This window comes from Carcharhinus amblyrhynchos, chromosome 12 (assembly GCF_965287045.1).
Source record: "Carcharhinus amblyrhynchos chromosome 12, sCarAmb.v2.hapA, whole genome shotgun sequence".
Classification (NCBI taxonomy): domain Eukaryota; kingdom Metazoa; phylum Chordata; class Chondrichthyes; order Carcharhiniformes; family Carcharhinidae; genus Carcharhinus; species Carcharhinus amblyrhynchos.
Window position 1 is genome coordinate 39,551,956 of NC_137335.1, and position 144,179 is coordinate 39,696,134.

The following is a 144,179-nucleotide window of genomic DNA, read 5'->3' on the forward strand; positions in this document are numbered from 1 at the left end:
ATAAAGTAAATATAGTCTACCTTCCAGTTCCTATGCTCTAACCTCAGTAGGAAATTTGCGTGCTTATCAAATGAATTGAAAGATGCAAATTGACAGAAGAGTCGACATACTAGAAAATGGACACTGAAGGTCAAAGCTCACACTACATGAATTCTTCAAATGGGGTAAGTGGTTAAGGCAACGAACACAGTTCTGTTAACATACACCATTGAAATCACACGGTCACTGAGGCAGCCATCTTATTGGCTTTATTTATGAATGTGAATTCAGTTATTTTATACCCCACCAAATATAACTGTCTGTGTGGAGTTTGTACATTCTCCCCGTGCCTGCGTGGGTTTCCTTCAGATGCTCCGGCTTCCTCCCACACTCCAAAGATGTGCGGGTTAGGTTGATTGGCCATGCTAAATTGCCCCTTGGTGTCAGAGGAACTAGCAGGGTAAATACATGGGGTTACAGAGATAGGGCCTGGGTGGGATTGTTGTTGGTGCAGGCTCGATGGGTTGGGTGCCTCCTTTTGCACTGTAGAGATTCTGTCAGTAATAACTGTTGAAATCCACTGGCACTTCACTGGATCCTTAGCACATGTTTGGGAAAGATCCATGAAAATCCCTGGGGATGACATAACTGGTCTTCACTTGCTCCTCCTGAATTATAGAATTATAGAATCTCTACAGCACTAAGGAGGCCATTTGGCCTATTGAGCCTGGACCTACAACAGTCCCACCCAAGCCCTATCCCTGTAACCCCACATATTTACCTGACTAATCCCCCTGACATTAAGGAGAAAATTTAGCATGACCAATCCACCCAACCTGCATATCTTTGGAGTGTGGGAGGAAAACAGAACACTCAGAGAAAACTCACGCAGACATGGGGAGAATGTGCAAACTCCACACAGACAGCTACCCAAGGTTGGAATTAAACCCGGGTCCCTGACACTGTAAGGCAGCAGTGCTAACTACTGTGCCACCTCTTAATTTCTTAACCTTATGCTGAAGTTATAACGACCAGATGAACTGCTGCAGAAATGAATAGTGGTATTTCTATCGAGAGCTCAATGTTAATGGAGAAAATCTCTTGATGTAAATGTAATGGTGCCATGCCATTGGTGACAGCATGCCTCAGAAAACAATCAAGTAAAACTAAACCAAGATTCCAAGGATAAAATCAGAATTCCAATTTTACCACTGGCCTGTTTAATCCGAGAATGTAGACGCACAGATCAGTTTGTGTTTGGAAACGTGTATGGGATCACCAATGATTTCACTTTTTAAAGATTTGAAACTTAAAAGCATTTCTCTGATAGCACAAATATTTGCAGAAATTTCTATCTCAGTTCACTAATGTTGACTGTATTCTATACAACTTGAATGGTGACAGCTGAGTCTTTAGTCTTAACAATTATATTAGGAAGGACATTGGATTTTGAACTATTTAACAAGCTCTTTCGATTTGCTTGTTCATGTTTATAAAATGGACTTTTGAAGAATGCAAACAACTTTTGTTGCCTCAAGCATTTTAAATTGTCAACACTTCACAATTCAGGGAATTTATTATTCATCAGTGGTGATGCAACTAGTAGGGGATTTTACATCAATTATGATGAAAACTGATTCAATCACAGAAGTGTTGCAATGCAGAAGGAAACCATTCAGCCCAATTTGCCTGGACTGGCTCTCCCATGTGAGAAATTCATTTAGTGCCATTCATCTACTTTCTCCCTGTAATACGGCACATTCTTCCTTTTCAGAGAATCATCTAATTCCCTTTTGAATGCTTCAACTGAACCTGCCTCCACCACACTCTCAGGTAGTGTGTTCCAGAGTTTAGGCCCTCTGTGTGAAAAAGTGTTTCTCTCATATCGCTCTTGCAATCTGATCTAACTAGACAATGATATTAAAATAATTAACCTATTCAAATGTATTAGAATTTCAATTTTTGCTTCCAATTTTGAGGATGCATAATTGACAGAGGCCGATCTCCCATATTTCACCTGAGTGACTGTGCTGTCTGTCTGAACCTTCTCAAAGAGAGTTATTCAAGCACAGAAACTTTCACCGCTAATCCTGTTCTCATTTTTCACCCTGAGGTGTGCACTTTTAATGAGGATCACTGGTTTAGTTTTCAAAGCCATAACCAGGTTGATTTTCCCCATCCCTAGCCTAGGGCTACTGACGTCAAACTCTACTACTGAAATACCAATTAGACTGCAATCAGCTAACGGAGCTTTAATTTATTAAATCATTGTTGTCCTTTTTGTTTTGCCTTATAACAACACTTTGTTTAGAATGAACAAAAAAATTAGTTTGACACTGCAGTGCAGTACTGAGGGAGTGCTGCACAGTTGAAAGAACCGTCTTTCAGATAAGATGTTAAACTGAGGCCTTTTTTTTCTCAGATGGACATAAAAGAATGGAATGTCCTCCCCACTGTCCTGATTGATAGTATCCTTCAACCAATCTCATTAAGGTAGACGATCTGACTATTGTCTTACTGCTGTGGGATCTTACTGTGCACACATTGGCTGTTGTGTTTCCTACATTATTACAACAGTAACCACACTCCAGAAGTACTGCATTGGCTGTGAACTGCTGAGACAGATCCTGGTGTCACAAAGGGTGCTGCCTCAAAGTGAGTCTCATATTTTATAACCTATATCAAGGAAAGGTAATCACTGTGTTTATGAAAGCTACATCAGTTGTGGGAGAGTGTAATTACGACGTAACAGTATTGGGTGGAATTCTCTGCCATTCACACCCCACCATCACTGCCAGCGAGAATTGAGATTTTGATACTCAGCCAAACTTGTGCGCACTGCAATGGGACTGGAGAATCCTATCTGCGGGTGAGGTTGGGGAACTTGGCCCATTATACTTAGCACTTCCATATAAAATGGGAACATAAGGATTTCTAATGGAAAGGTGAAAAAAAAGGGCATACTGTACCTGGTTAAATTCCTATGGTGATTTGCCCCAACTATCCACCAAAATTATCATGGATGATCAGAAAAATCCCTGTGGAAGTTCAATGCCTAAACCTCAAAACAAGATTGTATCGGCATGCCCTGGTCCATCCATCACATGGTTTCTGACTTTGCTTTCTGAAGATTGCATTTGTTAAGGTTTCATGAGTGAGAGAAAGAGCTATCCTGTATAGTGGATCTTTCACAAATTTCCTACATTGTGGTCATTCACACCCTACTGCTCCTGCCAGAGAGGATGGAGAATTTTGCAACTAGAGAGGAGAATCCAGCTGGCATGAATGGCTGGAGACTCCTTCCCATACTCCAGGGAGACTCATCCTCATATAGCAAAGTCAGGAAAATGGATTTCTCACTGAAAGAAATGTTTATTATTACACAAACAGGATCAACAGACTCAGAAATGGGATACTGGTTATAAAGTGGGATGACCTTGTAGACCCCCTGAGATCTCTGCACAGACTCTCAAGGGACATGGGCTTTCAATTTGTAATGCTAAACTGCAAATAACACCATTATCAAAATATATAATTTGAACTCTAGGCGATACTAAATCAGGAGAAAAAGAAGTAAATTGCTTTCTTCTTTAGTGACATTTTACTGCATCCGATTCCTTGGCCAAATGAATGTACTGTTGAACTGGTCCCTTTTGTTACAGTGAGCTGAGACACTGAGAAGCCAGGGAAGGCAGTCTGGGCTGAACTGCTGTCTGATTTTCCTTCATTCCCTGTGGAGCAGTTTCAGCTCCATTCACTATCGCCCACTGACAGTTCAGCCGAGTTCAGAGCTCTGTGCTGGAGGGAGCATGGGTGTGAAACCAGGCCCTACCTCTCAATGACACAGCATGTTAGTAAACCAATCCTTTGCTTCACTGGGCTGTCCTGTAAAGCAATTTGATGGGTGCATTAATTTCTGGTGATAAAAACACTCTTGGTGACGAGTCTCGCACAAGTATGAATCCTTCAGACTTCACAATTTCTGAGATTTCCAGTCAATGTACAAATGCTTCAACATGATAGTTCTTGTGAAACTGTGTGTTTAAGAATTTTCATGGAGTGTACAGTTACTTTAATGAGTAGTCCTGGATAAACGCCTGATAAATTAATAAAATTTTGTGTGAAGGGAGCTATTAGCTGGATAGGAGTCTGGTATATTTGTCATTTTTTTTAAAGCGTGCGCAATATTCTGACAGATTTCCATCATTTGTGCTGCAATTGTAGGTTCTCCTTGACAGAGCACCAGATGTGCATAATTATGTTTGCAAAGTAATCTTTCAGATTTCCAAAGTCTGTCTGCTGTAACTGATATAACCCCAGAAGATTATGTCATATGCATCAGTGACTATAATGCAAATTGGCAGAGAACAGAAAATGAAAGAACTAACAAAGGACATTCAGATGCAGCAGCACAATCTTAAAATTCCTCTTTTATCAGCCGGAGAAAGTGAGGGAGATTTTAACTTAACCAGTTTTTGATATTATTATCAGTTTTGCTGAAGGCATTGGTGGAAATATTAGTTAAATATGATTGTGATGCCTGATTAACAGGGCCCTGTTCCTTCCACTGCAGGTAGCAGGAAATCTTCATGCTCCCTGTTAACTTAAACACTTGTAACATGCAGCCCAAACCAAAAGTGTTGGTTAGTGGATGCACCCCGCTAGGTCCAAGTTCACGCAAAGTTAGCACTGTTTCAAACTAGCCTGCATTACTTAAAGCCAGAAAGGACCTCCAAGTAGACACTGCGAAGGTGTTGGGACCAGATAACTGTCAAGGTGCAGCCCCGATGATGTGGATGCAGATGCAAAAGGAATTTAATTACTTCACATGAGTGGTTAAAGTCAGTGATTGGTATCTACAAGTGCCACATCCTATCAAATGAACCACCACCCTAGCACATCACTCCATTCATCACAACCCCCTCCACTCACCTGCATACAATAAACAAGATTCATACTTCACATTCATCGCTTCACTTCAATTCTCACACACTTGACAGTTCTTCAAGCCTCACTGCCAGCTATTCAAACATGACAGGCACATCATCCAAACACATTGCACCACACTTTGGCACGCTTCCTTCTCTTTTGCGTGAGAAGGTGACTCTTACATGTTGACAGCTAAACCTCAGCTGTAGGCCCACGCACAGCAACTTGGTCTACTCCTGATGGAGAGGATGGTTATCATCATGTTGGGGCAGCCACAGCTTAGGCTGTGGCCAGATGAAACCATTCAAGCTCTTGACATGTTCTGATCTAATTCTCCCTGCTGTGATTGTCCCTTTGAGGGCAACACAGCAGTTAAGAGTCACATCGTCCAGGTGATCAACTGGGACTCGCAGCAGAGAATCACCCCCAGGGGGAAGAGTTCTTCTAGTGCAGAGGTACTTTGGAATTTGCCAGCATCATGCAACTCCTATAGCTGATTTGTAAATAAATCCCTTTTTGTTCTACTAATGAAATTTCCAAGAATACATCATTACACTCCCTTTTCCCTCTCATCCCACAATACCTCCTGATTTACAAGCCTCAGATAGTTTAAGGATGCACCTCTGACTTTTCCCCCTTACCACCACAGTAGTCTCGTCTTTGAGATACCCAAAGACTATTGCCTGACCAGGCAGTGGCGCAGGAAGATGAAGTACAAGAGGAAGAAGAGACTGATGCTAATGAAGCACCATCACTCGATCGCACCCTCATAGCCACCAGTTTAGGTACTGGCACTGGGTGTACTTTAGAGGGCAGCACAGAGTCAGGATCAGCATCTGGCAAGATACTCGTCATGAGCGGCCGACAGCCAGCACTGGGCACAAAGGCAGTGCACGTACCAGTGTGCCATAGTGCAAAGGTGCGTGACTTCTGCTGCAGAGGACTCAGGTGAGGGCGTCGATGGGGCAACCTGCAGGAAAAGCTGACATGATGAAATGCTCTCAGAGGAGTCCAGTGACCTATTCTCCAACAAATTATTTTCAGTCTCGAGGCCAGACCTGCAGAATCAGCAGCGGATCTCTGGAGCTCAAACTTGTTGTCCACCCTCAGGATGACAGCAATCATTCTCCTGCCATTTCACCCACGCCCTCACCTGTTAGCCATCCAGTCAAGTCAGTTGTCACTCTTTCTGAGATGGTACAGCCCATAAGCTGAAGGCATTCTGCAAAGAAGACTCCCTGACTGAAAGAAAGATATGCATTTATATTGTGCTTTTCACTAGACACCTCAGCACCTTTTTGGAAGTGTACTCAATGTTGTAATGTAGGAAATACAGCAGCCAACTGTGTTCAGTAAATTCCCCCAAACAGTATGTCATAATGATCAGTAATCTAGTTTGCAATGTTCATTGAGGAATAAATATTGGTAAGGACACTTAGTGTGACTCCCTTTCTCTGTTTTGAAATAGTGACATGATTTTGTTAAATCCATCTTGATGGGGTCTCAGTTTAACAGCTCATCCAAAAGATGGTACCTCTGGCAGTGCAGCACTGTCTCAATCAACACTGTGGTGTCAAGCTTGATTTTTGTGCTCAAACCTTGGAGCAAGACTTGAACGCAGAGGCATGAATGCAACTCACTGAGGCATAGTTCATGCTTAAAGTGTAGTCTTCTATCCTGCAGCTGTTGGGTTAGTACTGCGTGTTGTGGTACTTCCATGCCGTTGTAATGTAAAGGCACTCAGCAAAGCAAGAGTTAACGTGAGACTGGTGAATAGAACCACCCACACACAGTATGATGTATTGAGGCACATGGTAACAGACTCAGAAAGAACATCTGGAACCAGTCCGCGTGGAAGTAACAGTACCATGCATGACAGCAATATCTGGGATCTGTAAATAGTTAAAGTTTACCAATAAACAGCTATTGCAGCTTTGTAGCTGAGGTGCATGTATCTAGATAACCACTGTACCAACCCTGATACTTGACTTCTCAAGCTCACAAAGCTGGAGAGAGGTTCTGGTTGTGTCCATGAAACGTGCCACTATTCCAAAGACACTTCAGAAATCTATGATTTGGCATGCTGATTAAGCTCAACTTACACTCCAGCATGCAACGGATCCCTTTGGCCCATCATCCAAGTCAATTGGAGAAAGCATGTTAGAGGTTTTCATTGATGATTTGACGGATATGCAGTAGCTTCTTTCATGTTGCCTGTATTTTCTATTCTCACCGACTTCTCTGTTAAATCTCAGATGGAGTGACTGTTTTGTGAAGTTCGTGACTCATTAAAGCGCAATGATGACAGTGGCTCCAAATGCAGCTTCTTAAGGAAATCTTCATCCTCTTTTCTCTCAGCTCTGATTCCATTTCAGTGTTTAGAGATCCAGCAGTCTAAGGGTATGCCCTGAAATGGGACCTAGTGCAGCCCTGGGCTGCTCACACACTGACTGCCACCATTGTACAACAGGCGCAGGGATATGGTAATGATAGAACCCATGACCAGAAGCAAGCAATCCCAACAAAACCTTTATAGTCAGGGCGAAAGCCTTCCCCACCTATTGACTTGACCAATTATAGACAGCAGTAGAAAACTCAAGCACATTCCCAGACTGTAAGTGCCTGCAGAAATCATTCTACAATTTACCTGAAAGTGACTGATGATCTCTCGAAATAGCACAATAGAATCATGGAATGTTTAGGATTTTGCTTAGCCAGGCACATCCATGCCAGCTCACGGTAAGACTTATTCAACTCATCCCATACCCCTGCCACTTCCCTGTCCCTCTGCAATTTATTTCCTTTCAGATAATTATCCAATTCCCTTTTGAAAAACCATGATTGAATTTATCTCTGTCATGTTCTCAAGCGATGCATTCTAGACCCTAACCACTCACTTCATATGAAGGTTCTCCTCATGTTGCCTCTACTTCTTTTGCCAATCACCTTAATTCAGCAACCTCCTGTCCCCCTATTTACTCTGCCCAGTTCCCTCATAATTTTGAACGCCTTTACCAAATTCCCTAGCAACCTTCTCCAAAGAGAACAGCTGCAGCTTCTCCAATTTATCCATGTAACTTAAGTCTCTCAACCCAAATACATTCACTTCAATTGTTTTGCACTCTCTGCATTGCCTTCACATCTTTCCTAAAACATGGTGCCCAGAAATGAACACAATACTCCAGTTGAGCCTGAATCGGTATTTCATAAAAGTTCACCATAACTTTCTTGCTTTTGAACTTCATGCTATATTCATAAAGTCCAGGATCTTGTACACTTTATTAACCTAAACTGGTACCTCCAACAATTTATACACATATATCCACAGGTCCTTCCAACATATCCTTGCATGCTTTTTTGAACAATGGTTTAATATTTGCAATTCTTAAGTCCTCTGGAATCACCCCTGTATCTCAATAGGATTCAAAGGTAGTCGCCATTGTCTCTACAATTTCCACTCTTACTTCCTTCTGTGTTCTCAGATGGGTCTGATCTGGTCTTAGTGATTTGTCAACTTTAAGTATAGCCAGCCCTTCTAATATTTCCTCTTTATCAGTTGTTAGCTCATCCAATGTCTCAACTATCTCTTTTTTTTGTTACTTTGGCAGCAGCTTATTCCTTGTTAAAGACAATAAAGATTAAAATTGTCATGGGATTCCCTCAGCCATGCCCCTTGCCTCAATACATAAATCCCCTTTTAGGTTCCTAATCAGCTGTCTCCTTTTACCACCTTTTCACTCTTTATATGCCTATAGCAGACTTCACAATTTCCTTTCATGTTGGTTGCCAGTTCCTTCTCACACTTTGGCAATGTTGGTGTTATTTCATTTTTTTGTTTCCCCTTTGAACTTTCTACATTCAAACTGGTTCTCACTCCTATTATCATCTGTGATATGCACCTTTCCTCTGTTTCATTTTATTCTCCCTTCCTTAACTTAGGGAGCTGCCATTTTGTTTATCCTACCTTCCCTTGTCCTGTGTCCCAACCCCATTGCTTGGAAATATACTTAGACTGTACTCAGGGCTACGAATAGCAGGAATCAAAATACTGATAGAAATAGTTTATACTGTCCCTAACAGTACTTATACCATTAGACGAGAAATTATTGGAATTTGTAACATAGACAATATAGTAATGGAGACTAGGACAATCAAATGGCAAGATTTGTCTAGAAAATGAGTTCATAGAATGGTTTTGTGAAGATCCCTGGAACCAAAGATACCATTGATTTAGCCACAATAATCAATCCACTTGGCAATAATGATCATATTCCATCGAATTCCATGTTAAGTTTACAAGTGTTAGACTCCAATCACAAACAGAAATTTTAAACTTCAACAATGCCAATTATACAGATAAGAGGAAAACTAGTTAATGTTGATTAGGTAAATAGACTAAAAGATATGGAGGTAAAGGAGCAGTGGGAAATATTTAAAGGAGCAATTCAAAATGTTCAACAAAAATACATTCCATTGAAAAACAAAAACTCAACAAGATGGACCCATCTGTGGCTCACTCAGGAAGTTAAAAAGAGTATGACATTAAAAGAAGAGGCTTAAAATGTTGTAAAGAACAGTATTAAGTATGAGGATTGACAGCATTTTCAAAAAGAGAAAATGGTCACCCAATATTGATAAAAAGGGGATAAATAGAATATGTAGGTAAATTAGCCAGGAATATCCAAGCCGATTGTAAGAGCATTAATAAGTAAATAAAGAGGAAGAGACTACTAAGGTAAATATTGGACAGGAGGAATTAAGAGAAATGAGGAAATGGTAGAGGCTTTAAACAAATATTTTTTGTTTGTCTTCACAACGGAAGACATAAGTTGCACACCAGAAATAGAGGATAGCCTATGGCTTACAAAGAGAATGAAGAAATTAAGAAAATTAATATCAAAAGAGAAAAAAGTATGGGAGAAATTTAAGGGGCTAAAAGCTAAAAAGGGACCTAAGTTCATCCTAAGAATTGCTATGGTTTGGTTTGCATCAACAACTGATGTTTGTCATTGTCAAGTTTATGGGTGAGCTCCTCTGACCTCTCCTCAACATTTTTCTTAGTGGTGGGAGATGGCATGCTGATAGCATGATCCTTTGGTCCTGTCGCTGTCAATGGGAATTCCCATTGAAGACACCCCATGCCACTGGGAAACCCACAACGGGCAGTGCACCACTACCGGGATCGGAGACAACTGCTGGCAAGAACAACCTGAAAATTCCGACCAAATATCTTTACATCTGATCAGTCATTACCTTGTTGAATAGCGGAGCAGATTCAAATGACCAACTTCTGCTCCTAAGCCTTATGGTCTTAGTTCATAATCCTTATGGAGGTAAAGCTTTGTATTTTAAGGATACCAAGAAATGAGTGATGTTTACGGAGCTGGAAATAGAGAGAGGTAAACTGGTTATATCATGTGTTTGAACAAGTTAGATCCATTAAAATGGCTACCTTCTCTCTTCTTTTCATTTCCACAATGCCATCTCTGGAAGGTACGTAGAAGCCACAGAAATCAGAGGGACGGATAATGGAAAGGTCTGTTGATCTCGTACAGGATTTTACAGTTTTGGGACGAGTGAGGCCATAAAATCCCGCCCATAGAATTTAATTTGAAATATATTCATGAGAATACAGAATTCAGTGCCAAACAATAAATTTGATTTTGATTATTTAATCCAGTTAATGTCTGGGAAAATTAATTCAGAACATTGAATCACCATATATGAAAAAGTTGGGCACACTTTGTAAAATGCAAGTATAATGCATATCATATATTCTTGCTATTTTCTTGCACTTCAACTGCAGCGATACCAAAAAGAGTCGCACCCCATCTGATTGTCTTGCTTCCAAAGTTTAGAATGACGAGCAGTGTTCTATATTGACTGGTGGTTCAATACTAAACCAGGTGAAGTAATTAGTCATTCATACTAGCAAGCTAAGCAAAACATGAAATAGCAGTGACTATGAGTGATGCAAACATTGAGACAAATGGCATTTGGTAAGGCACATTTGGGTTTGACTGCTTTGGAATTGCAGCTGACATATGCAAATATTTTCTCACCAAGGTGTCTGTTTACATTTCAATGATGTCCTTTTAAGGTACCTTATCGGTGGTATTCTTCAGATGGGAATAATTTCATAAGTTGACGATACTGTATTACTGTGACAGCTTTGTAACAAATTGCCTTTTCCTTCCAGGAGTCGACAGCATAACATTCAAAATCAAGAATTTCCATATCCCTTGAAGATCACATTTTTGGAATAAATATTGCAAACACATTTGTGTGTAGAAGTCAAGACAGAAGTTGAATTCTCCCCACCCTCCTCCGCATGAAAGAAACTTCACAAAATCGGGTGATTCTGTGCGCAGAAAGCTTGGGAAAAGATGTTGAGGAGCTAATTATAAACGCATTGAATCTGGAGTCAGGTCCTAACAGAATCTACTGAACAACCTTTGGCTATGTCAAAATATAGGGCTTGACTTTCAACCCAGAGTGTGGAACCTGCCAACTAAACAATTTCTTGGCTCCTGACCCTGCATCTTCATTGCTCATGCAATGCTGTCTTCAAATATTAATGTCATAACTGGACCGACAGCAAGCATGGCACCCAAAGCATTCTGTCAGAAGGTGGGGCACATCAATATAGAACACAGCATGATTATCATACGCAGATTAGTCATGATGCTTTGCAGGAGAGGGGAGGCTGGACATTGGAGGACTAGCAGCCCCATCGCAAGGAGAATTGCCAAGTGAGCAGCTAGTAGTGTTGCACCTGATTTCGCACATCAACCCCCAGTGGTTAAAATCTTTCTTCAAACATTTCCAAATTGTTTCTCGCATCAAATCCAAGAACTGTGCACAAACGTGCAGCAGACTATTTGTCTCTGACAATGTGTGAACTGAGAATTGCTTTCTGGCCTGTTAGTGAGCTGAAGACAAGCCGATTCCTGACTCCCATCACCAAGCTTTACCTTTTCTTTGAAAACCCCAGTATGTCCCAGCCACATTGGGACACCGACATGCCATCCAGGAGCTTTTTAATTTCAAAGCATGCCCGCTCTTGTTCTTGCTCCAATGGGCGTTTATAAACCCCAGCTTTGGTTTTTATTCGTCCCCTGTCCTTTGTGTAATTACAGTAAGTAGTCTCACAACACCAGGTTAAAGTCCAACAGGTTTATTTGGTGGCATGAGCTTTTGGAGCATTGCCCCTTCATCAGGTAATTCAGGGACAATACTCCGAAAGCTCGTGCCACCAAATAAACCTGTTGGACTTTAACCTGGTGCTGTGAGACTAGTTACTGTGCTTACCCCAGCATCTCTATATCTTTGTGTAATTAATTTCAGCGCAGATCCTCTTCACACCATGACCTGACCATGTATTTATAAGATCTCGGTCATTGAGAGGCCAATTACTCCTGTGAAATTTTCATTTCCGATCAACACTTCTATCATTTAACTCCCCATCAGCCTCTCCTCCTCCTCTTCCAGTGCCTGTGGGCAATATGATGACGTTGTTTGTTTTAACCATCACAGCATCAGTCACCAGTTTACAGGCTAACTGGTGTTACTGGTATCTCCCATTGTAGTCTGGGAGGAATCAGAGGCATCAGAATGCAGAAAAAGAGCACTTAAATGAAGCTTCCAGTCCAAACAAACAAATCATTCTGTACCCATAAATAATTGAAAAATGAGGGACAGGATTCTCCCAAAATTATGTTCCCAACATGAGGGAAAACGGGAGTAACTCCCTTTGGTTTGTTTAGCATGATTTCCAGAATGAGTCTCCGACACACTACGCATCACAGAATATCCTAGCAGGATTCGCTCTGTTATGTGGCAGGTGGGAGGGTCCTGTTCCCATCCTAGAGCCCGGCAGCATAGCGCTGAGCAGGCCACTGTGCATGCACTGATCTGTCAATGCTGAGATTGGTTCATGCACAGTGACTGCCCCTCTACTCCCCACTGCCAGATCACTGTCCAGCCTCACAACCCCCAAACATTGGCCACCTGACTACCCCGCCACCCCTGAGCGCTGGCCTCTCCAGGCCAGTCCCTATGTCCCCCCACCCCTGGCCAACCCTGCACCCCACCGATGATCAGCATAGGTCCACCCCAACAGAACTGACCCCCACCCCACCAAACCAGATGGCCAGTCCTGTTCGCCCTCACTCCCTCCCTCTCCCAGTAATTCTAATTGCAGAGTGGCAGTGGGTTCCCTCCCCCACTCCCACACAATCACTGGTGCCAGTGGGCAGTGCCAACATGCCCCTTGGACGGTGCCAGTTTGTTCTTTGGGCAATGCCAGACTGGTACTGCCCAAGAGGCACCCTCCTTATCCCCAACCTCCCAGGAGGATGTCAATGGCCTCTCTTCCCTCCAGCAGGGTCCCTGTTAATGGGGAGCAGTTGTAAATCTCACTGGAGGCGACCACTCCCAGTGGGGTAGGGAGACGCTAGCGGGCCTGGGGAATTCCGTCCAGTTCCATATGATAATCGGTTTCGTGCCGATTTCTGGCGTGTGGCTGATGATGCCAAAAATCTTACACTGGGAGACTCATGGAAGTTATTACGCCCAGCGGGAATCCTGCGAAATGGCGACCACTGATACCCCCCGGCCAACTGCGCTACTCAAGTTGTGCAGCAGGTTGGGAAACACCTTCAAGATTTATGCAAAACATTCACAGGAATTTAAGTTAGAGCAGGTGAGCCCTGCACTCAACACTGTTGGAAGTATTGAGACTCCAGTATTGATTTAATTTTGAGTTTCAAAATAGCAGCAACAACACACACTGACATGAAAACATTTATCTGCATCCCAAACACATCCTATTACCTAATCTTCTGTCTGCATCTGGCAAAGTGCCAGCTGGCTAACTTGAAGCTGACTTGAAAATCACACTGAAATGTCTCCCTGGCAGAAACTCCCGTTCATTCTTAAAAACGGGATGATGGCGAGATGGAAATCAAACTCCCGGAAATCTAAAAGCAGCTTGCTAACTCAGAGCAGCACTTCATCCTTGTCAAGTGTCTTTCTGCTTGCCAAGTTGCACTCGCTTCCAATCATGACAGGTTATTAACTTCAGGATCCTTATCATTATGCTTAAGTTCTTTTATGGCCTCATTCAGTCCCTCACTAGGCAATTAATGAGTGGCATATTTTACTTCCCCAGGCACACACTGCAACCCAGCCATCCCGACTGCCTCTCCTCCCAGTCTCCACTCCCACTCAACCCCCACAACTTCACCACCTATCCTAATTTGTGTTTCCCTGGCTATGACCTCTAAAGTAGATCAGTTCCTACACATGCTTCTCCTCTGTCATGTTCAATAAGCAAATACTCTAGAAGGTTAACATAACACAACACAACACTGAGACTGAAGTCTCACTACAAAGACTGCAGTGAACCACAAATATGTGAACCCAATAACTCTGAGAATGCAACACAATGCAGTGGAATGACACTGGGGTGTCAAGATTCAGTTTGTTGATAAAGTTAAAGTTTATTTATTAGTCATTAGTAAAGCTTACATTAACTCTGCAATGAGGTTATTGTGAAATTCCTTAGTCACTACAGTCTGGTGCCAGTTGGAGTCAATGTACCTAACCAGCACGTCTTTCAGTCTATGGGAGGAAACCTGAATGAAACCCATGCAGACATGGGGAGAACGTGCAAACTCCACACAGACAGTGACCCAAGCAGGGAATCAAACCCAGGTCCCTGGCATTGTGAGGCAGCAGTGCCACTGTGCCACCAAACCAGCCACATATTTTCCAGAATCCAATGCAGCTTCAGAAAACCTTTGTACAACGTTTGTGGTTAACTCTCCATTAAATTTGTACATAGAGGGAAGACATTTCTAGAATAAAAGCATTATATGTCTGAGACTTGTGTGAGCAGGAGAAACTTTTCTGAAAAGCTGAAACAATAATCAAAAATGCTGGAAATATTCAGCAGGTCATGTGCATCTGTGGGATAGAAAGAGGGTTAACAATGGGGGTCAGTTATCTTTTGTACTTCGCATGAATTTTTTGGACTGATAGAAACTATTGAGGTGAGCTCCAAGAACACTTGTGTTACTGTGATAAACATGGAGGAGTGCTTGAATACTAAGTCCTTTTTTGCTGCTGATCCAGCCGATGTTATACAGAACTGACTCTTTTTCTAATATCCTCCAATGTTGTAGAGTGTAGCCTATTGAATATTGCTGAAAGGAGAAATAGGTTGCTGACGCTTTTCATCTTGCACTCTTCAGGACAAATGTAAGAGTGCCAAATTTCATACAATTGCAACCATTTATACTGTAGGGGAATAGGGCGCTGATTGGTTAGCTAGTTGACTCTGGTTAAGATTTAGCCTTAGGAAAAGCAATGTGGAACTATAGCTCTCAGGTAATTTAAAAAAGATACAAGGATTGAACATATTCCTTTTGTTTGCAGAGAACAGATCTCTACTTATAAATATTTGTTGCTTCTGGCAAGTATAAACGAACCATGTCATGAACCCAACTGATTATCTTAAATCGTTTGTTAGCATAACTATTATCACATTCAGAATTGTTCAGCAAATGCTGCCCATTCGTAGAATCACATCTAAGGGTTGACATTTTATTTTGGGTTTCGCAAGTGTGGGCTGATTGAGTACAGTCTGTATTCTGACATCTACAAAAAAATGAAGGAACGTGCTGTTTGATTCAATCAGCTAATCTCTGGGATGCAAAGTCTGGAATTGCATTAACCCTGAAATTCATACATAACATTGCTCAATTGTGTGTTAGGCAGACTGATGGCAGTATCTTGCAAGTGGAAAATATCATCTGCATAGCCACTGTCTAGAAGCAGCATGAAATAGCTTGCTTAACCTGTTGTTCATGTTTTTGAGGTGCTTTGTTTTTCCAAGGTAACATGGAGCTGATTCTGCAACTTGATTGCTATCTTTAAGTCCACTGGCAAGACATAGATTTTTTTTGCCGAAGGGTGCCAATTAAGGAGATGATATTCAAACACTAGATGAGTGTTGATTTTTGCGGAATATTAAAACAACAACAATGAACAAGTAGAACAGAATTTCCCTGAGAATTCTAACTTTTCCATCAGCTTACCTACCCACTTTGCCACTTATTTGCTCCGTTGTACATCGGGACTGATTATCAAGCCAGAGAGCAGAATATCTGTACTAAGGAGAGCGTATAGAACCCTCCTGGAATTGAAGCCATATCACAATCTTTCTCAACAGATTTGATAAACCCTTACAGTGCAATCTCTGACGTACAGTGTGTCATTCTCATTGGTGTGTGACTGTATTTCCATGCATATTTATCTGTTAACTATTTCCTCAGAATCCAATTTTCAGTGCCTTAGATTTTATCATTCAATGATACATTAATTCAATTATAAGTAGAATGTCCATAATCCAAGTAACAAATGATAAGACATTGCATGCTCTGGAATTCACTGCTGATACTCTGAGTAGTCACTTAATTAAAATTAGCTTTAAACGTAATTTGTCCATAAAACGTTGCTGCCAGATATGCATACATAATTTTACGGTGTAAGTCATTGTGTGTTAATCAATATTGTATATGCTTTTCTGAAAATCAGCCATATAAATGTCAAGGCTGTTTCATACAATAATCTCAAAGTCCTATAAAATTTTATTGCTTTTTATTGCCATATAAAAATGTATTGCAGAACGCAGAACAGAAAATTAAGAGTACTGCCACAGATAGTGAAATGAATGAAGAAATCAATGCATTCCAACTTTAATGTTTAATGTGGAAGCTCTTAGCTTGAACAATCAGTTTGTTAACTCTTAAATAATTTCAAATGATTCACTTCATAATGAAGATAAAATCTGTACGCACAATGATTTGATTTTATCTCCTCTATATTTTTAAAGCACAGAAACATAAATAGGTATTAATAGTTTTGTAATTGCTTTTATAGTATTTATTTCATAATATGCCAGCATCAGAATGTGAGAACAAATATGTAAATGGGTTTGGATATTACAGAAACCATGTCCATGTACACGGTGTAGAAAGTTGATAGCAAAGATGGTTAAAAATCTACCTGTGCGTTGCTTTAGATGGCACAGTGACACAGTGATAAACACTGTTGCCTCACAGCGCCAAGGACCCAGTTTCAATTCTAGCCTTGTGTCGTTGTCTGTATGGAGTTTGCACATTCTCCCTGTGTTTGCATGGATTCCTCCGGGTGCTCCGGTTTCCTCATACACTACTGCGGGTTAGGTTGATTGGCCATGGAAAAGTGCCCCTTACTGTCAGGGGACTAGCAGAGTAAATATGTGGGATTATGGGGAAGGAGTCTGGGTGGGATTATGGTCGGTGCAGATTCAATGGGATGATTGACCTCCTTCTGCATTGTAGGGATTCTATGATTATTATAATTGCATTGCAATTTGAAATACAAGTGCTTTCCATAAATCAGTTTTCTGCCCCTTTTGCCATCGTAGTACAAGAATACATATATTTTTCTTCCACTATCACAATGAGTTTATATTCTTTCCAAAGGGATAGGTCAATTTATTCACCGAAGGAGATCCAAGAGTTTCCCCAATCTTATATGTTAAAAAAGCACTGCACTGTAAGCCAGTCCCACCCCTAAAACTGGCCATGTTCCTGGACTGAAGAAATGGCAGAATGTGGATGTTAATCTTTGATGCCAACACAAACAAGGCAGAAGAGGCAGCTGAAGCAAGCATATCAAATTTCTGCTGATTGCACCCATTTGCGACCATTTGGAGAGGATCTTCAAATTAAGCTTGATTACTTAAGAGTAAGGGAGCTTGTAAAGGGTTATAAATATTAAAACCTATTTAATTTACTTTAAAAAATGAGAACAAGGAAACAGGTTATTGCAGAAGGTCAGGGGACATGGAGTTGGGGGTAGGGTGTTAGCGTGGATAGAGGATTGGTTGTCAAATAGGAGGCAGAGAGTGGGGGTCAATGGGTGCTATTCGGATTGGCGGTTGGTGACTAGTGGGGTGCCCCAGGGGTCGGTGCTGGGGCCTCAGCTATTTACCATTTATATAGATGATCTGGAGGAGGGAACCGAGTGCAGGGTGTCGAAATTTGCTGATGACACCAAGATTGGGGGAAAGGCAAATTGTGCGGAGGGTGTGGAGAGTCTGCAGAAGGATCTAGATAGGCTGGGCGAATGGGCCAGGAAATGGCAAATGGAATTTAATGTTGGCAAGTGTGAGGTGGTCCACTTTGGTAGGAAGAATGGTAGGAAGGACTATTACTTACGTGGCGAAAAACTGCAGCAGGCGACGGTGCAGAGGGACCTCGGGGTCCTTGTGCATGAGTCGCAAAAACCCAGCTTGCAGGTGCAGCAGGTGGTCAGGAAGGCGAATGGGATGCTGGCCTTCATAGTGAGGGGGATTGAATATAAAAGTAGGGAGGTCTTGCTGCAGCTGTATAGGGCATTGGTGAGGCCGCAGCTGGAGTACTGTGTGCAGTTTTGGGCGCCGCACCTGCGCAAGGATATTTTGGCCCTGGAGAGAGTGCAGAGGAGGTTTACTAGGCTGATACCGGAGTTGAGGGGATTGAGCTATGAGGAGAGGCTGAATAAACTAGGCTTGTACTCGCTAGAGTTTAGAAGAATGAGGGGAGATCTCATTGAGACGTATAAGATGATGAATGGGATGGATAGGATAGAGGTGGAGAGACTCTTCCCGCTCAAAAAAGACAGTAGGACTAGGGGGCACAGCCTCAAGATAAAGGGGAGGCGGTTTAGAACGGAGTTGAGGAGGAACTTCTTCACTCAAAGGGTGGTGAATCTCTGGAATTCTCTGCCCGTTGAAGTGGTGGAGGCTGCCTCGCTAAATATTTTTAAGAAGCGGGTTGATGGGTTCTTGATAAGAGAGGGGATTAAGGGTTATGGGGACAGGGCGGGAAAGTGGAACTGAGCCACAGCAGATCAGCCACGATCTTATTGAATGGCGGGGCAGGCTCGAAGGGCTAGATGGCCTACTCCTGCTCCTATTTCTTATGTTCTTGTTCTTATGTATTTTTTTAAGTTTTTAAAGTTATGTTTAGTTATTTAAAATCAGGTTACTCACCAATGATGGATGAGGAAATCTTCTTAAAATACTGATCTTTTTGTGACAATTCCGTTCTCAGCTGTGTTAGTTTAAAGTTTTAAAGTTTATTTATTTATTAGTGTCACAAGTAGGCTTACGTTAACACTGCAATTAAGTTACTGTGCAAATCTCCTAGTCGCCACACTCTGGTGCCTGTTCGGGTACGTTGAGAGGAATTTAGCATGGCCAATGCACGTAACCAGCACATCTTTCAGAACATGGGAGGAAACCAGAGCACCTGGAGGAAACCCATGCAGACATGGGGAGAACGTGCAGACTCCACACAGATAGTGGCCCAAGCCGGGAATTGAATCTGGGTTGCTGGCGCTGTGGGGCAGCAGTGCTAAGCACTATGTCACCATGACACCCATGTTAGTAAAACTGAACTCTGAAATATATCAATATCTCGAAATGTAACTCTTACAAAAATCTCTTCCGATGCCCAGCAGTGCCAGATATGTCACTGATTATGAAAATGGGTTTGTGCAGAATTCTGAACCATGACTTCATTTTGGAAAACCAATTTTAAATTTAAAGTTTATTTATTTGTGTCATGAGTAGGCTTACATTAACACCACAATGAAGTTACTGTGAAAATCCCCTAGTCACCACACTCCAGAGCTTGTTCCAGTTCACTGAGGTAGAATTTAGAATGGCCAATAACCAGCACGTCTTTCAGACTGTGGGAGGAAACCAGAGCACCTGGAGGAAAACCACACAGACACTGATCGAACATGCAAAATCTGCACAGACAGTGACCCAAACCAGGAATCGAACCTGGGTCCCTGGTGCTGTGAGGCAGCAGTGCTAACCACTGTGCCACCGTGTCACCCACCAGTGGAATTTCAAGTACAATCTATGCCCAGGTCATTGGTTACACATTAACTAGAAACTGCTCCCACCCCCACCTCCCCATCCCACCCAACAAGTTTTTCAAAATCCTTTGTTTCCATCTAATAATTTCATTCCTCCTCAATTTTCACATAGCATGCACCATGCACAGATTGAGAAGAATAACAGAAAACAAACTCTCCACAGCTAGAGCTGCCCGGGGAAAGTAACTCATTGATTCTTCCTCCCTCTAATCTTCTACTCTGGATTGTCTGGTTGAAATTCTGAACTCAGGCTGTGAGGAATCTGTGAGTTTATTTATTAATTAATAATTCTGTCAATATACAGAAAACCTCATGGAGGAGGTGAGGGAGCTGGAGGCCATTACTAATAAATCAGCCAGTGTTCACCAACAGCTTGACAAGGTCATTTAGATAGCAAACAATTTTATTTTTGATTGTCCAGGATAGTACAATAGGAAGTGAACATTACTTTCTGAGGCCTTTTCACAGGTGTGTCCTAACAGAAGGCATGCCCTGGCCAAATATCCTGCTATCTGCATTAGTTCTGAAGATATTGCAACTTTGCTGGCATAGTTGTAAGCTGTTTGGTTTTAGTGTCGTTGGGTTGAATTTTCCTGTTCAAGTCGTGAAAACAGATTGATTTATCGGTCAAGAACCCAAGGATATGAGTTCTTAATATTAATTTATGGGATGTGGGCACCACTAACTAGGCCAGCATTTATTACCCATCCCTAATTGCCCTTGAGAAGGTGATGGTGAGTTACCTTCTTAAAACTATGCAGTTCATGCACTGTAGGGACAGCCACAGTGCCATTAGAGAGAGTTTCAAGATTTTGATCCAGTGACAATGAGGGAATGGCGATATGTTTCCTGAAGCATATTTTTTCCTCCTCATCTGCCACAGACCCAGTCTAGCACCTATGTCCTTAAGGAACAATCTAGCTTGGTCAGTGGTGGTGCCACCAAGCCACTCTTGGTCATGGACATTGATGTCCCCCAACAAGAGTACAATCTGAACCTTGCCACCCTCAGTGCTTCCTCCAAGTGATGTTCAAAATGAAGGAGTACTGATTCATTAGCTGTGGTATGGTGTTTTGTGGCAATCAACAGGAGGTTTCCTTGCCCACGTTTGATCTGTGCTGTGAGATTTCATAGGGTGCAGAATCAATATTGAGAATTCACAGTGCAAACCCCTTGCAACCGTATCCCTACTGGTTCTTTCCTGTCAGTGGGACATGACATACCCAGGGACAGCGATGGTGGTGTTTGGAACAATGTCTATGAGGTGTAATTCCATGAATGTGGCCATATCTGACTGTTGTTTGACTAGTCTGTGAGGCAGTTCTTCCAATTTTGGCACAAATGCCCAGGTGTTAAGAAGAAAGTCTTTGCACCAGATATTTTTGGTGCCTAGGTTGATGCCACGTGGTCATCCAGTGTCTTTCCTTGTAGGTTTTCTACTGGTTTGATACAACTGACTGGCTTGCTAGATCATTTCAGAGGGCGTTTCTGCTGTGGATCTGGAGTCACGTGTTGGCCAAATGGGATAAGGACAGCAGATTTCCCTTCCCAATGAGCATTTAGTGAACCAGAGGTGTTTTTGCAACAACTGGCAATGGTTTCATGAGTTATTCACATTCCACCATCTGCTGCAGTAGGATTTGAACCCAAGTCCTCAGAATGTTATACTGAGTCTCAGAGTTATGAGTTCAGTGACAATACTGCTACTCCACCATCTCCGCTCCCACGGGGCTGCAGTATTCCTGGAAGAGGCAGATTGGGACAGCACCATTCAGTTAGGAATAGCAGACAGCATGGATGCAGGAGGGCCAATCAGGGCCTGCAAAGTGAAGGATAGAGCCACTGTGGTTGCTGTGTGCTGCTGTGGTGAATGGAGAAGACAGGCACTGCACAAGAGAGGGAAGCCATACTGCGAGTGAGATTGGCAGACAATTCCCCACACCTCGCAATTTTATCCAGTGGATCCTTCTGTAGGTGATAGGTAAATGCCCTGAGGATTGCCGATTTTGTCCTTATATTTCTGACCTCCCATTCTGCTTTCACCTCCTGCGAGTCAAGCTGCAGGCGCAGAGGGGGTCCCGCGCGCACTGAAATAGTTCTACAGCCATCCAAATACACTCACTAATTGCTGCCGTAATTATCTTAATCAACATTCCTCTGCTGCCAACAGCTCCACACTGCAATGGATAGGTTTCAAACTCTGCACTAAGCCTAGTGCCAAGTTGGTGTCAGACCATTTCATGCTCTTTAGTAAGGGCAGCAGTTTTTTTTGGCAGACCAGCCAATGTACCAAGCATTTGATTGTGTATGCCAGTCAGATTTTTCTGAAGCCCTCATCCAAGTGCTCTGCAGAAAAAGGTTGTGCAACTTTGCACTCTGGTAATCTGGCATGTGCACTACCCTTGTTCCCTGTGCTGGCTCTGGGCCGTTCATGATGAGTGCAGATGCTGACTTTACTCTTCCCTTTAAAGTACACACGTGCCAGTATCTGAACTGGCATTTACAAGTGTGCGATTGAATGACAGTGCTTCATTAACAACAGTCTCCTCTTCCTCTTGCATGTCCTGCTCCTGAACCGCTGCCTGGTCAGGTGGCAGTCCTTGGATATAGGAATGGAGAAAGGAACAAAACTAGAACTGCAGCCGGGGAAGTGGGAAAAAGCAAGAGGTTTATCCTTAAACTATCTGCAGTTTGTAAATCAGGAGACATTGTAGAATGAAAGGGATAAGGGATTTGAGAAGAAGAATTGGGTAAGGACATGCCATTACCACTCCATCAGTTTGTTGAGGGCAGGAACATGTCGAGAGTATTTTTCTGCCATTTTGCTCCCTGCCTCCCTATCTCAATCCCACCCCCCTTTCTAAATCCATCTCCAAGGCGCTGGGAAAACTCCCCCATTATCTCTTGTCATTTGTACAGAACTCTGTATCTGTTTCGAATGGCTGCTGATATGACCGGGGACAAGTTGTATCTGCACCATTGCAGAATTCACACTACAGAGGGCATTTCCGCATCATGCCTATTGATCTGTATAAATGTGGAACATTGAGCATTTGTGAAGTCTCGGAATCCCTTCCCCCAAGTCACTGAAATCTTTTATCTAATGAATTGAAACTAATTGCGATTGATTCTTGTAGTAGCAGTGAAAACGTTCTGAGAATATTTGTACTCCTAATGAATGCTTAGGCTGACTTACTGATATTCTCCCCTGCTGAGGCTACCAGTGTTGGGGCAATAGACTTCAGCACTATCATTCATACAACATAATATAACTCCCTCCCCTTCCATGTGTACAGAAGGTGAGTGCCTGTTCAACACAGACCAGAAGTTCTAACATCCTCCACTGAGAACAGACTCTCTAAAATCAAAAGTAGAAACTTAGATATGAAGCACAAAGATCAGCAAATTTTGAGTAATTAATGAACATGTGTGAGGATCACTGCTGCAATGAACACTAGGTAGGAGGAGTGCTGTGTCAGATAGGAAGGCAAGTCCTGGTGCTTAAATAAAATTAGAAAATGCTGGAAATACTCACATGTCAGGCAGCATCCGTGGAACCCAATCCTTCAACTGTTGATTACTTATGGTGGATTTTAACATTCAGCCCAGTAGAGAAATGAAGCTGTCAGTTTCTGATCCACTTGTTCATCTTGCTAGTTGTTGGCCTCCTTACACTGAGGCAGGCACACTTCCTGCCTGCTAGCCTTACAAAGATTTGCCGGTATGAAAATTGGTGTATGAGCTTGCGGAGCAAGCAGTACCTAAACCTTTCTTGTGGATGAGCATTCCTGCACCCGTCTCCAAAAAGAAAAACTAAAAGCTTATCTTCCGAGCTCTCCTCATGTCCTACTCCTCTTCTTACCGCAGTCAGCTGATGGTAAAACTATAAATATTTGCATGCTGGGACCCCATCTGTAGATCCCATAGTTGCTTTGAGGGAGCGACCATTAGAGCCTATTACATCCACATTCAAATTGCCATGTTCAGTGGAATAGGAGTGCACTGCAGGAGGTTGAGTTACTGAGGCCCTGTGCCACGAACAGCCAAAATCCATGGATCCCAGTAGAAAATAAATGTATATTATTTCATAGTTCCTCCACTGCATTGTTTATTCAAGTACAAGAGCCAGGTCTTCCATAATCCATTAGCTTCATTTTACCATTGTCATACGCCAAAGAAAGAAGAAATTTTTTATAATTTGTCACAGAGTTGGGTTCAGTTCTTATTTTGTGATATACAGAAACTCTTTTTTAAAAAAAGGCATATGTTAACATTCAACATCTTAAAGTAATGGGCAAGCACGTGATTTTAGAACGATGGTCGTGCGCTTAGTGGTTATGGGAAACAACTGAATCTAGAGTGAATGCGATTGATAATGGTAAACTTTGGTAATGATAATGCTGCTTTTATTTGCATCTTGGCACATTAAATAAGGGGGGATATATAAATCTAAATAACGTACTCAAAATATAAAGGAATTTCAGCCCTCAGAAGGGAATTGCATGCAAAGTCACTGTACTTTGAAAATAGAGCTTTATGGCTTTACGATACACTAATTGTGAAACTCACTTCAAGGGCAGCTCCAGATAAATCAGTGAATTTAACCTATAGTTTAGTTTGTAAAATGGAAGGAATAACTCGCTATAAATGTAACCTTAGCCAGATGGGCATTGATTTTAGCTGCATAAAGCATGATTATTTCTTTAGCAAGTTATGGAGCCAGGAAACAAACTGGATTTAGGGAATATTCTTGAGTCTTTCTTGTGGAACTCCTCTTGCTTGATAAACTTGCTGAGCCAGTTGTGAAATGAGCAAAGAAGCTTAGTTGTTTCTAGCTGCTACACTAAACACTTAAAAACAACAAATAGAATACTTATTGTAATGAAAATAATCAAGCATGTATTTCAGTTGCCAAATCATGAAATTTCAGGTCTTTGGAGTCAACGTGATTTGTTTTATAGCTATTGGTGTTGTAGAGCTTGAAGAAGACACTGTTGCTATGCCACCCACGATAAACTTAAGAAACCAAGATTTAGTATTACTTTGAACTCTTGAGTCACTTTGTACAGTCTTGACTAGATAGATGATTACCACTTATTCCTAATCATTGCAGTATAAAGTCAACTTTCAAAGCATCTGATGACTGGAATAATACATGCAGTATTAGTGACTTAGTGTGTTTCTAAGAAGAATCTTTGATAGTGTGTCAGAGCAAATTAGCTCCTCAGTGTTGCCAATTTGGCAGACAAAGCTGATTATTCTCCGAAATCACACTGCATATGTGCACAGGATTATAATTAATAACCATAGATGTCAATCATGGTTTAATAATAATAATTTAGTATTTAGAGGCCAAAGTGGGTTATTGGCATCTGTGCCATCAGATGTAAAATATAGGGCAATTAATAACGATGAATTCATCTTCAGTTCAGAGCTACAACAATTCACGCATTGTAATTTCAAAAGTCAACTTTAGCAGCTGGACACACGACCCGCGATGCAATTGAGTGTGGGATTGGCTACTGAAGAGCACCTGCAGTAAATATATGCAGAATGTGCTCAGCGCTTTCTCCCTTTCAGGCAAATGAGAAAAGCAATCAGCCTGACATTCATCTGACATGGGTTAAGGTACTGAATTCATAAGTTATTTCTCTTTTGCATTTTGTTCTCTGTGGAGAATAGAAAAAATGATGTTATTTTCAGTAATGCGAGGCACAGATGGGAATAGTGTAGAACAAGTACTGAAAACCAAGAGCCTGATGGATGGCTTCCAATGGCAGGGTCCAAGCTATCAATTCGTGAAATAAACCTGAAATACACACTTTGAATGCAAGGCTGCTGAAATGTGGCAAATCGTATGCTTATGAATCAGCCTTTGTCTTCTGTTGGAGTATGTTGATAAGGAATATTAAGAACCCAGCTCCCTGACACTTGGAGATTTGCTGCATACAGTACATTTTGTTGCTTTGGGGTTTCATTCAAATACACAGACTGTCAACTGGGCTCTTTTCTCATTAGTTAAGGAATGTCATTTTCACAAAAGGTTCCACAAACCTCGACGAGTTGTGGTGACATACAAAAGATGAGGAATAATTTCTTCTTTTAAATGGACCATTCTCAACAATAGAAGGGAACCTTTTGACTATGTGCCAGTATGTAAAAACACTGGTATTAAAACACTACATTTTCACAAAATCATTTAAAGCCTTGAGAGCTGGAGTCACCTTTTATGAGTCAGTTGTATAATTGGTTGCCGCTTCACAAAGCAAATGCTAATTCAAAGAGTGGCAAGCTGGCATATCTTTCCCCTGCATACCGTCAAGTGAATGTTTCTGTTTCTTTTCAACACCTGCAGTCGGAAAAACCCATAGCTGTGGGAAAGATGGAATGGAGTAAATGGGACATGAGACCAGGCTTCTGACATGATCACCAGAGATATTAAACAAACCATGTTCAAACATTAGGTAAAATTGCTGTTCTACGTGAAAAATAGTTTTAATTGCAATTAAAATGGCAAACAACATATGTTGGCTCTCTGGAGGTTTACTTTGCAGGAACATGCAATCATTCAAATTAAAGGTGATATTTGACAAATTAGAGCTTGATTGTTCCCATGAATCACTTGTTGTTGAGAGAAGCAGAATATTACAAGGGTACTGAACATTATTGAACAGAGATTGTGAGGGAGTAAGTAGCTGATGGACTAATAAGCAAGAACACAATGTTTAACAGTTAGTCCCTGGTTTTATCACTTTGAGTCCTCTTGATGAAAAGCCCAAATAAAATTATTGGATGAACACATACGTTATTATAATTTTAAAAAAAATCCTCAGAGGTGGTTTTCCTATTGGTTCTGTTACCAGCCTCATTTAAAACAAGAGAGTTAACAGCCTGTTCAGCCCGACTGAAAGTTAGGAAGATTATTTTGCATGGTAGTGGGACACAAGGGAGCACTAGGCTTGAGTAAACAAGCGTGCAGCACTAATTATCTGTGCTCTGGGCTCAGAAAGGAGTCCTAATGAAGAGAAGACTTCAATCTGCCCAGCTTGATGAATGTCCTGGTCCCTATTGGCAAAGTGAGAGAAGAGCACTTGTCTCGACTGATCTTCTCAGATGCAATTACTGCGGTGGAAGTGACTGCTGACCCACAGTAAATGATAGGGAGGTTACACATGCTGAGTGTCATGAGTGCAATGGGCAACTTGTAAGACAGCCAATTACTTTGTACTCAGTCACATGACTGACAAATACAGCCCACAATAGATCAGATTAAAGTGATCTCCGGCAAACAGCAATGAAATTATTTTGAATTATGACAATGCTTTTGACAACAGTAGGTTCTCTCATTCCACGACACATGCCTTAATGATAATTGTTGTACCTCCACCAACAATTAGCTGCAGGGGCGCTGGCAGTCTTATTGTATAATATCCCAGCCTCATCTCTTTGGGGTCTGTGGAAACTACTTAAACAGTGAAATATGCTGCTTCTCAAAAGCAATTTGCTTGTACCTGTCTATGTAAATTTATCATTGTTTGCCCTTGCATGTACATGTTTATCATGGAAGCGACCTTTCTTTTTTCAATAGCTATTAGCCGATTACACTTCTGAGTTCTTTCTTTCCTAGAAACCCTTGCTTAAATATTTCTTTTTACCGATGGTGTGTAATATTGCATTAGTCTCCCGGATTATTATGCACTAAATGGATCTCCATGGCCACACTGCTTACAGAACATTGCTCAGAATTCTGCTCTTCGAGCGCATATTGACTCTCATGTCTTATACCTATTCAGTTAATGATAAAAAATTCATAGATCTTCCAGAAAGTTGTGCATCGCATCAGCAACACTATCACCCAATGTATCACATCTACGACTGAAACACAGTGGCAAAAAGACTAAAGGTGGACAGTTGTTGAGAAATAATCATAAAATGTGAATTACCTTTAATTCCCAAATATATAAAGGATGCGCCTGTTGTGGAATCAATTGAATTGGTGCCCAGTTTTCCTGGTGTTTTAGTTCAACGGGATAATTCTTGACGTTGTACTGTAGCAAAACGAGTGATAGCGATTCGTTAGCCCGTTTTTTGGGATGATTTTATGATAGTCAGTCACAAACTGACCGACTGAAAAAAAAAGCCATCCCACATGTTCAGCATGGCTTGGGGGACCAGGGGGCCTGTTCCTGTGCTGCACATTTCTTTATTCTTACTTCGCAAAAAAAAGACCACTCCACAGCGATAACTCGCAGTGGGTGGACTAAATATGGTGAGCAGATGTTCCAGATTTTTATGAAGTATCCCAGAATCCCAACAGTTCAAATGTCCAGTTTGCAGATTACCCCTCTTTGCAGGAACCACATCAGAGATTTCCATCAACACTTCACTTTTTTACACGGCATCACTGCTTCTTGTCATCACTTTCTGCCCCCTCTCCTTTACCGCACAATCCATCTACTTTTGGCAAACACAAAAAAATCTTTCCAACGCAAATCGAAATGTCGCCCACTCGCCAACTGTTAAGCTGCTGAGCAGGACCACTCCCACATGCACTGAAATCGTTCACACTGGTGTCCGGAGGGGCCACTGAAGGCAATTCCACCCCACCCCACCATCCCCCGACCACCACCCGAAATGGAGTGGTTCTCAATGGAGTAGCTTTTTGCTGCTAGCTTGACTCTCATTTTGGTGGGTGGCCTGATTGGCCAATAGGAATTTTATTGAGCACAAAAGCAGGGAAGAACAGGGGGAGAGAGCAGGAGGGAAGCGTGTGAGAGAGCGGGAGGGCAGTGTGAGAGAGAGCGGGAGGGCAGTGTGAGAGAGAGCGGGAGGGCAGTGAGAGAGAGAGCGGGAGGGCAGTGTGAGAGAGAGTGGGAGGGCAGTGTGAGAGAGAGTGGGAGGGCAGTGTGGGAGAGAGTGGGAGGGCAGTGAGAGAGAGAGCGGGAGGGCAGTGTGAGAGAGAGCGGGAGGGCAGTGTGAGAGAGAGTGGGAGGGCAGTGAGAGAGAGAGTGGGAGGGCAGTGTGGGAGAGAGCGGGAGGGCAGTGTGAGAGAGAGTGGGAGGGCAGTGAGAGAGAGAGTGGGAGGGCAGTGTGGGAGAGAGTGGGAGGGCAGTGTGGGAGAGAGTGGGAGGGCAGTGTGAGAGAGAGTGGGAGGGCAGTGAGAGAGAGAGTGGGAGGGCAGTGTGGGAGAGAGTGGGAGGGCAGTGTGGGAGAGAGTGGGAGGGCAGTGTGGGAGAGAGTGGGAGGGCAGTGTGAGAGAGAGTGGGAGGGCAGTGTGAGAGAGAGCGGGAGGGCAGTGTGAGAGAGAGCGGGAGGGCAGTGAGAGAGAGAGCGGGAGGGCAGTGTGGGAGAGAGTGGGAGGGCAGTGTGAGAGAGAGCGGGAGGGCAGTGTGTGAGAGAGTGGGAGGGCAGTGTGGGAGAGAGTGGGAGGGCAGTGTGGGAGAGAGTGGGAGGGCAGTGTGGGAGAGAGAGGGAGGGCAGTGTGAGAGAGAGTGGGAGGGCAGTGTGAGAGAGAGCGGGAGGACAGTGTGGGAGAGAGTGGGAGGGCAGTGTGAGAGAGAGTGAGGGCAGTGTGAGAGAGAGCGGGAGGGCAGTGTGAGAGAGTGGGAGGGCAGTGTGGGACAGAGTGGGAGGGCAGTGTGGGAGAGAGCGGGAGGACAGTGTGGGAGGGCAGTGTGGGAGAGTGGGAGGGCAGTGTGAGAGAGAGCAGGAGGGAAGCGTGTGAGAGAGTGGGAGGGCAGTGTGAGAGAGAGCGGGAGGACAGTGTGGGAGAGAGTGGGAGGGCAGTGTGGGAGAGTGGGAGGGCAGTGTGAGAGAGAGCGGGAGGGCAGTGTGAGAGACAGTGGAGGGCAGTGTGAGAGAGAGTGGGAGGGCAGTGTGAGAGAGAGTGGGAGGGCAGTGTGAGAGAGAGCGGGAGGGCAGTGTGAGAGAGAGCGGGAGGACAGTGTGAGAGAGAGTGGGAGGGCAGTGACAGAGAGAGTGGGAGGGCAGTGTGAGAGAGAGCGGGAGGGCAGTGTGAGAGAGAGCGGGAGGGCAGTGTGAGAGAGAGCGGGAGGGCAGTGAGAGAGAGAGCGGGAGGGCAGTGTGAGAGAGAGTGGGAGGGCAGTGTGAGAGAGAGTGGGAGGGCAGTGTGGGAGAGAGTGGGAGGGCAGTGAGAGAGAGAGCGGGAGGGCAGTGTGAGAGAGAGCGGGAGGGCAGTGTGAGAGAGAGTGGGAGGGCAGTGTGAGAGAGAGCGGGAGGACAGTGTGAGAGAGAGTGGAGGGCAGTGTGAGAGAGAGCGGGAGGGCAGTGTGGGAGAGAGTGGGAGGGCAGTGTGAGAGAGAGCGGGAGGGCAGTGTGAGAGAGAGCGGGAGGGCAGTGTGAGAGAGAGTGGGAGGGCAGTGAGAGAGAGAGTGGGAGGGCAGTGTGGGAGAGAGCGGGAGGGCAGTGTGAGAGAGAGTGGGAGGGCAGTGAGAGAGAGAGTGGGAGGGCAGTGTGGGAGAGAGTGGGAGGGCAGTGTGAGAGAGAGTGGGAGGGCAGTGAGAGAGAGAGTGGGAGGGCAGTGTGGGAGAGAGTGGGAGGGCAGTGTGGGAGAGAGTGGGAGGGCAGTGTGAGAGAGAGTGGGAGGGCAGTGTGAGAGAGAGCGGGAGGGCAGTGTGGGAGAGAGCGGGAGGGCAGTGAGAGAGAGAGCGGGAGGGCAGTGTGGGAGAGAGTGGGAGGGCAGTGTGGGAGAGAGTGGGACGGCAGTGTGAGAGAGAGCGGGAGGGCAGTGTGTGAGAGAGTGGGAGGGCAGTGTGGGAGAGAGTGGGAGGGCAGTGTGGGAGAGAGTGGGAGGGCAGTGTGGGAGAGAGAGGGAGGGCAGTGTGAGAGAGAGTGGGAGGGCAGTGTGAGAGAGAGCGGGAGGACAGTGTGGGAGAGAGTGGGAGGGCAGTGTGAGAGAGAGTGAGGGCAGTGTGAGAGAGAGCGGGAGGGCAGTGTGAGAGAGTGGGAGGGCAGTGTGGGACAGAGTGGGAGGGCAGTGTGGGAGAGAGCGGGAGGACAGTGTGGGAGGGCAGTGTGGGAGAGTGGGAGGGCAGTGTGAGAGAGAGCAGGAGGGAAGCGTGTGAGAGAGTGGGAGGGCAGTGTGAGAGAGAGCGGGAGGACAGTGTGGGAGAGAGTGGGAGGGCAGTGTGGGAGAGTGGGAGGGCAGTGTGAGAGAGAGCGGGAGGGCAGTGTGAGAGACAGTGGAGGGCAGTGTGAGAGAGAGTGGGAGGGCAGTGTGAGAGAGAGTGGGAGGGCAGTGTGAGAGAGAGTGGGAGGGCAGTGTGAGAGAGAGTGGGAGGGCAGTGTGAGAGAGAGTGGGAGGGCAGTGTGGGAGAGAGTGGGAGGGCAGTGTGGGAGAGAGTGGGAGGGCAGTGTGAGAGAGAGTGGGAGGGCAGTGTGGGAGAGAGAGGGAGGGCAGTGTGAGAGAGAGCGGGAGGGCAGTGTGAGAGAGTGGGAGGGCAGTGTGGGAGAGAGTGGGAGGGCAGTGTGAGAGAGAGTGGGAGGGCAGTGTGGGAGAGAGTGGGAGGGCAGTGTGGGAGAGAGCGGGAGGGCAGTGTGAGAGAGAGTGGGAGGGCAGTGTGAGAGAGTGGGAGGGCAGTGTGGGAGAGAGTGGGAGGGCAGTGTGGGAGAGAGCGGGAGGGCAGTGTGAGAGAGAGCGGGAGGGCAGTGTGAGAGAGAGTGGGAGGGCAGTGTGGGAGAGAGCGGGAGGGCAGTGTGAGAGAGAGTGGGAGGGCAGTGTGAGAGAGAGTGGGAGGGCAGTGTGGGAGAGTGGGAGGGCAGTGTGAGAGAGAGTGGGAGGGCAGTGTGGGAGAGAGTGGGAGGGCAGTGTGAGAGAGAGTGGGAGGGCAGTGTGAGAGAGAGCGGGAGGGCAGTGTGAGAGAGTGGGAGGGCAGTGTGAGAGAGAGTGGGAGGGCAGTGTGGGAGAGAGCGGGAGGACAGTGTGGGAGAGAGCAGGAGGGAAGCGTGGGAGAGAGCGGGAGGGCAGTGTGGGAGAGAGCGGGAGGACAGTGTGGGAGAGAGCGGGAGGACAGTGTGGGAGAGAGCGGGAGGGCAGTGTGGGAGAGAGCAGGAGGGCAGTGTGAGAGACAGTGGGAGGGCAGTGTGAGAGAGAGTGGGAGGGCAGTGTGGGAGAGAGTGGGAGGGCAGTGTGGGAGAGAGTGGGAGGGCAGTGTGGGAGAGAGCGGGAGGGCAGTGTGAGAGAGAGCGGGAGGGCAGTGTGAGAGAGAGTGGGAGGGCAGTGTGAGAGAGAGTGGGAGGGCAGTGTGAGAGAGAGTGGGAGGGCAGTGTGAGAGAGAGTGGGAGGGCAGTGTGAGAGAGAGTGGGAGGGCAGTGTGGGAGAGAGTGGGAGGGCAGTGTGGGAGAGAGTGGAGGGCAGTGTGGGAGAGAGCGGGAGGGCAGTGTGGGAGAGAGCGGGAGGGCAGTGTGAGAGAGAGTGGGAGGGCAGTGTGGGAGAGAGCGGGAGGGCAGTGTGAGAGACAGTGGAGGGCAGTGTGAGAGAGAGCGGGAGGGCAGTGAGAGAGAGTGGGAGGGCAGTGTGGGAGAGAGTGGGAGGGCAGTGTAAGAGAGAGTGGGAGGGCAGTGTGGGAGAGAGTGGGAGGGCAGTGTGGGAGAGTGGGAGGGCAGTGTGAGAGAGAGTGGGAGGGCAGTGTGGGAGAGAGTGGGAGGGCAGTGTGGGAGAGTGGGAGGGCAGTGTGAGAGAGAGTGGGAGGGCAGTGTGAGAGACAGTGGAGGGCAGTGTGGGAGAGAGCGGGAGGGCAGTGTGGGAGAGAGCGGGAGGGCAGTGTGGGAGAGAGTGGGAGGGCAGTGTGGGAGAGAGTGGGAGGGCAGTGTGAGAGAGAGTGGGAGGGCAGTGTGAGAGAGAGCGGGAGGGCAGTGTGAGAGAGAGTGGAGGGCAGTGTGGGAGAGAGTGGGAGGGCAGTGTGAGAGAGAGCGGGAGGGCAGTGTGGGAGAGAGTGGGAGGGCAGTGTGGGAGAGAGCGGGAGGGCAGTGTGGGAGAGAGCGGGAGGGCAGTGTGAGAGAGTGGGAGGGCAGTGTGAGAGAGAGCGGGAGGGCAGTGTGGGAGAGTGGGAGGGCAGTGTGAGAGAGAGTGGAGGGCAGTGTGGGAGAGAGCGGGAGGGCAGTGTGAGAGAGAGCGGGAGGGCAGTGTGGGAGAGAGCGGGAGGGCAGTGTGGGAGAGAGTGGGAGGGCAGTGTGGGAGAGTGGGAGGGCAGTGTGGGAGAGAGTGGAGGGCAGTGTGGGAGAGTGGGAGGGCAGTGTGAGAGAGAGCGGGAGGGCAGTGTGAGAGAGAGTGGGAGGGCAGTGAGAGAGAGAGTGGGAGGGCAGTGTGAGAGAGAGTGGGAGGGCAGTGTGGGAGAGAGTGGAGGGCAGTGTGGGAGAGTGGGAGGGCAGTGTGAGAGAGAGTGGGAGGGCAGTGTGAGAGAGTGGAGGGCAGTGTGAGAGAGAGCGGGAGGGCAGTGTGAGAGAGAGTGGGAGGGCAGTGTGAGAGAGAGTGGGAGGGCAGTGTGGGAGAGAGTGGGAGGGCAGTGTGGGAGAGAGTGGAGGGCAGTGTGGGAGAGAGCGGGAGGGCAGTGTGGGAGAGAGCGGGAGGGCAGTGTGAGAGAGAGTGGGAGGGCAGTGTGAGAGAGAGTGGGAGGGCAGTGTGGGAGAGAGCGGGAGGGCAGTGTGGGAGAGAGCGGGAGGGCAGTGTGAGAGACAGTGGAGGGCAGTGTGAGAGAGAGCGGGAGGGCAGTGAGAGAGAGTGGGAGGGCAGTGTGGGAGAGAGTGGGAGGGCAGTGTGGGAGAGAGTGGGAGGGCAGTGTGGGAGAGTGGGAGGGCAGTGTGAGAGAGAGTGGGAGGGCAGTGTGGGAGAGAGCGGGAGGGCAGTGTGGGAGAGAGCGGGAGGGCAGTGTGAGAGACAGTGGAGGGCAGTGTGAGAGAGAGCGGGAGGGCAGTGAGAGAGAGTGGGAGGGCAGTGTGGGAGAGAGTGGGAGGGCAGTGTGGGAGAGAGTGGGAGGGCAGTGTGGGAGAGTGGGAGGGCAGTGTGAGAGAGAGCGGGAGGGCAGTGTGAGAGAGAGTGGGAGGGCAGTGTGGGAGGGCAGTGTGGGAGAGTGGGAGGGCAGTGTGAGAGAGAGTGGGAGGGCAGTGTGAGAGACAGTGGAGGGCAGTGTGGGAGAGAGCGGGAGGGCAGTGTGGGAGAGAGTGGGAGGGCAGTGTGGGAGAGAGTGGGAGGGCAGTGTGGGAGAGAGTGGGAGGGCAGTGTGGGAGACAGTGGAGGGCAGTGTGAGAGAGAGTGGGAGGGCAGTGTGAGAGAGAGCGGGAGGGCAGTGTGAGAGAGTGGGAGGGCAGTGTGAGAGAGAGTGGAGGGCAGTGTGGGAGAGAGTGGGAGGGCAGTGTGAGAGAGAGCGGGAGGGCAGTGTGGGAGAGAGTGGGAGGGCAGTGTGGGAGAGAGCGAGAGGGCAGTGTGGGAGAGAGCGGGAGGGCAGTGTGAGAGAGAGCGGGAGGGCAGTGTGGGAGAGTGGGAGGGCAGTGTGAGAGAGTGGGAGGGCCGTGTGAGAGAGAGCGGGAGGGCAGTGTGGGAGAGTGGGAGGGCAGTGTGAGAGAGAGTGGAGGGCAGTGTGGGAGAGAGCGGGAGGGCAGTGTGAGAGAGAGCGGGAGGGCAGTGTGGGAGAGAGCGGGAGGGCAGTGTGGGAGAGAGTGGGAGGGCAGTGTGGGAGAGTGGGAGGGCAGTGTGGGAGAGAGTGGAGGGCAGTGTGGGAGAGTGGGAGGGCAGTGCGAGAGAGAGCGGGAGGGCAGTGTGAGAGAGAGTGGGAGGGCAGTGAGAGAGAGAGTGGGAGGGAAGTGTGAGAGAGAGTGGGAGGGCAGTGTGGGAGAGAGTGGAGGGCAGTGTGGGAGAGTGGGAGGGCAGTGTGAGAGAGAGTGGAGGGCAGTGTGGGAGAGTGGGAGGGCAGTGTGAGAGAGAGTGGGAGGGCAGTGAGAGAGAGAGTGGGAGGGCAGTGAGAGAGAGAGTGGGAGGGCAGTGTGAGAGAGAGCGGGAGGGCAGTGTGAGAGACAGCGGGAGGGCAGTGTGAGAGAGAGCGGGAGGGCAGTGTGAGAGAGAGTGGGAGGGCAGTGTGGGAGAGAGCGGGAGGACAGTGTGAGAGAGTGGAGGGCAGTGTGAGAGACAGTGGAGGACAGTGTGAGAGAGAGCGGGAGGGCAGTGTGAGAGACAGTGGAGGACAGTGTGAGAGAGAGCGGGAGGGCAGTGTGAGAGACAGTGGAGCACAGTGTGAGAGAGAGCGGGAGGGCAGTGTGAGAGAGAGCGGGAGGGCAGTGTGAGAGAGAGTGGGAGGGCAGTGTGAGAGAGAGTGGGAGGGCAGTGTGGGAGAGAGCGGGAGGGCAGTGTGAGAGAGTGGGAGGGCAGTGTGGGAGAGAGCAGGAAGCTGGTGGGAGGGAGCGGGAGATTGGTAGGGAACAGTACGGAGATTGGGAAGCCACTGACGAATGGGTGGCAGATGGATTGTGGGCGACAGTGGAGTAGAGCTGGTGGCCTGGATGGGGGTGGGTGCTAAGTGAAGCCAGTGGTGAAACAGGAGGTGCCCAGTGGGGGAGAGGAGGAGGGATTGGGGTCAGGGAGCTGGACTGGGGTCTGGGGGCAGGGGTCTGAGTGGGGCTGAGGGGGTGGGAGGCAGGGAACTGGGGTCAGGGGGCTGGGCTGAGGTCAGGGGGAAGGGGACTGGGTAGGGGTCAGGGGGCTGGGCTGGGGTCAGGGAATTAGGTGGGGGTCAGGGATGAGGGCCATGAAACTGGAGTCAGGGGATTGGGGTTCAGGGGACTGGGGGTCAGGGGACTGGGCTTGAGTCATGAAGTTGGCAGGGGTCAGAGATTTGGGCTGGAGTCAGGATGTTGGACAGGGGTCAGGGTGTTAGGCAGGGGTCAGGTGATGGGCCCAGGCTCCTTTTGGCTGCACAGAAATCATTCAAAGAGTGACTTGGAATATTTATATTTTAGGAAATACTATTTAGCTCTCCTGATTGGCCTCTCATCTTCATAAACGTGAGCTCACACCATTCACTCAGCACCACCATCCTCACTGACCTACATCAGCTCTTGGTGTGGAAAAGCCTCGATTTCACATTTCTCACCCTTTTTCCAAGTTCCTCCAAGACTTTCACCTTTGTTACTTATGTAATCTCCTTCAACCCCACAACTTGCTTTCGCTCCTCCAATCCTGACCTCCTGCTCACCCTTGATTTTCATTATTCTATAATTGCCAATGGTGCTTTCAACTCCAGACTTGAGGTCCTTGAATTCCTGCCCTAAACATTTCACCTATCTACTTTTCGCTCTCTGATAGATCCCGATTTTAAAACTACACCCTTGATAAAGTTTTTGTCGCCTGTCCTCTGTCAAATATGCTCCTGTGAAGTACCTGAGAATGTTTTGCTATTTCACAGTTGCTATACAAATGTTAATTATTGTTGAGTACAGCTTCAGTAGGACTTGTTAGACACATATTTTACAAGTAGGAACATTAAATTGAACAGCCATTCTAGTCATTTCATTAAGTAAACTCACGTCTGTTTCAGGTGAGATGACCAGCTACTTTTATCTTTGTTTTGCTTCAGAATTGTGGATGGAAAATAGGGGAATGGGACAGCGAGTACTGACCACAATGTCCACGTGGCATTATCCATTCCTGCTGAGTGCTGATGATAAAATTTGGCCCCGTATCACTTATTGGATTCAGATTACCGACACAATTTTGCTCTCAGCCTGAATATTTTTCACCAAGAATGAGACATCACACTTGTATAAGACAGTACAGTGGTACAGTGGTTAGCACTGCTGCCTCACAGCGCTAGGGACCCAGGTTCGATTCCTGGCTTGGGTCACTGTCTGTGTGGAGTCTGTATGTTCTCCCTGTATCTCTGTGGGTTTTCTCTGGGTCCTCCGGTTTCCTCCCACAGTCCGAAAGACATGCGGAATAGTTGCATTGGCCATACTAAATTCTTCCTCCGTGTACCCAAACAGGTGTCAGAATATGGTGACTCGGGGATTTTCACAGTAACTTCATTGCAGTGTGAATGAAAGCCTACATGTGACTAATAAATAAACTTCTTAATAAAAGCAAATGACTGCAGATGCTGAAATCTGAAACCAAAAGAGAAAATGCTGGAAAATCTCATCAGGTCTGGCAGCATAAACTATTTTAATTACATTTTCAGGTCCGGGGAAGTTGTTCAGCAGTAATGGTCACGTATTATCCTGTTAAAAGTTCACTTACTCTCGAATGCACCAACATTTTCCAGGCATCTTTAGTGTGGAACTAGGTACCCTGAGGTCATGACCTTAGTGATTTCAGAGCCCAATCCATTAGCAAGAACAACAACATTGCAACTTCCATAGGAGCAGTGCATCACTTATAGTAACTTTCAATTTCCATATTTAGAAATCAGAAGGCTTACCACATAGTAACAGCAAGAAATGATAGTGTTGTGGGCATTATTACAGAAACATCTGCACCCTTGTTATATTTGCCATTGCTTTTTGATGGGAATTATGGATGAACTATTTTGAAACGTCTGATTCCCACCAGGAGCTATTCTTCTGAAAGGCAATTGGCAGAATCTGGTATTCCCCATTGCACGTGTATTTATTGTGACACCGCAAGGAGCTGAGGAATCGGCAGGCAGGATGGAGTTCAATAGTTCACAGGGCTGTCCAAAATGAACATTTATTTAAAGGTCTTCAGATACTCAGCAAAACCGAAAATAAAGGAAATAAACACCTAGCTCTTGGAGCCTAACTTTATACACAGTATATCCCTATTTAAATCTGGATGGCTAATCTGTTTTCCAGGGACAAACCCAACACAGTATTTCCAGTAACATTCCTTCAGGAGAGCAATGAAGAAGCAAGGTCAAAACATGGATGAAGACCAGATTACTAGAGCAGGCTTTCATACAGGCTAAAATTCAATCCACATCAGCAGGTTTTCATACAGTCCAAGGTCAGCAACAAACACACATGAAGTCACAAAGAAAATTCTTCACTCTCCACAGCATCTTCCTCACATCCACCAAAGTTGGTATCCCCTTTAGGAGGACTCAGTGCTCTGCTTATGTAGTCTAGCAAGGCTATGGAGCTGATCCTCGTTATACTGATTCTGGAAATGTGGAGGTGATTCTCCGATCGTGAACCACAAACTTTCTGCTGAGTCGGGTCAGGAGATGTGTGTGTCAGCTATTTCACAGGTTCCCTGCAAGTGTTTCTGGTTGGAAGATATGCGCATCTCCCAACAAGAAAAAGTGGCGCTGCTGGGACTGTGCAGAAAACCAGCATGTGCTGATTGGCATTACTTTCCATACCCCATATAGCTCCATACTCCATATAACTCAGTGTGGGAGGCCCTATCCAGAAGTCCAGTTCAGCCTTTCCCTCCAGGGCACTTTGCAGTGGCATTGTCTTGCTGCAGGGTGAGGTCAGGGACTTGACTGAGTGCTGGTGTTCTGGGGTGGGGGAGGAGTGCACCATGTGCTGCCTGAGGCCTAACCAGAGCAGCTGCTGCTCCAGGCCGGGGTGCAGAGGTTCAGACATGGACTGCGTGGAACCTGCTGTCACTGGGCACACATCTGTGCTGATTTACAGTCTGTCCCTGCCCTGTGACACGGATCAGCAACACATACCTGTAACAGATGCTGCAGTTGCACACATTGCAATGGCTGAAGGGTGTGCATTGTCCACATCTGCACATCAACCTGCATAATCTGTACCAGCGTTTGTCATGATGGGAATCTCACACAACCCTAATCGGGCCATGCATGGCACCATGGATTGTGTGGGGTTGCCAGCTCCCACAATTGAGGGTTCTGGCCCAGGTGAGGGATTGGGGTGGTGCTGGGTCTATGCAGCCAATGATAATAATCCATCATTCTATGCTCTTTCCAAACCCCACTATGCAGATGGATCTCGGTTTGCTCGATCTGGAGCTGGCCATGATGGTGGCAGCAGGGGCGGAGGAGGCAGTGGCTCAGGAGGTGGCGGGCATGGGAGGACCACTGCAAAAGCAGCCACCACCAGTCCCTCAGGAAGGAGGGCAGGGGGCTGCTGCTGAGGGCCAGGGATGGGTGGGCTGCTTTCCAAGTAGGAGCACAGTAGGCAGACAGCAAGGAGGTATAGGCCCCGCAATTCCTTCGAGGCCCTCTCAGAGGAGATGTGCCGTTGCTGGCTTCTCCTCTCCAAGACCACAGTGCAACACATTTGTGAAGTGCTCTCACACCTGGTACCTGAGGGGAGGGGCAGCCACCTGCTCCGTGTTAACGTGAAGGTTATGGTCGCCCCCAATTTCTATGCTTCCGGCTCATTCTAGGCATCCAGTGACAACCTAGCTGGGATCTCCCAGGCTTCTGTGCACAGATGTGTGTGGCAGGTCACAGATGTCCTCTATGCCCGGGCAGGGCACTGCATAAATTTCAATGTGGACAGCAGGAGGCCCGGGCTCTCGGATTCGCTTCCATTCCTGGAATTCCAAATGTCCAGGGAGCAGTGGATGGGACAAACATCGCCTTGTGGGCCCCACATGCAGGGCCGCAGCAATCTGTGAACAGAAAAGGTTCCACTCCCTGAACGTCCAACTTTTCAAATGAAGATCATGCAGGTCGATGCACGCCACCCAGGGAGTGAACATGACAGCTTTGTGATCCGGCAGTCAGACACCCCTGGGCTCTTTGAAGACCAGTCCAGGCTCCTGGGATGTCCACTGGGTGACAAGGGTTACCCGCTAAGGTCATGGCTGATGACGCCTATGCAGAAGTCCAAGACCGAGGCGGAGACCCACTACCATGTGGCCCATGCAGCTACCCAGTCAACCCATTGAGCGGTGCATCGACCTGTTTAAGATGCAGTTCCACTGCTGGGACTGCCCTGGGGGGGCCCTCCAGTATGGCCCTGTGCATGCTTCACGCTTCATCATCATTTACTGCGCTTTGCAGAACATTGCCCAGCAGCAGAGAGACCAGCTGGAGGAGGAGGAGTGGTGAGGGGGCGAAGTGGGCACCCCACCATATGAAGAGCTGGAGGAAAGAGGGCGGATGGCGATGGCAGTTGTCTGGGAAGGAAGGGCAGCGAGGGACGCCTTGAATGCAGCCCGCTTCACCCAGCTGGTGCTGTGCAGTGAGGAGGCTGCCACCACCACATACCCACCACACCCAGGAGCAAGTGCAGTCGCTATTCCCCAACCAAACCGAGCTGGGCCCTCCAACCGCCACATCACCCTTCCCCTGCTCCTGTCATCCCACCACCCTATCCCCAAGAAACATCCGACCCTGGGTTGATAATGGGTGTGAGTCTTGATCGAAGGCTGGAGGATGATGACAACTTGCTGTTGTGCGTAATGGGATCCTGGTCCTGGTGCAATTCAAGTCTGACTCCCACCTGTACCCCGAATGCACGCTGCCACCCTGGCCCATATAGCTGTAAGGGTTGGGGACACGTGCTTTTTGCACCAAGGGTCTGGTGGATGTTGGGGAAGGTAGGGCAGGCACTCTGAGTCTGCAAGGCACAGCAAACAGAACCTCTATGCATGGGAAGGGGACTACTGAGCTCTAGGGGGGTGGGGGGGATGTGTGGTTGTGGAGAATCACAGACACGTTAGTCACAGCTATGTGAAGTTGTACAAATGAAGTAATGGCATGATGGGAAAATTGGTCAACTATTTGGCACAAAATAAAGAAAACTGACTCCGCATAACCTAAGATATGAATAAGACCAGAGAAGGTCAAGACCTGATAAGACTGACTCCGCATAACCTAGGGCTGTATGAGTAAGACAGGATATGGTCAGGGATGAAGGAGTCACCAACCTTCTTCTGTTCTATCAAAGGACAAGGTAAAGGTATGAGTGATGAGACAAAGAGTTCTAGGGGGTCAGCAGGCTGTGCCACGATTTATGACATTGCTTATGATGCCACCAACTGATCGGATTCCTGAATAAGCTCTGGTCACACAAACTGATAATGATTTTGTATATATACTGAACTGATTCTTTAGCTAAGTGCGGACTTGAGAAGGAATTAACAAGTTAACGACTGCTCTCCAAACTCAAGTTACTGCCAATACTGCATGCAATCTTTCACAAATAAAGACAAGTTATTTTGTCGGAATTGCTTCTGTTGAGTCTTATTACCGCAGTCAAGAAGCAGGAAAATTTCCACTTCAACAGCTGTGAGGTGCAATCAACAGTTTATTGTGTTCTTAACATTATTGATTAATAAACCCTGACTACTGGTGACCTTCACCCATGCCCTCTTAGTGAACTATAACTTTCTTACTTCTGCTGTCTACTGCTTCTTTTCGGTGTTACCCCAGGACGCACATCAGAGATGGGGGTGTCCAGCTGTGATGCACGCCCTGTTGCCTGTGATGCCCTTGGTGGCATCCCCTGGCTGGCCGGGACCTGGAGGGCCCTAGCTGACGGCACTGAAACAGTGCCACCTTATTCATCTCACTGACCCTGAGATACTCCGTGTGAGGAAGTGGGGAACTGGAAGGTCTCGGATCATCCAGGATCCTCTAGGTGGAAGGCTCTGGCATGGGCTCAAACCCTTCCTCCTCCTTTGGGGTTCCCAGAAGCCCTGGGAGTACTCCATGGGATGTCAGAGTAGCTGGACTGAGTTCCAGAAGCTCTGGCATCACTTGACTCTGCCAATCCTGGAGGCCTAAATGCGTCTGCCCCTTGATTAGTGATCCCTCAGCCCTCACCCTCTGAGACTGGGCCAAGCTCTGGAGCCCCTCCGCTACAGCACTCTGTGAGCAAGCCAAGATCTGGAGCCCTTCAATAAGAGCCCTCTGAGCCTGGACTTAGTTGTCAAGGCTCACAGACACGGCCTGCTGTGTCTCCAGAAAGCCAGTGAGAGTCCCTGCCATGGCAACAGTGTCTCCCACATGCCCCCAACACCCATGGCCATCAAGAGCTGTGCCTCCTGGATGCTGGAAACATACCCGCCCATGGCCTGTTGTGTCTCTAGGATGGCTGGACCCTGTCACCCATGAGGACAGATCCATGAGCCAGACTTTCCACTGCGGTCGCCACCCTTGCAGTGTTGGCCTGGTTTGCATGCTGTGTCACCTCCTGTAACAGCACTTTTTTTGACTCCCCTAAACAGCCTTGCAGTCGCGGCATGGTTGCTGACAGCTCTTCCACAACTCCCCAGGTTTCCTGATGCATCTCCATCAGCCTTGGGAGGAACAAATCCAGAAGCCCAGCAGCTGGGCTTGGGGACAGCTGAATCCTGGCCTCCGGCAGACCTGTGTGTGCCCGAGCCCCCAGCTGTGCCCACCTCCACCCAATGTGCATCAGCGGCTGGGCCAATTCGTGACCCAGAAGCCTAAACACTAAAGTACCCACCACGGTGATAGTCTCTGTGTTGGTGGGTTGTGTGGTACATGCCAGTAATGCTTCAGTGGTGCTGCCCTCGGAGGATTCCTCAGTGCCTCCCTCCAAAGTGTCATCCAGGGGGTCGTGTGCAGTTTGCTCCAGAGCAGCAGGGGCGGTGCCAACACCTGAAGGGCCGGGTCCCTCTGGGTCCAGAGCTGCAATAAAGAACACACATTACAGGGAGGGAGGCAAAACATCCCATGTAGCATCACACTTACTTCGAGGTTTGAGGTTGCGCTTCTGCTCACTTGCATGTTGGATGATGACCTCACTGTCGGTGACATTCAGGATGACCCATTACCCCCTGCCAGCTCCGTGGCACGCTCCTCCATGCTGGTCAGCTCCCGTAGGTCAGGCACACCATCACCAGTCTGTGAATTGTGGATGTCCTTTTCCTGTGGGAACATAAGGCAATAGCAATCATTAACATATTGCAGTGCATAGTGCACAATGCGTGCCTGTGTCTCGGGCATTGTGGGAAAGCAGTCACCACTGAAAGGTGCTTGTTGAAGGGTAAGGGGAAGGGGTTAGATTCTGTTCCTGGGGGAAAGGTCATGTTGCATGCCCTTCAGGTGTTGAAGCAGGGTTGGATATCCGTGCAAAGCATGTGCAGGGTTCCAAGTGGATGCTCACTCACCCTTGCTGCTCGTAGAAGGTCGTACATTTTTTTCTGACACTGCCTGCCAGAGTGCGGTGTCAGGCTCCTGGCATTCACCACTCCTGCCACCTCCTCCCACAATGCCATGGCAGATGCACCCCTTGGGTGAGGACCCTGGCCAGGGAAGATCTGCTCACGCCTCTACTCCACAGCATCTAGCAGGTGCTCCTGGTCGGTCTCTGAGAATCTCGGTGCAGCTTTGCATGCAGACATCTTTGTGGCTTGACTGGCTGTGTGTCCATTCCTGCAGCTTATATACAGCTCCGGCGTATTAGGAGAGTGCAGGTGCAGTGAGTGTGGCCAGTCAGGGTAACAAATACTTGTGAGAAATTTTGAATGCTGCATTCAATTAAATGTCATGCATCTCTCGGGGTGCTGATTGGCTGCCATTCAATAGGTTGCTGTATCGGGGGAGAGGAGGTGTAACACTCAAGGCTCCCATTCAAGAGAGGGAATGATCACAAGTTGGGATGGTGCATGTCAGCACAACACTAGTTCTCTGCAGGGCAGCAATGAGGACTGTACATTCAAGGGATGGAGGGATTGGGTACCTGCATTATTCAGATCCATGGGGGCATGGGGTGAGCGGGTAGGGTTGCCTATATGTTGGGGGGAGACAAGAGGCCAGCGATGTCAGTATGGGGGAGGGGGAGCCAGCAACGTTTGTATGGGGGGTTGTGGGGGCCAGCAAAGAGGCCAGCAATATCTGTATGGGGGAGGGGGCCAGTGATGTCTGTAGGGGGATTGTGGGGGCCAGCGATGTCTGTGTCGGGGGAGTTGTGGGGGCAGGCAATGAGTCCAGCAAAGTGTGTGGGGCAGTGTGGGGGCCAGCGATGTCTGCGTGGAGAGGTTGAGGGGGCTGGCAATGAGGCCAGCGATATCAATGGGTGTTTGAGGACAGAGATCCAGATGCTGGAAGGTCTTTTCTGTGATTTCTTAGCGATGTGCACATGTGCAGGTTCCTGCTCATCCCACTGATTTCAGGCTCTTTGGCGTGAATAAGCCCCAGCCCCTGAGCTTTTTATTGTACTCATGGCTGTGACCTCTGCTTTGCACAGAATGGGGAGATATGGTCTGAAGTTGCACTGAGAAAACAGTTGTGATCTAGACCAGTTTTCCCAGCAATTCAGCACTTCTGGAGAATTGTCCCTGTGGTTTTCCATCAGTCTGCCATGTGATTTCCAGAATGACGTCCTGTGACCATCTTTGTTGGGGAAACTGTGGGGAATATTGTGAGAAAAGTAATGCTCTTCCAGCACAAAGCCCCTGATGACACCACATTATATATATTGTATTTACTACTCACTGATCATTGGGCTTTATATTATTTGTTAGTAAAACTAACAGTTACTTCGGTCTCTAAATATGTGGCATGTGTTGTAAATTAAATGCAGTGGGATTACAGTGAGCTCTATTGTTACGTCACTTTAAGGGACAGCATGTGAAAATGGGTACAGTTTCCAGATCATAGGGACAGAGGTCCATCTGCAAGAACAGCCTGAAGATAATAGAAAAAGATGATGACGCTAAAGATATTGGTGCACCCTCAACTACTCAGCCTTCATTATTGAGATTTGATTTATTATTGTCACATGTACTGATTTACAGTGAAAAGTATTGTTTCTTATGCTACACAGGCAAAACATACCATTTATAGAGTACATAAGGGAGAAGGAAAGGAGAGGGTGCAGAATGTAGTGTTACAGTCATAGCTTGGATGCCTTGATATCTGGATTTATTTATTTATTCTGCAGCAATATAAATTCCACCCTTTGCACACCTTAGTCAATATTGAAACAATTATTTCCCTAAACATGGTAATTGTTAAAAAAAACTTCATTTTAAACTGTAGCCTTTTCATTTTGCAGTTGTGTGTTTTTGTGAGTTTATTGCAGTTATGAATACAAGGACAATTTCATTTCATACAAAGTGTATTTCATTGAAACTTCCTGCAGATTGTATCAGAATATCTTACAGATTTCAAATAGTGCTATTGCTTTTTCGGAACCTTTGAATTTAGAGGTCTCTCAGGTAATATCTCAAGCCTCCTGAACATCTATTGTTTCCTCTACCTTGCAACAATCTCTGGCTATGATTTACTTGCATGCAAATGCATTAACCATTGTCCTCGCTTCCCTGTCCCTAGATAAGCTTTACATTTTTTTCCTACAAGAAAGCTACATGCCCAATTACCAATGTCCTTTGTTCACTATTGTCTGTACCTGCTTCCTCCTCATTCTATACGCTCTCACTTCCTATAGTCATGGATTTGATGTATGTTTCCCATGACGAAATTCTAAAGCTGCTTCTGCTTTTGAACAAATAGGCAGAACAGAATTAGTACTCTCCAAACCCCAATAACCGGTGTATTTTTCAATTGTGTGCTATACTAATATATGAAGGAATATAGTGGTTCTTTAAAAATAAGCATTATTTTGCAGATGTGTCTAATGGTCTTTGCTAGGATCATTTCAGAATAAAGACTATCAGTGAATATGTTATTCATGCTGTTCCAATGTATAATGTGCCTAAGCTATGGATGCTGCCGTTGTAAAATATTCTTCAATTAAACATTCTTCTGTCAAATTAATGGCAGCATTTAATAAGGTTTGAAGATCTCATTTAACAGGAACATCTCCCTTTTTCCTAAAATAAATTCACAAGAATATATTATCAACACGAAACTTAATTAAAAAAATGATGCTTATCATTTCAATATAAGTTGGAAGAATTGAATATTTCCAATAGAATTGACCAGGCAGAATTCAATGCCCTGGCCTGTGGTGAAATTTGGTGGCGGGGAACATTTAATCAGGGGACACTGTCCCTCTTCCGCCTCTTCCCTGATTAAGTCTATAGTGGGAAGGACCTGGGATCCAGTGATGACATTTGGCCTCAGTACCTCAGACATTTGGTGTAGTACCAGCAGCAGCCACTGCCTCTCTCATGGTGCTGCTGTTCAACAGAGCTCCCTGTTCTGATTGGGGACTTCCACTCCAGGGTCCTAAGTCACAGTGAAGGTCTATCGCTGTTCAGTTTAACGTCTGAGTGGCAATTAATGTGGAGGGCCTTTTCTGAAGGGACAGACATGGGACACTCGCTGGGGGGTAAGACCCCACTGCATCTGTAAATCCAGTAAGAAGTCTCTCAACACCAGACTTCTTACTGTGTTTACCGCAGTCCAACACCAGCATCTCCAACACCAACACAATAAGATCTTGATAATCTTATGGAGATTTATGGGCTCCATAAATCCAGCTCACCATTTTTACCATAGGTGGCATCATTGTTTCAAACTGAGCTAATATGTGAATATTAATACGTTGCCATCGTCCAATATTTAATAATAAACAAATATATAGGAAAATGTTATTCAATCAATTGCAGGTATCCTATTACGTATAAAGGTATTACTACTTTAAAGCAAGTTCCAAACATATTCTGTCAATAAAAAAAATGGTTAGTATTCTGCTATATTTGCACCCCAAACCCTCAGCAATGTAAATTTATGCAGTTTAAGTTATTGTTAGCTTAAATTCTCAACTAAAAGAGTTTTTTAATTATCAAAAGTGCCCCGACGCCCTGATGCTGGCGACCTGCGTCATGGAGTGGGTGGAGGATCATGCTGCCGGTGAGGGGGAAGTAGTCTTGATGTCAGTGGGGATAGGGTAGGGTAGTGGCCTCCCAGTACACTGTAATATCAGGGCACCAATGCGAAGGGGCTCCTGGGTGCACTGAAGGTGGGCTCACTGACGTGTACAGGCCCTGCACCCCCAACCCCCAGTACTGCCATGAAACTCTCGAACAAAGTGACTGAGCATGGGCAGATTGTGGTGCAGAGCGCACCCGAGAGACTGACACGGATCACTCCATTATTCTCACCGTCATGACACTCACAATGTTTTAGGGAGAATTCCACCCAGTGTTCTCTGTGCCATTCAATATCCAAAGACTGAAGATGTAAACATTGAACCTGTATCCAGACCTCTACAAACGCTACTCTTCAATGAGCGACTAAGTAGGGACTAATTGCTGAGTACTTCCTGTAGATAAATCCAGACAATAAGATCGAAAAGCTGAATTCCAGCATCTTTACAATGTTAGCGCAATGATATCAATGGCTATATAGTCATGTCCACTCATACTGTATATTTTAAGCATATTAACAATGCCAACAGACCAAACAGATAGTCCATGTTTGAATAAGTCACACTGAGAATAATTTTTTTTATTGCTCACATAAATCAGACGCAAATTGGAGTAAACTGATGTAATCTGATTACATCTAATAAAATGAGTAAATGACTGTTAACAATTTCTAAGAGAAACCAATATTGATGGATGGTCACAAAACAACCGATAATTGCTTTTAATCAGAATGCTTGTGATTATCATAGAAGTGAATAACATTTATATTGGATTGATCACCTACTATCAAAGGGTCATATAGCTGAATTCCAGAGGTGCTTGTCTCTTCAACCTGCCTTTCTCAGTTGCCATTGAGTGTCCATGGACCATGGTGCAAAAGTGAGCTGTTTTACCTCAGAAAGAGAAACATCTTGGCATTGCCTATATTGTGCTTCTAAATTGTACTTTGTGCCAGTCAATCACAGTGCGGCATTAATCATCCAACACTTTAGATAATCTCATCTTCCACACTGCAGGCCAATCTATGAAGAGAAGCTTTGTGACTGAAAGGAAAAATTGATAGTTTTTAATAAATTGAAGCTTCTAATAGTAAATTAACCCAAATAATTGTTTCCAATATTGTCTTCTTCGATGGTATGTGTCTGCTTTTTTTTAATGTCTTGTAGGCATTAATTGCATTTATCCTAGGCTGCTTAGAGAGGCGAGGGATGAGATTGCTAGGCCTCTGACGCGAATCTTTGTCTCTTCTTTGGTCACAGGTGAGGTCCCAGAGGACTGGAGGATAGCAAACGTGGTACCGTTGTTTAAAAAGGGTAGGAGGGATAGCCCGGGTAACTATAGGCTGGTGAGCTTAACGTCAGTGGTAGGTAAGTTGATGGAGAGGATTCTTAGGGATAGGATGTATGCGCACTTAGAGCGTTGCGATCTGATTAAGGATATGCAGCATGGCTTTGTCAAGGGGAAGTCTTCCCTTACAAATCTGGTAGAATTCTTTGAGGAGGTGACAAAAACGGTTGACAAAGGACAAGCCGTTGATGTCGTCTATATGGATTTCAGTAAGGCGTTTGACAAAGTCCCTCATGGTAGGTTGGTACAGAAGATTAAAGCTCATGGGATATGTGGTCAGGTATCTAGATGGGTAGAGAACTGGCTTGCAAAGAGGGGTCAGAGAGTAGTAGTGGAGGGGTCTTTTTCTAGCTAGAGGTCTGTCACTAGTGGTGTGCCGCAGGGCTCGGTACTGGGACCTCTTCTCTTTGTAGTGTATATAAATGATTTGGAAGAGGGAGTAGGTGGTGTGATCAGCAAATTTGCTGATGACACCAAGATGGCTGGACTGGCAGGCAGTGAGGAGCAGTGTCTGGCAATACAGCGGGATATTGATAGGCTGGTTGATTGGGCAGATACATGGCAAATGGAGTTTAATCCGGATAAATGTGAGGTGATGCATTTTGGCCGGAATAATGTAGGGGGGAGTTATATGGTAAAGGGTAAGCCCGTAAGGAGTATAGAATCGCAGCGAGACCTGGGGGTGCAAGTGCACAAGTCTTTGAAGGTGGCAGTGCAAATGGAGAGTGTGGTGAAGAAAGCCTATGGTATGTTAGCCTTTATAGGAAGGGGTATAGAATATAAGAGCTGGAGTCTAATGTTGCAGTTGTACAGAACGTTGGTTAGGCCGCATTTGGAGTACTGCGTCCAGTTCTGGTCGCCTTACAACCGGAAGGACATGGAGATTCTGGAGAGAGTGCAGAGGAGGTTTACCAGGATGTTGCCTGGTATGGAAGGACTGGGGTATGAGGAAAGATTGAAGAAATTGGGGCTCTTTTCCCTTGAAAGACGCCGACTGAGAGGGGATCTAATCGAGGTATATAAGATTATGAAGGGTATAGATAGAGTAAACAGAGGTAAGCTATTTCCTATGATAGAGACACGTAGGACAAGGGGCCATGGACTTAAGGTGAGGGGGGAGAGGTACAACACAGATATGAGAGGGAGGTTTTTCACACAGAGGGTAGTGGGGGATGGAATGCTCTGCCAAGTAAGGTGGTGGAGGCAAACACACTAGAGTCATTTAAGAGTAACTTAGACAGGCACATGACTGGGTTGGAGATGGGTGGATATAGGAGATTGTTTTAAATAAGGGTCATTAGCATTGAGGTAATGTAAATGGATCTGGTATGATAATGTTTTTTCTCTTTTCATTCACAGGTTTTAAGTTGGTCCGCCTCGTGTCCAACGAGGGGCATACACGCGATGAGTCGTATTGGGGCTGCTCTTGGTTGTTCGAGATTGGCCTAGTGCTTCATGTCGTTAGTGTGTGCCTAAACTGGACAAGATACTGGGCAAGACAACAGCTCAGTGACTATCGCTGATTGCTGTGCGGACACATGGATTTGGGCCGGTGTCTGTGGGAGTTTGCGCATTCTCCCCGTGCTTGCGTGGGTTTTCTCCGGGTGCTCCGGTTTCCTCCCACACCCCAAAGATGTGCTGTTAGGCTGATTGGCAGGAATAAATTGTCCCTAAATGAGATTCTGTCAACCTGGGTGCCCATAAAACGTTAGACAGGGGTCGTGGGTGGAGAGAGGGACTGGTGGTGTTGAGATGGCGGCGCAGGCTCGTTGGGCCGAAGGGCCTGTTTCCCGGGCTGAATTTGTTCTTTGTTCTTTGCTCTTAGGCCATTTCATTCAATGAGAGGAACAGGTGTTGTATGATTTGGTTTATTTTGATTTATTATTGTTACATGTATTAACATACAGTGAAAAGTATTGTTTCTTGCAGACGACGGATACCATTCACAGAGAAGGAAATAAGATGGTGCAGAATGTAGTGTTACAGTCATAGTTAGGGTGTCGCAAATTGGTAAATGATTGAAATAGAGCAATGTTTGAGAGTTTATAAGAGACAGAGTAGAATTTTAAAAGCATAGAACCGAGAGTGAAAGATAGAATTAGAGAGTATGCTGGGGACAGATCGTAAGAAGTCATCATACTTAATACTACAAAGAAATTTCCTGGAAAAGATGTATTTACATGGATAACAAACATAAAAACCCTAAGTCTTATTTGTTTAAGTCTGATATTTCCCCCATTGTAAGGAGCAATACTATTTGAAGATGTAAGTGGACGTAATCAATTAGACTCAAGGAAAATTGCAGTCTTTTGTTTTAAGCTGCAAGTTCATCATTTTCACAGCAGTGGTAGCAGAATTGTGTGTAGAAAGACCATTCTTCATCGAACTTTGCATCAACTGAGTTCTAAAAATAACTTGATGACAAAAACAAAACTAAATGGAACAAAAGCTAATTAGTTGATTGCCTGCACGAGCGCTCACTCAGACCCCCAGTCAATATGGAATCATCCAATGATGTGCAGTGAACCCTTATCAGAATTCAATCATTTAGTTTCAGAACTTTAAAATGCTTATTTGACCTACAAATATATCTCACCTTCAAAGCTATTGTCTTGTGCAGAATAGATCATTGATGCTGTTTCTTTTAAAGAAAATTCAGGCCATGGCTTGAACAGTCACGATTAATTGGCCTTATATTAATGGTAAATATATTGATCAACATTTAACCTGAAGCTTCCTCAGACTTCTTGCTTCTCCTCATCAATTGTAAGTGTTGTCACACTCTCTTAGCTATGTTCTATTACTTGACAAGTGAGCAAATAGACAAACTTCGACCAAAACACTCTCTCCATCATCAACTTGGAGATATGTAAGTCCATATCCGAAGAATCTTCTTCGGATTTGTCCTATTTCCAAGCTTTTTAGAAAAGCAAAGGAGCTGAATCCACATCATTTTGGGCAGGGGGAAGTGACTAACAACCAGCAAGTGGAATTTTCATTACACCAGAGTAAAAGAGGAAACAAAGGTGCATCCTCTTGACATTTAACATTCAAAACTTGATATTGGGACAGCATTAGTCATGAAAATATCCAATTTGCAAACTGTGGGTGTCAGCAACTGAGAGAGGCAATAAGGCAGCCACAGCACCAGAAGAGTGGACAGGGATGTCAAAAGGGACCAAAGGTGAAGACAGCATTAAAGCTCCCATTGGTGGCATAACAGCTACGTCTGGGACATTAAGCTGCTGGGTCTGAATGGGTAGAAGAGGATTATACTACAAGGCTTTCTCCCTTCATGTGGGGACTTCAGAACTTTGCTGCCGATCCCCTAGGCCTACCGTCATATTTGGATGTGCCATTTAGTAGGATGACTAGGAGGGAAATTCTCCGGGGTCAATGGCCACATCTGCCACCTTCAGTTGCATGGAGCTTTGGAAAATATGTGGCGAGTGACAGTCCCTTTGGATGTGGACGGAGAGGAAGACTGGTCAAGGTGATGAGTTATAGATTCATAGAATCCTCCAGTGCAGAAGGAGGTTATTTGGCCCATCAAGTCTGCACCGAATGCAATCCCATTCAGGGCTTATCCCCATAACGCCATGCATTTACCCTAGCAAGTCCTCTGATACTAAGGGGCAACTTGGCATCACCAATCCACCTAATATGCATATCTTTGGGCTGTGGGATGAAACCCCACGCAGACACGGAGACAATGTGCAAACTCCACACAGACAGCTTATGCTTAAGCCGTAGGTGCTGAGTCCAGCTATTCCGGTTAATTATTCGTAAAAGCTTCAAAGTCAATTTAAAGCTGAGTCTTCAAATCTTGTCAAAGAGGTTTATGAAGCAGAGCAAACATTACTAGAGAAACATGAGTGAAACAGAAAGAAAGTATGTCTATTTTTCAGTGTCAAAGTAGGTCGCCATTTAGTTAGAAATAAGCTATGAGGAGAGATTGGGCAAACTGGGGTCGTTCCCCCGGAAAGGTTGGAGAAGGAGGGGAGATGTAATAGAGGTGTACAAAATTATGCAGGGTATAGATAGGGTGAACAGTGGGAAGCTTTTTCCCAGGTCAAGGTGACGATCACGAGGGGTCATAGGCTGAAGGTGAGAGGGGCAAGGTATAACTCAGATGTCAGAGGGACATTTTTTACACAGAGGGTGGTGGGGGCCTGGAATGCACTGCCAAGTAGGGTGGTGGAGGCAGACATGCTGGGATCATTTAAGACTTACCTGGATAGTCACATGAGCAGACTGGGAATGGAGGGATACAAACAAATGGTCTAATTGGACCAATGAGCGGCACAGGCTTGGAGGGCCGAAGGGCCTGTTTCCTGTGCTGTACTGTTCTTTGTTCTTTGTTTAAGGTGCTGGGGAGTAGGTACAGAGGAGATATCAGGAGTAAGTTTTTACTCAGAGGGTAGTGGGTGGGTGGAATCGGCTGCTGTCGGGTGGTGGTGGAGGCAAATTCGATAGGGTCTTTCAAGAGACTTCTGGATGAGTACATGGAACTTAATAGAATTGAGGGTTATAGGTAAGCCTAGTAGGTATGGGTATCATTGGCGCAACTTGTAGGCTGAAGGGCCTGTTTGTGCTGTAGTTTTTCTATGTTCTGTGTTCTAAATAAGTGATTGTCACTTTTCATTCAGGGTATCATCCATTGAGCTTTGGACTGGGCAGTTTTGGTTTTGAACAGGATGTCTGAAAATTTCTTGGAAGTAAACCAAATACCATATCCCTGCTTTGAACCTAAAACACCTGTACATTTGTTTTGTTTTAAAACTGACCTTCCTCTATTTTATAATGTTAAGAATGGATCACTGAAATTGAAATCCAAGTTTGGGCACAGGGTGACTGGAATCACGTTCCAGGTAAATAGCAGTGAATAGAGGATTGTGTTGCTGGAGTTTTATCCAAGGAATCATAGAAACCCTACAGTGCAGATGAAGGCCATTTGGCCCATCGGGTCTACACTGATTTTTTGATGGAGAATCCCAACCAGACCCTATCCCCATAATGCCACATATTTACCCTCCTAATTCACCCTAACCAATACATCTTGGGAGGCTAAGGAGCAATTTAGTATGGCCAATCCACCTAAGCTATACACCTTTGGATTGTGGGGGAAAACTGGAGTGCCTGGACAAAACCCACACAGACACAGGATAACATATGAATTTCATACAGTCACCTAAGGTTGGAATCGAACCCAGGTTTCTGGCACTGTGAGGCAGCAGTGCTATGGTGCAGCCTAGAGTTTGATAAGTGCAGTGAAATCTGCGTGCACTGAGCTCTGGTTTCCCTGAGTTTTTTGGGGTCTGGAAAGGAGAATCCTATGAAAAACAATGGCAGATTATGATTTAATGAAAATATTTGCTTTTAAAGAAAACTTTCCACAAGATTAGAATCTGTCAAATCGTTTACAATTGTTGAAGAATTTCAGAAATATCGGGCTAAATTTTAGACCTGATATTGGGGTGGGATGGAGATGGCTGGATTTTTGCCCTGATACTAGGGCAGAAATATTTAAATCCCCACCATCAACTGGTAAACCAATTTGCTAAAACCATCTGACTCCCAATCTAATTTCCTACCAGCAGGAACCCGATGTCTGAATGGCTACCTATCTGCAAGTGATGGGTCATTTGTTAAGATAACTAAAGGGTCAATTAAGGCCAATTTCCTTTACCTACAACCCCCTTTACCTTGTGTAATAATCTGCTTAGTTATTTTAGGAAGGTGTTACCTGTTCTTGATTAACGTTTAGAAATGCATTAACATCAAGACCTGACACTCGCTTTAAGTGAAGAATTAACAAGGTATTTTTATTTAAATAACCAGAACTTTAAATAAACAAGCAATACATTAACTAAGATACAGTTCGACTGAAATGCTGTTTAGATAGTACAAGGAACGGTCATTACTCGAAGCAGAAATAATGGAATTCCAGTAACTCTCAAAGAAATGATACTACCAGACTTGATGGAATTCGTAAGCTTTCTGGAGTTCTTCTATAGTTGTCCACTATCTGTAAGCACTGCTGAGATTTTTACCTTTCACTGGTTAGAGGGTGAATTATTTTTTAAGACCTATCTGAAACTTGCAGAGTTAAAAATTAACTGCTCCAACTAACCTAATTGCCTTTAACTGTTTCAGGTGGTCTGGCCCTGCTTCTGGTTGGACTCCTGGTTCAACCCCTAGTGGAATTTCTGGTTCAACTCCCCTCAAAACAGTTGTGTTTGTCTCTTATAGTCCTTATGACTATTAACATTCCTGTACTCGGATTGGCTTGAGATTGACAATAACAATAATTTCTTAATAATGGAGATTTTTTAAAAAAATTGATAGGTTGTGAGCTGACTCTCTTTCTTAAACACATAGGTTAACACAAATGCTAAAATCTGCAGAACCAGTTACCAAAGTAACGCTGATGCTTTTGGTCTGAAACAAATGTTGTCACTTATGTACTCTGTACAGCTGCATTTTAAACATTTCAGCATTGAACAAAACAGTTTTTGCAGGCACTAACACAATTGGCTTTTAAAGAGACCCTGCCCTGTTGTTTTCCCTTCAGTATTTTATATTTTCTACTTCTTTATAAACATTCTTTACATCTTTACAAACTCAATTTCACACTAAACATGCCATTTGGCATTTTCATGGCTTCAGAAGAATATCAATGTATTCAGCAAAAGATAGTCAGTGATCTTTCCAGATTGGAAGGCATGGTGAATGAGTGTGGAAGCACAATGAAACAAGCTACTGCAGATCACAATCAGAACCTAGTGAGAGTCTACCAAATGAACCTGAAGCTCAACAAGAAAAAAAATGCAAGTTGAGTAGCTGAAGTCAATTACATAGACAATGTACTGACAGCAGAAAGTCTATGTATGTACAATGCTATCAAATGATGAAATCACCTTGTAATGTGTCACTAGCGAGTTAGGTCTTGAAGCAATGCTAATATAATAAGAGTAACCGGTCACATTTGTATCCAGGGCACTAATGCAAAGGGAATGACACTATGCTTGGATTGAGAAAAACTGCCTAGCTATTGTTTTTACTTGTGAACATTTTTATCAATACCTGCTTTGAAGGGACAAAGTAACAGTGGAATCCAACCATAAGTCACTTCAAAGCATTTTACTCAAATTACTACTATTGCCTCCAAAACATCTGCAAAGAATTTTACTTCATTTATATAGATATCATCTGGACACAACATATGTCACAATACTGTATCTTTCAGAAACGTATTTGTGTCATGTATCCTGTACAACATTGCTGGACAGTCGGCAACACAATCTGCAGTATCTGTAATGCCTCTGCAGGGACTGATGAGAAAAATGAACTGTTTGTTAATGCATGAGAACAGTTGTTGTTGTATAGTGGGTAACTTGGGGAACTCGCATTTATACATGATTGTGCACATAAATTTGTCTTTTGTTTGTAACAAAAAGGGGAATGTTGGATTGAAATGCAGTCTTATACTAAAGGTCCTCCTGGGCTTGATGCAGTCATGTGACCTTTGCTGTGAGGCAGAGAGACTGGGAGCAGTCATGTTACATTCAGTTCTAATAAAAAGATTGCACTAGAAGCAATGTACTTCATAGTTCGTAAGAAGGATTATATAGATTGGAGGAATGGACAGACAAATGGCAGATAAAATTCAATGCAGAGAATTATGAAATGATTCATTTTGGCGGGAGGAACAGGAAGAGACAATACAAAACAAAATATTTCAAAAAATTCTAAAGAGGGTACAGGATAAGGTTCTGAAGAAGGGTAATATTGGACTCAAAACATTAATCCTTTTTCTCTCTCCACAGCTGCTGCCAGACCAGTTAAGTCCTTTCAGCATTTTCTGTTTTATTTCAGATTTGCAGCATTTGCAGTATCTTGCTTTTATTCCAGGAGTAGAGGGGTCTGGGTGTAAAAGCGCAAAACCCATTAAAGGTGGTAGGATAGATTGAGCGAGCTATTAATAAAGTATCCAGCATCCGATGTGTACAACAGCAAAGGAGTTAGGTTAAATTTGCATACAACCCCGGTTTGGCCACAGCTGAGTTTTTGTGCCGTTCTGACTTGAATTGAATTGAATTGAGTTACTATTGTCACATGTATTGGGATACAGTGAAAAATATTGTTTCTTGCAAGCTGTACAGGCAAAACATACTGTTCATAGAGTACACAGATGAGAAATAAAAGATAGAGTGCAGAATATAATTTTGCAATTATCAATAGAGTGAGGAGAAAAATCAGAGAAAAAGCATTATTGGAGAGTTTAAAAGAATCAGAGTGCAGTTTTCAGAGCATAGAGCAAGAGTTAAAGATGGTATTAGAAGATATGCTGGAGACAGCTTGCAAGAAGTCACCAGACTCCAGTGCCATCTTGAATTTTTTTTAGGCAGCACATTTGAGGAGAGGTGTAAATGCGTTGGGAACAATGCCGAAAAAATTCTTGAGAATGATTCCAGGGATATAGAACTTCAGTTATGTCGAGAATTTTGGATTGTTTTCCTTGGATAATAGAAGATTGAGAGGAGATTTGATAGAGATATCCAAAATCCTGAGGGATCTTGACAGGGAGAAACTGTTCCTATTGGTGGAAGAATTGGGAAGAGAGCATGGATTTTAGTTATTTGGCAAAAAAAGCAATGATGACATGCGGTAAGACATTTTTACACAGAGAATGCTTAGGATCTGGAATGCACTGGCTGGGAGTGTGGTGGAGGTAGGTTCAGGTGAAGCATTTAAGAGGGAATTGGATTATTATCTGAAGAGCAAGAAATGCAGAGTTTCAGAGAGAAGGTACTCGGTGAATTGTTTCTTTGGAGAGCCAGCGCAGAGACACTGAATGGTCTCCTTCTGAACTGTAACAACCCTGTGATTCTGCAAACTTCCAAACCGTCTGACTCAGTAGTGAGAGGGTTACCACTGGGTTGCACTGATTCTTTGCAAATGTCTAGAAATTTACTAAGCATCTTTTGTATTTGTTGTCATATATTGTATTAGCTTGATCTCCAGTAAACCATCTCAGAAATGGAAGATACTGAGCTTGATTTTAAAGTCTGCATCCTAACGTAATAAATCCATTAAAAATATGATGTGGCCTTTGTGATATTTGACATTGGCATTCTTGTAATAAAATGTCCCCAATGTGCTGGGCAGCAACTGCATCAACACATTTGTTATCTGTAGCAGAGTGTCAAATAAAATATGTGATGTGAGCTCTTTTTATAAGCAATGAGGCCAGTAAAAATATATTGTAAACTGCAGCAGTTTCATTATTCAGTGTAGAATCCCAGGAGGCTTCAGCATTAAAGTGTTCTCTTCATTCTTTACTGAACATTACCTGCAGTTGCAGGTGTTTCTTTTTACATATTGAACAGTTGCAGTAATAGGTTGAGCATCTGTAAAAGTCATTTTACATCACTTAAAAGAAAATGTATAGCAGAAATGACCTTAATGGTTTTAATAGTCCTTTTGTTATACAACAATATCCATGCATTTTTTTTAAATTGACATAGCAGTGCCTTTAATCAGCTCTCACTGATACAATGTTTGTAATATGAAACATTGATAGATAGCTTTAACAGGCATTTTTCCTGCAGAAATAACTTTCAAACATTTAAAAAAGTGATGCAGTGATAGAATTTCATAATTTCTGAATAAAATCTGAATAAAAAGTGTTGTATAACACTGAAAAAGCCTCTTATCAGACAAATAGATTCCCCTGACAGCTGTGTGTTGTATTATGTGGTGTTATACTGAGCCATATATATTAAAAATTCCAATTTTTGATTCCTGGTCTCTGCTGAGTTCGTCTAAATGAGGGAAATCATGGAAAATGTGAAGGGTTTGTAACTTTTCTGAGGGTTGGCAGGATGATCAGCAGTGGTTTAGCCCTCATCATCCTCAACATCCTCCTCCCTGTGTCAGCCATTTTTCTGGTATCTAAGGAAGAATGTGCAGGCCTTGGATAGGCTCCAGAGGATGTTCATGAGAATGATCCTGGGAATGAGAAGTTTGACATATGAGGAACATTTGAGGACTCTTGATCTCTATTCAATGGAGTTTAGAAGGATGAGGGGGATCTCATTAAAACTTACCGATTACTGAAAGGCCTGGATAGAGGGGACTTGGAGAAGATGTTTCCATTAGTAGGAGAGACTACGATCTGAGGGCACAGTCACAGAGTAAGGGGATGCCCCCTTAGAACCAAGATGAGGAGGAATTTCTTCAGCCAGAGGGTGATGAGTCAATGGAATTCATTGCCACAGAAGGCTGTGGAGGCCAAGTCATTGAGTGTCTTTAAGACAAAGATAGATAGGTTTGTGATTGGTAAAGGGAACAAAGGTTACAGGGAAAAGATGGGAGAATGTGGTTGAGAAACTTATCAGCCATGATTAAATGGCATGCAGACTTCATGGGCCTATGGCCTAATTCTGCTCCTATATTTTATTGTCCTATGTTTTATGGTGAGCCTGCAACAAGGGAGAGAAAATCTAAGCATAGGTAAGCATCTTGAACAAAGAACAAAGAAAATTACAGCACAGGAACAGGCCCTTCGGCCCTCCAAGCCTGCACTGACCATACTGCCCGACTTAACTAGAACCCTCTACCCTTCCAGGGACCATATCCCTCTATTCCCAACCTAATTCATGTACATGTCAAGACGCCCCTTAAAAGTCACTGCCGTATCTGTTCCCCTACCTACCCTGGCAACGAGTTCCAGGCAGCCACTACTCTCTGTGTAAAAAAAATCTGCCTCATACAACTCCTTTAAATCCTGCCCTTAAACTTATGCTCCCTAGTAATTGACTCTTCCACCCTGAGAAAAACTCAGGGTTAAGAGGGTAGAGAAATAGGCAAACAATTCCTACGAATCATGTGGACTGTTTCATGGGCGTTTCAGGGGAGAGTGCAGGTGTTCAGTCAGTCACCTGCCTACAACAAGATGCTGTCACCTCCTGCATCTCCTGTGGTGAAGGCTGAACACAATCCCAGGAGTTATGTGGCTGAAGCCTTGAAAGAGGTGATGAGTTTCAAGGTGGAAATGCCTGCCTTGGTGATTTGCTTTTGGCTGGCATTGGAAGCCAATGATACCAGCAATTTACCAGGAATTTTTACAGTATCCTAATTGCAGTGTTAATTTAAGTCTACTTGTGGCACCAATAAATAAACTTTAAACTTCAAAAGAACAACAAAGTGATATGTGACTTTGGGTCAGGTTCTGGCTAGTATTTAAGATGTGTGTTGCAAATGGCCAAAGAAAGGTAAAGGGAGATAAATGGGACCATGAGTGGTCTTGGAAAGGTGGCAGATAATTGGGCATTAGGGCAGTTGCAGCCACAAGGCAAGATAAAAGATGGAAATTCCCCTAATCTCAGAGTATTCTAAAAGATTAACTACAGGAGTTTAGTTTTCAGAAGGTGGAAAGCGTGTTGGTGTTCGGTGTGAGTGAGCAAGACACTAAACACTGCGGCCAGAATTTTTAAGCAGGTGGAGTTTCTCTTCCCATCCAAACAATCCATGGTGAATACATCCCTGCAGATAACGGCTTCCCTGCAGACATTTAACCCTCCAACAAGTGTTTAATGGAATGTTGAAGGGAGGCCATTGATGGCAGTGCCAACCTCCTTCTCATCAAGGCCTAAGCAGAGTCACTTTCTGGGCTGTCCCTCATCTCCTCCCACTAGCCAGAAATGGCCCTTAAGTGGTCAATAATTGGCCACTTGATGGCCTCAATTAGAAAAATGGCTCATCCATCCCATCATAAAAATGCAGAGAGGTTGTGGTGGGTTGGAGCTCAGTGGGAAGGCCACAGGAGGAATTTTACAGTCTGTCCCCATGTACAAACCCATTGGTGGGGCAACATAAAACTCTGCCTCGTATGTGTTCCTTTCCTATCATGCTGGGCTGTAGAAATTGTCACATTGCTTTGTAGCCCTGTAAATGAGAGAGTTGGCTGCCAGTACCAGTGTCAACCGTTTCTGGTGGCACGAGTGAATCTTGCCAGGAGACAGCTGGTCCTGTCTTCAATGCCATCTGTGAGGGTCTCAAGATCCAAACAAGTGAAATACTGCACTCCTTTCACACAATATAAAAAACTGCTGATGTGAAAATCAGAAACTTCTGGAAATACGCAGGCAGCATCTGTGGGAAGAGAAACAAGAGTTAATGGGGAAGATTTTCTGAGAAGGTAAAAAATCCTGTCGCCATGATTGAAAGCAGCACCAAACTCCATGTGGACAAGAGTCAGGACTCAGGGTGGCATCTTACTGGCCAATTTGGAGGTCATTTCTGGGGCTAAAATCCAATTGGATATAAAAGCTCACCTCCCAGGTTTGCCGAGCCAATCAGAGCACCAGCAGCTCAGAATCTCAGCAGCGTCGCCAATAGTGACGGCCAATGCTGAGGCTGCAGAAGGAGAACAAGACTTAATGTCGAGGTCCTCACAAACATAGGATAGGTTTATTTAGGTATGGCCCAAGGGCCAGTCAGGCAAGTTCCAGCAATTATAATTATGGGGGTGGGATGTCATCATGGAGGTAATGGTGGGGGGGGGGGGCGGAGACCATTGTTTCCTGGGGCCCTTCCATAGGCCATAGACCAAAGGGGTTCCCCCTGCTCCAAAAGCACTGGAGAGGCCGCGTGGGTTTAGCTGTTGGTGTTTCTGCATGACAGTTGTCCCTCCCAATGCCATCAAAATGCCTTATGTGGGAACCTGGCACATTGCCCACTCAGCGGGCAGCCACACTGAGGTTATCAACTCTGACAAAATGCTACTGCAGCAGGAAGACATCAGCTTCATCTCTTGACACCTTCTGTTGTCAGTTTATTAGCCGTCTTGCCTCCCAGCCCATCCCCAAACACCTGATACTTTCAACCCAATGTTTCAGGTTAACAGCCCTTCAGCAAAAAGCTGGAAAGAACAAAGAACAACACAGCACGGGAGACAAGCCCTTCGGCCCAACGAGCCCACGCCACCATCTTAACAAAGCATTTTTCCTACACCTCCCTTGACCCGTGTCTATACTTATGGGAACCCCCTTGGAAACCAGATTCAGGGGAGAATAATTTAGGGACAATTTGGTACACCAATCAGCCGAAGAGCACATCTTTGGGGTGTGGGAGGAAACCGGAGCACCCGGAGGAAACCCACGCAACCACAGGGAGATTGCACAAACTCCCACAGACACAGGCCCAAATCCATGTATCTGCACAGCTAGCAGTGATAGTCACTGAGCTGTTGTGGTGCCCATCTGCTGGTCCAGTTTTAAGCATATACAGCGACACAAAGTACTAGGCCACTCTCGAAATATCCAAGAGCAGCCGACGCACGATCCATCGTGTGCATGCCTCTCATTTGACAACAAGGTGGACCGACACACCTGTAGAGTAAAAGAGACAAAACATCAAAAAGTCTGACATGTAGGTCTGAGTCAAATTGGGTGGGGAAGGGGGAAGGGTGGCGTAAAAACAAAACAGAATGTCTGCAATCAGATGAAAGGTAGGAGAGATTAAACAACAAAAGGTTAAAAAATAAAACTTGATTCAAACAATGATGGTAGAGGGCAAGAAGTGTTGGTAATGGGAAAAGTAAAGAAATGAATATTGAGCTGAAAGGAGGTATAAATGGGATGAGCAGCATCATCACCAACCATTTCAAATTGTTGAATTCAGTGGCAGTAAAATGCTTACATTAAGAGGTTGCTCCTCTATCTTCCACTGAGATTTATCGGAGCAGTGTCGGACACCAGACACAGGGAGGTCAGCTTGGCAGTGTGGCAGGGAATTAAAATGATAGGTGACTGGAAATGGAGTGAACATCTGCTACTACTTTTACCTACATGGCTGAACTTGTTCTCATGTTGAATAGCTTCTCCTCAGATTCAACTCACTGTCTTTAAATGAAAGTTGTTTCGATGGAAACCCTTGTGGATCCTGGATATCTCCTGACAGGGCCCTTGACCATGTCTATCCCATTTTCACAAAATAAGGGATTGGAGCAGAAGGGCCAGGCCCAGGTGTGTGACCCAAATAAATATTTTTCTTTAATCAAACCCATAAGGAACAAATTAAATGAATTATAGATGCAAATCTGAGGTATGATTTGGTGGCCAGTCAAGGAGCTGGCTGTTATAGCTGCCCCACCAACGTATTGAAAGCCTGAGTGATGGGAGCATGTGAAATACAGTGCTTGGCCTTCCCACTGCAACACTGCCCACTTTAAGTGCCTCATTCTGCCTCCACTGTTATATTAACCACAGCAGGATGAGGCCCACACCAGATGTGTAGTGCACCAGCTTTAACTGCGAGCGCTGATGTTGGGTAAGATGGGGAGGGTTGGGGGGGGGCGGGGGGGGGGATACTGGGGGTGTTCTCTGAGCCCATCAAAGGCACCCTCCACAAAGATGTACCCTCACCTGCTGATTTACCTATCAGCCCAGACTCCATAATCTCTCCTTCGTCAGAACTGCCTGTCGTCCCAACTGTGGCCACTGGTTGACATGGACATGATGGGCCGAATGGTATTTTTCTATGCTGTAAGTCTTCTATGATTCTGTGATTGCAAAAAGTGGTAAATCAAACAGATAGCTTCTGTCCCAGGGTTATAAAGGCAGTAGGTGAGGACATTCCAGATGCACTTTGGTATAATCTTCTAACACTCTCTTCACTCATGAATCATTCATTTAGATTGGAAAACCATGCATGTCACTTTTTTCTTAAGAAAAGTGAAGAAAAATGAGAAAAATGAGGATATTATCCTAATATCTGCAGTTGGGTAAAATCTTGAATCTAATACAAAGGATAGGGTGATTAACACTGTGGATGTTTCCAGATGATCACCAGCATGGTGTTTCAATGGATAGGTTGTAATGATGTTGATTAAATCTTTTGAAAAAGTGTTTAAAGTAGTAAGGAGGGTTTGGACGAAGAAAAAACAGCTACACCAATGATTTAACAACAATAATGGCAAGCATGGCTTTAAAATGGCTTTGCTGGCTAAGAGTTAAGCATGCTGGTATTTTTGGTCAGCTTGTAATTAAAACCAGATGTAAGTTGTAAAGTTGCTCTGGTCTGGGAGCTGTGATCTGAAGCATCCTACACAGTCAGATAAGAGAAGCTATTTACAGTTGAACTAACCTTGTGGCTTTGGCTTATTACTGTTATGTGTGGAATATGTCAGGTTAACTAAGCATAATGACGTTCAAAATAATTTTGTTGGATGTTCGATCAGTTTCTGGTTATACAGTTGGCTGGATGATGGAGAATCTTTTGGAAGAAAGTGGAGGATTGTGGATAAAGACATGCGCGACCTTTGTTTGCTAGCGATAACCCAATAGAGTCTGATGATCGCAAGACGTACCCTGTAAGATGCTTCAGAGAAGAAAATAGATTCCACATCGAGGATATTTCTTGGCCAAGGTTTTTCACAATCTCATTAGTATCTATTTTCAGTTAAATAATCAAAGTTGACATTCAATTAAAATTCATATGCAATTTAAGAGTTAAAGTTCAGTTGAGTGTTGATGTTCAACTTAAGTTCACTAAAAGAGTTAATGAATGGCATCTGTTTATGTTTGAATTGGTACCAGAAATATTAAATAAAGAAATAGTTGAATTGCTGTTCGTGTTTGTCTCATTAAACTGGAATATTTGCAAAGTGTTTAAATTAAAAACCAAATTACAAGGAGTATTTATGGATATTATTTGTATGAACTTCCAAAAGGCCTTTGACAAAGTCCCCCATAAACGCTGTTAACTAAAATTGAAGTAAATGGAATTGAAGGCAAATGACTAACCTGGTGTAGAAATTGGCTGAGTGGCAGGAGACAGAGAGTATGGATAATGGGCAGGAAATTGGCAGGAATTGGCAGGAAACCTTGGCCAAGAAATATCCCCAGTGAAGAATCTATTTTCTTCTCTGAAGCATCTTTCAGGGTACATGTCTTGCGATCATTCATCTCTATCGACTTATTGCTGGCAAACAAAAGCTGCACATGTCTTTTATCCACAAATCCTCCACTTGCTTTCAGAAGATTCTCTATCATCCAGCCAACTGTGTAACCAGAAACCGATTATCTGGCTTGAACATCCAGTGAAATTACTTGCGAATGACGCCATTACGCTTAGTTCACTTGGTTACTTGTGATATCCTACAAGGATCTGTGTTGGAGCCTCAACGATTCACAATATTTATTAGCAGCTTAGATTATGGAATAGAAAGATGCATATCTAAACGTGATGATGACCAAAGATAGGAGGCATTGTAAGCAGTTTAGATGGAAGTATAAAGTTATAAAGAGATATTGACCAGGATTCTCCAATCTCATCCACAGCTGGGATTCTCCAGTCCCACTGCTGTGAATGGAGATTTGGCTGAGCACCAAATTTTGCATTTTCGATGGTAATGGTGGTGGGGGCAATGTAGGTCATCCACTTTGGATGTAAAAAAGATAGAATGAGCTACTGTCTAAATAATGAATAGCTCGAAACAATAGTGATTCAAAGAGACTTGGAGATCCAGGCATATGAACAGAAAATTAGCAAAATGGCATTTTAGCCTTTGTATATGGAGGAGTAACATACAAGATGGTAGAAGTCAAGCTGCTGCTGTACAATGTCCTGGTGAGATCACTTTTCGAGTATTGTGGAGAGTTCTGGACATCATACCTCTGGAAGGATATATTGGCCTTAGTGGAAGAAGTATGGAACTCTTCTGTAAATGATAATTGATGTTAGTAATTACAAATGATGTAATTGGAAACTTTCAATCTGAACTTAATAGACTGTTGTTATCCAAAGGTATGAAAGGATATGGAACAAAGATTTTTTTTTCTGTTTTTGAAATGCGAGTGTCATTAGAAAGGCTAACATTTATTGCCCATTCCTAATTATCCTTGAGCAGTTGGTACTGAGTCACATGTGAATAGCTTGCTAAGCCATTTCATAAGGGAGTTAAAGTTTATCTCCAAATCTGTGGGGTTGGAGTTACAGGTAAGCCAATGATGGATAATTTCCTCCCCTGAAAGTAGATTAGTGAATCAGAAGGGTACTCATGACAAGTCAGTAGGTTCATGATCATTATTAGTGAGATTAGCAGGATTACATCATGCATAGGAAGTTAATCCAATCATATGACCATTTGAAGGTATAGACCCATGCAGTTGGCTCCTTGGAATATGAGCTCCTTGATTGAAGTAATGATTGCCTGCTTAGTCAGGGATCTCATACTCAAAAGGCCAACCTCATTGCCTCTTTGAGGTCATTACAGAAGGGTTTCAAATTTTCCAAAGGTGCTTTAATCAACCTATAGAGTCCTTCTGTATACCCAGGGAGGGTCTCACATATCATGGAGGTCTGCTGTACACTGCACAACCTGATGTTGCAGAAGGAATGCATTAAATAATGATAATCTCATGGAGTGGGATGCTTCCTTTAACGTTCAGGATGTGCAGAGGCCAACTGGCCAGGTAATATAAGACTAGGGATTCTAGAAATTTCAGGTGAAGTATGATGTGATATGGGAGACTCTGGAAGTATATATTCCATGTGACATTTAGTGGTTGTTGGTTTCATACCAATAAGTCTTATCTTCCTGCTGTCCCCTCAAGTTTACCATTCCAACACTCAGTATGCAAGTGTAACATTAGATAAAGACAAGAGTGGAGCATTGACCGCATGTGACATGGTCCTTCACATCCAGCTCCTTGACGAGGAAAGATGTAAAGGATTTCCAAAAGATATGGACTACATTGGAAGATTGAAAAGTGCCTCACCCTGAAAAGGTTGGACAAGTCTGTTTTCGATTCCCTCTGTCATCACAGACACGATGTAGAGAAGGACTGTCAGTAGATCACAGACTTTCTATTACTCTACAATGGCTGTCCTCAGGATGTGGCATCTGTAGCCAACTGAGCAGAGCTTGGAGACTGCTGCATCCTCCACAGTGGCCCTCCACAACTGTCCTTGTCTGCTCATGCTCACTTGTGAACGGTGAATCACCAGGCAAAATACAACTATCCATTGGCAGCCACTGAAGTGTGAATCTTTGAGCTGGTGTACAGTAAGTAGCAATCCAGGAATGAAGCATTTTCAGAAGGAATCAGCTTCTCTCAGCCTTTACCAACCAGAAGGTTCACCAACTGCTGCAGCAGATCCTGAAGGAAAGAGAAGATGAAGATTAATTCTGCTGTCAAGGTAAGTACCATTATCAGTTACCATTTTGAAGATGATGATATTTCACTAACTGCTGAAATTAAGTCAGCATGACTGAGTATGGCAATGCATATGTGTTATATATATTGGGGTTTAGCCCCTTTAAGGAAATTGCGATTCTAGGTGTCTGGAAGTCTGCCGGGGACGCCCTGAGATAGCAGTAGGAGTTGGAGAGTGAGGCCTGCAAATAACTGCCTGTGTTTCATGTCTGTTTATGGTGTCAGTTCTTGGCGTACACTCCAGGAGCCAAATACACAACAATATGCAAATAAGGGCAACACTGATGCCCCAAAGAATGTATGGAGGAGACATGCCAATATTTTAATGCTTTATTTAATGCAGCACGAAATGCAAAGCATCGCAAGTTGATATTCTATTCACAATAACGGCTAATTGCTCTTTTAAAATTTGTCCTGTATGCTACTGCGTGCTGCTCCTCTTGCAGCAGTGGTGGAGGCAGACTGCTGGCCTTGCTATTCCATGGCTTGAGATGATCTTGGCAATTGACCTTCAGCTGCCTGATGTCTGGAGAGCCCCGGTGTATTGGGAGACTCCTGAACTGATGCAGCCCTCTCCTTTACTGTCATGGCTACTTGGGGTGCTGGTGTTACTGATGAATACATTGAGAAGCTCCTATCCACATCTGGGGAGCACTGAGAGGAAACTTCAGGAGCAGAAGATAGTTGTTTTTCTTCCTTTACAGGGCACATTTGAACTTCCCCACAGACCAGGGAAGAACAAGAACCTAGTGGAGGCTAGAGGTACTTTGCCCACTTCTCCCAGACTTTTGCATTGATGAGTGCTCTGCTGGATCTGACTTTCCAGCCTTCATTGGGATGACACAGGAGCACTTCAAACATCACGACCACAAGCTTATTCCAGGATTTCTGACCACATGGGCACGATCTTACTGCCCATTGCTGCCATGCTCCCGCTGCAACAAGGATGGAGAAGTTGGAGACAAATCAAATCTCCATTCATTGCAGCAGGATGGGAAAGTCCCACTGGTGTGAATGGTCGGAAAATTCCGACCCATGTCTTTTGAGAGAGTGGACTGGAGTGCAGCTTAAATCCTAAATTGCACTCCCAACCTGGTCAGCTCCATTGAGGCATAGACATCGCCTTACACCTCAGAGGTGTTGTGAACCATAGTGTGCATGAGGGGTCTTTCTAAAAGATAAATTTTAAAATTCTCCTCCACCACGCCACCACACCCACCCCCCCACCCCCACAACCTTTGGCTTGCTCATCCCCATGTCAAGCTATGCGCTCCTATTTACACACCACACACTGTATAGAAGTAATGAACATCAGAGTGACAGTCGGATATATAAAAAGGTTTTCTTTAAAAAGTCATTTATTGATAACCTTTTATCTTTAAAGAAAACTTTTTGACAATAAATGTGTCAGTCATCCAGATTCTTTAAAGTTTTATTAGCTGAAATTACAAGCACATTAAATCATGAAATCTTGTGATAGTTAACAGTGTAAAATTAACAGAGATCAAAGAGCTGGAGCTATCAGTCAAGCAACAGGTGTTTCAACAGACTAATGGATTTCTGGGCTCTGAACCAAGCCTCATTATGTATTCTTGGCTGAGAGTCCAAACATTCATTAGAGTATTAAAACATCTGCGCCAGAAAGGCATCCAGCTCTGACATGACAGGCATGGTTCCTTGATAACCGTATTCTCCCTAGAGTTTCACCCATCTCTCAAACTATTTGTTGCATGTTATCAAGCTATCAGATCTCACCGGATCACAGTGATTCTGCAGCTGTAGAAACACGTTGGGTGGAATTTTCTGACCACACTGACCCCAAAACCAGAAAATCCCACCAGATCAATAGGCCTTTGAATGGTCTGTGTCCTGCCTGCTGGGATTACCATGGTGGGCGGGACAGGAAAATTCTGCCCACTATATTTGTTCTGGGACCGGACTTGATCCAGGTTGGGTCCGGGTAAAATTTTTCAAATTTGGGTTGGCGCAATCAGCAGGAGACTACCTGCTGTGAAGTATAAGCAGGAACAAAAATTAAACAGCTGCCTCTGAAATTCTAACTCTAAGCAGAACTCACTGACAAGGGAGAGAGACAGAAGCTTCATTACCACTGCTTACTGTCTCTTCAGGAGGGAGGAGCTAAAACACTGCAGGCTGAGCTGGGAAGAAAGGAAACCCATCCAGTAACATCTCCCTAAGGGCTAGAGGAAACTCTTCTCACTGTTTTAAGAAGGCTGCAGTTCATTTTCATGCTTAAACTCACTGTTTTGTCAGTGGACCTTCAGTCAACCAGAAAAAATTAAGAAGTCGTCAACCATTGCAGTCGAGCAAAAATCTAAAATCAGTTCAGGCAGTGATCACTTGGAGCTAAATTACAATTTTGCCTACAATTTTGTATAATTGTTTTTTTTTAAAAAAAGGCATTTAGACAGTTAGGTAAGATGGGTACAGAGGGATATGGGCCAAATGTGGACAACTGGGACTAGCTTAGGGGTTTAAAAAAAAGGGCAGCATGGACAAGATTGGTGAAAGGGCCTGTTTCCATGCTGTAAACCTCTATGACTCTACACATTGCAAAGCTGTAAAGACAATAGCTGTCCTGTTTCAGATAAGGTTCTATTAACCCTGCAAGAAGCCACAAAATAAAGTTTTGAATTCACATTTGGAAGGCAGCAGACCACCTATCTGAGATTACATTGTTCTGACAATGCATTGAGCTGTGTTTCCTGGACCCAGTTATGTCTGAGTCCAGATAGACAAGTCACTAAATTGCAATTGCTTTAGAAAGTGAAGGCCTCCACAGACTGGACACATTTGATGGTCATCATAAAAATCCAGGTACAACATGATCAACAGTCAAAGATCAATTACGATTGAAGTTCACCTTCCAAAACACACCGTCTGGAATTCATGTCTTTTCAGAAGCAACTGACAGAGGCTTTTGACCTATTGAGAAATAGATACAGTGATCAGGGTCAAGATTGCAACCTTACTGCATTAGAAGTACCTGATAGAAGAATGAAGATGTGACATCATCTATCTCGAGAAAAATGTTCCATAAAGACCTCTTGGATCAACCCCAAAGATGACACCCTGGAAGCTCTATTACAAAGTGATACATAAATGATACTAATGGGTAGATAGAGTCTACACGCTGTGGGAATTTATCCACCACTGAGACAATAGCTAATACACACAAGCGAAGTAAGGATTGCATGCTGTATGGCCTCACACATGCATCAAGAAATTGCCCAGCTTTTAATGCCAAGAATGTTGCATAGTAGATGCTGGAAGCACCAGTGCATTAAGAAAAGACTGAAATCAGAGATTCAACACAATTTATAAAATATATTCATTCATGAGATTTGGGCATTGTTGTCCAGGCCAGCATTTATTGCTCTTGAGAGAGTGGTAGTGAGCTGCCTTCTTGAACTACTGTAGTCCACATGGTATAGGTACACACCCACAGTGCTGTTAGGGAGGAAATTCCAGGATTTTAACCCAGCAACAGTGAACCCACCAACGGTGATATATTTCCATGGTAGGACGGTGTAGCTTGGAGGGGAACTTGCAGGTGGTCGTGTTCCCATGTGTCAGCTGCCCTTGCCCTTCTAGATAACATCAGTCATGGGAAGCCACAACCAAGAACCACAATATATATCAAACAGTTGCCTTTCCCATTGATTTGTGCACACAGTGGATGGTAACCAGGATTAAATCCCTGCATGCTGGTAGGCCTGTGAGCATAGAATCCATGGCATCCACAATATGAAGCAAACAGAGTGGCCAGGGTAAGATTTTGTAACAACATTGAAGTATAAACTCTGAATCACTGTATATGGTATCTTTGGCAGTGGTTGATTGAATCATCAAATGCAACCTCTGTGGGTATGTTCATTTGAGTGTATGAAGTGGAAGGATGTTTCCACATGCACCAGTATCGAGTGTCAAGGCAGAATTCACAAAATATCTAACCAAGCTGTATGATCTGCTAATAAAAATGACAAGCACTTCAACACAGAAAGTGAACCAACATCCAACACAGTTAACAGAAAGGAATGTATTGGCACAGCGCTATCAAGAGAAGCCTTTACTGCTGTCCAGATTATACGTCCACAGATGCAGGATCAGCATCACCTATAAGGAAAACTCAATATTGGTAAGGTACCTAGATGGATACAAAAATTGGCTTCTTGACAGAAGCCAGAGGGTGATTGTAGAGGGTTGTTTTTCAAACTGGAGGCCTGTGACCCGCGGTGTGCCTCAGGGATCAATGCTGGGTCCACTGTTATTTATCATTTATATTGATGATTTGGATGAGAATATAGGAGGCATGGTTAGTAACTTTGCAGATGACACCAAGATTGGTGGCATAGTGGACAGTGAAGAAAGTTATCTCCAATTGCAATGGGATCTTGATCAATTGGGCCAGTCGGCTGACAAATGGCAGATAAAATTTAATTTAGACAAATGTGAGGCGATGCATTTTGGTAGATTGAACCAGGGCAGAGTAGGGTGCTGGGGAGAGTTACAAAACAAAGAGATCTAGGGGTACATGTTCATAGCTCCTTGAAAGTCAGCATGCTTGGTTTCATTGATCAGAACATTGAATACAGGAGTTGGAATGTCTTGTTGAAGTTGTACAAGACATTGGTAAGGCCACACTTGGAATACTGTGTGCAATTCTGGTCACCTTATTATAGAAAGGATATTATTAAACTAGAAAGAGTGCAGAAAAGATTTACTAGGATGCTACCAGGGCTTGATGGATTGAGTTATAAGGAAAGGCTGGATAGGCTGGAATTTTTTTCTCTGGCGCCTAGGAGGCTAAGGGGTGACCTTATAGAAGTCTATAAAATAATGAGGGGCACAGATCAGCTAGATAGCCAATATCTTTTCCCAAAGGTAGGGGAGTCTAAAACTAGAGGGCATAGGTTTAAGGTGAGAGGGGAAAGATACAAAAATGCCCAGAAAGGCAATTTTTTCACACAGAGGATGGTGAGTGTCTGGAACAAGTTGCCAGAGGTATAGTAAAGGAGGGTACAATTCTGTCTTTTAAAAAGCATTTAGATAGTTACATTGATCAGATGGGTATAGAGAGATATGGGCCAAATGCAGGCAACTGGGATTAGCTTAGGGGTTTTAAAAAAAAGTGTTGCATGGACAAGTTGGGCTGAAGGGCCTGTTTCCATGTTGTAAACCTCTATGTCTCTATGATGCAGGTGTAAACATCCTTCCACTTCATAAAGACAGGCAACCATAATCTCTGAAGCAACCATGAAGATAATTTCTTGATTGTAATGGATTATGTTTCCAAATTTCCCATTATTTGTCAATGAGACAGAATGTCTAGTGCAATCATCGCAGACACAGTCTTTTTGGGACATTAGACCCCAGTCCACTGGACAACGTGTGAGAGGTGGGCTGTCAACTACACCATTACCTCCAGATCCGATGGAATAGCATAACATATGTTTTGAACTGTCAAATACTTAATCATAAAGTGTTGTCAAATGAAACACGATCTAAGTATGGCCATGTTACATCTTAGAGCAACACTGCCTAGTGCAACTGTTCCCTCAATTGCAGAATTACTATTTGACAGGCAAGTGTGGACAACCTCCCCAGTCATTACTCGCTGATACTCCCAGGAGTACATAATGCACTAATCAAGGAATAGGGAAGATGAAAGATGCCAGTGAACAGCATGTGGGGAACAAATTGTCCAACCTGGACATCAGACAGAAAGTTTGAGTCCAACACCCAACTGATGATACATGGAATCCAGCAGAAATAGTCAGCAGATACCCAGAACCAGTATCGTATCAAGAACAAACATCAAGTGCAATGAAATAGATGCCAAATCAGAACAATATCATATCACATAGTCCTATGAATACAACATATGATACAATGGAAACAGAGCAGTCTGAACCAGCATCTTGAAAACCCACAGCAGTCTCCAGCAAAGATTACCATAACTAAGCTTGGATGGATAAGAAAAACCTCTGATATGTTTCAGAGATTTATAAATGTACGGCCTTATACAATAGTTTATTCAGACATTTTGTCATCATGTAAATTTGTTGATTCTTTAAAGGTAAACTTTTGGTCAAAAAAAAGGGTAATGTTGTGATATGAGGTTCATGTCCCTTTAAGGTTGTGTTTATGAACTGCTGTTAATCACTTACCACCTTGACAGGATGTGATGTACTAGGTCCTGACTTCAGTCTATAAGCAGGAGTTGGAGTCAGATGTACTCTGTATAGTCTCCCAGATAACACTATCTATGTGTAACCTTACTTTCAAATAAAGAACCTACATTATTTGTTCACCTATCCTTGTTGTATGACTGATACACTTACATCAAAGTGAAGAACCTAACAGATACTACCTCACAAGTTGGTAGAGTAACTTATTTTACGACAATGAGCACAAATCCTTAAGATTTGAAAATGTACAACTCTGCCTGTCCACAAGATGGTAGTATTGGATTCACATCAAGTGAGGATCAAGAGCAGGATGTACAGTGTGTGGAATAATTAATAAGCAAGGGAGGAGACTTAAGGCAGTATGGCTCATAATTACTCAACAAACCTTGTACTAATCCTGCTATCACCTATTCTCACCAAGCAGCATTTAGGCTGTGCAAGTTTACATCGGCTTCCTGTTAACCACTGACATTTGAAGAAAATCCAATATTAAATTTACCCCAGTTTTTATTTCTGGAACTGCAGCTGAGGTTTTATCTTGTATTCCTGCTCACCAGCTGCAAGCAGGCCAGGAGTTAAAATGTCCACTGTCACTGATATTAACTTGGAGCACGGGAGCCAGTGGGAAATCTGGAAAGAATTTCTGTTTGTGACATTTACACACAGCCACCTCATTAGAAAATGACTTCCAGGTTTGACAGCAAACGTAGGCAGCAGGCATCCAGCAGACTCTCATGACATGATCTCAACTCGACTCATTAAAACACTGATACAAAGATGAACTTTGGAAGCTTCAATCAGTTTTGCACAAAGGCAGTCATCGCAGAAGATGGAGTCAGGATCCATAAAGCCTCTGCTCTGCCTTAATAATGTCTTCCTTGATCTGTTGCTAGGGGCTGTGAGGAGCTTGAGAGAGACAATCTTCCCAAGCAATGAGGAGGATGCCTGCTGCCATCATAAAGAAGGTTTGACTGGTGGTAGCCCCGGAGGTCAGCAGCAGAAATGAACAAAGAACAAAGGACAACACAGCACAGGAAACAGGCCATTCGGCCCCACAAGCTGCGCCGCACATTTTAACACTCAGTGAGTGCCTCATGCCAATCCTTCTTTTACCTAAGACTTTTGTCTACGCCTCTTGGAGTCCACAATAAAGGGGTGCAAATTTAGAGAATTTTAAGTGTGCCAGATTAAGGGAGGTCTAATTTAGGGACAATTTGTTAACACCAATCAGCCTAAAAGCACGTTTTTGGGGTGTGGGAGGAAACGGGAGCACCCGGAGAAAACCCACGCAAGCACAGGGAGAATGTGCGAACTCCCACAGACACCGACCCGAGTCGGAGATCTGACCCGGGTCCCTGTATCTGGACAGCAAACAGTGATAGTCACTGAGCTGCCGTGTTGCCCGTCAGTTGGTCCAGTTTAAGCGTACACTAACAATATGAAGCACTAGGCAACTCTTGAAGCAATATCCAAGAACAGCCCTCGCACGACCCATCGCGTGTATGCCCCGTGTTGGCCAACAAGGCAGACTGAATCACCTGTGGATGTAAAAATGTTATGGACATACATCTGGATTTGGTGCAAGAAGAACTTTAATGATCTTTCCAGGTTGGGAAATGTCTTGTTGTGGACATCCCTCCCCCCTCACTCTGTCTCTCATGCCCACGCTATTGCATTTACATTGCAGGCCTACTTATCCTTCCCTTTCACTGCACTTCCTCACATCCCCATCTATCCATTCAATGCAACCACTCCTCATCCTTGTGCTATCCCATGCCTCTTCCTGCTAATGATTCACCAAATGCAATTCATTCATTAGCTGAACACGGGTCATTACAGTCTCTTATCGTTCTATTTTTTAACTCTGCTGCAGGAGAAGAGGGAACGGAACATTAGTGAGATTACTGACAACTGCAGAGGAGGGGGGACAGGAGATTAGTGGCATTACGGCATTGTCTGGCCAGGGGGCATAGGCGCCTCCTAGCTACCTGTTGGGGGAATTAAATAGAATCGAATCATATTGTTCTGTATTTGGCTCCTGGAGTGTACACCAAGAACTGACTCCATAGACAGACATGAAACACAGGTAGTTATTTGCAGGCCTCCCTCTCCAGCTCCTACTGCCATCTCAGACCTCCAGACACTCAGAATCACATAACCAATTTCCTTAAAGGAGCTAAGCCCCATTATATATAGCACATATGCATTGCAATACTCAGTCATGCTGACTTAATTTCAGCAGTTAGTGAAATATCATCATCTTCGTAATGGTAACTGATAATGGTACTTACCTTGGCAGCAGAATTAATCTTCATCTTCTCTTTCCTTCAGGATCTGCTGCAATAGTTGGTGAACCTCCTGGATGGTAAAGGCTGAGAGAAGCTGATTCCTTCTGAAAATGCTTCATTCCTGGATTGCTACTTACTATACACCAGCTCAAAGATTCACAGTTCAGTGGCTGTCAATGGATAGTTGTATTTTGCCTGGTGATTCACCGTTCACAAGTGAGCATGAGCAGACAAGGACAGCTGTGGAGGGCCATTGTGGAGGATGCAGCAGTCTCCAAGCTCTGCTCAGTTGAATACAGATGCCACATCCTGAGGACAGCCATTGTAGAGTAATAGAAAGTCTGTGATTTACTGACAGTCGTTCTCTGCATCGTGTCTGTGATGACAAAGAGAATGGTATAATCCATCGAAAGCAGACTTGTCCAACCTTTTCAGGGTGGGGCACTTATCAATCTTCCAATGTAGTCCATATCTTTTGGAAATTCTTTATCTCTTCTGCATTGCAATTGTAAATCAAAACGCAATGCCCAATGTTGACATAAAACTAAGTAATTCAAATAAGAACTTGAACAGAACCTGAACGGTATATTAAGCACATACACATCATTAGCAAAGCTTAAGGTGGAAACCTTGTAATTAGATATCTTGGTTGTAAAAACAATGAGATGCCAAAGCTTGTCTCTGCAGTGGAGAAATTTGGTGAGTCCTGAAAGTTATCACATGCTGGAAGTGGAAATGTGAGAGCCCATCGGATGAGAATGAGATAAAGCAAGGAGATTTAGGAATAGTTTTCATGGTAAAAATAGCCCACCAAAAATCACTATCTTGGGATAAACGTGAAAGCAGCTCATTAGGTGTTCACGTGGCTAATGTTCTTGGAATCCTATCCCAAGATGAAACTTTATGACTGACTGAGGAAAGTGGAAAATTGAAGGGAAACATCCAAAGTATAAGAAACCTAGCAGTGAACAGCTGCACATAGCAAATCTTATGCAAATGTCACTTGACCAGATGTTTTTGAAAACCTAAAAAAATGGGGTGGCACAGTGGTACAGTGGTTAGCACTGCTGCCTTAAAGCGCCAGGGACCTGGGTTTGATTCCAACCTTGGGTGACAGTTTATGTGGAGTTTGCATATTCTCACAAATCTTCATTGGTTTTTTCTAGATGCTCTGGTTTCGTCCCACACTCCAAAAATGTGCAGAGTTAAGCTGATTGGCCATGCTAAAATTGCCCTTTAGTGTCTCAAGATGTGTAGGTTAGGGGGGATTAGTGGGGTTATGGGGATACGGCCTGGGTGGGATGCTCCATCGAGAGTCGTTGCAGACCTGATGGGCTGAATGGCCTACTTCTGCATTGTAGTGTTTCTTCTTCAGCTGTTAATCCTGACATATTCAGGTCTGTGTAGACCTTCATTCCCAATTGCTGGGTGAATGTTTATTGCTTGTTTGTCTGGTTCAGGTACACCTGAATCAAGAAACCATAGCTCTGTATGCTGCTTGAGCATTTTGAATTTGGATGTTAGATCAGATGCTTCAAGATTCACCCTGGGGAAATTTTGCACATTCTGACAATATCCCCTTTGACCTTCCTTCTTGGGATGAGTGGCCACTTCCACGTACATTGCTGAAGCTTTGTGCACAAAGATGAGTTGTGGCAGGAACATACTATGGAGTAATGGCGTCTTTGATTTTTATTCAGTTTATTGTTCAACAACTCCCAAAGCCATCGTTATAATCACTACCTGCTCTGGCCTGATATTTATGACTGTCTTTCTAAGTATTTTTGTTCAATTCACCATTGCTCCCTATCGATCAGCCCACACACTGTTCACTTGCCTTTCCCATAGAATCCCTCCGTAGGGCCATTCAGCCCATCGAGTCTGTACCAATCTCATCTCACCCAGGCCCTATTCCTGTAACCCCACGCATTTACCCTACTAATCCCCCTGACACTAAGGTCAATTGGCCAATCAACCAATTTGATTTGGAATGTGGGAGGAAACTGGACCACCTGGGGAAACCCACGCAGACACGGAGAGAATGTGCAAACTCCACACAGACAGTGACCCAAAGCCGCAAATGAATGTGGGTCCCTGGCATTGTGAGGCAGCATTGCTAACCACTGTGCCACCATGCTGCACCATCCCGACTGCGCTAAACCATGCAGTGCTGGTCCCCTCGACACACAATGCTACTCATGGAACAGTCAGACAATCTCACTATGAGGGATCCGTCTGCTTACCTGCTGTTTATCTGAGCATGTCTTTCGGACTGCACGAGGAAATCGGAGCACCCAGAGGAGACCCACGCAGACACAGGGAGAACGTACAGACTGCAAACAGACAGTGACCCAAGCTGGGAATTGAACCCAGATCCCTCACACTGTGCGGGAGCAGTGCTAACCACTGTGCCACCGTTCAGGAGGCCAGAAAATGCCTGCAGTGCTTCGTAGAGTCATAGAGGTTTACAGCATGGAAAAAGCCCTTAGGCCCAACTTGTCCATGCTGCCCTTTTTTTTTAAACCCCAAAGCTAATCCCAATTGCCTGCATTTGGCCCATATCCCTCTATACCCATTGTACCCATGTAACTATTTAAATGCTTTTTAAAAGATAAAATTGTACCCGCTTCTACTACTACCTCTGGCAGCTTGTCCCAGATGCTCACCTCCCTCTGTGTAAAAAAATTGCACCTCTGGACACTTTTGTAAGAAGGTCCTCAGATTCACGCTGACTTACACAATGTGGCAATAACCATTACCAACTTTTCCAGGAGTAACAGACAGCCACAAGAAGAGGAGGAGGTCGAGGAAAATGAGGGTGATCACAGTGAACACCAAAGGTTTCCAGGTGGTCAGTCCAAAGCTGGGACAGATATTCACTGCCATCTCATTGAAGACCACTTTTGGAAGGCATCCTCCACCAATCAGAGCTCAGAGCACTGTTACCACATGACGTACCTCCCAGGCTTTGAATCCATCAGGATCACCACCATCCACACACAATCCTTTCAACTTCTTCCCCAGGGAATAAATCAAGGAGTTGGGGGGGGTGGTGGGTGCAGGAGGACTGGATTAACAGATGTAGGGAGGGATCGAAGGGTTCAGGAGTGGATTGAAGGGCTCGTGTGGATGATTTATGTTATCAAGTGGCTCACGGGATAAAAACCTGGAGTCAGTTTCTCCAGGGATGAACAAGCAAATTAGGTTGAAGTGTTTGGAAGTTGATGCCGGGAGAATACTGCTCCAGCGTTTCAGTATTGGAGGCAACCAGGAGCTGCAGGGACATCTCTAAAGGAACATATTTTAATAGCCTTCATCCAGTATGATGGGTGGGAGATTTTTGGTTATGCGTGAGTGCCTTATTCATCTTATTGGGATAGCAAACTGTGTACTGCTACTTCCAGTTTCCAGACCAATAAGCTTCTGATGTTACTTGGGGCATTACATTATGTTCATAACCCTATAGATGTAGTTTTACTAACATCTTTCTTCATTAAGATAATGAATTGCTTTGAATAGGTACTTGAGTATTTATTTATTCATCATTAAATCTCTCCTTTTTATCTTTGTGTTCACCTTATTTCTAAACAAGAGGCATTTATTGGCTATTCATAACCTCCATTATAGTGGAACACAAGTTACCATAACAACGTAGTGTTCTGGCCTCTGGCATAACAACACTTGTTATTTCTGTCTGGTGATTTTTCTGTAACCCTGGTACCAGCAAAATGTATTCTATAATTCCTTACTTGAAATCGATAAAGCTTTTAATAAGTGTCCAATGATACCAGCTCGATAGGATGTGTCTGAAGGAGAATGAAGTATATTCAATGTCTGAAAGCTGGTGAGTGATACAACAGTAGTGGAGGATGACATAACACATTTATTATAATTAGATGAGAAGTTATGGGTTGGAGAAGAATGTAGATAAGGCTCGTTGTACTAACTTTTTAGCTTGAAAATCTACATAATGGGCAGGTCTGTTTGCAGCAAGATAAGGTTTAATAGCTCTTGGGAGGATGTGTTTGCCTGAATGGATACAAAGTATACCTAGTAAAATCCTGCAATTAGTATTTTCAATAGGTAGATAAATGTATACATATGGACTACAAATAAAAGAAAAGCTGTATGCAGGAAATCTGAAACTATACAAAGAATGCATAGCAGCACATTCGGTAGCCAAAAGAAGCAGAAAGGTAGGTGAATAGTTGAGGTCAGATTCTGTGCCCGCCTTTTATTGCTAAATTATGTGCAGAATTTTACACTGCCCTGGTGGGTGGGTGCGCGCCTGACTTAGCAGTGCCATGAGACCGTGTGAGAAGATATCAGGCGTACATCCCAACACCATCACACACTCATGCTATATTGCAGTTAGCAGTCCCGAGAATGAATTGGGTACTCACCCGTTTACAATTAGAAAGCTCGTTAAGAGGATTAAAAACTCCAACTGACCTAAATTTTGCATTGTCCATGAGATTTTTAGGTTGGTGCGCGGGAAACATGGGCAGGCGGCCAAACTGCTTTTGCCGAATTGTCTTCAAAGGGTAGGATTAAAGGCAGTGGGAAAAGGCAGTGGAAGTTTGGTGTGGGTTTTGATTGGAGTACTGTGAATGTTTTCACTGCTTTTTTTTTGGAAGTTTTGCATTTGTCTGCACCTGTCAGGATATTTCAGTCTTGTGATATCTATCTGAGATTTCCAACTCTTTGGCACCCTCAGTTCAGGGTTAGCCCCATTTGTCTATTCAGCTGGGAGCAGTTCCTCTGAGGTGGATAACTGGAGCCAAAGGGAGAGGAGGCCAGGTGGTCACAGGCATCACCTCAGAGGACAGGCAAAGACACAGGCCAAAAGGGAGGGTGAGGAGGACATCCCTGCTGAAGATGCCACCATCCAACTGCCAGGGTGTACAGGCAATGATCCAACTACCTTGACATGACAGAGGTCCAGTGCTGCAGGACACTCTGGCTTTCCAGATGATTGGGCTGGAGATAGTCTTCAATTGTGTGGGTGGACACTCAATACCTATGGCTCTCATGTTACTGTAGCCCTTAACCTTTATGCCTCTGGATCTTTCCAAGGATTAGTGGATGATCTTTGCAAAGTCTCCCAGACAGCTGTTCACAGTTATGTCAAACTGGTGACTAGCGCTTTGTCCATTTCAGGATGGACTATTCCAGCTAGGCTGAGAAAGCAAGAGATTTTTTCAGCAATTGTAGAGTTTACCCGCAGGGTACCATTGATTTCACCCATCTGACCATCAAGGTGCCAGGCAGGCAATACTATCAATACAAAGGGGTTTCATTTAATGGAAGTTTACATGTTCCCCCTGTGTCTACGTGGGTTTCCTCCGGGTGCTCCAGTTTCTTCTCACACTCCAAAGATGTGCTGGATGGTGGATTGGCCTTGTTAAATTGTCCATTAGTGTCAGGGAGATTAGCAGGGTAAAATATTGGGTATAAGGATAGGGCCTGGGTGGGATCTTTGTCGGTGCAGGCTTGATGGGCCGAATGGCCTCCTTCTGCATTGCAAGCATTCTATGATTCTATGATCTTTGATTGTTCAGATAGCTAATGTCATCATGACCCAGATTGTACAAGTCTGTGCAATGTATCCTGGCAGCCACCATGATCCCCACAGACACTCACAGATGTTCATGACTCCTTGACGAATGGTTGCTTGGAAAGGTGGCTGATGACTCCACTTAGGCACTAAGGACAGAGGCAGAGGAGAGATAAAATTGCTGCCCTGTCTCCACAAGGCCAGTAGGGGACAGGACAATAGGTCTGATAAAAATTGAAGTTCCGATGCCAGGACCATTCCAGGGTGTCCTGTATATCTGCCAGATCGAGGTCACTAATCATCATTGTCTGCTGTGCTTTGTAGAGTCTTCCTCTCTCTAGCGAGGAACCACTGGGCTAGGAAGACACTGAGATGGGTGTACCTGCCTCAGAGGAGGAAACCAATGGTAAGTCAGCTGGAGAACCCAAGTACGCAAATGGTGAGGACAAAGAGGCAGAAATGAAGAACTTTCAGATTGGTGGGTAAACCAGACAGGCCTTGATTTAGCTTCCTTCAGATTGGCTGTCTTCTAGGAGCAAGGACATCACCTCCTTACCAAACATTTCCTTGCCAAACCTTTCACCAGGCACTGATGAGGCAAAGACCTATCAGGGTTTGTGAGTAAAGATCTCATTTTCCTTCAAGACATTTAAGTGAAAATAACAGAGAATTTCCAATAAGAATTGATTCAAACACATGTGATATTTACAAATAAACATAAGCTGCCAATGCAAACCCATTGCTGTGCTGACTGCATCAGAAACTTATGTTTGTGGGTGCTCTAACTTGGTGCCCTCTCCGTGGCTCCCTAGCCTCACCGAGGCTAATTGCAGACTGTAGTATCCCATTGGCACAGATGACCTTGATGGTGGTCCTCAGGAAGTCAGGGTCTGGGAAGGTTCCACCTTGGGGGGTGCATTCAGCAATCTGGCCAAGAACTCCTTAGTCATTGCAGTCTCTAATGATGGCATGGTGACTAGCAGAGAGTGGAGGAACTGCTGTCCTCAACTGCGGTGTCATGAGAGGAGTCCACAGATATGACAGGCAGCTCGTCCCCCATGGCGAGGTGTGCCTGGACCTCTTTGCTCACCATTGATTGATGGTCACTGATCTGAGAGACTGGGTGCTGCATCCTTCTCACACACTAGCAGTGAACCTCGTGAGCTCACTGCCTGTGTGAGGGTTTGCAATCCGAGCTCAGCCCCAGGACTCCCCTCCCCTCATTCTGTTTCGGAAGTGCCTCACCATGAGGGTGGTCACTCTCATGGATGAAGCTCAGCGTTTCAAGCTCAGGATCAACGCAGCGCACTTTGTCCACATGGACTCCTCCATGACAGAGACCGTCCTCGGGGTGTCTCCTCCATATCCCCCCATACATCCTGCTGGACATCCAGCATTTGCTGCCTGATTGACAACTTCACCGTTGAAGAGGACCATCATCTGCCTCGGACTCAGCGTGGTCCTGGTCTCCAGCAATCCTCCACTGCCGGCAACCTGCCTCCGCCATCTGCTCATGTGAGTGTGAAGTGTGCCCTCTCCACTGTGCTCTGCCAACTGATCAAACGCCGTATTGCCCATCGACATGCCAGTACTTGCGCTGGTGCTTGGTGAAGAGACAGGGTATGACACAGGTGAATCTGCCATCCGTGCCTGCTCTGGTGTCAATGAAGGGTCGTCAGCCTCTGGTGGATGGTTCTGGGTGAAGTTTTACGGCCACTTTATTCCTGTTTTGCAACAGGAAGGTGTCGTAAAATTGGGCATAAAGTGGCTAGCGCGAATGCCAGACCAGGTCATGCCCACTGAGCTCAGCTGCCATCTCCAGGCCTTCTTGGCTAAGTGGGGTGGGCTCCTCCTTCCATCTTATGGCATGATGATGTGCGTCCTGGCTGTCACCACCTGCACTAAAGTGCTTAAACGCTCAACTGAACCTCAGTGAGCTTGTTGCTTGCTTGAAGTGCCCTCTCGCCTGGAGTGTCTTCTGGGTATTGCTGTCATCATGATGCACATCTCCCTCCGCCTCTCCCTTGTAGCTGACTTTAAACTTTGCATCAGGCCACCAGCGAGCGGATCCACGCCCACCATGCTCCACCCACCACATTGACCCCATCTGGACACTTTTAGACTGGCCAAAGCTTAAGCAGTCAGCTGGGGTAGTATCATGATCACTGATTGCTCTTATGCCCATGCAGGAAATGTGGCCACTTCTGATCCCACCTGCCCTGCGTGCTCATCATGTATAAAATTCTTGCCATTGTGTCCTTTTCTGGATCTTTCTGCGTGTGTTGAATGGTATAGCACACATGGCTGAATTGAATTGAAACCAGCAACAGATAAAAAGTACAATTATGTGCTGCACAAGATAAAATATGGGCAATCTTCAGCAGCCATACAAAGTGTGGCTTTGATTCACAACCCTGTGGGTGTGTAGAATTATGTTGGTACACTTGGGAAAAATGGCTTCCCACAGAGTAAGATGTCTTTAACAAGCAATTTCCTCTCCCCTCCTCATTCTCTGTCTCTGTCTCTCTCTCTCTCTCTTTCTCTCATATCCACCCCAACAATCACAATCCCCAACCTGAAAGTCGTATGTTAGGGTTCCTGTGAGGACACAAAGACCAAACAAACCAAATTTACCTAAAACCCCAAATTACCAGCCAAGTCTTCACTTTTTGTAACTTTTACTTTAACACAAACCAGAAACAGTGTAAATTTAACATGAATTAATAGTCTTTATGAACCAAAAATTGCACATGGAATAGCAGATACAACACAGTTTGTCTCACTGAGTTTGTAGGTGATCTACTCCACGTGTATTACCAGCAGCAAAGGTCTTCCAAGCTCTGATCTTCGTATGGCAGGATTCCAATCTCTTTCCTTCAAGGATTTAGCTGATTGTTTTCAAGTAATAGCATCCAGTGTTCTACCCATGCAATCTTCCACACTATAGCATAATTCTTTCTGGAACCTCGACTCCCAGCTCTTTCCTTTCTCTGTTCTTGTGGTAACCACACAACTTCTGTATTTTAACCTCTCTCCTGTTGGTACTGCTTCTAGATCAACAGATGCTAGTTCACATGCACTAGTATTTCTCATGATCCAAAAATCATTATTGATCCCTTAGTAATTGATACAAACTCTTAAATGTCATTTTTAAGCCTTAAAAGGTTAGTATTCCAAAACATTTTACAGTAAAGTACTGGATGGCATGGTGACAGAGTAGTTAGCACTGCTGTCTCACAGCACTAGGGACCTGGGTTCAGTTCTGGCCTCTGGTCACTGTCTGTGTGAAGTTTGCACTTTCTCCCAGGGTCTGTGCAGGTTTCCTCCCACAATCCAAAAATGTGTGGGGTTAGGTTGATTGGCTGTGCTAAATTTACCTTAATGTCAGGGGGATTAGCAGGGTAAATGTGTGGGGTTATGGAAATAGGGCATGCGTGGGATTGTGGTTAGCACAGATTTGATGGGCCAAATGGCCTCCTTCTGTATTGTAGGGTTCTATGAATTACAAATTTTCCTTCTGTTACTGCTTCCAGTTCAAAGGTTGTCACACTAGTATTAAAATTTTTATTGCCAGAATGATGCCGCTCCAAGCAGATGGTCTGTAAGTATAGGGAGCACATTGTTCCTATAGTAAAATATACTTAAAATGTTGTTCTGTGCGTGAAATACAATGGTTAAGATATTACACTCAGTTGCAAGATGATAAAACCCTCCGCAGTGAGGTCATTAAGCAGGCTAAGCAACTGGGCGGTACAGTAGTTAGCATCGCTGCCTCACAGTGTCAGGGACCCAGGTTCGTATTCCCAGCTTGGGTCACTGTCTATGCAGTTTGCAATTCTCCCTGTGTCTGTGGAAGGGGTTTTCTCTGAGTGCTCCGGTTTCCTTCCCACAGTCTGAAAGACATGCTGGTTAGGTGCATTGGCTATGCTAAATTCTCCCTCAGTGGACCTAAACAGGCGCTGGAGTGTGGTGACTAAGGGATTTTCACAGTAACTTCATTGCAGGGTTAATGTAAGCCTACTTGTGACACAAATAAATAAACTCAGTTGAAATATTCTCACAGACAGCAAACCAGGAGGTATTTTTAGTGAAATAAAATAAAAATTATATCATACAAATTAGATTACATAGAGAGCTGAAATATCCTAAATGGGCTTGTCAAGAGGAGGAAGGAAAGGAGGAACAGCAGGGGAGAAGATGGCCAGCACATCCACATTCTGGGAAAGTCTGTACCTCAACTGACTCCAGTTCCAAAGAAATCAATGCCAGATCCCCATTGAACAATGGTTCTACATCTTAGCATTCCTCTAGTCTGGATATCACAGCATCTCAATGGCCACAATCTTGAAATAAAAATCAGCTCCAAAACAAGCATTCCATACCCTCTTTATCCAGCAATCCATACAAACTTGCGTCTTTTATTTTCTCTTTCTCTCTTCACATAGCATCCTTTGCTCATGCATTGGTAATCATAGCTAAATCATGCCATCATGTCAAAACGAGGCTAGTCAAATAGGTAGGCCCTAAGACTTACCTCAGTCAGTGCAGGGACCAAACCTAACTGGCGCGATGCACACATTCTCTCAGTATCTGTCTTCTGTGTACCTTGTCAAGTGTTTTTATGCAGTACTACTCCAGTACTACTGTGGTTTGGTTGGTGGAAAGCTGCTTGGTGTCAATGGAAGAGATCTCAGTTGGTTTTGCAGGAAAACCTCAGACAGTCTGGATATAGAGGGACCACCTGCAGACCACAGTATCTCAGCATGTGTGGCAGCAGTCTGGGCTGACTGACAGAGAGGCTAGAACAACGGGCACTGCTAGCAATGGTGAGCAAATGAATGCTGTCATCCTGAGAAAGAGGAGCAGGTTCATATACCACGGAGTCACTGTCACTCCCCGGGGCAACCCCTCAGCCCCTGAATAATTCACTACAACACAGATTGTTATATGGACTCATGCAAGATTCAGAAAGGCCTTTTCAACAGCGGTACTCGCAGCCATAATAGTCTGAGTCTGTCTGGAAACAAACTGAGACTTCATGACCTCTGTCTAACACTGCAGTGCTGATGGAGAATGAGACACTACCCTGAAGGACTCCTGCAGTGATGTTCTGGAGCTGTGATGACTGATCCTCCACAACTATAACCATCTTCCTATCTACCACATATGAGTCCAACGAGCGGAGAGTTTGTCCCCTGATACCCATTGATTCTAGTATTGCAAGGGCTCCTTGGTGTCATACTCAGTTGAATGCGGCCTTGATGTCAAGGTTTAGCATTTGATGTGTGACTTTCAGCACTTCAGGACTTCCCTGGGAGGTTTACCTAAGGATTGGAGGGCAGTGTTCCATCGTTTGCAAGGCAGTGGTCCTCTACATCCATGTTTGAACCACGATGCCTCCTCTCCCTCCTGTCCCTTCAAAAGTGGTCCCACCAGTACAGTAGATTATCTCCATTAGTTCGGGTGCAGAGTAGGTAAATTATTGGAAGGAGTACTAAGAGATAGGATCTACAAATGCTTGGATGGACAGGGACTTATTAAGGAGAGCCAACATGGCTTTGTGCATGGTAGGTCATGTTTAACCTATCTATTAGAGATTTTCGAAGAGGTTACCAGGAAAGTGGATGAAGGGAAGGCAGTGGATGTTGTCTACATGGACTTCAGTAAGGCCTTTGACAAGGTCCTGCACAGGAGGTTAGTTAGGAAGGTTCAGTCGCTAGGTACACATGGAGAGGTAGTAAATTGGATTAGACATTGGCTCAGTGGAAGAAGCCAGAGAGTGGTAGTGCAAGATTGCGTCTATGAGTGGAGGCCTGTGACTAGTGGTGTGCTGCAGGGATCAGTGCTGGGTCCATTGTTGTTTGTCATCTATATCAATGATCTGGATGATAATGTGGTAAATTGGATCAGCAAATTAGCTGATGATACAAAAATTGGAGTAGTGGACAGTGAGGAAGGTTTTCAAAGCTTGCATAGGGACTTGGACCAGTTAGAAAAATGGGCTGAAAAATGGCAGATGGAGTTTAATGCAGACAAATGTGAGGTATTGCACTTTAGAAGGACAAACTAAGTAGAACATACAAGATAAATAGTAGGAAACTGAAGAGTGTAGTAGAACAGAGGGATCTGGGAATACTGATACATAACTCCCTAAAAGTGATGTCACAGGTAGATAGGATCATAAAGAGTGCTTTTGGAACATTGGCCTTTATAAATCAAAGTACTGAGTATAGGAGTTGGAATGTTATGGTGAGGTTGTAGAAGACATTGATGAGGCTGAATTTAGAGTACTGTGTGCAGTTTTGGTCACCTAATTACAGGAAGGATATTAATAAGGTTGAAAGAATGCAGAGAAGGTTTACAAGGATGTTGCCAGGACTTGGGATACTGAATTACAGAGAAAGGTTGAATAGGTTAGGACTTTATTCCCTGGAGCGTAGAAGAATGAGGGGAGATTTGATAGAGGTATTTAAAATTATGATGGGTATAGATAGAGTGAATGCAAGCAGGCTTTTTCCACTGAGGCTAGGGAAGAAAAAACTAGAGGACATGGGTTAAGGGTGAAGGGGGAAAAGTTTAAAGGGAATATTAGGCAGGGGGGCGGGGTTCTTAACACAGAGAGTAGTGGGAGTGTGGAATGAGCTGACAGATGAAGTGGTAAATGCAGGCTCACTTTTACAATTTAAGAAAAACTTGGACAGGTACATGGATGAGAGGGGTGTGGAGGATTGTGGTCCAGGTGCAGGTCAGTAGGACTAGGCAGAAAAATGGTTTGGCACAGCCAAGAAGGGCCAAAAGGCCTGTTTCTGTGCTGTAATGTTCTATGGTTCTATGATTCTATGTCTGTCACTTTCACCTCACCTCTGGAATTCAGCTCTTTCATTCATGCTTGAAGCAAGGCTGTAATGAGATCAGGAGCTGGCAAAATTCAAAGTAGGCTTCACTGAGGAGGTTATTGCTGAGCAGGTGCTGCTTGATAGCAGGTTGATGACCCCTTCCATCACTTTACTGATGATTGAGAGTAGACTGATTGGGCATTAATTGGCCAGTTGGATTTGTTCTGCTTTTTGTGTACGGGACATAACTGAGCAATTTTCTACATTGTCGGGTAGATGCCAGTGTTGTTACTGTACTGTTATCCTGCCCTTGGTTGAGGACATGCACAAAATGTGAAGGGTGTCCACCCATTTTTTTCGTGCAATGAACAAAATAACAAAGGGTCAACATAAAACGGTTATTGACTGGAGTTTCAATGATCTTGATTGACCCTTTGACTATCAGCACAGCCGCCAATCTCGAAATCGCGCAGGCACAATGAAATATTCCTGATGTCTTCTCGCAAGATTTTATATACTTCCAGGTCCGGCATGTGCCCATTCCACTCACATAAAACTCTGCCCCTGGACTGGCAGAGATATTGTAATATCTGATTGATGCTAGCAGATTGCTGATTTTATGGAAATAAAGCCTGAGGTCTTGGGCCTCTACCTTTGATCACACATTTTTAATTTTATAACAGTTCCACGGGGAAAATAAATTTCTCTCTATTTCTGCTCCAAGCACAGTCTGCCATTCTGTGTAAAATGTAAAATCCATTAGGTGGCAGTGCAGGATCTCTTGCAAGTGAACAGCTGTAGGTTAACGATACAACATTTTTTCCAATAACATTGTAATAAAAGTCCAAGATAATTAAGGGAAAACAGTCATTCTTCTTGTTTCTCCTGACACCACAGAAAAGGCTATTATTCCAGAACAAAAATGTAAATTTATCATTAGTTGGGTCGCTGCAGAATTCTGAACATTGGCACTAATTCCTGCCCCACTGATCAATGGCAATTTTCTCCTTGACACATATTGCGCTACTCTTAATTAACATTTTCAAGGGAGCTAATGCCACTGGACCAAGAAGGCTGAGGAAATGGGCTGCACAAATTTAGCAATAGGATCAACACCTGCACAGATTGGGTGCAGGCCATCCCACTGCTAAATTGGTATCTATTGTGCCGATTTTTCAGTGTGGAATATGTACGAATTTGTAGGACAATCCTATCCTAGTTGTCAGATTTAATAGGAAAGAAGATCTACTGACTCCATCTTCAAGTCAATTACTGCTGATTTTTGTATGTTTCTCCCTCAAGGATTCTGAATATTTTTATTGTCCAACCTTACATTTTACCTTCCTTAAAATTAGATTTCTGTTATTCCAGTGCTCAGAATTACATATATTCTACACAGTCCACCAGTATTTGTAACTAGATTTATTCTTATAATCTCAATGATGAGCATTACACACTGTCTTTGTAGTGTTCACCAACATGGTATTAACAATGCCAATTTGAAGGCTATTCCATTTATCTGTAGCTCTTTGGGAGAATAAATTATTTCAATAACAAGTTTTGCCCCAGGCTTGTTGTACTGTTCCAAAATTTATTTCAGACCTTTGCTTATGAAACCTGTGATGGAGGACTGATTTATACATTTCTGAACTTCAGAGATTATAGAATAGAGTGAATCATAGAATCCCTACAGGCCATTCAGCCCATCACATCTGCACTGGCTCTCCGAGGGAGCATCTCACCCCAACTCTAACCTCATAATCCCACTAATTCCTCCCTAACTATTTATCGTGGGGTTACTGAGGGGTAACTTTAATATGACCAATCAACCTAATCTGCACATCTTTGGACTGTGGGAAGAAACCAGAGCACCCGGAGGAAACCCACGGTGATACGAGGGGGAACGTGCAGACTCTGCACAGACAGTGACCCAAGTCAGGAATCAAACCCAGGTGTAGCAGGGGGTACTGAAACGCCTGCTTTTTGAGACTACTAAAGCAAAGTAGATTAGTTTAGAATAGGGACCACAGTGTCCCTATTCTATATCTTTTATACATCTAAGGTATCACAGTGTGCCTCACATCCATATTATACCAAAGTATTGTCTGTACATGCACATATATAATCATTCTTGAACAAGTATTATGAATTTAAACTGTAGTTTTGTATTTTCTTGTGAGCTTCGGCCAACAGGCAATTTACTCCTTAGCACAATGGGAAATAATTTTAGTTAGATAGACTGTATTCTTTTGGAACAATGAAGCATAGAGCATAAACCTGTTAGACTAGGCAGCTACAAGTCACCAAGGTTATTGAAATGAATAGAAGGACTCAGCCTCCAGCTGCAATAATAGACATTTTCACCCTCCACTCATAAGGGGAACAGAAAACAGGCCAGAGAAGATGACTCCTTTCTCATTCCCAGCACTGCAGGTATTAGAAGCCATCCTTGAACCTACCAGATTTGCGTAGGTAAAGTTTCTAGGCAACAGAGGAGGGATCTCTGGGTTTGGTTGAACAATGAATTCTTAATTCTGCTGAAAGTTAGAATGCTATTGACCAAAATAACTAAGACGTATTAATGCAATTGGACCTTCCAGCTCGGATGACAGGTAGAGGATCGAATCTTCAGAAATGTATCTCTGTTGTGCTCGTGTGATGTAATGTCAGAGACAAGTTGGAATCCTCTGACTATCTCTCTCTCCCAATAGTCAGAAGTACATCTTTAATTACATACTGTCTTTCACAAAGTCTTTCTTTTAGCTGAGATGAGCTGAATACAAGACCCCCCCAGGGGATACCCCGAGAAGGTTCCCTTAAACCAGATCCCTGGCATTGTGAGGTAGCAGTGCTAACCACTGTGCCACCATGCTACCCACAATGATGTTGTCAAACCAGCCAATACAGCTGTAGTATGTCAGCTTGGCACAAATTGAATATATTCCAGTACACTTAGGGGCTGCCACTACATGGATCCATATCACTGGAAAAACCTAGGAGGGATATACAGGTGATGACTTGTGGTGCAACCTGCTTCCTTGAAACAAGCTGAGCTTTGGTGGCACTCAATTGAATTTCTCACCATTTAACCTTTCTTGAAATAAGCCCTCACTGACATGAAAGAAGTCTCTATGATGTAGATAACCTTTTCCTCCAGGCAGTTGTTGCTGAGAACTTAAGGCAGTGGGTTCTACTTTAAAGCTGTTCAGGCCGACCTAACTCCAAAGTACCACAAACAAATAGCTCCTGTTATATTTTACTTTTACCCTGATTAATTTGGCCTATCAAAATCTACTTTAAACCAGACTGAATAACCAATTAAATCAAAATAGCAATCTCAGTAGAGGCAAACAGTAATATCATTCAGTGCCCACAAGTAAAAGAAGGTATCAATCAAAATGATGGACGTTGTTTGTTGGAGCCACCCAGGCATGAATTACAGCTTGAAATATAGTCAAGCAGTGGATCAAATCAGCCTAAAGACTCAAAGCATCCTGAAGCTGTGCATGACAGACAAGGATTTAGGTAGTGTTGATTCATGATCAAACCTTTCTAGTGATGAATAAATTGATTGAGAAAGAGAAAACATCAGGTACTAATTTAGGATGTAGTTAGTTTAGGAACAGCTACTAGAGTCATTGAAGAGTGCAGTAGGGCATATCGAGAGCAGCACCAGGCACAGCTAACTATAAGGTGTCAACATGGTGAATCTACAACATAGGACTACTGCGTGCCAGACAGCAAAAGGAGGGTGGTATGGTGGCACAATGATTAGCAATGCTGCCTCACAGCACCAGGGACCCAGGTTCAATTCCCAGCTTGGGAATCTGCACATTCTCCCCATGTCTGTGTGGGTTTCTTCTGGGTATTCCGGTTTCCTCCCACAGTCCGAAAGACATGCTGGTTAGGTGTATTGGCCATGCTAAATTCTCTCTTAGTATACACAAATAGGTAATGGAGTGTGGCGACCAGGGGATTTTCACAGCAATTTCATTGCAGTGTTAATGTAAACCTACTTGTGTCATTAATTTTTTTTTAAACTTAATAGATGGAGTTTAACGATCCCACAACCAACAGATCAGATCTAAGCTCTACAGTCCTACCCATATCCAGCTGTGAATGGTGGTGGACAATTAGCAACTCACTGGAGGATGAGTCTCTGCAAATGTCTCCATTCTCAGTGATGGAGAAGCCCAGCCAAATGCATAGATTCAACTCAGCCTCCTCCTGACATCCCTATTATCACCAATGCCAGTCTCCAGCCTAGTCAATTCACTCCATATAATATCCAGAAACAGCTGAAGGCACTGAGTTTCTCAAAGGCCCTGACAACATTCTGGCAATAGTACTGAAGACTTATGTTCCGGAACTTGCCATGCCCTGAGCCACACTGTTATCAGACAGCTACACTGCCATCTACACAGCTGTGTGGATAATTGCAAAGGTATACCCTATTCTCAAAAAGCAGGAAGAATTCAACCCAGCCAATCCCCACCCACTATCGATCATCAGCTGGAAGGGGTCAACAACAATGACAGTTACTTAGCAATAACCTGTCTGCCAGGGACACTCAGCTCCTGACCTCCATGCAGTCTTGGTACAAACATGGACAAATGTACCAAACTCAAGAAGTGAAGTGAGAGTGACTGCCTTTGACATTGAGGCAGCATTTGACCGACTACTGCATCAAGGATCCCTTGCCAAACTCAAGTCAATGAAAATAAGTGGGAAATTTCTCCACTGGTCGGAGTCTTGGCTAGAACAAAGGAAGATGTTTGTGATTATTGAAGGCCAATGAATTCAGTCCTAGGACACCCTTGCAAGATTTATTCAGTGTAGTGTCTGAGGCCCAACCATTTTCACTGCTCCATGAATGACTTTTCCTCAGTCATATGGTCACAAGTTCAGAAATGGAATGTTCACTGATGATTACACATTATTCAGCACTATTCATGACTCCTCAGATGCCAAAGCAGTTTGTGCCCATGTGCAGCAAGACCTGGATACATTCAGCCTGGGTTGATAAATGGCAAGTAATATCTGTGCCACACAAGCGCTAAGCAATGACCATCTCCGACAAGAGAGGATCCAACCATCTTTCTTTGATGTTTAATGGCATTATCAATGCTGAATCCAAAGTATTTTGATATCCTGAGGATTACCATTAACCAGAAACTGAACTGGACCATCCATATAAATATTACAAGACTAGGTCAGAGGGAATTCTGAGGCAAGTAACTTATTTCCTGACTTCCCAGAGTCAGGTGTGTGAATATTCTCCACTTGCCTGGATGAGTGCAGCTCTAACAACACTTAAGAATCTTGACACCATCCAGGACACAGCAGCCCACTTGATTGGCATTCCATCCATCACCTTGAATATGAATTCCCTCGACAACTGACGCACAGTGGCACCAATGTGCATCATATACAAGATGCACTGCGGCAAATCTCCTAAGGTTCTTTCGACATACCTTCAAACCTACGGCCTCCACCATCTAGAAGGCCAAGGGCAGCTGATGCATGAAAACACCAGCACCTGCAAGTTCCAGACTTGGAACTGTATAGTCATCGGGTTAAAATCTGTGAATGTACGTACTTCACATAGTTGTTCAAGAAGAGGAATTAGGGTTGGACAATGAACACAAGCCTTGCTAGCCATGCTCGCATACCATGAATGAATAAAAAACAGGAAGTGTTGGTAGGTTGCGGCACCATATTGGGTGAAATAATCCAGGAATTAGTGTGGGGATCCTTATTCTACAAAACTGTAAGGTGGTTCAAAAGAAATGCAAATTGGTATAATTTAGATACAATGCAATGCTAATGGGGAGGACAGTCAAGGAAATGTAGGAAGAGTTTGGAAGTGGAAATAGCAATGGCCAATGAAGTGAAAGAAAGAATAAACTGCATCACAGTGAGATGCCACATCCTAATTTGGGGATGTGTGCATGATGGTCTGGACTAAGTCAAGAAACATTAATGTTTTTCCTAATGTTGGTCCATCACAATGTTATTAGCAATCTGCTCCTTGCAGCCAATTGAGGTTTGGGTCTAGCATTGTGAGTCTCACTTACAGTATTTGTACAGCATGATTGCATTTTTATGTGAGCATTCATTGCCTTCTCTAATTTAGAAGATAGAACATTAGCTGAGCTATGCAAAAACGGGATATTAGTTTCTCTAATTTAGTTGATGACAAGTGTATTCCCCACCATCCTGCGTCTGGTAAAAAAATGCAGCATTGAAACGATCAGTAATAGGATTAATGGCAGGTTGACTGAAAGACATCCGTTTCCTTTTTCTGTTCCTATTTAGCACACAGCATCAGCACGCTCTACTGTGTTTGAATTTAAAATACCTTTGGGGAAGGAGGGAATTTGAGTGGACGTGTTTGATAGAGTGTGAACCTGGTACCATTAATATATTCAAAATTCCCACAATTGTCTGTGGGGCTCTGTGGCTTTACAATGTACTTGGGATTCTGAAGCTGGTGGAACTAAGAGCAGGGAAAGGTACGGTGTGACTGTGAAGAGAATGTTGATAGCTTGCAGCAGATTCATTCTTCAAAGCTGTTGCACTGGGTTCAGTGAATCTTGCATAAAGTAGAGAAATTAAGATGTTGAATTACTTTCTGAAATAGGTGGATTGGAACAGCAAAGATTTGGGACATAACTTTGAAGGTAACATGGTGATGGGCTTCACCCTCCACCCTGCCCCCACCCCCTATTTCAAATGACATCAACTTTAGAACTGAGTTCCTATGGCAGTCACGTCCCGTTTAGTGTAATGTGATGACAGCTACTGGAGTTATATTTACATAGGGCAGGATTTTCCAGGCCTTTCCACTGGTCAAAAATGGCCCCTAATGGCCAGTTCCCCAGCAATGGGGAAAGCGAACCAGGCAAAATTACGTAGGCATGGGCAGCATCAGAAAATCCTGCTCGCAGCCAATGGCAAACCTCTTCTGCCAGTGGACACCATACTATTTGGTGGAGGGGAGGGTGGGAGCGGATATCCCAACCATTGCCTGCACCCCTCAGGGGGATAAGATTTCATCCTTTGGTTGAAAGACAGAGTGAAGTAAAAGGGCCAGATTTCCTTGGCCAACTTCTCCACTGCTGAACTCAAAGAGGTGAGCAAACTTGTTAACAAAATTAAACTTCAATGACTGTGTAAGTGCAAATATTTACCCAGCAATCCTGGAAAGATGATCAAAGTTTTAAATCATTTTTATTTATCATGGCAACTCTATATGCCCAGAACACACCAGTGTCATTTGCAACCAGCATTATTACCACAATGGAAGACCAAAAAATATAAAATATTATTCTGTTCTACCATTATTGTGCGAATATTTGCCAGGAATTAAAAGGCAACTTCCAGTGAACATTCTTGGAATTGACAGGGAGCTGATAGAATTGCTCCCTGGCCAATATCCTAGCGCTAGATCTGCATGAAATCAGGTAGAAGCAGAATGGAGAACCTTCCATCAATGTTAGTGTGTCAGCATTTGAAACATGAGTGCCCTGAAAATGGATTTTAGGAGTGGCAATTTTCACTTGGCATAATCAGCATTAATTGGGACGGTAAGGGCCTAAAAAAACAAGTACAGCGGCATTACTGACCCATTAGCCTCAATGAGTGACCTGCTATTATCTTCATAGGGACCCAGAACTCCAAATAGCCTGTCAAGAACAACCAGTAGGCCACTCTCCACAGAAATCGGAGTAATTAGGAACTTAAGGGTCACAATGAGCAGAGCTTGCGACACACACATTGAATCCATGGACGCTGACGTTGTTATCTGGAAAAGGTCATAAAATTTTCAAGAGTGTTTTCTAGAGTAAGAATGAGAAGTGGTGCTCCTCCTGGCTTGATGCAGATGCAGTGGATTGCTGCTGGCCTGGTCTGGGCCTACCTCAGCCTTGTCCCCCTTACCTTACACCCTATCCTAAGGGCCTACATACAGACATCTGCTGACCTGAGGCAAAAAGCAAACAGCTGAATTGGGACTTCCATTTGGCTTCCACAACTGGCCTGTCCAATCCAAGTAAGGCCTCACAATTGGGATAGCATCATCCCTGCCAGACTGGGGAATTGGTTGGAGTACTCCAACATAAGGCAGCTTCAACTTCAAGCCATCCCTCATGTCATCTCTGAATGGCCAACAATACTGAACTGCAAGCATTGTAATGTCATTATTTTTCATTCAGGGAATCTTGGCAGGGGAATTGCCACTATAAATAAACTGAACACAGTTATGGCAATGGAAGTGGAAATGTATTTAAATTAAAATATTAAAAATTCATTCAGTGATTTATCATTTCATATCACACTGCCAAATGAGGCAGTAGGTTGTACACATCTTTCTTACCATTGTCATTAGTATGACAGCTCACTGTAAAACTTTAGGAAACAAGGTCAGGATATTTGGATATTTGGCTTATTCATTTCTTAGACACAAGACTTCAATAATCAATGAGAACTGTCCTGTCAGATGCACAAGGATTGCACCCTTGTTGCCTTTTAGCACTAGTACTAACCCTCTGGGGGTTAATAGGAGGTATCTGTTTATTGTGGCTGGGCACCATCAGCTGTATCTTTGGTGTCATCTTCCCATGTTGATTAGAAATTATGGTGTTTGTGTGGGGCCTACTCAACCCCTCACTCATCACCAACCTCCAGATATCCCACAGCACCCTCAATCTCTTAAACAAGAGACTCAGGCTAGTTTTCCTGGCCCATGAGCAAGACACTGCATTTTCACTAGAAAAACGTACTGGAGCTTTAAGGAATGGGAACACCCTGTGAAAGTATTCCCCATCTTTGACTTTATTCCTGGTCCATCATTTGTTTTATAAGAGCTTCATCGCCTTAAAAGGGGAAGAGGAAATGGCAGAGATTCATTGTGACTTTGCACACATCAGCCTGTGGTGGTGTCCAATTGTCTTTTCCTCAAGTGACTGCAGCAGGTGAGTGGAATCCTTGAGGAATTTCAGAATCAAAATGTTCATTATTATAACCTGCATTTACTGTTCACAGATTAAAAACAAAAGATCATGGAAACACTCTGCAGGTCTGGCAGCATCTTTGGAGAGGGAAACAGGGTTAACACTTTAGGTCATTGGCATTTCATCAGAACCTTTCTATCGCTCTGAAACAGTTTGAAAATCAAACACTGGGGCTGCAAAGTTCAGCTCTGCAGTGCCCTTTTATTTGGCACCACACACATTAGTTTGTCTCCAAAATTGGATTAGTACCACATGGGAACAATTCTGATGCTGAATACTACTGTGGTGAGGGTATCAGTCTTTTCTTAAATGCACTCAGCAGAATATGTGTTCAGCAGCAGGAGGGAATCCTCCCCACCGCCACCAATGTGTTTTACTGATTCATTTCTACTGATTCTTTTTTTAATTATAGAAGTGTTCGGTGGTTTCCAGCGCTGTTTAGGGCCACTGGAATGTGTTTACGGAAGAATGTGATAACTACTAAAGAATTTTGGCCTGTCTTCACAAGCACCGCTCAAATCACTTGTTCCCTGATATGGGTGCAATAGTTACCACCTCACTTGGTCTGCAACATGACAGGGAGAATGAGCAAATGAAATGAGAATGCATGAATCAATTCCAGCCTCCCAAACTGCCTGGATCCACTACAGTTCGCTTACTGCCACAACAAGTCCACAGCAGACGTCATCTTCCAGGCCCTGCACACTATCCTGGAATATCTAGGTAACAAAGACACCTAATTCAGGCTCATATTTATTGACTACAGACCAGCCTTCAACACCATTATTCCTACGAAACTCATTTCCAAACTCCATGGCCTGGGCCTCGGCTCCTCCCTCTGTGACTGGATCCTGACCTTCCTAACTCACAGACTGTAATCAGTAAGGATAGGCAACAACACCTCCTGCACCTCAACCCCGGTGTTCCACAAGATATGTTCTCAGCCCCTCCTATACTCCTTATACACGATGACTGTGTGACTAAATTCCCCTCCAACGACACCAGCATAGTAGGTTGGATCTCAAACAATGATGAGTCAGAATACAGGAATGAGATAGAGAATCTGGTGAACTGGTGTGGTGACAATAATCTCTCCCTCAAAGTCAACAAAATGAAGGAAATTGTCATTGACTTCAGGAAGCGTAGTGGAGAACATGCCCCTGTCTACATCACCAGGGATGAAGTACAGATGGTTAGGAGCTTCAAGCTTTTGGCGTTCAGATCACCAACAACCTGCCCTGGTCTCCCCATGCTGACACTATAGTTAAGAAAGCCCACTAATGCCTCCACGTTCTCAGAAGACAAGGAAATTTGGCATGTCAGCCGCAATTCTCACCAACTTTTACACATGCACCATAGAAAGCATTCTTTCTGGTTGTATCTCAGCTTGGTATAGCTCCTGCTCTGCCTATGACTGCAAGAAACTACAAAAAGTCGTGAATGTAGCCCAATCCATCATGCAAACTAATTCCCCAGTCATTAACTCGTTCTACACTTCCTGCTGCCTCAGCCAGCATAATTGAGGACCCTACATGGCCCGGTCATTCTCCCTTCCATCTTCTTCCGTTGGGAAAAAGATACAAAAATTTGAGGTCACCTACCAACCAATTCCAGAACAGCTTCTTCCCTGCTGTCATCAGACTTTTGAATGTTCCTACCTTGCATTCAGTTGATCTTTCTCTACACCCTAGCTATGACTGTAACAGTACATTCTGCACTCACTCGTTTCATATGAATGGTATACTTTGTCTGTATAGCACGCAAGAAACAATACTTCTCACTATATATTAATACTTGTAATAATAATAAATCAAATCAAATCAAATCAAATCAAAGGTGATCCAGAGCACAGCCAGCTAATGGAAGAGGGAAGGGGAGAAGGTGGAAGGGCTTGTAACAGGAGACTATATCAAATGCCATTTACCCAACATTGTGGAAAAGCGCCCTGGTTTGTCCTGTCCACCAAAATAATGCAAGACAAATCCAACCTAACCAATTATCGCTCCATCAACAACTCTCGATCATCAGTAAAGTGATGGAAAGGGTCATTGATAGTACTATCAAGAGGCACACACTCAGCAATAACCTGCTCACAAATGCTCCGTTTGAGTTCTGCCAGAGTCATTCTGCTCCTGACTTCATTACAGATTTAGTCAAAGCATGGAGAGAAGAGCTGAACTCAAGAGCCTTTGACTTCAAGACAGCATTTGACTGAGTATGGCATCAAGATTAACTGAAGTCAATGGTAATCAGGATGAAAACTCTTTCCTGGTTGGAATCATGTCTGACACAAAGGAAGATATGGTAAGAAGTCTCACAACACCAGGCTAAAGTCCAACAGGTTTATTTGGCAGCACAAGCTTTTGGAGCACTGCCCCTTCATCAAGTGAGATTTGCCTGATGAAGGAGCAATGCTCTGAAAGCTTGTGCTGCCAAATAAAGCTGTTGGACTTTAACCTGGTATTGTGAGACGTCTTACTGCACCTACCCCAGTGCAACGGCAGCATTTTCACATAACAAGGAAGATGGCTGCAGTTGTTGGAGGTCAATTCATCTAAGCTCTAGGACGTCACTGCAGGAGTTCATCAGGGTAGTGGTCTGGGCTTCATCAATGACCTTACCTCCATGTTAACATCATAAATAGGGATGTTAGTGGGTGATTGCACAATGCTCAGCACACTTTGCGACTACTCAGACAAGTGTGTGTCAATATGCAGTGAGACATGGACAACATTCAGGCTTGGGGAGATAAGTGGCAAGTAATAGTCACATCACACAAGTGACCATCTTCAACAAGTCAAAATCTAAGCATCTCCCATTGACATTCAATGGCATTACCATCACTGATTCCCCCACTATTAGAGTTACTATTGACCAGAAACTTAACTGCACCACCCATACAAATACTGTGACTATAAGAGCTGGCCAGAGGTTTGCAATTCCGTGGAGTTCCTCATCTCTTGATTCCCGAAAGCCTGTCCATCACCTATAAGGCACAAGTCAGGAATTAGATCGAATACTCTCCACTTGCCTTGGCGACTGCCGGCCCAAATAAAACCAAGGAGCTTGACACCATCCAGGACAAAGCAACCCATTTGATAGGCACCCTATCTATCAACTTAAGCGTCACTCTTTTCACCACCAATGCACAATAACAGCTATGTGCACCATCTACAAGATGTACAGCAGCAACTTGCAAAATCCCTTTTGACAGCACCTTCGAAACTCGCAATCTCTGTCAGCTAGAAGGACAAGGGCGACTGATACATGGGAACATGACTACCTGTAAGTTCCCCCCCAGGACACACACCCTGACTTGGAGTTATCTCACTGTTCCTTCTCTGTTGCTGGGTCAGAATACTGGAACTGCCATCCTAACAGCACCGTGGCTATATCTACACCATATAGATTGATCTAAAATGACAGCTCACCATCATCTTCTCAGAGGCAACCATGAATGGTAGTAAGTGCTGTCCTAACCAGCAATGCCCACTTCCCATGAACAAATAAATTTTAAAAGATCCAGTGTCTCTTGGAGCAATTCTCCTATCCGAACCTTAGTAGGGAAGATTGTGTTTGGTGTTTGTGGTCCAGTGAATTCGCTTCGATGCTGAGATCTGTCACCTGGTGCATCTTTAGTGCAGCATTAGAACAGCAGCAGGACAGCATTGTCAGTAGCTGTGATCATAAAATCATCCCTAATGTGCAGAAGGAAACCATTTAGCCAATCGAGTCTACAATGACTCTCTGACAGGGTATTTTATCCCAGCCCTTACTTCTATTTCCATATTTACTTCTATCCTTGTAACCCCACGTATTTACCCTGCTAATCCCGCTAACCAACACACCTTGGATACTAAAGGTCAATTTAGCTTGGCCAATCTACCTAATCTGCACATCTTTGGACTGTGGGAGGAAACCGGAGCACCCGAAGGAAACCCACACAGACAGGCGCAAAATCCACACAATCGCCCAAGGCTGGAATTGAACCCAGGTCTCTGGTGCTGTGAGGCAGCAGTGCTCACCATTGTGCCACCATGCTGGTCAAAATTGAATTTGAATTTTACCATCCGTAGTGGTGGGATTTGGACCCGGATCCCCACTGGTCCAGTGACAAAACCATTATACCATTGCCTCCCCTGTCATGGTGACCCTGGCTTTATACATTCTTCCAGCTTGGGGAAGGAGATCTTTGCAATATCTCTCAGTTGCCATCCTCTCAATTTCTGCATTCCAATATAGCTTTTTACATTTTATTCTCTCTTGTTAAACAGAAACAGGCAGAGTGAATGCATAGCTGCAAGAGGATTGATGACTTCTACATGGTGCAGGGTAACATTGAATGTGTCTTTCCAGGTGCTCCTCTCAATTGTGAGATATAGCAGAATGAATTAGGATTCCTCTCCCTCAAAGCCCGGCTGGTAAGCGATTATATACAACTTATTGTGTAGGTCAATGGCAGCCTTTCATTCTCTGTCAGTCTGCTGTACTAGCTGCATATGAATTATCAAGACAAATCAGAGGGTGGTCACTGGTTATCATGTTACCACACAAAGTAAGAGTGTTAAGACAATGTTATCACTGTGTGAACATATCTAGAAGAGTAATGCAGCGCTTAGCAGAGTAAATATCAAGATTTGCAGTGGTCTGTTGAAGAGGAGGAGGAGGAAGGGAGGAGACAATCAAAACAGCGGCTCTATGTCTGAACTGTGATGTACATGTCTGATTGCAGTATCAATAACTGCAACCTCGAGTTAGCATTCATTCGTAATCTTCCCTCTATTGCTGACCAGCACAATGTTTACTTTGCCAATGCAAACGCAAAAGCCATCAAGCCACCACAAAATAGAAGTTCTAAAACAAATGCAAAAGTCAAACCTTGAAAGTTGCATCTGAAGGCCAGCGAGTCCATGCATTCCCTTAGTGCCTGCCTTTGTCTATGCTAGTGTACTCATGCAGAAGGATGGCTGGTGCACGTTTGCTGACCCTTAGCTGAGAAGACTGCAAATGGTTTTGCAGGATGACCTGGTGCAGGTCTGCTCTGAGAAGGCCCAGTTTTGGACTGCTTCATCTGGGTCTGAAGGGCAGCAGTTTGGGCTGGCTGGCTGAAAGGTGGCAGCAGGCATAGTGACAATGATGGAGTAAATTGCTATTACCTTGGGAACGGACATCAGATTCAAACTGCACACTGTCACTTCCACTGCCAGTCCCCTGGGGTGGTGCTGCAACAATCCCAGCAATATATTGGAGACCCTAAAAACCTGTTTGAAAACTGGAATCTCCAGCTTTCATAGTTAAAGTCTGAGCTTGTGAGGCAGCAAACTGAGCATGCATGACTTCAGTGTCAGCTTCCACTGCAGCACCCAGTCTTGGGTGGCTCCTGTGGCAATGGAACTGAGTCATCAGCCAATAGATGTGGCAGCATGGTTGGGTCCACACATAAGATAATGGAGTTGGCCATCATTTCAATGCTCAAAAGTGAGCTCCAAGCTTTATATAAAACCCCACGCCAAGTTGGTCTTGGTCTCCTCGTTGCTGTTTGACATTGGCAACAACCCTTCTATCAGACCTGCCAAGCATTTAATTCTGCATTCGTGTTCTCTGTAGAAAGTCCTTACCCACTACAGCAAACCCTTTGCAAGCTGTCAGTTGCATGCCTGGGTGGCATGGTGGCACAATGATTAGCACTGCTGCCTCACAACGCCAGGGACCCGGGTTTGAATCCCCCGGCTTGGGACACTGTGCGTTTTCTGCACGTGCTCCCCATGTCTGCATGGGTTTCCTCTGGATGCTTGGTTTCCTCCCACAGTCCAAAAGACGTGCTGGTTAGGTGGATTGGCCATGCTAAATTCTCCCTCAGTGTATCTGAACAGGTGCCGGAGTGTGGCAAGTAGGAGATTTTCATAGTAACTCCATTGTGGTGTTAATGTAAGCCTACTTGTGACACTAACAAATAAACTCTAAAAACTTTAAACTTCTTGTTATGAAGCAACACTAAATGTGTGAAGATGAGGTGAAGCTGTAAATGTGAGGGATGAATTTGTTTAGTAAAGATTGTTAGTGCAGACTGGTGGGGATGTGGTGCATTCAACAATATATGTGGATATGGCATTTACTGAGATTATTGACTTCTGATAGCACTGATTCCAGGTCTCTGGGCTTATCTTGACATTGACCACAAGAGTTACTCTGTCTCACTGACTTCACTATGTTTATCTGGAGACCTCATATGAATTATATCCTGTACAGGTTATTGTACTATTCCATGCTATACCATTAGTGACACTGGCCAGCCAGATAAATGCTACAAACTTTGGTCAAGATTACTTTAGTGGCTAACATTCAGTGTATGGTTAATTTTAGTTTAATAAATGAAATTGTACAACTAATTTCTGTGGTAATATTTCCATGCAATTGGTAATAGTAAGCCTAATTATTACTTTTTCAGAGACAGTTAAGGCCATTCTCATCCTGAAACTGGAAAATCCCACTCAATGTCAACAGACCTTTCCATGGTCCGCCCCTCGCCCACCACGATTCCTGTGGTGAGCGAAATGAGAAAATTCACCCCAGCATTTCCCATCACTAGAGACAGTGATACCTGTATTGTAATTTAAAACCTGAGTTTTCCACGAAAGAGATCTGCAGTTTCAGACTAATAATTTTATATTTCAATCAATTCCCAAAGTATATTGATTTATTTTTAAACAAAGTGCGTTTTTGTCCTATAATGTGTATTCATGCAATGAAGAATGATGGCAAAATATCATTTGCAAGCTGTTAAAAATATAATAGCGTTTTTATTCATTTAAATAAAGGTCAGTCTACCTCGAAATTATACTTAAGCAGAATTTTCAATATTTAATTGAATTCAATTATCCAGAAGAAATGGCGCACCTATGGAAGTCAATCGCTGTTAAGTACAATTATCTATTAGATACAATGCTGATCACCTCACGGACATCATCTCCCGGATTACCTGGATCCGCTACAGTTCGTCTACCGCCGTAACAGATCCACAGTAGACGCCATTTCCCTGGCCCTGCACTCAACCCTGGAATACCTAGATGACAAGGACACCTATGTCAGACTCTTACTTATTGACTACAGCTCAGTCTTCAACACTACTATTCCCATGAAACTCATCTCCAAACTCCGTGCCCCAGACCTCGGCACTTCCCTCTGCAACTGGATCCTGAACTTTCGAACTCACAGACCACAATGAGTGAGGGCAACAACACCTCCTCCCTCGAGGATCATCCTCAACACTGATGCCCCGCAAGGCTGTGTTCTCAGCTCTCTACTGTTGGCCAAATTCCCCTCCAATTCAATTTTCAAGTTTGCTGACGACACCATTGTAGCTGGTCAGATCTCAAACAATGATGAGAGAGAGTACAGGGATGAGACAGAGAATCTGGTGAACTAGTGCGACAACAATAATTTCTCCCTCAATATCAACTAAAACAAAGAGATTGTCATCGACTTCAGGAAGCACAAAGGAGAACATGCCCCTGTCTACATCAATGGAGACAAAGTAGAACGGGTCGAGAACTTCAAGTGTTTAGGTGTCCAGATCATCAACAACCTGTCCAGGTCCTCCCATGCTGACACTATAGTTAAGAAAGCCACCAACATCTCTACTTTCTCAGAAGACTAAGGAAATTTAGCATGTCAGTTATCTCACCAGCTTTTACAGATGCATCATAGAAAGCATTCCTTCTGGTTGTATCACAGCTTAGTATGACTCCTGCTCTGTCCAAGACTTCAAGGAACTACAAAAGGTTGTGAATGTAGTCCAATCCATCATGCAAACCAGCCTCCCATCCATTGACTCTGTCTACACTTCTGGCTGCCTCGGCAAAGCAGAGAGCATAATTAAGGAACCCACACACCCCGGATATTCACCTTCTTCCTTCAGGAAAAAGATACAAAAGTCTGAGTCCAACCGACTCAGGAACTGCTTCTTTCCTGCTGCTGTCAGACTTTTGAATGGACTTACTTTGCATTAGGTTGATCTTTATCTACACCCTAACTATGACTGTAACACTACATTCTGCAGTCTCACGTTTCCTTTTCTATGAACGGGTACATTTTGTCTGTATAGTGCGCAAGAAACAATATTTTCACTGCATGTTAATACATGTGACAATAATAAATGAAATGAAATCAAATGAAATCAAATCAAAGCCATTATCAGGGATATCCGACAACAGATAATATGACAATATGGGGTAAATTTCTTCTGCAATTGGAGGTGGTCATTGTTTAAAACCTGTATGACACAAATGGTATTTGCCACATATTATTGTTGTTCAATTCTTGCTGCATCTATTGTCTGAGGAACTTGCAATGGAGCTGACCTCTGTATAATCATTAAGAACTTATTTCTAAGCTGGGACCTGGCGTTATCTCTGTGTGGATGACAGGCTTTTGTGTGGGTTAAAAATCAGGTATATTGAAAGGGACATCCTTGGTGAAGCATCTGAAGATAATTGGACCTTGGATATTACCCTGAGGAACTCATCCAGCGACATCCTGGAGCTGAAATGATTAGTCTCCAACAACCAGAATCATTTTTCTTTGTGGTCTGTCTCCAGGCGCTGGAGAGCTTTCTCCTGATTCCCAATTACTATGACAGCACACACAGAAGCCCAGAGATGTAACATCCGCTGTACCCATGTGCAAACTTGCTGTGCTTCTTGTACCAGAACTTTCAAATTTTACTGAACGTCAACATTTACATTTTTCTTACCATTTAAAAAGACAAGAGTGTGATGGGATATTATAGAATTACAACATCTCACATTGTAGAAACAGGCCAACTGGTGTATGCCTCCCCACGAGTCTCCTCCTACCTTACTGCATTCCAAGCTGCCTGAATATCCTTCCATTCCATTCTTTCTCATTTACTTACTTATTTTCCCCTTAAAACATCTATTCACCTCAACTAGTCCAAAGTGAGTTCCAAATTGTAACCATTCACTGGGTAAAGAAACGTTGCCTTCATATTTTACTAGATTTATCTGCATATTTATGGCCTATGATAGCATTGGCCTATCACATAAATAGAAGTATCTTCTTTCTGTTTACCCGATCAAACCCCTTTGTCATTGTTTAAGACTCTATTTAGTTTCTCCTCAAATCTGTTCTGCCAGATTTTCCACCCTCTTTGTTGACAGTTCCATTAGGCTCCTCCCCAACTCCCAGCAGCCTTCAGGGAACTGGCTCGACTCATTTGATACCTCCCCCTCCCAGATTTCCATTCAACCTGGTGCTCACCCCCACCAAAAGCACTGCACCAGTGTCCCGCCATGCTTCATGCTGGATGGCCAGCCAATGTCAAACCATGTAGTTGTATCGTTCATGGGTGGAAGTGAACACCATTCAGATGGCACAAGAGACATAAAACAAATCTGGTACTCATCACATTTCCTGCTTGATCTAGTGAGTATTTTCCAGCCTGTTCTGTTTCTTAGCTCAGACTTCAGTATTTTTGTAGAAGTCAGGTGTGTGATGGAATACTCCCCAGTTCCCTCACTGAGTGCAGGTCCTACAATGCTTGAAACATCCAAGACAAAGCATACCAGTTGATCAACAGCCCTCCACTACGAAATCCACTGTGCACCATATGCAAGATGCACTGCAGTAATTCACCAAATCTTCTTCAATAGCACCTTCCAAACCCGTGACCTCTACCAAACGGAACGGCAAGGGAAGCAGATGCATGCAAACATCACAACCTACAAGTCCCTCTCCAAGTCACACCATATCACCACTCCTCATTGATATTGGGTCAAAAGTCTGCAACTCTCTCCCTAATAGCACTATAGATGGACATACACTCAGTGGACCACAGGAGTTAAAGAAGACGACTCACCACCACCTTCCCAAGGGCAGTTGGAGGTGGCATTAAACGCTGGCCTAGCCAACGCTGTTCATATCCCACTAAAGAAAAAAATGTTGCAAACAGGTTCACACCGATTTGAAACGTTGGCAGTTTATAGTGGCTCTGAAGTATCTCATATTTTTTTTAAACACAAAGGGCAGGATTTTCCAGTCGTGCGTATCCCAATGTTGGAAAATCCCGCCCAAGGTCACCGAATCTTTCCATGATTCATGTGGCAAGCGGGATGGGAAAATTCCACCTAAAATGTTTGTTGAAGCAGCTATGGATTGTTGAAAGGAACATTCATTAGCAATGGTTCAAAATAAGAATTCACAAGTCGGGTTTAGTGTTGATTGTCTACAATGACTTTTCCAAATGAGATGATCTATTTAGTACCACAAAATAGTGCAACAGAGACAGTATACACAGAAACAGTTCACCAAACTGTTGAACTCCACCTCAGAGACAAGGGTAGATTAGCAGGAAGTGCACAAAAGGTTCCATGCTAAGGTTGCAAGAGGTGCATTTTCCTCATGAACTGAAGTGCAACAAAATCAGAAGTGTAAGTGCACTGGAAAGAATTGCTGCACGACTTCATAAATTTATTCCAGACATCATAATTTTCATCCTTCTGAGAATTCTCTCTCTGGGTAAAGTGCTGAAAGGCAAATAATAGAAGCGGCGATAGCAACAGAAGCTTCTTAATAACTATTGACGTTGGATGGAAAATTACACATGCAGCTTTCATCAGAGAAAAATACATTTGGAACAGAAATTGCTTCCCTCCAGTCACACCTGGTATGAGCTTGTGAAGAGTGTGTCACTGAAGGCACTATACTGCCATTTTTCACAGTTGGAGCCTATTAGTAGCAAGAAGCAGGTGTTGTATCAATTGTAGGTTAGCAAATTGTAAAGGAGCAGATGGATAAGTGACCTTGCCCAACAACAGGTAAGCGCACTGCTCCAGAACATGTTGCAAATCTATTCACTGCAATGACTCACATACAAGTAAACATAAATTCTATACATTGGTATGTTTTATATTCCAATTCTGAATGGGAACAAGCAATGTTTTTTTGCTCTTATTTCATTCCCTTTTACTTGCAACTTAAAAAAAAATTTGCCAAGTTCTAATGGTCATTAATAAGACATTCGCAAAGTTTATTTTTCTTCTTACCCTCTTTAGGGTCTGAACATTGTGAATGGAACTGTAAGTGAATGCAATACTGAATTTGACTTGGTTCAGCAATTTAGTCTCATTTAAATGTCACTATAATTGACAGTCAAGTAAAATGTAACAGTAGGTCCGTACATAGGGTAGCTACTCTTTGATTGGTTGGAGAGTATATGCTTTAGGGAATAAGTTATTAGTAAATAGAATTCTGTATGCAACCAATCCAGTGATAATCTTCTAATGTATGGATTAATTCAAAGGGAGGCTAGATCTGGGCAACACACAAAGAACATGTGTTACGTTCACTGTGAGATTCAGAAGGAGATTAGGTTATTTCTTCTCAGAGACTTCAATGCCCAGTTGGAAGAGATTCAAATCTGTGAAATTGAGCTTTTGGCAGGGAAGTCATTGGAAATATCAACTCCAACAGCATTCCTCTACTTACCAAACACACCAGAAATGGGCTTATCATCACAAATACCCTGGTCTGCCAGAAGAGCAAGCACAAAACATTATAGTAACACCCATGTTCTAGGCACTGGCACCAGAATGATTACATTATTGTCTGTGCCTGGAATCACAAAGATGTCCATACTACCAGAACAATGACAGGGACTGATGACTGCTGGACCAATCACTAACTTTGTCATTCAATTACGTCCATCAAACTGGCTCCCAAATGATGGCTGCAATGGAAGGGATGTCCACGAAAGAGCAGCATTGAAGTGTCAAAGGCTCCAATAAAAAGAGCCCAATTCCAACAGTGCCAAAAAAAACTTCAACAAAGAACAGAAGCAGAATGGCTACAGTGCTTGGGATGCCCTTCAGCATAATATCATCACACTGGGATTTTCTGTCAAGAAACATCAGAATTTCCTTGGTGAAAGTGATCAGGATATCAATGAATGTTTGATCGCAAACCCAAGACTTTCTGCACCTGGGGGAATGACCCAATTTCAAAGTAAAAGAGACTGACTTACCAACAAGCAAAAGCCAAGATACAAAGATGCACCTATGACATGAAGAACAAGTAATGGGCAGACAATGCAAAGGAAATTCAACATCTCATTGATATGAATGATACCCATGGCTTCTTCACTGCCACAAAGACCACCCAAGAGATACAATCAAGGAGAAGGAAGCTGTTAATACCCATTAAAGGAAATATTTTGAAGACCCTTTCAATTGAGAATCAATTGTTAATGAGAATGTTTCTAACTCTATCCCTCAACACCCAACTAGAGATGACCTTGAAACTCTGCCATGTCTATGTCGGTGATCATGATGTGGAGATGCCGATGTTGGACTGGAGTAGGCACTGTAAGAAGTCTCACAACACCAGGTTAAAGTCCAACAAATTTATTTAGTAGCACAAGCTTTCGGAACACTGGTCAGAGTGACTCACCTGATGAAGGAGCAATGCTCCGAAAGCTTGTGCTACCAAATAAACCTGTTGGACTTTAACCTGGTGTTGTGAGACTTCTCACCATGGAGGTGATGAAAGCCCTCATACAAATGAAGAACAACAAAGTAGCCAGAGATGATGGAATCCCCGCTGAAATCTTTCAGCATGGAAGAGAAGAACTAACATTACAACTCCATACCCTTAACCAATCTGGAATAAAGAGGAAGTCCCAAATGACCTCTAGGATACCACAGTCTTCAAGAAACAGGTCAGATATGATCATGGAAATTACAGGGGTGTTTTTCTGGCTTTCTATTGCAGGAAAGATCAATCCAAGAACTTTTCTGAATCGGCCAGCTACACTTGCTGAGGAGCTTCTCCCCAAACCTCAATGTGGGTTTCAGTCATCAAGAGGCACGGCCAACATGATCTTTATAGCTCAACACCTACAAGACAAATGTCAGAAACATCATCAACTTCACCATTTAGTGTTCTTTGACTTGCAAAAGACATTTCAGTCTGAAAATTGTGAGCACTCTGAGAGATTTTGCTGCTATTTAGAAGTCCCCTAAAATCTGCTACCATCCTAGCATGCCTTAGGATGATATAGGAGCAGTGCTTCTTAATAACGGATCTATTATAGCCCCTTTTGAGGTCAAGACTGGAGTCAAATAAGATTGTGTCATCACTCCCACTCTTTTTTTGATTTTCCTTGCTGCCATGCTCCACCTAACTGGAGATAAGCTACCTGGTAGTGTGCCGTCTAGATATCCAGTGGAGGGTAAACTATTTAATCTCAGAGGATTGCAAGCAAAAAATAAGACCACCCACCTCAGTCATTAGTCTCCATAATGTTGATGATGCTGCAGATACTGTGTTGGAAATGTATCTCCAGAGAACTGTTGACATATTCATTGAGGCATTGAAGATAAAACTTTCAGATGGCCAAAGTTCTCCATCAGCAAGTTCCAAGTGTACATTGTAAGCTGGCCTAGGTTTTAGATTTTATTTTAGTAGGATTTGGTGTGCTTGCTTAACTTGACTACTTTATACTAACATGTGAACAGAAAAGAAGCTGTTTAATGTTGTTAACCTAAGCTATAAACTAACCCAAATAGTATTACAAAACATCCACCAACTGGCAAACTGATGATTTCATCAGAAGGAAGTAACTCAATTACTCTGGTAATTGAAGGATAAGTAATTAATAATTAGCAGGCTAATTAGAAGCCAGTTTATCTTATTTCTGTATTTCTCTATTAACATTTCTTATGGGAAAATTGAAATGTTGCAATAGCTGTAAGAGAAATGGTATAAGCCGGGGACTCCGACCCTATGAGGAATATATACTGTCCTTAATTGTAAAACCTGTCTTAATGAAAATAACTCCTGTAAATATGTCAAGATAAAGGAAGAAATTGTTCTAAGTATAAGATAATGAGTGGGATTTTACAGCCTCAATCGGACGATACCAGAAATTCCCGTCCGAGGTAAATGGGGATTTCCATTGTCAGGCCCTTGTCCGCTCCAACTCCATAGTGGGCAAGATGGTAGAGTTTCAATCAATGTGTACAATTGGATAGAATCAATAGAGTTATCTTTATCACATTATTGACAAATTATAGACCAATTACCCATTTCCAACAATTTGATTAGTGTAGCTTACAGCATCTTTTGAGTATTAAAATAGGAGTTTATGGGATCCAAATTTATCTTCATCAAGTATGGAAGAACCATTTCAGATCTTTGGGTGTAATTGAGCTTCTTCCATCAATGCAAAGATTGTTTTAAACAAATTTCAGGGGGTGTTAAGCATTAAGCAGTTTGTATTGGAACTAGTAGAGTGGCAGCTTCCCTGACAGTTAAGATTCCAGGATGCTTCTTGGAGGCAGAGACAGTACCTGTAGACACGAGCGACTGAAGTTGTGTTTCTGCTTCTTTTGTATTGAGCACCCTATTTTAAAGTGTGGAGTTGATAGAGTTTTACTGATAAGTATACTTGGTCTATATTCTTCCTCTATTAGCTAGCTGAGAAGTTTGAGTTCACTGAGTGAGTTGATTATTTAGTCTGTTGTTGATTCAGCAGCAGATTTACTGTCAAACAAATCATGAGGGGCCCCAAATGACAAGGTCACCAAAAAGAAAGCTATGCACAGAAATTGAGTTTAGACTGATCAACAGCTTGATGCACTCAAGGCACTAGCAAAAAATCCATTGCCTCACAAACACTTTTAGCTCCTTTAAAAGTTGTGTAAAGTATTGAAAGCAGTTCATTTCTCAACCAGTGTAAATCTTGGTCTCTTAAACTTTTGAAACAGTAATTATCGCCTTGCCCACCCCAGAATTGGGGCAGTTGAGGCTTGCAGAATGGAATTCTCTGTTGGCTTTGGGTGGGTTTTTATGAGACTCATCCAAGCGAGGTCATAAAATAGCGCTGACGGTCACCGCCTTTGAAGATAAGACTTGTGTTACGGATGCAATTCTTTCATACTCTAAAAGTTGTACCCTGGAGATGATTTGGGTGAAATTCATTGTCGTTTAATTCACTCTTCTTATTTTGATTTTCCTTATTGTAAAAGAAAATCATATTACATTGACTTCCACTGAGGATATTGATGCATTTTAAATACAAATGGTGCCACTTCCATTAGAAGATTAGTTTTAGTCTGATGTCTGTCTGCTCACTGATTCCTGCACAGACTGCCTGTCCACTCTTGCATCTGCACAACCCAACTCCTCAGGTCCATTTTGTTTCCATTGCTCATTGTAGTTAGTAATTAGTTTTATAATTTTGAAATTTACAGTTATTTCTTTAACATGAATATTTCAAAATTTCTCACTTTTGGGGGGAGTTGGGAGGGGGTCTCCTGGTGTACGAGTAGATCAGAACAATCTGCAATGCCACCAGAGTGCTCTGAAACCGCCTTCCTTGGCGCACTTACTCTCCACTTTGCCTGTTGGCACAAAGATCCCAGCTGTCAAAGAACTTGACAGAGTTCTGGATGATTGCAGTGTCGAGATTGCCCAGAAGATTGGTGTGGAGTATTCTCATTTTCACAAAGTTATGATACTTAGGGGGAAACTTACCAAAATGGATGGGTGTGAAAACGGCAGTGTTTCCCGCCTGTTTCTTGGGTGAGTTCAAAGCTGCTACTATAGTCATGTAAAATCAGCATAATCCATTCCTTGTCTGTAAGTGAAAGGGGCAGGGCTTAAATTGCCAACATGCCTGCTGTAGCAGCAGAGGGCATCATTGTGCTAGTGTAGACATCTGTGGCTGGATCAATCTCCTGCAGAGTGGCAGCGGGGAGCCCTCCCTACCCAATCGGTCTGGCCACACCCCCAGTCTGGCACTGCCCATCGGCTGGCTCTGCCAGGGTGCTAGGCTGGCAGTGCCAGGCTGGCACTGCCCTAGGGTCAAACCCCCTTGTCCTTGACCTCCCTAGGGGACTTCAATGGCCCCCCGTTCTACTAGTGAGGCCATCACAACTGGTCCCTGTTTGTGGGGACCAGCTGTTTTTTATTGCCAAAGAGAACCTCTCCTCAATATCGGTGCCACTAAGATCTCAAGAGCCAAGAAATTGGGCGCAAGCCTGTTTTCCCAGCTCTCATGCAATCTTACTGGCTCACCCCACCCATCGACTAGCAATGGTAAGACCATTTCCTTAAAAATTTTTGGGGAAAGTTCTGCCCCACTTTTTTGTTTCAAAGAATGAAGTTAAACTGGTAAGGATAAAGTGACTTATTATTTAGTTGTTTAATCCTTTCAGGTCCCTGCTGATTTTCATGGCCTGTGCAGCAGAAGTTAAAGTGAATGGAGGAGCTGGGTGACGCCATAATAAGGTGATGAAAGGAATTAGCAATTGATTAACTAAAATCACACCTTAATGTTAAAGGCAGTCATACTGCGATACAGCAGTACCACACTTTAGGCTGATAGTTGAAATACGTTTGCTATTCATTCTCTCAAAAAATTGACAGTTATTTAACTGCTGCTCTTGGCATTTTAATAATCACTATAATCCAGACCTGACACTCCAAGGTGTTTTATGAAGTCACCTTAGACCGTAAGTTTTGCACTTTGAATTTGGCACGTGTGAATACAAGGTGCTCCACTCCAAGTATGATTCAAGTGACCCACTAGGAAGCTTTTACCAAACAAAGTTTATTTAAGAACAGGGTTAACACATAAGAAGAAAATTAGCATAACATTTACAAATTACAAAGAAAGAACAGCCACAATATTTTATAAATCTTAACAGTTAAGTATACTGTTCCAAGCTAAACAACCCCCACAAACATGCATCCTGTTCTAGGCTTGGCATAGAAAGCAAGCTTGCTCACACAATTTTGAACCTTGCAGCTCTCCAACACCTGCTGTGGATTACTCCTTTGGGCGTTAGATTGAAAACACTGAAGCCTACTCATTCCTGAAACTTCCAGCACACCTTGAAACACACAGAGACATTGCTTGTCTCTATCTTCTGCTGTCTGTGAGGGTCCACCTCACAGACAGCAGAATTTTCACTCCAGAGAAAGACAGAGAACACTGCTTTCAGTCTGCAATCCAAACAGCTTCTGCCAAACTGAAACTAAAATCTTTGGATCTTGCCTAAAAAAAACTGTCCCAAGGCACCACCTGACCTGTCATTCAGGCTCCACCCAACTCCAGGACACTGCATTACATCAAATTAAGAATGCACAAGTTGCCCATCATATTGCTTCAGTAACAATTAAAGAGCATCGGCTCCAACATGATGGCAAGAAAACAAAATGGTCAGGCCTGCTTGAAAAAACTTTAGAGAAATGTAATTAAAATACATTTATTAAAGGCATAGTTTCGTCACATAAAGATCAATCACCTGCATGTTCTATTTTAAAAATTCCCCAAAATAATACACAAAACATAACATTATTGCTGCTCAGCAAGAATTGCACTAATCCCCGTGTGTAGTCGGATGATGATTAAATTCGTGGAAATTTTTCTCAAAATTATACACAGAGGAATGTAGCACATTGCTATACGTGATGAGTAATTCCTCCCCACCCAGCCCCCACCGTCCCCCCTGCCCCAACTAGTTAAAAAGTTGAAACATTATAGGATGGATTTTAGTTTCATTCTCAGTTGGTATAAACCTGACTGATAACCTGAGTGTCCCTGTTTTAAATTTTGCATGCTGTCTCAGGTTTGTGTATTTAACAGAAAGCAGAGATCTTCCTGAGAACCTGATCTTGTTGTTAATACCCATCTGCCTCTTGTAAGTGATACCGCGACTAAATCAAGCCAAATATTAAATTGAGATATTCCCTAAGCAACTGACGAGCTGAATGCGAGCTTTTGTATCTATTTTGTTTCAAAGAGTTTCTGCTGGTGGAAGAGCACAATGAGTTAACTCGAATCGAATACATCGGCAGGGCTTCATGTTAAAAAGCATCAAATAGAAACACTGGCCGAAATTTTATCGCCCTGCCTGCCCGCCCATCCTGGGAATTGGAGTGTGTGAGGGTGGAGCATGGAAAGATCCAATGACCTCGGGGAGGATTTTATGGTTTTGGGACGAGCGAGGCCATAAAATCCCACCCAATATCTTAGATGGTGTGTCATTTTACAAACATTGTGCTTGTTAACCTGTTCACAAAGTGTGCATTCAGCTCCCCAAATGACAGAGGTCCTGGAAATGAAGCTCATACAGTGTCCCAGCAACCCTGAATCTGCCACTGAGTTGATTGATACATTCTGATCGATTGATGACTGTTTTTTTCATAATTTGCTTATAATCAATAAACGTTGATATTATTTGCTGATTCAGTGTCTGGGTCTTTGGCTGATGGTTATATTTCTAACAAACTCTGTCAAACTTTAAAAATGCAACGTGGGTTCCAGCAATGAAGCTGTGCATAGCTAAATTCAAACAAGTCTAATTTATGAACAAAAAACATTTGAAACCATCAACACAGCCCAGTGCATTGATTAGGATTCATGAAAACTGCCTGGAAAATGGGGATCATTTCCAGCACTTTTTGATGTTATCTTTCACAGGAGACTACATCGAAGAAGAAACCCAGCATCATCTGAAGCCTGCTGCTGCAGCCTCTGCCCGCCCGAGGAAGCAAATTTTGCAGATGACGACATCAAAACTGAAATCAAACACATGCATCGGAATTTTCCCAACTGCCTACCATGGGAATCGTAGCGGGTGGATGATGCAAAGGTCCATTGAACTCTGGCGGGATTGTCCAATTTTGGGGCGAGCGCAGCTGGAAAATACCACCCATGGTCTACTGTATGGTCATGATGCTCTGAAGTCATACCAACACGGTGGCACAGTGGTTGGCACTGCTGTCTCACAGTGCCAGGGACCCAGGTTTGATTCCCGGCTTGGGTCACTGTCTGTGTGGAGTTTGCACATTCTCCCCGTGTCTGTGTGGGTTTCCTCCGGGTGCTCCAGTTTTCTCACACAATCCAAAAGATGTGCTGGTTAAGTGCATTGGCTAAATTCTCCCTCAGTGTACCCAAACAGGCGTCTGAGTATGGCGACTAGGGGAATTTCATAGTAAATTCATTACAGTGTTAATGTAAGCCTACTTGTGACTAATAAATAAACTTTTACTTGATCAGTGCTGCCTGTGGAAGGTCTTACATATAAAGTGTGGGGGTGGTGGTGGGGGAAGGGGGGGTGGGGGAAGGGGGAAGAAGGGTGCGGGGGGAGGTCAGATGCATCAATATCAGTTTCTTCTCAAAAGCAGGCACCAAGGCAATGATCATCTGCTATCAACGTCTTTGGGCTGGTCATAAAGTACAAATGTCAGATATCAGGCTCCCAAAGCTACTCTTTCTCTTACTGTGGGTTTATATCAGATTTCTTGGCTTCTTATTTTAGAATTTATCTTGTTGGAGGCAATGGTCTTTTGTTCAAAATCATACATTTGCATCTCTCTGTTGACAAAGGTTAAATGGCCGCTCTTGGAGATGCTTCATATGCATGTCCTCTCAGTGAGTAGCATGACTGTGACATAGCTCCTTCTGCGCAAGCCCAGTCACTATGACTAAAATAAGCCCTTTATTTCACAGTCTTCTTCTCCAAGCTCAGTTAGGGCAGGCATGCCAGAGGAGGCAGAAGTGCTTCATGATGCACTGAAAGCCAACATGAAGAAATAAAATATTAACATCAACCACTGGGAGCCCATGCCCCTGGACCAAACCAGTGTCTTCACCACATGAAGTGCAGGCGTTCGAGAAGGCAGTACACCATCACCTACTGAAGAGATGGACAATAAATGCTGGCCTAGCCTTTATGCCCACATCCCATGTATGAATAAATAAAAGGTGGCAGCAGAACATGTAGGAACATCTAAACATTTTGAAATTGAACGATGACAAAATGAAGAGGGAACGTGAGAGTGGGTGTAATGATGCACTTTCACAGACTTCATTAATGAGGAAGGTTTATTAATTAGAATTGTTCAGCAGACACATTGTTGCAGCCAGCTCATGTCTCTTTTTTAATGAGGGCTCCACCCTTTGGGGTAATTACCACTCTGAGTCCCAGTTGGTCATCCAGACCTGGTGACTGTTTTTTACTGTTTTGCCCTTAAAGGGACATCACCACAGTGGTGAAAATGATGCACCTTGACCTGAACTAATAATATCCGAACAGACATCCCACGTGACAACAAATGTACCGCCATGTCTGTGGATTCAAAGTCGGCCTCACCAACTATCTTCAGATTCGTAGAAGATAATCATTTTCGTTCACACGTATAGACAAAAATAATGTATTATTAAAGACAAGGTCAGAAATACTCTAATACTTAAAATTGTTGGATAATACTGAAATGAATTTATTATTTGATTTTAGAGGGTTATTTTTACAATTACCCCATTTCATATTTTGCAAAAGAATGAGCAATTTGTAGTTGTGTTTAATAGACACCAGGGGGCACTGTGAACTCTTCAGCAAAGCGATTCCTTTTGAGGATTCGTTAGGGCACTGATATTTCCTCTAATTCAGGCAAGGATAAATAATACATTAACCCACTAAATAACTTATTTACATTATTTTGTTTCCTATCAAATTTATTGTTGTTAAAATGACAAGGAATTAATTGGGCACATAAATAGCTCTTGGCAAACTATGCAACATTGAGATTATAGGTGATTTTACAATGTCATTTCATTCTATTAACCAAAATATTTATTATGTTGGAGTCACTGGAAACTAAATCCTTAACTAATATTTGCTGTTATTTCTCTTCCCACACCTAGTGATGCACAAGCCAGACTTTCATCTGTTCTCAGAGTGAGTATTCTCAGTCTGAGGTAGAGTGAGTTTTTAACCTGGAATAGGTCACTAGCCTGTCATCTTAAAGAAAAGTACCTCCTCCATCCTATCAGCCTGTATCACACACTCATCCTCAAAGACATGGTCCCTCTCCTTAGTGAACACTGAGTTTATGAGCTGTGAGGTTATGCTGCAACTATACTGGACCTTGGTGAGACCACATTTGGAATATTGTGTGCAGTTCTGGTCACCTCACTATAAGAAGGATGTGGAAGCATTGGAGAGGGTGCAGAGAAGATTTACCAGGGTGCTGCCTGGTTTGGAGTGTAGATCATATGAGGAAAGGTTGAGGGAGCTGGGGCTTTTCCCTTTAGAGCGGAGGAGGATGAGAGGCGACTTAATAGAAGTTTAGAAGATGTTGAGGGGGAGATAGATAGAGTGGATGTGCAGAGACTCTTTCCTCGGGTGGATGTAGCTGTTACTAGGGGGCATAACTTTAAGATTCATGGTGGGAGATATAGGAGGGATGCCTGAGGTAGATTCTTTACTTAGAAAGTGGTTGGGATGTGGAATGCACTGCCTGCTGTGGTAGTGGAGCCGGACACTTTAGGAACTTTCAAGTGGTTATTGGATAGGCACATGAAGCACACCAGAACGATAAGGAATGGGATAGTTTGATCTTAGGTTTGGACATAGCTCGGCACAACATTGAGGGCCAAAGGACCCGTACTGTGCTGCACTGTTCTATGTTCTGTAAAGAGCTCTGCTTCCCCCTGGGTGAAATTGAAGACTGAAGGTTGAGGATTGGTCAACCCAGAAACGTTAGCCACGCTACCAGAATGGGGGTTCTTCTGTAGCCAGCACCACCTCTTTAGCCATGTCAAACCATGGTGCTTACCGGATGGCAAACTTAGAAGAATACAGCAAGTAATGAGGATTCCAGAGAGCCTCAATATAGTGCAGTCAAGAACTCCATATCACCTAACCAGGCACTCAAAACACAAGCTCAGGTGAGGCTGAAATGAGGGGAAAGTGATTATCCGTCATACCCGCATTGACTGACTGTGGCATGAGAGCATCTTAATCAATGTTCAGGAAGAAAATTGTCCATTGGCTGGACTCCTACCTAGCACAAAAGAAGACGGTTAAGGTTGTTGGAGGCCCCAAGCAGGAGGTCCTCAGGGTAGTGTCCTAGGCCCAACCACCTTGAGCTGCTTCATCACTGACCAAACCTCAATCATAAAGTCAGTGGCAGGGACATTCATTGATAATTACCTAATGTTCAGTTTCATTTGTAATGCCTCAGTTGACGAACACTCGTTCAGTGGTATGATGGTATTGTCACGGGACTAGTAAGTCAGAGACCCAGGGTAACCCTCTGGCGACCCAGGTTTGTATCCCACCACAGCAGATGGTGATATTTGATTTCAATAAAAAATCTGGATTTCAAAGTCTAATGATGGTGGTGGAACCATTGTTGATTGTCGGAAAAACCCAACTGGTTCACTAATATCCTTTAGGGAAGAACTGCTGCCCTTATCTCATCTTGCCTACATGTGACTCCAGATCCACAGAAATGTTGTTGAACTTAAAATGACCCCTGAAATGGCCTGGCAAGCCACTCAGTTCAAGGACAATTAGGGATGGGCAACAAGCCAAGTCAGCGATGCCCACATATCATGAATGAATGTGATAAAAAAATGAAGCATTTGAAGCCTACAGCAAGAATTGAGCATCATTCATGCTGTGCCAGCAGTGTCAGAAAAAAATGTACGACCTTCTATGAGCAGCAAGAGTGAGTAAGCATCCCACTTGGAGTCCTGCACATGCTTGGCACAGATATCCAACCCTACTTAGACACTTGCAACAAGTGACCCTTCCCCCAGGTACGGAATCTAACCCCTTCCCCTCACCCCTCAACAAATACCCTTCAGTGGTGACCACTTTCCCCAAAACTGTCAGCACAACACCCGAGACACAGGCATGCACTGTGCACCATGGACTGCAATATGTTATGCTTCCTACCCACCTTATGTTCCCACAGGAAAAGAACATCCACAATTTACGTAAGGTGACACAGGCTGGTGATGGTGTGCCTGACCTGCGGCAGCTGACCAGTATGGAGAGCATGTCATGGGGCTGGCAGGGGGTGATGGGCCTTCCCGATCGGTCACGGACAGCCAGTTCGGCATTCAGCACGCAAGTGAGCAGAACACACCCTCAAACTAGGTCCTCCTCGAAGTAAGTGAGATGCTGCATATAATGTTTTGCCTCCCTCCCCCTAATGTGTGTTCTTTATTGCAGCTCTGGTCCCAGTGGAACACAGCCCTTCAGGTGTTGGCAACACCCCTGCTACTCTGGAGCAAACTGCCTCCCACCCTCTGGATGGCACCTCAGAGGGACGCACTGAGGAATCCTCCGAGGGGTAGCACAACTGAAGCATTACCGGCATGTACCACACAACCCGCCAACGCAGAGGCTATCATGATGGTGGTACCTTTAGTTTTGAGACTTCTGGGTCACGATCTGGTGAGCACATCACAGACACTGAGGCAGTCTGATGGGGGAGGACAGATCTGAGGGCTCGGGCACACACAGGTCTGCCGGAGGCCAGGATTCAGCTGTCCCCAAGCCCAGCTGCCGGGCCTCAGGGTGTGTTCCCCCCAAGGCTGGTGGATATGCATCAGGAAACCTGGGGAGTTGTGGAAGGATTGTCAGCAACCATGCTGCAACTGCAAGGCTGTGTGGGGGAGTCCAACAGAGTGATGTTGCAGAAGGTGGTGCTGACACAGCATGTAAAGCAGACCAACACTGCAAGGGTGGTGACCACAGTGGAAAGTCTGGCTCAGGGGTCTGTCCTCATGGGTGACAAGGAGCAGGCCATCCTGGGGACACTACGGGCCACATTCGAGTGTATTTCCAGCAAGCAGGAGGCACAGAATTTCATGGCCATGGGTGTCGGGGGCATGTGGAAGACACTGCTGGCCATGACTGGGACTCTCGCTGGCATTCTGGAGGCACATAGGAAGTCTCACAACACCAGGTTAAAGTCCAACCAGCTTATTTGATAGTAAACCCACAAGCTTTCGGAAACGGTGTTCCTTCGTCAGGTGTGTGGGAAGTTCTGATCAGAGAAGGGCATATAAAGACACACACAGTTTACAGAATACTGATTAGAATGCAAGTCTTTACAGCTAACCTGCTATTCAAGTCTTAAAGGTGCAGACAATGTGAGTGGAGATAGCATTAAGCATAGGTTAAAGAGATGTATACTGTCTCCAGTCGGGACAGTAAGTGAGATGTTGCAAGCTCAGGCAAGTCATGGGGCAACATCTCACTTACTGTCCATTATACAACATGAAGAAAGGCTTTCTCAAGGTGCCACACCATGGAGTTACTTCACCAAACCAATGAATCTTTATTAACAAGATTTTGCCTGATTGAAATCTAAGATGGAAAATATTAAAAACCTGTGAATGTCTCTGATGATGTCATAGCATGTTATACGGCTAATCAAACAGAGTTGCATTGCTTTACAATACGTAATAATGGCCAACAAATCTTATCGGGAATTCACCAGAAACCTCTTCACCCGAACTTTGGTGAGGATATGGAACTCACTACCACACGGAGTCCAATTCCAATTCTCTTTTTACATCTAATGGTGTACAAAGACTGACCTTTATCTGTTTCCATAGCTGGTAATTCCTGGAACAGGTCACTGGTCTGTTGCCAGGGGATCATAGCTTGATGGACTCCATTCCACATCAAGTGTAGCTGACCAGGAGTCTCTTCCACTTTTAATGCCAGCCACTGGCAATTTGAAAGGATTTGCCGGTTGCCACTGTCAACCTGTTTGACTCTGTTATGAACACCGTTTTGTCCTAGGGTGGGACTTAAACCCAGAGCCTCTGGCTCAGAGGTAGGGATGCTACCCATTGCGCCACAAGACCACTACCACAGGGAGTAGCTGAAGCAAATAGCACAGATACGTTTAAGGGAAGCTCAGCAAGCATATGAGGGAGAGGGGAATAAAAGATTATGATGATAGGTTTAGATGAAGAAAGATGAGGGGAGGCTGAAATGGAGCATAAACACCAACATGAGCTAGTTTAGTTGACGGCCTTGTTTCTGTGCTATATATCATATGTAATCCTATGTAACTACCTGATATATAAAGTCTTTATCGCACCATGAGATCTTAACAGTTGCTGACTGGCGATTGTCTGATCTGAACTCACAATAGACCAAAATAAGTTCATTTTTCACACAGAACCGCCACAGTACTCCAGAATCAGGTGGCCCCTCAAATGTATTCTTCCGAGCGCTGGAATCACCAACCAATATTGTTTTCAGCAAGATGGAGAGAGACCCTGGGGAGTATTTCTCGGTTCTGTTAAATCATCTCATTTTACTTTCAGAGTGACTTTTTGAACAGTTGAGAAAGTTAATATGCTGCTCGCTCCCTGCTGATCACATCATCAATGGTCTTTTTCGCTTCAGAGTGAAAGAGATCCTCTCTGATCTCTTTTTCAGGAGGTTTAATTGTGAATAACTGCAGCATGATCTTTCTAAACTGTTCCCTGTTCAGACAATCATACACACAAAAATAAGCCCTTTAACTCCTGGCAGGAGGTAAATTTCAGCTACAATGTTCCAGCTGTTTATGGGCAGCACGGTAGCACAATGGAATAGCACCAGAGATCCGAGTTCAATTCTCGGCTTGTATCACTGTCTGTGTGGAGTTTGCACATTTTCCCCATGGGTTTCCTCTGGGTGCTCTGCTTTCCTCCCACAGTTCAATAAAGTGCAAGTTAGGTGAATTGGCCATGCTAAATTCTCCCTCAGTGTACCTGAACAGGTGCTGGAATGTGGCAACTAGGGGATTTTCACAGTAACTTTATTGCATTGTTAATGTAAGCCTACTTGTGACACTAATAAATAAACTTTCAATGTTTAGTTGAGAAACCATATGATTTAATATATTGAGCCTCCATATTGTTTCAGTCTGATTAGTTAATTCAGTGCCATGCAGAATTATCATGTTTGTTGGTGCATAGTGGAAAAATGCTTCTCCCAGATGTACTGTGGTCTATTCCTTCTGAAAACTCACCATTTGAATATTATTTCTAAAATTCAGAGTATTAACAACGCTTCTGTCTGCACAAGAGAAGCAATACTTTTCATTGTTTACTGATACATGTGACAATAAATCAAATCAAATCAAATTCATTACGCGCTCTTGGGTTTGAATGTAATGTGTTTGAAACTCACTGTTTTATCATTCACAAAAGTAAGAATGACATCCAAATATTATGACAAAAATCTTGCATTTGACATGCATTTCCTGTCCAAAAGTGTTAGTCCCTGTGGCCCTTGTTCTCAGCATTTCTAACATTAGTTTTTCTGTTGAGTTTCCATCAATGAACATTTGTGTCAAAATCATTTGTGAGTTGTTTACTCTCATGATTTGTTGCTGAACCAATGAAATCAATCAAAATGCTTGTCGAAAAATTAATTAAAACAAAATATTTTCAGTTGAGATATTTTTCACTGGCCTGATTACATGTGTCTGTTCAATTATTTTTATGTGTTTTAATGAATTTATTGAAGTTTTTACTTGACCCTCACTGGAAGCCTAAGATTGAATGCACTTTTCTATGTATATGGACATTTCTCGCAATGTGGTAAGAATCAGAGAATAGAATCCCTACAGTGTAGAAGAAGTCATTCAGCACATTGAGTCTGCACTGACTCTCTGATAGCATAACTTACTCATGCCCTCTCCCCACTCTATGCTGGTAACCCCACACATCTACCATGGCTAATCTATCTAACCTACGTATCTTTGGAGTGTGGCAGGAAACCAGAGTACCCAGGGGAAACCCACGTAGATATGGAGAGAATGTGTAAACCCCCAAAGACAGTCTCGCAAGGTTGGAATTGAACTCAAGTCCCTGGAGTTGTGAGGAATCAGCGCTAACCACTGTGCCACCATGCTGCCCCACTGGAAAGAGACAGAGATCTCTCCAAATACTTTTTGCTGGGATCCCCTCAGCATCCCCAACAAGGCAACAATAGATGTGCAACTGGAGTAGCCCATGTCCATAGGAAAGAACTGTAAGGGACAGGCCCAGGTTCCCACTACAGTGTTCTGAATGTATGGCTGCTGGTTATCTCAGTGGACAGATGCCCAAATACCCAAGACTGATACTAAGATACACATGAACCTGAAGATTTGCAAGAGCAGTACAATATTTCCACAGGAAAACCAACTTCTTCTTTCTTTCAAATGTAGCCCCCAATCTTTAGCAGCAACCGGAATGTCCAAATTTCAATGGTCAAGAGAGTGGCTGAAAGTCTCTTAAGGTCCTGTATTTGATGACAGTTGTATTTCTATGCTTGCTTAATGGAAGATTGTCAATCTCACACAGGAATGGCAAACTAAATATAGATTAGGTTTATTTGAAGATGTAGTATTACAGGATTGCTCAGCAGACAGATTCACTATAAAGATTCAACAGCTATTGTTAACAAAGTACAACCGTAATTTTTTCACACCACATGCTGCTAACTAAACTGAATTGTCTGTTGGCCATATTGTTTACATCCTGTTCACTTATTCAAAATAGCATGTTTTCTCTTAAAGTGATAATGGTACAATAATAACAATGTTACACAAGACAGAGGTAAGGAATGGGGCTTTAAGCAAAAGATTGACTGTGAGGGGGTGGGGCTGAGTGTTTGGCAATGGAGCCTTGGGGAAAGAGTGCAGGGAATCCATGAGTTGGGGGGCTCCCATCAATTAGAAAAGTATATTTTTCCTTTTCTCTACTGCCTGGAAGACTGATTCCAGTGCAGTGTCACTAAACTTTGGAGCAATGTGCTGGGTTCTCTGAAGGGCCATTCTACTAATCAGCACAGGCATTGCTGGACTGCAGAGAGTGTTATGTGCATGGGTATGCCTGGAAGCAAGAACTAATGAGGTAAGGACAGGGCAAATGATAAATTCCAATTGTTGCTCAAGCACAATTCATATCGCATGTTTTGACATACTGTTGTGTGAGGGAGAGAGTGAGAGAGAATTAAATGGCACACCAGGGAAGGAGCTCTGCCCATTGGGGTAAACCTCAATTGCTGCCACTTCATAGCTGTAATACCATTAATTGGCTCAGTTTGGTCACCTTCCTAGAGGAAACATAGAAACATAGGCCATGATTCTCTCATCGCGACCAGCAATCCGGGGAGATGTACGTGTCAGCATTTTGCAGGTTCCCCGCCAGCTTTTACGACCGATGTGCATCTCCCAGCCGGAGAAAATGGTGCTGCCAGGAACCCGGTGAAAATCGGTGGCCCTGATTAGTATGAGTTTACACACCTTTAGATGCCATTATCAGAATCCATACAGCAATCTCCGCCCATGTCTGCATCTCCCATCTCTTTGGTGTGATGTAATTTTGACGTGAATCAGAATAGGTATTTAAAAGTCGCAGCCTGGCGTGGCAGCCTTGAATTGGCATGAGGTGGTAAGTGCTACTGGCAGAGCGCGGGGGATGTTGCAGGCAGGCCCTGGAGATGCCTGGTGGCCTTCCTCCTGCTGCCTTCAGGTGTTGGACCGGTGATATCTGTAGGGAGGTGGTGGGGGGTTGGTTGGGGGGTTTCTATTTCCTCACAGCTCTCTGGGTGAGGTTCCATCAGGGAGTCTGGCTCACCACAGCCCTTCCCCCACCCACACCACCCCCCATTCCCAGGCAGCGCTGTCGCACACTGTGGGAAGCAGCCTCGAGGGCTCCTGCTACCCTCCCCCTTTCCTGGGCAGCACTGTGGGAAGTAGCCTCGAGATGCCTACATCTCCCCTCCTCTCGGATGGCGCTGAAACACACTGTGGGAAGCAGTCTCGAGGGCTCCCTCTCACTCTCCCCCTCCAGGGCACTTTGCAGTGGCATTGTCTTGCTGCAGGGTGAGGTCAGGGACTCGAGTGAGTGCTGGTGTTCCGGGGTGGGGGAGGAGTGCACCATGTGCTGCCTGAGGCCTAACCAGACGGAGCAGCTGCTGCTCCAGGCCGGGGTGCAGAGGTTCAGACATGGACTGTATGGAATCTGCTGTCACTGGGCTCACATCTGGTTCTGATTTACAGTCTGCCCCTGCCCTGTAACACGGACCGCAACGGCAGTCCGCAACAAAAATCTGGTGCTGGGAGACATTAGCAGGGCGCAAATGTTCATCCCGTGCGATTCTCCAGGCGTGCTGCAGTAAAAAGTTAGCACAGTGGGATTGGAGAATTGTCCCCACGCTTGATGATATGGAAACAAATAAATCCCCTAGGCACTGGAGTGTGGCAGCTAGGGGATTTTCACAGTAACTTCAGTGTAGTGTTAACATAAGGCTACATTAATGCATAAACTTAAAAAAAACATAGACAAGGGCTACATAATAGTGACATCTGCGATAAGTGAGAGGAGAGACTATGGTATGGCACCTGATTGACAGTGAAACAGCTCATCATGAAGAGGAGGTGTACACAAAAGTAGATGTAAAATGTGTTATATGTGCCTTGGTGATCATTACAAGCATGTAGTTGTGCCACTATAATGCTTCTATTATTTCTTAGAATCCTAACCTTACTTCTATGTCTGGGTGCTTCCACGACATCCACAGTGGGGGTTGAGGCAGCTTGCTTATTGCTATGCCCTGTTGCCTGTGATGATTTCAATGGGTGTCCCTGGAGGGCTGCAGCTGGAAGCCCCAGCCTGCTTTGGGTGCCCTACTGTGGGTACACCCTCAACAGTCCGTGGAGCTGGGGTTAATGATTTAATTTGATTATAAATTATTGATTATTAATTTGATTATAATTTCAAATATATTAGCATACAGTGAAAAATATTGTTTCTTGCGCGCTATGCAGACAAAACCTACCATTCATAGAGAAGGAAATGAGACAGTACAAAATGTAATGTTACAGTCATAGCTAGGATGTAGAGAAAGATCAGTTTAATTCAAAAGTCTGACAGCAGCAGGGAAGAAGCTGTCCTTGATTCACTTGATATGTCACCTCAGAATTTTGTATCTTTTTCCCAATGAAGAAGGTGGAAGAGAGAATGTCTGGGGTGCATGGGATCCTTAATTACGCTTTGCCAAGGGGGCAGGAAGTGTAGACAGAGTCAATGGATGGGAGGTTAGTTTGTGTGGTGTCCTCGGGTGCTTTTCAGAGGTACCAATGAAATAGAGTGGAGAAAATGAGTGCATGGCAGAGAACTTGAGAAGAGGACAAAACAGCCTAAGGGATGAACTTCACTTGGGTGTATGCCACCCACTTCCCCAATGCCACAGGCATACTCTGCATCCTTGCCAGCCAGCGTGTTTGCATGCTCCTCAAAAGGCATGAGGATGCTAATGTTGGGCACTCTTCCCCAGGACCTCTCCCTGTTGTTGTATGGAAGCTTATTCTGAATAAAGCTGGTGGAGTGATTGTGAGCAAAACACATACTAGGCAGATCTTAAGGATATCTGGCATGTGTGGGTGGTGAGTGGAACCAAGGACAAGCTGAGAATGCAAATTCAAGATGATATGAATCTGGTGGAGATGCAGTGGTGAGTGTGAGAGTGAGTGGCAATATCCTTTGAGCTGGCAGTTTGTGAGATCAATGTTAATCTATGATAGGCTGGTGAGTCCAAGAGTAAAGAATAATGAAATGATGGATGTACCTTGATGGCACAGCTGAGATTGTTCAAGCTCTTCCTGCAGTGGGTGGCAGACCTCTTGTGTGCAGATTTGGCACTGATCATCTTTGCCACTGCCCTCCAAGCCAGGATCTTGAGATTGGTGGACCTGCGGCCATTACGGGAGCAGGGGATATTTTGGTTATCCTCAGCAATGTCCAGCAGCTGACTCAGGGAGGCATCACTAAATTTGGACACAGATGCCTACTTGAGTTTTGGGGCCATCCCTCACCTGGAGCAGTCCAGATATCAAGGAGGAGGTGCTGTGGTGAGCTTATACATGGTGGGGAAATGGTGATGTTCTGTTGGAGGTAGGCATGTCACTTGCCAATGAGCCAACTGGCTTCATGTGGACACACATTTAATGATCTGGGAAGTGTATGATATAGTGCAGGCAACCAGCATAGTGGCCAGGGGGAATAATACCATTTTCCACGTCCACCACAGAACCTTGTGTCCAGAATAGAAACTTCTGCCCCAAGTCTCCAGATGAATGACTAAAAGATGGGATTCTGACTGGGTACTCAGCATTCCTGGGTCAAGTGGGTCTTCTGAACACAAATTCCGCCCAACAGGAATGCAGTTGGAACAGGAGCAGGTGAAATTAGGCTGCATGGATTGCATGGTGTATATTCGCCCAATATTCTCAACTCTGTTTCTAACTGTTATTAACAAGGGCGCTGCAAAACCCAAATATATTTATGTACATAATTGTATGAGGAGCGCACCTTTCTTCATCTGACAATAGCAGATTAATATACACAGATTTATTTTAAGATCTAACATACATGCATAGTCTGTGTAAACTATCTGTTTATTTGGTTAGATCTTTCTTTTAAACTCTCCGTAATATATGAAACACACCTGAATATGACATTAGTTTTTAATGTGTTGTGGTTTATGGAGCTGAAGAATTAAATAGCATGCTCAACTCTTTAATGGGATAATAATAAATGATGGCCCTTTTGTTAAGGTAAAGCACAATAATCTGGGAATTGTGGAGTAAGATATGAGATAATGTAAAAACAAATTATTTAAGAGCATAATTTAAGTCATGATAGAAATAAAAAATGTCAGAGTGACAGTGAGATATAACAAGCACCTCGGCCTCTGAGGATGACCGTAATTTAAACATTCAAGATATTGGAGTTCATGAGTGATCCGGTTTGATTCGGTTATGGAGATATTTATCACATTTCACTATTGTCCCTGACATTTCCACTAAATGTATCATAATCATACCATTAACCACATGACAGCAGAAGATCATTCTTTTCGAAGCTTGGCTGACTCATAAATCACAAGGCTTAACTGTGTCGCGATATCAGTAGCAGAGATTTAAGCAACGGTTTTAACTAAGCTCTTCCTTAGTAGACAGGATAGGCAGAAAGTTCAAATTATGGGTGGCACTTTCTGGCTCTGTCCACCATGCTGGGATTGTCGAGTCCTGCCAGAAGTCAATGGATCTTTCATTGGGCTGCTGCATCCTCCGCGGCGAGTCCCGCCATGGCAGGACTGGAAAATCCTGGCCTGCGCCTGCACCCTTCCCTCAGTGCAGCTGCCTTTCCCAACATTTCACCTCGCCGATTTCTGGCTCCACATCAGTCAAGCAACATCCCAATTCAAAGATCAAAGTCATGCTCCAATGAAGCCATACCCATCCCTGTCGTGTTTTAATGCAAAAACATGGATGGCCCCCTCACTTTTGAACTAGCTGGAAAATTGTAAACATAATTCTTAGAATAAGAGGCAGGCCTTTAGTAATTTCTTCACTCAGAGGGAGGTAAATCTTGTGAATTCTCTGCCTCAGAGGGGTAGAGATTCATTTACTGAGTATGTGAAAGACTGAGATCGATAGATTTCAACATATGAAAAACAACAGTTACGGGGATTGTGCAGGAAAATGGTATTGAAGTAGAAGGTTAGCTGTTACCTCACTGAATTACTGACTAGTGCTTCATATTGTTAGTGTGTGCCTAGACTGGACCAGATATTGGGCAAGACGACAGCTCAGTGACTGTCACTGATTGCTGTGCAGACACATGGTTTTGGGCCGGTGTCTGTGGGAGTTTGTTCATTCTCCCCGTGCTTGCATGGGTTTTCTCCGGGTGCTCCGGTTTCCTCCCACACCCCAAAGATGTGCTGTTAGGCTGATTGGCAGTAATAAATTGTCCCTAAATCAGTTTCCCTCAATCTGGATGGCCATAAAACATTAGACAAGGTGGAGAGGGGGACTGGTGGTGTTGAGATGGCGGCGCGGGCTCGTTGGGCCGAAGGGCCTGTTTCCCGGGCTGATTGAATGGCAGAGCGGACTTGAAGGATTGAATGGCCTACTCCTGTTCCTATTTCTTACGTTCTGAAGTCAGTTGGCGCCTGAGAGCTTCTGAAGCAAAATCGAAGAGGATCCTCAGGTGCAGCTCACTAGATTACACGATTCTTCACAGTCTAGATTGCCAGGATTGATGTAAACTCTACAATTCTGTGCATTCACTGAACACTATGCAAATAAACTGAATGTAAACTCTACAATTTTGTACATTCACTGTACACTATACAAATATACTAACCATAAACTCTGAACTTCTACTGACTTATAACTTTATACAGATTTCACTACTTGTTATGGGTGTCAGTCTTGCTTCTTTTTTCTGAATGTAGAGCCCAGTCCTGATGGTAGTGTCCATTCCACTTGGTGTTGCAATTTCACAAGAGGTGGCAAATTAAAAAGCTGCGTCTGCATTCACCAACCAATTCAGGATGGGGAGTCAGATTCTGAAGGCAAGAGGTCCCATTAGAGGGCTTGACATTGTGGATGGCTGGTAACTCTGCCGAGAGAGCTTGGTGCTGCGGATCCATGTAGGGGACTGCAAGGCCATCTCAAGATAGAGACAATCACTGAAAACGTCCTCAAATTAAAAACTAAAGTGTAGTCACAGCTGTCAGACCATCAGAATGGAGAGATAGCTTCTTCATATGATTGCCTGAGGCTGCAGCTCTCCTTTAATATCCACAACTCCATAACAGGAGGTGACAAAGGCCCCTGGGGAGCCAATACCTGCTAATTACATCAATATGTGTTAATGACAGTGACATTACTGAACTGAACAGGACAATTTTAATTGAAATGGATTGGTTAATCACAGCAAACTCATCAAAGGTAGACAGGTAATCACAGTGGGACAGGCTAAATCAATGGAAGACAACTTGGAAATATACTAACCAACCAACATCTGACATTGCATCCTACTAACTAATGACATGCAGAAGAGACTGTCCTTTTCAAAGACTACTGCATAAATCCCTGGAAAAGGCCCTCTTGGAGGGACTGCAGAAAGAGGACAAAGATACCCATCAATGAGAAAAGTCCCAGTGAACCAAGCAGCAAGATCTCAGTCAAAGGTCAGCACAGTGATTAACACTGCTTCCGCACAACTCCAGGGACCTGAGTTCAATTCCCAGCTTGGGTTACTGTCTCTGTGGAATTTGTATGTTCTCCCCATGTGTGCATGGGTTTCTTCTGGGTGCTCTGATTTCCTCCCCCAGTCTAAAGATACACAGGTTAGGTTAATTGGCCAAGCTAAATTGCCCCTTAATGTCCCGGGATGCATAGGTTAGAGGGATTCACAGAATAAATATGTGGGATTCTAGGGCCTGGGTAGGATTGTTGCCGATGCAGATTCAATGGGCTGAGTGCCTCCTTTTGCACTGTAGGGATTTTATGAATCTATGAAAGGTCACTGTTAATTTTAATTCCAAGAAGAATGTTGGATTTAGTATGGGATTCTGCCAATCGTAACTCTTAATGTTAAGAAACAAGTAAAATCACCTACATACTGGTCTATGAAGGATACCTATTGAATTGAGACGATAATCCAATACTACTACTATCGGACATTCTACCATCCCCGTTAGATTTGACCCTGGGAGGATTGCAAACGTATGGCCACTAGGGCAGTGAGGAAATCCCTTGAAGATCAGGTTCGAACCACCCTTCTGGGAAATTTATTCTTCAGGAGGACCCAGAAGAGAAATAATAAACAAAGAAAATTACGGCACAGGAACAGGCCCTTGCACCAACCATGCTGCCCAACTAACTAAAACCCCTTACCCTTCCAGGGGCCATATCCCTCCATTCCCACCCTATTCATGTATTTGTTCAGGCACCCCTTAAAAGTCACTATCATATCTGCTTCCATTACCTACCCCAGCAGTGAGTTCCAGGCATCCACCACCCTCTGTGTAAACAACTTGCCTCGTACATTTACTTTAAACCTTGCTCTCGCAGCTTAAACGTATTCCCCCTAATAATTCATTCTTCCACCCTGGGAAAAAGTTTCTGGCTATCCATCCACTGTGTCCATGCCACTCATAATCTTGTAGACTTCTATCAGATCATCCCTCAATCTCCATTGTTCCAGTGAAAACAAACCACATTTCTCCAACCTTTCCTCATAGCTAATGCCCTCCATACCAGGCAACATTCTGGTAAATCTTTCCTGTGCCCTCTCTAAAGCCTCCATACTTTCCGGTAGTGTGGCAACCAGAATTGAACACTATATTGCAAGTGCAGCCTAACTAAGGTTCTAAAAAGCTGCAACATGACTTGCCAATTTTTAAATCCATTGCCCCGGCAGTGAAGGCAAGCGTGCCGTATGCCTTCTTGACTATCTTCTCCACCTGCATTGCCACTTCCAGTGACCTGTATACCTGTACGCCCAGATCCCTCTGCCTATCAATACTCTTAAGGGTTCTGCCATTTACTGTATTTGTCCTACTTTTATTAGCCTTCCAAAATGCATTACCTCACATTTGTCCAGATTAAACTCCATTTGCCATCTCTCCGCCCAAGTCTCCAACCAATCTATATGCTGCTGCATCCTCTGACGGTCCTCATCACCATCCACAAATCCACCAACCTTTGTATCATCTGCAAACTTACTAATCAAACCAGTTCCATTTTCCTCCAAATCATTTATATATGTTATAAACAGCAAAGGTCACAACACTGATCCCTGAGGAACGCCACTTGTCACAGCTCTCCATTCAGAAACACACCTTTCCGTTGCTACCCTCTGTCTTCTATGAACAAGCAAGTTCTGTATTCATCTTGCTAGCTCATTTCTGATCCTGTGTGACTTCACTTTCTGTAGCAGTTTGCCATGAGGGACCTTGTCAAAGGCCTTACTGAAGTCCATTTAGATAACATCCACTGCCCTACCCTCGAAAAATGCAATCAAGTTAGTGAGACATGATCACGTCTTCAAAAAACCATGTTGCATCTCGTTAATATGTCCACTTATTTCCAAGTGGGAGTAAATCCTGTTTTAAAGAATCCCCTTCAATAATTTTCCTACCACTGATATAAAGCTCACCAGCTTGTAATTACCTGGATTATTCTTGCTACCCTTCTTAAACAAAGGAACAACGCTGGCTATTCTCCAATCCTCTGGGACCTCCCTTATAGCCAATGAGGATACAAAGATTTCTCTCCAGGCTCCAACAATTTCCTCCCTTGCCTCTCCCAGTATTCTGGGGTACATCCCATTAGGCCCTGGGTACTTATCTAGCTTAATGTATCTCAAGACCCAATATCCCAAGGCCTTTTTGATCTCAACATGACTCAACCTATCTACACACATTTCTCCAGACTCATCATCTACCAAGTCCTTCTCTTTGGTGAATACTGATGCAAAGTACTCATTTAATAGTTCACCCATTTCCTCTGGCTCCACGCATAGATTCCCTCCCTTGTACTTGAGTGGGCCAATCTCCACCCTGGCTACCCTCTTGCTCTTTATATATTAATGAAAGCCTTTGGATTTTCTTTAACCCTTTGGCTAATGACTTTTTGTTACCCTTTTAGCCCTCCTTACTCCTTGCTTAAGCTTCTTTCTACTTTCCTTGTATTCCGCCACTTGCTTGGTGTGTTCCCAGCTTCTGAGCCTTGACAAATGCGTCCTTTTATCTCTCTGACTCGGCTCACAATATCTCTCATTATCCAAGGTTCCCAAAACTTGCCGTACTTATCCTTCATCCTTACAAGATTATTCCAGTTCTGAATTTCTATCAAAAGCCTCCCACATGCCAGATGTTGATTTGTCCCTAAGTTAAAGAAAGTAGGCTCTTGGCTTGGGTAAGCTACTCAGCTTTCCTCCCTGTTGCTCAGGACTCTGCTTGGGTTTTTTGCCCTGTTGTGTGATGACAATAAAGGTGGGACTCTGTGGTCTATGATCCTAACAGTAAAATCCAGTAGTAAAGCAATGGTTGCAGAAATGGGCCAGGACCCAATTCCATCTAATTATACTATGAGTTAAGATGGACCCTTTTGGGTTGAACTGAGATGGGCAAAGGCAGGAAATGTTCAGGCATGTGTGGAATTAGGTCCTGGCCATTTCTGCAGCCACTGTTTTTCTGCTGGATTTTACTGTTGGGAACGTAGATCATAGAGTCCCTACTGTGCAGAAAAAGGCCATTCAGCCCATCGAGTCTGCACCCACAACAATCCCACCCAGGTCCTATCCCTGTAATCCCATGTATTTACTCTACTAATTCCTCTGATATTAAGGGGCAATTTAGCATTGCCGATCAACCTAACTCAGACATCTTTGAAGTGTGGAAGGAAACCAGAGCACCTTGAGGAAACCCATACAGACACGGACAGAGTGTGCAAACCTCACACAGAAAGTCACCTGAGGCTGGGTTTTAGAATAACACTTTACTGTGCACATTACGTTTATTTGCTCAGATGGATTTCATCCGCGTTAGTTTGTGCTTCCGTCATTTACTCTTTTGCTGTTTTTCATCACGGTCACTTTACTGCTGCCCAGCAAAGAAACACTTCATAGGTTAAAAATCTGGTGCTCCCCCCGCCTAAGCAATTTATCTGATGAGTTTTTCCCGAGTTCCTCTTGATTGTTATTCAGTGGCCTGCGATGGAACCGTATAAGTGTGGGTATTGGGTGAGGGCAGAATTCACCTTCATGCTTGGACAACCTGCTAACACATTACTGTCAGGACTAATGCGTGAACACCAGCCACTTGGGGCTGGTATCAGAGGCAACTGCCACTAATTGAACTTTGCTCCTGTAAGAAGTTAACACCTTCAAGAAACAAGAGAATTGAAATCGATTACTGAAGGAAATGGGAGCAGAAAAGAATTAAGCTAGTAAACCAAGTTAATTTTTTTTTAATCTTGTGAAAGTTATAAAGATCATGATGGCAGTCCCCACATTGCCTTGCTCTTGGTTTCTGGTACCTAAGGCTACAGTGAAAATGATTCCATGCTAAAATTTATCCCCAAATATACTGGCACAATGCACATTCCATGCTAGACTTCAATGCAGATTATGGCAATCAACACATTTTGGTGTATGTCATATTCTACATCATGGCTGTGAATAGCACACAGTCATTTCTTTAGCCTGAAAACCGCACTTCCAGTCACAATCAATCCCAGAGGCAATTTCACACTGGCTGGCCAGTTAATGAATGGCCAGTATGAAACATGTGCTGGGAAAGATACAATGCTGCCAAAGAGGGTGGGTAGATAACTGAGCGTTCCTTCCGGGGGCAGTCACTGCGGAGAGACCTCAGGGCACAACAGATCAGCAAAAACTATTTTGCAATGGAGAAATGCTGCACATAGTGTCCAGCAGCCAAGTCACGCACAAACCACAGTCCGCAGGCACCTTCTCAATTTTATTTGAGCCCAGACATTTCATCTCACCCTGGACCGAGTTTGCAGCTGGAGCATAAAGGCCACCTGGGAAATCAGCCCACCCGACAACCATAAAGACACAGTAAGAAGTCTCACAACACCAGGTTTATGTCCAACCAGTTTATTTGATAGTAAACTCACAACCTTTCGGAAACAGTGTTCCTTCGTCAGGTGTATGGAAGGTTCTGATCAGATGATATATTTTCTGTGATTTTTGTACTGTTATCGCACTGCGCCAGAGATCCGGGTTCGATTCTTGCCTTGGGTCGCTGTCTGTGTGGAGTTTGCATGTACTCCCTGTGTGTGATTTTCTCTGGGTGCTCCAGTTTCCTCCCACAGTCCAGAGATGTACAGGACAGGTGGATTGGCCATGCTAAATTGCTCATTATTGACCAAAACTGTGTCGATTAGGTTGATTAGCCATGGGTAAATGTGTAGGGTTATGGAATAGGGCAGGGAGAGGGCCTGGGTAAAATATTCTGTCAAAGGATTGGTGCAGACTCGGTGAGCCAAATGGCCACCTTTTGCAAAGTAGGGATTCGATGGTTGGATGATTTTGCATTGAACATCACTATTCTGAGAAAATCATGATAGTGCAGGTTGGATAACATTTCCATTTCAAACTGCATCCTTTCTGACACCATCACCTTTTCAGGAATCCACCAATTTTATAGAAATGCCTGACCTGTAAAGTTTCTAAATGGGTGACAGATGTCATTGATCAATGATTGGGAAAGTCCTCATCATCAATGTGGCAGTGGTTCAACAGGATTGTGAACGTTTGAAGCTTGCTATTTAACATTTCAAATTCGGAAGAATGGTGCCAAGCTGCTATGAGAGCACTGCAGAAGCTTCGGTAGCACTAACTATAATTCCAGACTACCATTGCATTGCAGCATGGATATGGTCTTTGGTAGATAAGGGAAAGGGAGTTGTGATTTTTGTAGAATGGGTGTGCTCATTTTATTGCCCGTGATCAGTATGTATTGTATGTAAGAAGTGTGTCTTATCTTACCCTCAGAATGTGTGCTCCAATTAAATAATTCCTACAGCAAGCTTCTGTGAGTATTAAAACAAAAAGGTTATTTGTTCTCACGTGCTTATCCTGAATTTAAATGCAACATCTTACATGCATAAAGATTGATTCCCATGTGGCAGGCTTATAGTTTCTAGGATGACTTTGATGCCTTAAAGTTGAAGTGAAGGTCTTGTTAAACCAAGAATTCTTAACAGGCTTTGAGGTTTCCTACAGTCAGATTTGCAGAACGCTTCTTCTCAGGTGAACTAGGTTGCGGAATCCTTCTCTCTGTTGGTATCCCCACTTATAAAGAATACTGCTAGTTGCCTTGGCTCTTAAATTACTTGTAACTAGTTTGATGGCTCTGATGAAACATCTGAAAACAGCGTTTTGCTGAATTACAGCAAACAGCAATATGGCTCTGACGAAGGGTCATCTAAACTCGAAACATTGGCTCCATTCGCTCTCCACAGATGTGTCAGACCTGCTGAGATTTTCCAGCATTTGGTGTGTATGTTGATTCAAGCATCCTGTGTTGTTGTTTAACACCTTTGAGATCCACCTAGTCTAGTTTGGATGGAGGAAACCATCATAATACAATGGAATATTGGTAGGCTCCATCCACTTCTGTTTGTCACACATTAGGTCTTGATGGTCTCTTTAGTCCAAAATGAAACAGAGAGGCAGACAGGAAATCCTATTGTCCTTTTGTGTGTGTCCATCCTACAACAAGGGAAGGTGCAAATTCTAGCATGATATTGGATGGTTGGCTGTGACTGTCAATATTTACTTCACATTCACATGAGACTTAGGTGTGCATGTAGCCTAAATGTCAAAGGTTGCATGATTTGCAACAGCTATTTTAATAGCCTGTGTCCAATTTTAAAATTATTGATTGAAAGTTTGGAATATGTTGCGACATGATGCCCTTTGAGCATGCCCAACCATTCAATAAGATCATGGCAGATCTGATTGTGACCTCCACTCCACCTTCCTAACTGTCCCCATAACTTTTTACTCCCTTTTCTGTCAAAAATCTATCTAAATTAGCCTTGAATAAATTCAATGATCCAGCTTTGTCTGCTTCCTAGAGAAAAGAATTCCATAGGCCAATGACCCTCTGAGAGAAAGACATGCTCCTCACCTCATCTTAAAATGAAAGACTTTTTTTTCTTAAACTATGTCCCCTAGTTCTAGTAACACTTTTCGAGACAAAACCTCCTTCAGGAATTTACCCTATCAAGATCCCTCAGGACCTTACGTCTGGAGTTTTACTATCCTGCCTGCCATGGGAATCAGAGCAGGTGACGGGCAGACCATGGAAAGGCCTGTTGACCTCAGGCAGGATTTTATGGTTTTGGGACGAGCAAGGCCGTAATATCCCGCGTTATGAGTTTCAGTAAGATAATCTCTAATTCTTCTAAACTCCCTTGGGTATAGGCCCAACCTGTTCAATCATTCTTCATAAGACAAGCCCTTTGTCTCAGGAATAAGTAATGTGAACCTTCTCTCAAATAAGGAAACAAAACATTTTTATTCTTTCATGAAATGTGCGCATTGCTAGAAAGGCCAAAATTTGTTGCCCATCCCTAATTAGCCTTGAACTGAGTAGATTGCTCAACGATTTCAGACAGCAAGTAAGGGTCAACTATATTGCTGTGGATGTGGAGTCCATTTAGGTCAGACCAGGTAAGGATGGCAAATTTCCTTTCCTAAAATCCCTGTGTAAGAAAATATTAACATGTTCAATGCTTCCCATTTCCTCCTGCAAGCCATACTTGTTATGAATCTGCAAGGGCCCAATGGTGATCCACATGGGTACGCTGCTTTCTGTGTTTCACATCCATCTTAGTGCACTGCACTCAGCAATTCACCCTCTGAGCTTGACAACCCCTCTAAACACCAGCAATAACTCAATTGTCCTGATGGACTGTTGAATCCAAGGCCTCTTTCTCTGGACTGAGTTCTCTCCAGCCACAAAAAGTTTTTATAACAATTGATAATGGTTTTGCTGTCACTATTACTGAACTGGCTTTATATTTCATATTTTATGAATTGAATGCAAATTCCATTAGCTGACGTGGTGGGACTTGAACCCATGTCCCCAGAATATTAACCTGAGCCTCTGGATGACTAGTTTAGTGAAAGTACCACTATGTCACCATCTCCTCCAGATATGATCTCACCAAGGGTCTGTATAACTGCAGAGAAACTTCCCTATTTTTACATTCCATTCCTTTTGCCACAAACAAAAACACCAACATGTCATTTGCCTTCCTAATCACTTACTGAACCTGTATACTAATGTTTTTTGTGATTCATGCGTCATGTATCAGGTGCTTCTATACCACCGAATACTTCAGTCCCTCTATTTAAATAGTACACTGCTTTTTTGTTCTTCTTGCCAAAAGGGACAAGTTCATATTTTCCCAAATTATTCAAGTGCCAAAGTTTTGTCCGCTCGCTTAACCTATTTATATTCGCTCGTAAACTCTTTATTTCCTCCTCACAACTTACTTTCCTACCTATCTTGATATCAGTAGCAAATGCAGCTACCATATATTTAGCTTCTTCACCCAAGTCATTGATGTACTGATCCCTGTGGCACTCCATTATAGCTTTTTCTAACTGAAAAGAAACTCATTTATCCCTACTCTGTGTTTCCTGCTAGTTAACCAAGTATACCACATTTATAGGTTCTCCTTTATCTACTTTTCTTGTTGCTCCTCAGGTAGCTCTAATAAATGAGTTAAACACAATTTCCCTTTCACAAAAGCATGTTGAACACCTGATCTATTATGATTTTCTAAATACCCTGCTATGCTCCTCCATAATGGATTGTAGCAATTTCTTTATGACCAATGTTAGGTTAATGGTGATACCTGTGTGCCCCCATCATGAGCAGTTGGATCCTGACCAGCATAGTCATTGTTTGTCTTCATGGTAAAACTAATAGTCTTCATTTCTGTGTTTGCAGGAGAGGTCTCATAAAATATTAAGGAGAGAGCTCAGCCCAGAGAAAGAGGCCTTGGATTCAACAGACCATCAGGACAATTGAGTTATTGCTGATGTTTAGAGGGGTTGTCAAGCTCAGAGGGTGAATTGCCGAGTGCAGTGCACTAAGATGGATGTGAAACACAGAAAGCAGCGTACCCATGTGGATCACCATCGGACTTTTGCAGATACATAACAAGCATGGCTTGCAGGAGGAAATGGAACTCTTACATGTTAATATTTTCTTACACAGGGCCAAGTGAGCCACAAAGATGTGGAGATTCTTTGGGGGTGCGTGGTTGGAATGCAGCCAACTACTTCTGAAGAGCTGGGTCATCCAATTCCATACAGTCCCCACTGGTGCAGACACTGTCATATCAGTGGTTATGTGTTCATGAGTAGATTCAGGGTCACAGCCTGGTGAGCACCTCATGGACATGCCCGGACAGATGATAGAACTGTAGCAGCCAAGACCACAGACAATTCTCAAACTGTGGAAGATCAGACTCAGGCAAAATCCTTGGCTCATGAAGGTGGCTGTGACACAGCAATCGCTGCAGCTGCTGCAAGAGGTGAGGCAACATCTGATGGAGCTGCCAGAGGCTATGTACACTGATGGATGAATGATAAGGGGATATTAAGATATAAGGGTTCATTGCTTCTCATCTCCTCCTCCAAGCTATTGTTGTTGTGGAACTGCAGTGATAGGGAAGCCCATCCAGACTGTGAGTGCTGCCAACTTCCTAATGGGTATGTACTTGGCTTCCTCCAATGCCTCCCTCCTCTATTGGCATCTGATCAATCAGACTGGCCAGCAAAAACTTACTGACAAGACTTCCAATTAAAAGCAGACCTGCTCTTCCAAAATGAACAACTTTGCATGTTTGTTTTTACTCCACTCTCCTGTACCAACAAGTTGGGTCAAATCCCCTTTCCCTCGGGATCACTTCTACATACGTGGTTTTTCACTGCTGCTTCTAAATGGAAACCCTCTGACTCACTCGTGATGGAGCATCAATGCCTGTTTTGAAAGATCATGGCAATGCCTCAAATCCACATGGTCAGAGTTAGAGAGCTGGGGGAGGGTTCGAGCGTAGCTTTCTCAGATCTTCCTTCCATTCTACTGGCTGCTAAATCTTCAGAAATCAATGTATACTTCAGCCATTCTAATGCTTACTGGCGTCCCTTTCATGAACATCCTTCCTTTGACAAATTCAGCGCATTATCCTTTTTTAAAAATTCATTTTCTGGGATGTGGGCATCACCGACTAGGGACATGTTTATTGTTCATTTCTAATTGCCCTTCAGGAGCTGGTGGTGAGCTGCCTTCTTGAATAAATGCAGTCCATGTGATGTAGGTACACCCACTGTGCTGTTAGGGAGGCAGTTCCAGGATATTGGTTCAGTAGCAGTGAAGGAACAATGATATATTTCCAAGTCAGGATGGTGAGGAGTTTGGAGGGGAAGTTCCAGATGTTCCCAAGTATCTGCAGCTCTTGTTCTTCCAGATGGTAGTGGTTATGTTTAGGAAGGTGCTGCCTAAGAAGCCTTGGTAGATCCTGCAGTGCATCTCACAGATAGCACACAGCATTGCCACTGTTCGTTGGTGGTGAGGGCAGTGAATGTTAGTGGAAGGAAATCACACTGGCCGCTTTGTCTTGGATGGTGTCAAGTTTCTTCAGTCTTGTTGGAGCTGCATTCATCCAGGCAAGTGGAGAGTATTCCACTGCAATCCTGACTTGTAAATGGTGGACAGGCCATGGGAAGTCAGGAGGTGAATTAATCTTCGCAGGATTCTGAGCGTCTGACCTGCTCTTGAAGCCACAGTATTTATATGGCTGGTCTAGTTCACTTTCAGGTCCATGGTCACCCCCAGGATGTTGATAGTGGGGGATTCAGTGAGAATAATGCTATTGAATATAAATAACTTGATTTGATTTATTATTGTCACATGTATTAGTATACAGTGAAAAGTATTGTTTCTTGTGTCATATACAGACAAAGCATACCATTCATAGAGGAAAGGAGAGGATGCAGAATGCAGTGTTACAGTCATAGCTAGGGTATAAAGAAAGATCAACTTACTACAAGATAGGTCCATTCAAAAATCTGTTGGCAGCCGGGAATAAGTTGTTTTTGGGATGGTCATGACCTCAGACTTTTGTATCTCTTTCCTGATAGAAGGAGGTGGAAGAGAGTATGTCTGGGGTGTGTGGGGTCCTTGATTATGCTGGCTGCTTTTCCGAGGCAGTGGGAAGTGTAGACAGAGCCAATGGATGGGAGACTTGTTTCTGTGATGGACTGGGCTTTGTTCACAATCTTTTATAGTTTCTTGCGGTCTTGGGCAAAGCAGGAGCCATACCAAACTGTGATAAAACCAGAAAGGATGCTTTCTGTGGTGCATCTGAAAACATTGGTGAGCGTCGTAGCAGAAATGCCAAGTTTTCTTAGCCTCCTGAGAAAGTAAAGGTTTTGGTGGGCTTTCTTAACTGTAGTGTCAGTTTGGAGAGACCAGGATAGGTTGGTGGTGATCTGGACACATAGAAACCTGAAGCTCTCAACCATTTCCACTTTGTCCGTTGATGTAGGCAAGGGGGTATATCCTCCACTATGCTTGCTGAAATCTATGACAACCTCTTTCATTTTGTTGACATTGAGGGAAAGATTATTGTCATTGTACCAGTTCACTAATTTCTCTATCTCTTCCCTGTACCCCATCTCTGACCCACTACGGTGGTGTCATCAGCAAACTTGAAAATCGAGTTGGACTGGAAATTTGGCTATACAGTCATATGTGCATCAGGAGTGTAGTAAGGGGCTGAGGACATAGCCTTGTGGGGCACCAATGTTGAGGATGATCGTGGAGGAGGTGTTGTTGCCTGTTCTTGCTGATTATGGTCTGTGGATTAGGAAGTTTAGGATTCAATCAAAGATGGAGGAGCTGAGGTCAAGGCCATGGAATTTGGAGATGAGTTTTGTAGGAATAATGGTGTTGAAGGCTGAGCTGTAGTCAATAAATAGGAGTCTGGTAAGGGTGTCTTTGTTACCTTGGTGTTCCAGGGCTGAGTGTAGGGCCAGGAAGATAGTGTCTGCTGTGGATCTGTTGCAGCGATAGGCGAATTGTAGTGGATCTAGGCAATCTGGAAGGCTGAAATTAATTCATGCCATGACTAACCTTTCAAAGCACTTTGAAGTAGGGAAAGGATTAATACATTTTGAAGGAGAGAAAGGGTTAATGAACTTTGTACCTCGAATATATCACAAACATAACCCTTCATCATGGCTGATCTTCCCAGCCTTATATCACTCCTGGCATTAATGTAAATTACTTGTTCATGTCTTTCATTCTTTAACTCTCATAAAGACAAATGGTCAGATGTGAACATAGATGGTCAGATGTGAATATAAAGACAGATGGTCAGGTGTGAATGTTATTTTGCAGACATTGCACGTCTTACCTGTTTATGTTAATCACACAAGTAACTTCAAAGACAGAGATGCTGAAGCAGTCGCAGGTGTTGTAATTGAAGAAGGAAGATCAAAGATTTTGACCGGAATTGGAAGTTGATGTCATATTTGTTAATAAGACTCATGATGTATAAATACCCGCTTGTATTTGTGTTCCATGAGAAGTCTGGCAGTCCTTGTTTGGAACCAGTTTCTCCCAAAGCTCTGGAATAAAAGTCAGGGTGTTGAAATAAAAATCACTGTATTTTGACTCACTAACAGTCTCGGAGGTATTATGTTACCTACAACACACTTCATAATGATGGATGTCAGAGCCACCAGGCAATAGTCATTAAGGCATGCTGCCTGGCTTTTCTTTGGTATCGGGATGATGGTCATTTTGAAGCAGATAGGAACCTCAGATTGGTGTAAAGGGAGGTTAAAGATGTCTGTGACTACTCTTGTCAGCCGATCCACGCAGGATCTGAGTGCTCCTCCGGGTACATCAGGTCTAGTTGCTTTCCACAGGTTGACTTTCGAAAAGGCTGATGTGATGTTTGTGATGGTGATTTCGGAAACAGGTTTAACCGAGGCTTCTGGGGTGGAGAGCATGCTTTTGTTAACTTCTTGCTCAAAACTGGCATCGAATTTATTGAGCACATCAGCGAGGGATGTGTTAGTGCTGGTGATTCTACATGCCTTCATCTTGTAGCCTGGTATGTCTTACAGACCTTGCCATATTTGGTGGGAGTTTGTGTGGCTAGACTGGGACTCTAGCTTGGTCCGGTACTGTCCCTTGATGGATCTCTGTAGGTCATGTCTGGATTTCCTGTATAGGTCAGTGTCACCTGAGTTGAATGCCTCAGACCTAGACTTCAGCAAACAGTGGATATCCATGCTCACCCATGGTTTCCAGTTGGGGAACATACAGATTTGGTTCTTTGGCACACAGTCTCCTTACACTTACTAATGAAATCAGTTACTATAGTGGTTTATTCGTTCAGGTTGGTTACTGAGATGTAAAACATTGACCAGTCCATTGACTTGAAGCAGTCTCAAAGGAAATCATCCGATTCCTCAGACCAACATTGCATGGCTTTCTTTAACAGATTCTCCCATTTCATTTTTTGCTTGTAAACCGGGAGCAGGAGCACAGCCTTGTGGTCTGATCTGCCAAAGTGTGGGAGAGCAATAGAGCAGTAGGCATGTTGGGTATTTGTATAGCAGTGGCCTAGGATGTTTGGGCCTCTGGTGGAACAGGAGACATGTTGTGGTATCTTGGTAGGATGCTCTTAAGCTTGGCTTGATTGAAGTCCACAGCCACGATGAACAAGGCCTTGAAATGTTTCATCTCAAGGCTATTTGTGGGGGTATATATTTTGTCCAGCGTGTCTTCATGTCCACATGGGGTGGAATGTAAACTGCTGTCAGGATAACAGAGGTGAACTCCCATAGAAGAGGTGGAATTTTAGTATCAGGTATTCTAGGCCTGGGCAGCAGAAACTTGCTAGTGTTGCTACATCTAGGCATCAAGAGATGTTGGATTAGAAGTCAGAATGCACCTCCCTTAGCTTTGAATAAGACTGCTGTATGGCCCATTCAGTGGATCGAGAAAACCTCTGGCTGTAGGGCGCAGTCTGGCGAAGCAGGAGTGAGCCATGTCTCTGTGAAACAGATTACACAATGTCATTCTTCTCAACCTTACAGATGGTCAAGTTAAAGAGCCATGACAAAGTCTACTGTTGAACTGAACAGTTTCCGAATTCACTACTAGCTTCCCTGACATGTACAAGTCTCATAGAATAAAAAATGAGGTTACTTATGGCTTTGGTAAATATGGTTTCAGTGTTGTAGCATGAGCAGAAACCACTGGGCAAATTTAAACATTAATTTGGGGAGGTGACAACAGGTCCAAGGACTTAGGAGAAAAAAGAGAGGTTTCAAATAACTTGGAGCAATTTGCAAATAATTTGATTTTACAGATTCTTTCCTGTTACATGAGTGCATTATAAGCAGGGCATCCTGACTCCAGGATTGGTCTTTTCACTTTTTCTTTTATCCTTGTATTTGTAACTTTTCAACGTTTGAAACCTTAGTCAATGAAACTTTATTTTGTTCATATGGTAAGTTTTGAAATGGGGTACTTTTAAGCCTTGTGGTTTCTGAGTGTCATGAGTTTTGTTTTGATTTCGATGAATGCATCTTTACTTAATTGGGATAATTTATGATAGAATATTTTAATTATATGTTATATGTGATTGGTAAAGCTGCCTAATCAGTGGTGAACATTGATGCGAGTAGAGCCAATGTAATTGTGAGCATTCTATTAGCTATAAACCCCATGTGCAGTATATTCTTAATCATTACAGAGGACTAAGTGCAGTCATTAATGAACACTTTATGAATTTTACATTAATGAATACTAGAACTCCTGTCGCTGATGGGCTAACAAATTACTTGATGACTT